At 31.8% G+C, this 136,535-nt stretch overlaps 1 protein-coding gene and 1 long non-coding RNA gene across 3 annotated transcripts; both read left to right on the top strand.

Annotated features, from left to right (window-relative positions):
• Nucleotides 1-14,874: 14,874 nt before the first annotated feature.
• LOC139907225 (uncharacterized) lies at nt 14,875-15,624 on the top strand. The gene is made up of 3 exons (XR_011783679.1): nt 14,875-14,966; nt 15,030-15,205; nt 15,500-15,624. It is a non-coding gene; the product is annotated as an uncharacterized lncRNA (long non-coding RNA).
• Nucleotides 15,625-35,522: 19,898 nt separating this feature from the next.
• LOC121129232 (gonadotropin-releasing hormone receptor) lies at nt 35,523-127,634 on the top strand. 2 transcript variants are annotated; one of them, XM_071893441.1, is made up of 9 exons: nt 35,523-35,644; nt 39,102-39,245; nt 80,048-80,203; nt 80,264-80,358; nt 84,194-84,338; nt 86,410-86,571; nt 104,329-104,512; nt 121,363-121,559; nt 126,933-127,634. In XM_071893441.1, exons 3-9 carry the CDS (start codon nt 80,072-80,074, stop codon nt 127,290-127,292), a joined length of 1,275 nt encoding a protein of 424 aa, XP_071749542.1. In that variant the 5' UTR covers nt 35,523-35,644; nt 39,102-39,245; nt 80,048-80,071; the 3' UTR covers nt 127,293-127,634. The 2 variants fall into 2 exon arrangements, with proteins under 2 accessions (XP_071749542.1, XP_040580876.1); XM_040724942.2 differs by lacking the exon at nt 39,102-39,245.
• The last annotated feature ends 8,901 nt before the right edge of the window (nt 127,635-136,535 follow it).

The raw sequence follows: 136,535 nt of genomic DNA, 5'->3' as shown, positions 1-136,535 counted from the left end.
ATTAGCAACAATTGTCATCCTGGTCTTATTTTTATGATTATTTCCGAGCGTTACGGACGTTACTTGTCGACACAGCTATAATTATATAAAATCAAGAATGCTAAAATTACTGTATTTATAAATAAATATACTATTTTGCTATAGTCAATGCAAAGAGATTCCCCAACATCACCATCGAAAAGGTGACTCCTGATGAGATTAAGAGCTTCATTGACAAACAGGAGGTGGAGGGTAAGTGGGAAGATGTGCACACAGGAAGTGCATTATGTCGATTGGGACAGATCAAATACAGGATGTACTCTACTGATCAGGCATCATACCTGCACAGTCTTCTCTCTTCCACCACAAAAACCACAAAACACGACACAGGAACCGAAATTGAGTTTCAACGACAAAATGAGGTGTTTTTGGTTCCATTAATTTTGATTTTCACATTTTAAATATGATAAAATATTTTCAATATATCTATAATATGCTTTAAGGCCTAGCTTTTTAACTTGTAAAAAAAGAAATAAAAATTAACAAATAACCCCAAATAATAAATCCCTGGGTGAGAGTGTGATAATGTGTATTTTTTAAATGAGAAGCAAATGTTTTCGAATAAAAAAACAACTTATTTTAAGTAAGTGCTTTGACCCGTGGGTTCAACAAAGATTTCCTTTAACATTGTTCTTCGAGAACATGTCAAGAAATAGAGCTAAATTTACGGTTGTATAGAAAATTTTATACCCTGATGTCCTTAATGATGATGTTTGATTAATTTATTGTAGGGTTTCCCAAACTTTTTCTGGCAGGTGCCTTCTTGGCTATAATATAAACTTCTAGCCCCCCTTAAATACATATAAGCTTTTCTTCCAAAATGAACATAATGGGATAAGTGAATTTGATGTAGCCTATCATAATAAAAAAGTGGATATGACCTGTATCGAGTGTTATTTGCTTTTAAAACATCATATTTTGTAGAACGGGTCTTCAATGTAATTGCCTTGTTGTTGTTTTTTTCAATCTAACAAACAAACTTAGAATTACTGAACGTGGTGATCTACTTCTTCTTTTCAGTAAGTTTAAACCTGATATGGAGAAACTAATATTACTGTCCCTACTCCAAATACAACCATCCCATTCTGTACAATTTGGGAAACACCCAACTTATATGTGTTCATGGGGGAGGGGGGAGGCAAGGCGTCTAGAAGTTTATATTGAGGGAAGGGGCACCAGTTTGAAATTTTTTGGGAACCCTATAATAAAGCTAGGGGTTGTAATATTGTTGAAAATTGCTGATGTTCAAACTTTGCAGTTTATGAAAGCTAGAACAAATGTATATCTGAATTATTTTTATAATTTTGTCATACAATATTTTAGACGCAAATCAATCATGAAGCAGAGGGAAAAAGACCCAGAACCTATCTATTTTTGAGAGGAAAAGCTAGAGAAAAGTTGACAAAAACAACAATGGTCTCCTCTTTTTTAGCTCTATTTTTTAGCTAAAACGTTACAAATTTCCAATGTGTAAGGAAAATACAAAATTTAAGTGTCCCAGATGCAATACATCTACATTTGTTCTATAATTGTCTTAAATGACTTTATAACTATTGTTGTATCTAAATAGATATTAGCAATGGATTTATTAATTAACCAGCCACTATTGGGGCCCCATGAGTCTTTTTAGATTTAAAATTTTTTTACTATCAAATTTAAATAATAAATAGATAAAATTGACCACCGAGTTCTTTCCAGCCCTAAAAAAGTATCACCTTTAATGGGTTAATAACAAAAGTCAATTAAAACTATTACAGGTTTTAATCAATTATGTGAGTAGAAATGGAAAGGAGCTCATGGATAGGGATGTAAAATTGTTGAGCATATTTGTATTAATTGGTATCCTGCAGGATATAAGTGCTCTTATAGATTTTTTCTCTCTATGTTAAGTTTAAAATGAAAATGATTGACACAATCATATTGTTATTTTATAAAATATATAAATTTTCAATTATATTATTCTTAAATAAGAATCCTATTTTATTTTATTAATCAACAGAATATATGAATATTATATATAATGCGAGTTTAAATATAGAACAATAATACCAATATGCTATAAAATAATGCTTTTGTTGGAAGTGATCCCATTAAGATCCCTCTCTGAATTTTAAATATGTTTGAAAACATATACTGATACATGTTCTACGAAAATTAAAACAAAATCGGGTTTCCTGCTTGACAGGGGCGCTATTTTGAAGGCTGCGCCAGAGCCCCAAACTTTTATTTTTGATTAAAATAAGAATATGATTGAATATAAGTTAAAGTTTGTGTTCTTGTGCATCTTTTGACGTAATTTGTGTTAAATCCACTATCAGCGGAATTATGGACTTCTCAATATTTAGGTCCAATGCATCAAGTCCAACTTTGAGCGGTCCTAGAACGGCCCAGGCGAGTCACAGAACCCAAATATTTCAAAGGATTCTCTTATTTCATATAAAAAAGCCAGATAACAATAAATCACCAAAATGGGGGATGGTCATGCCGTGAGGGTGTGTACACTTGACGTGGAATGACCGACCCCGATACAAGGCATTGAAGTCTAAAAAAATCTGAACAGTGCTTACTTTTCTAAGTGACTACATTTTGGTATTTAATATTTTCATAAATTATAAAAATTATATCTTCAGCAAAAAAATCCAAAAGAATATATTAACAAATTTTAATATTTTACAACTAATAGTGGAAGACTTATATCTGCTATAAATTCTTGACGCTAACTGTGATGACGAGGATCAATTTGATCGTTTTATATTTCGGTAAAATCTTTAAAGCAACTGGTTTCTGAAGCGAATTATAATATTCAAAAAGATATGCAGATAACTTATATGAAAACTAAAGAGTAAAAAATAATTCAAAAATTGAATAGTCAGGAATTGTAAGGATGATTTATTTCATTAGTAACATTGATAATGTTCTTCAACCTTTTTTAAACATTTGCTTGTCTAATTGTATTGTACAATATTATTATTAATATTGAATACTACAAGCTACTCTTGTATACAATAGTGAACGGTAATATACATATAGATGAAGTAAAAACAAAAGAATGCCCCATACCGTATCTCCTATTGCACTCTTTTTCTTCATTTAAGTTAAGTATTCATTGATCTTTCATATGTTTTGAGCTAGAGTCAGGGTTAGAGTTGAACAAAAAAAAAAAATTTGCATGAAGTTTTCCTTGATATCCATGTTATTTCTGTGTGTGGTAATAAACGTTAAAGCTCTTCATCACTATCAAGGCAAAGCTGTCGAAACAGTCTTCAATTAAGAAAATATGTCTGGATCTTATTTACTGCTCTAATAACAATATTAATTGATTTTTAAAGTCCACCACTAAGATTTTTATGTTAGCCGACGTGGCCTGTAGATTACATAAAGTACACTAGGTACGGATTTTCCGTAAACTAAAAGCAACGATGCCTATCTATCATGGATGGTGTACTGAAAAGAATGTTAGCAAGTGGGTGCTTTTCTCTTGGAAAAAATTATCTATGACATCAAATACAGACTCTTCTTTTCTAACAAATATCATTTCTTGAACCAACTTTTCATCTTTGACAAATGCAAACATAAGCGATAAGGGCATATTCATTTCCTACTAAATGGACTCATCTAACTGCGAGCTAAATTATATTCCTATAAGAATGCTTCAAAATTTATCTTCTACAATGTTTTCAGGCATTTTTTCTATTCTTCCTTGAACTGAGTTATTACTGAGAGGTATAACTCTCTTATCAAGTCTGGTGACTTATATACAACTGTAAGCGTAATCTTTCTTACTGCCCAATCGTGAAAGCCTTACAAAATCCAGTATTCTGCAAATGTATGTTGTAAGAAGAACGCAAACCGTTATTAGACTATTGTTAAGGGATCAAAACCATATTTCCAATAGTTTTTTGGTGCCTTCAACTTTTCTAAAAACTGCAGACAAATAGGTTTCATGATTCTCAAGGGCTTTTGCTTTAAATATATAAAAAAATTATTGACACAAAAAATATATGAAAACAGTTTTATTATTACTGGACGTCCTTTAAGTACTTTTTTGAAGTTTTAGGTTGAAGAATTTGGACTTTTACCTTGTAATCATATTTTTAAAATTTTATAGATCAATTTGTTATTTTTTATATAATATTATGTAATCACCACTTTTTTGCACTACTGCTCTCTAAACACCCCTTTTTGCATTATCAGCCCTCAGAACAAAGAACCACAACTATGAAAAACGCTGATTTATAGTATATCTGATAATATTATTTTTGAAACAAGTCTGAATTAGGTTCAAAATAATACTTTATTTCATATTTAATAATTCTCAAAAGCAATATTTTTTCCCCGCTATTAGGTGGAAATTATTAGTTATAGGATGATAAAAATATCATAGATATATTAAAAGCAATACCAAATTGAAGTTTTGAAAACAGTATCTAATTATATTGTTTATTTTTCCACGAGAAGATATATAATTATAAGTTTTTCCTACTACTAATTTAAATATTGTTAATTCAGATTATTTAAAATCACAAACTAGACATGAAGATGATATAGAAATATCTAACCTCTACAGTATTTGTTCATTTAATCTTCTGATATAAATAAACTCCTTGGTGATTTGTGTTACATTTTGTCCTGATGTTGTTTGTCATCCTTTTCGTAAGATCAGAAAATGTTTCAACAAATACATCTACACGTATGTACTTTAATAATGTATGGCTGTTACAAATTTATATGTCAAAGGAGTCATATAAATTTTTCAACTCAGAAAGCTAACTTGGTATATTTTAAAAGTGCCAATGAAAAATCAAAATCAAATATGGGCACCTCAAAAAATGTGTAATTCTTGTAGACTAGTTTTAAGTCAATGGACAGTTTGGTGAGAAGCAAAAGATCATTCCTCTTATATAAAAGAAAAATATTTAAATATAGGTATGAAATTAATAAATAAAATTTTCTAATCAATCATACTTACTTGAAACATGAACAAACAAAAATAAATTAATGGAATAAATGAGATTTCCAATTGAGACGTCAAACGCATTTAATTTCAAATAATCGCTTTTAACTTTCTATCTGAGATGTTTTATGATTAATATATTTTATGTGATTTTTTTGTTTTTGTTCGTAATATTCTTGAATACTTTTTAATTATCAAAAGAATGTATCCTAATAAAAAATGTACTATAAATACTCATTATTTGTTTTTAAACAGTCAATCATATTTTTGCAATTCTAACTGAAAAGTTTTATTTGAAACCATTAAGATCTACAAATATGAAAGTTTGAAATATTTTAAATATGAAAGAATGAAAGAGGACTTCTTGACCCTAATGACATTTTTGAAAGTTATAGCCTTCGAATGAGAGCACACAAATTAATAGTTTTTCTTGTACAACGGGGGACGTATTGAGCTGTGAGCCTCAAACATAATGGCCTACCTTTTATAACTATGTTGCTATATAAAGTTGTCTCCCTCTCCAGATACAAATCTTCGAACGGAAGGGCCAAGGGGGAAAAAAAACCATCAGAAAATTAACTAAATGTACAAAAAATTAAATATGGAGCTCACTTCCTTTACTCGTAATGTGTAGATGGGGAAGGCCAGTAAATATTTTTTTTTTAAATTGATTTTGAGTCTATAAAGAGAGCAGACGATAGAAAAATTCTTCAGAAGAACACCCTCCACTCAGAGGTAAGTGATCCAAAGAGCTTGATTGCCTCTTAACTGACAATAGTTAAAAATGTAATGTTTATTTTTTTCATTACATTTTCTACAAATTATTGACAAAAAAATATATACAAGAAATAATTATATCAAAAGGAAAATATGTAAACTTTTTTGATATACTCTGCCTCACCTAGGTGGTAGAGCGTATCATAAAATTAGTTACAAAATCATCGGAGAGCGTATATGGAGAAAAAAATAAAAATTGTTTTGTAAAAATAACTTTACCATCAAGAAAAAAAATGCCTCTGTTTGAAAATAAGGCTCAATATAAATTTTGAAAATTATGTAATACTAACTTTATATGATTTTTTTTTATTGTTTCCGTTTAAAAGTTTATTAGAAGAATATAATTAGGAACAATAAATAAATCTTTTGTCATCCTTTATTCTAAATGATTTAATTTTGTAGGTTATTAAAGATATGATGATAAAAACTCATATTCATATGAATTTATTACATATTAGGTAACAGTCATTATATAGATATTTACCAAAATTATATATTTTGCAATCTTTCTATTCGAATTTCACGAGTACATATAAGGAAATTAACTTTTTAATGAATTACTATTTAAATTATTCATTGAAATGCATTAAAACAGGTGTACGTTGTACGCGCGTCATCAAAAAATTGGTATGAATTTTCCTTTTTGTGGAATAAACTATTATTTTAGGAATAAGTTTATTAAATATTATATGTAGACTGTACTAACATCTAACAATTGTTTATTAAAAAGTCTGATATATGTGTTAATCAAAAAATATAGCCAAAATAAGGGAAAATTATCATTTTTCAAAAACTTTGAACAAAATATGTCAAGTGAAGATGGAATGGTAGAGCAATTAAATTTTGTACACCTTATTTTCATATCCCAAGGGAACTTTTCCACCCTAACCGTAATCGAAATTAAAAAAAAAAATTGAAAATCAAAGTGGTATGTACTTTAATAATGCAAACTTGTTTTGCTCATTGTGTTGTTGTTACCCATTTATAAGTCAGAGGAGTGATATAAATTCTTCTACTCATAAAGATAACTTGTTATATTTTAAAAAGGCCAATGGGAAATCAAGAGCAATTGTAGGTACCTAAAAAGTCTGTAATTCTTTATACTAGTTTTAAGTCAATGGACCATGGCAAAAACGGAATAAGACGCAGTTTGGTGAGAAGCAAAAGATCATTCCTCTTATTGTATAAAAGAAAAATATTTAAATATAGATATGAAATTAATAAATAAATTTTTTTAAATCATATATCTATTTAATAAAGAAAGATCAATAAAATTCATGACCAAAATAAGTATCTTATTTACTAAAAAAATCAAAGGTTTGAAATTATAAACATATATTCCGAAATTGGTACAATATTAAACGGAATTGGTTTCAATTGAAACATTAACAAACAAACATAAAAAATAAATTAATGTTAAGAAATGAGATTTCCAAATGAGACGTGAAAGGCAATCTGCTTGGAAATGTACAGTTGAGATTGTGTTTTGTGTATAAATTATTGAGATCAAAATATTTTGACCTTTGTCTTTGGATCATCAAATGCAATGTTATTGACGAATAACTAACATACATTAGTTGAAATCTTCACAGATTTGTATTAGGAGTAATCTGTAAGAAAAACAATTATTAACATGTAAAATATACCCGAATTCAATAATAGTATAGGTATTTTACCTCCTTCTGAACTGTTATTCCACGAAAAATAATTATGGGACACCTTATTTTCAGGGTCTGGCAATCCGATTGCCTTTCCTTGCGCGGTTATTTTTTTCCGATTTAACACTTTTTTAATTATTTGACCGTATTTTGAATTAGATGCATATTTTCGAGTGACATGAACGCATGAAAAAGAAATTATTATCCAGCAATTCACTTTAATAATAAACATAATCAACTGAATAACATAATATTTGTTCTTAAACTGAAACCTGTATTGCTTAATATAAAACTGTATCAATTAATATAAAAAAATAAATAGGAAGTAGAACGTCCATCCTGAAATAACTTATATTTTTAGTGTAATAACAAAAGTGCAAACAGAACGTCTGTAGAAACATTTTAAAAATATAAAAAGCTGTATACATTAATATATAACAATAGATAGAAAGTAGAGCATCCATCTTGGTATGGTGCATCTATAAAATATCTGTAGAAAAATTGATGTGAGCTTATTGTTCCCGGATAAATCCATGGCCTGGAAACACGTGTACCGTAAAATTTCATATAAAGTGCTTTGTTATTCTTTTTCCAGTGAGATTTTCCTGACTATTTTCTTAAACTCACAGTTTTACTGGACAATAGAGTATTCCCTATTTTTTAAAGTTGACAAATTCCAAATTATCATAGATCATGAGATGTGTTTAGGTGTTGGTAATAATCTCCTAATTTTTTTTTCTGTGCCATCAGAAACCGTTACCCTCCATCCGGTCAAAGTTCCAGCGTTCCGAAAGTACTTCAAAATGAGGCCAAATTAAAAAAAGAAAAAAATCTTATTACTTTTAAGGCATAAGAAAAGAAAAACTTATTTAATATATTTTTTTTAATTTGTTAGTCATTTTTTTTACTTTATTATTTAGTCAGTTTTGTAAGATAAAACTCATGATGTACTTATTGACGGCATATAAATATAGATAAATAGTTATGGATTTTATATTTATTCAGCTATTTATATAATTAAATTTTTTTAAGGACAAGATACAAATGGGCATAAACATACATAGTCTTTAAATAATCAAAATTAATTCATGAAATCAGACTTCTGAAAGTTTTTATTCAATTTTGATCTTGAGTGATTTGAAACAATTAAATTTTTGTATCTTTTCTCTTGATCATATGTTTTATAGGATTCCTTTGATGTTGATGCTAAATATTTTGTAACGTTTTGACAATCACACAGAATATCGGTAGACCTAAATCTTCAACTTTTGTACATTTTAACAATTCATTTTTTGTTGTATCAAATATTAAAGGAGGTTTAGTTTATTGATTTTCAGGATTTGTATTGAAGTTAATTAAATCTAGGTAACTAGTTAGACGTAAATTTAGAAATTTTTTTGGAGGAAAAGATTGTCTGACTTGACCTTTTTGTTTTCTTTTTTCCGATCTTCAAAGATGATGGTTAACTGGTTTGAATCAAACAAGGCACAAATATAATGACATTTTCTGGATATGCAAAGTAGGAATTTGTCTTAAATAAGACCGATTTTTTAATGTCCTTCTTTAGAGTCGAGATGCTGGTTTGCTTGATTTATTGGAAATAAAAATTGTTTTGATCTGTGTTTGATGGGATGAAATCTTTTATATGAAGGAAAGTAGGGCCATAGACATTTAAAATCATTATAACAAGTTTATTAAGCTCAACTGATTGATTTTTTGAATGTATAAACTTAAAAGGGTAAAAGCAGTAATAACCCATCTACCCTCTTTCACTGTTCAAGGATGTTTGAAAAAAAAATCACGACATAATGTGGCCCCTTATGTACAATCTGAAAAATCTAGACAAAGTACTATTGATTTCTGCTCAAACATTTACATAAATATTCATCTATGTCTGGTACACTTCCTTTGATAGCCACAAATGTTATAGTGTACGTTTAACATGAAAAGTTTTAAATTTGAGAGCTGTATTTGATTTTGGACCTTTTGTTTTCGTTTCATAGTATTCAAATATTGTTTTAGGGGCAATTCATTCATGTGAAGTAAACAAATAAGCAACATAAAAAACAAACAAATCCAAGAAAACATATGATCAAGAGAACGGATACAAAAATTTAATCGTTACAAATCACTCAAGATCAATATTCAATAAAAGCTTTCAAAAGTCTGATTTCATGAATTAATTTATTGAGTATTCAAAGATTTAAAAACTAGGTATGTTTATGCCATTTGTATCTTGTACTTAACGAAATGATATTATATAAATAGCTGAATAATAAGGAAATCCATAATTATTTATCTATATTTGTATGCCCGTCAATAGTTGCACTTCTTGAGTTTTAACTTACAAAACCGATTACATAATAAACTCAAAAAAATAACTAACTAATTCAAAAAAATTATAAGATAGGTTTTTCTTTTCTTATGCCTTAAATGTAATAAGATTTTTTTTTTTTTAATTTGACCTCATATTGAAGTACTTCCGGAACGCTGGAACTTTGATCGAATGGAGGGTGACAGTTTTTGATGGCACAGGGAAAAAAATTAGGAGGGCATTACCAACAACTAAACACATCTCATGATCTATGATAACTTTGAATTTGGTCAACACTTTAAAAAATAGTACATACTATTGGACAAAGTACGTCCCGTTTCGGCTCAATACGGGATGGGCGCTTTTTTTTCTAAATGCGGGGCAGTTCCATTTTTCAAGGGAGAGTTGCCAAAACTACATTCAATGTGACCAATAATGACCAAGATATTCATATTTAAAAAATGAAAAAAAAGGCGGGAAATACGAAATTACTATTTCCCCAAACTAATATATCATGAATATATTTCACGATCAATTATCAGCTTTATATTCTGGGATAAACTGAAATACACAATAATGTTTAGTATATAGTTTAAACCATTCTTTTGATTTATGTTATTTTATTTGGTTCTGATATGGCTTGTCAAATAAGATCCATCATATATTTTTTTTTTTCATTAAGAGAGGAAATTTTTGCAAAATTTAATAATGTAAATGATTATTCAAAATATTTTAGTAACAGAAATAGAGGAGAATTAATTAGTTGAAGAATACAAGTGCAATAAAGACTCAATTCCGTGGAAAATAATTGTAGCTTGTTTTTCTGTTGACGGGCGACATGATACGTAATGTACTTTTTGAGATAATATTGTTCAAATCATTAGATCTACCAATACGACTGCATTTGGAACTATGCTAGCACAAATAATATCACAGTTTAAGCTTTTCAAAAAATAAGTCGGAATATTCAAAGCATTAAGTTATAGTCGATGTGCTCATTTGAAGATCGTAAAGTAAATTAAAGAACATTGTTCAAATGATTTGATCTACCGATATGAGTGCATATATTACTATGGGACCAAAAATGATGGTATTTTTAAGCTTCACAATGGATGAAATAGGAATATGCGCTTCGTTAACTTTGTTGTATCACGCAACCTTTTCCTCCACCAAGAAGCAAATGTAATTAGCCAAATAATTAGGTCATAATGTTTCAATTCAAAAATCAAAATCATCCAATTTAAGGCAAGTATGCCCCGTTCTGTTCGATAACTTATTGCAAACGAGAATCCAACTTTGTAATGGCCTTCAAGTAGAAGTCCTTGTCCCTACTCGCAAAACACTAGGACAACCAATTTTTCAGGCCTCTATTGAGGCTAAACTTGTACCCAAAAAGCGTGTTTGACCATAGGAAGGAGCAGGTGGTATTCCCCTGGTGCCAAGCCCGGACTGAAAGGTGGATGAATAAGCACTTCCTATCAGAGCTCTCGGAGCTTCTGGTGCATCATCAAAGTCTTGTTGTCTCCAATTGACTAATGCTGGTAGCTTCTGTTGGATCAACAGCTTCAAAAGGTCAAGTTCTTCATAGTGGAGGGCAAAATTAAGCAGTAGAAAGAAAAATCGCTCGAACCACTGTTGTGCAACACGAACAGAATGAGTATCGGTCCCGTATACATAGCAAATTTTCTTGATCTCTTTCGACACGTTTTTCCCTTTCTGATAGTAAAAATGTAAGATATTGTGACTTTCTTCATTTAAGATCTCTATACTCGACATACAATAATTAACTACTGAGCAGGCCAAGTGTTTGTAGTATACACTCCCACATTTGCAAGACATGTGACCAATAATGAACAACATACACTTAATTAACAAAAAAGTGGCATGAAATACGAAATTACTTTTGCCCAAGCAAAATATATATATAAATTTACAACGACTACGAGGGATCAATAAGAAATTATATTCCTCTTCTTTTGGAAACAAAGTATAGCTATAAGTAACTTAACTTATTACTTTATTTATTTATCAAAAAGAATAATTTATGAACTTGCCACAACGTATCAAGTGAGACGAGGGAATCGACAACTGACAACAAAATACCTAAGTATTTTTGTGTTAGCAAGGTAAAGCCAAGATACAAAGAATTGAAATGGTTGTACCCTCTTACGAGCAGAGGTTTAGTGATTGTATAGCAAATAACAATTTGTTCCGTTTTATTTCTTCCCCTTTCCTGTGAATTCTTGTTTGAAGCATATAAAGTACATGTGCTAAGCTGGATACAATTATTCAAATAATTATATGTATCATGGAATTCTAGAAACCCATACCTATAATTCCGATGCAATTGTATTTAGTACTATGTTACTAGTAATAATAACGCATTTTAAAGTCCCCTTCGGGGTTAATTGGAACATTCAAATCAATCAAAGATCCTTCATGTAATTAGTTTTTGTATGATTCCACACATGTTTTAGAAATTGTAATCAAGATCAACATAATAAACCGGTAATCTTGCATATGGTTCATTGTTTTTATCAGTTGATTGAATGATAAATGGTAATTACTAAACTTATTTGTGACTCTACTACTCTTTTGCTTCATAGTACTGAAATAAAACCGAAAATGAAGGAACTTACATGTTTGGATATTTGAAGAGTGTCAAATCTCTTTTTAAAAAAAAGTATTTTAAAAGAAATTAGATAATTGACGCCGTTAAAATATTCGAACATGTAACTTTCAGCATTTTCCGATTTTTAGGTCTTTTTTTCTATTTGAAGGAAAGCTTATAATACATTGCTATTTGTTTGTTAGATACATAGCTTGTTCAAACTTGCACTAGTTGGAAAAAATGGAATCAATTAACAAATTTGTTTTGCTAAATATTTGGAAGAGGCATGAATTCCTCCTTATAACCTGCGCCAGGAGCAATAACATAACATTTGCTTTAACTCTTGGGCTCAGTAGGACGTTTTTCTTAAGGTGAGGAAGGAATTTGAGGCATGAATCTAGATGCTGGAATTCATGGCCAGAATCCAGCATATCGTCAATGAGGACCCTGTAAAGTCTATCAGGGCAATTGCTCGAGAAGTTGGCCGGCCAGCGTTATTTATTAAATTCTGCATTAACAAAAACCTTCTTTACTACTCATACAAGATGATCAAGGGAGATATCTTGGCATAAAAGGCCAAAAACTAAGCGCTTAAAGTACTCCCAAAAGATCTTCAACCACCTCAAGCTCCCACTTCATTGAGACATGCTCTGGTTTTTCTCGGATGATAAAAACTTTTGCCAGGACTAGAATGTCAACAACCAGAACAACAGGTGGTTGGTTGTATCCCACAAGGATGTGTCCGTCGTCATGAAGACGAAGTTCCCAGCCCATTTCATGGTGTTTGGGGTGGTTTTGGAAGGCCACGTCATGGGTTCCCATGTGTTCCCACAAGGCCTCAGGGTCAACACTGATGCCTACTTGGACGTGCTTTAGACCAAGTTGAAGCTTTGGATCAACTTGTTTGTCAATTGGAGGCCTTACATGTAGCAGAAGGACTTAGCTCCCTGCCTAAAAAAAATAACAATTTTGACTACTTCATATCGCCAGACTTTTGGCTCCCAAACTCGCTGGATCTGAATCTGTCGGATTTTTTTTGTGTGGTGTCGGATTAAAACTGAATAATTAAATAACCATATCTGGGAGCCTTACAAGTTATTTGATTTAAAATGTATCCTAAAGGTTCTGTTTTTAAAAGCAACTCTATGTGGAAGCTTTGTTCACATAATTATATATTTTATTTTTAGTAAGTACATTGATTATTTAATTAATGGTGGCAAATGTTTAAATTTAAATTACTTTTAGCATGTAATCATCGTGAAATATATTGGTTGTTCATGAGGATTTTTATTAAACCACTTTCACGAGACTTAGAACCGGGGGGCGTAAGTATAATCCACCACCTTGTGAGAGAGCCAAAATTGAGTTTAAAATGACAAAAGAAGGCTGGAATAGTTGTCTGGTTAGATAGGATTGGTTTACAAGACTTATGAAAGTTGAAAGTCGGGAAAGAGTAGACCAATTCTTTCAATGCTGTGAGATTGCACTGGGAAATGATTTGCTTAAAACAAGTCCAAAACTTTTGGAAGAAAATGAAAATATTTTTCTGTCAGTCATTAATTCCCTGGCAGTTATACCAGAAATTCATTGTGTAAAACAAACAGATTTATTTACTATGAAGCAATTCCATGTAGAACCAATTAAAGTATGCATGTCAAGAGTTCGAAGCAAAGTGGCTATCTGTTACTTTTCAACAAAGAGGAAAAACGATAGGAACGTTGATTTTACAGATGAAATAGTTCGAATAATATTAATGATTGGAGTTAATGATCGAGAAATATTCAGAGAGATTGTCACTATACCAAAAATTGATAAGAAAAGTCTATCAGAGTTACCCCAAATTATTGAATCTAAAGAAAGTGCCAAAATTGCTACAAACAGCAGTTTGCCAGATTAGGAGCAGTTTCTACTTTCAAACAACAGTCCAGGATGAATCAAGAAATGGAGGAAGATACAAGTACGGGAAAATGCTAACATCACGGAAAGTTCTTTAAATTGTTTACTGATAGTCATAAAAGTTATAACAAGAAATCTTATAAAGAGTGCCTAGAATGTTGGTGCAAAATTAGAAACCAAAATAACCAAGAGGTGTTGGGAATTTCACAAAAACAGGATAATAAAGAAGAATTTGGGAGATTTCTACTTATCCGATTCATAAATGGAAAATCCATGGCGTAACCAAGAATACAAGTAAATGTAATTATCCATAAAATGGAGTACATAGGTATATCCCAAAATAGGTCCAGTGATGATCCATGCAATAGCTGATACGTAGGCTCAACTTTGCTCTCTGCGGATGAGAATAAGGGAATCAATTTTAATTCACAAAGTGATTGAACAATCGGTGTAAAAACGACAATACCATAGGAAATACATAAAAAAAGGTTTTATAAACCTCACACTAAGCCAGGGTGAAAACACGTTATATTTCTTTTTAAAAAAAAGGAGGGTTTTATTGTCTTAAAATATCAACGAGGGAGATGAAGAGCTTTATAACTATATCTGAGAGCCTTACGGATTATTTGATTTAGAATAAATCCTGAAGGGAGTTGAGTTCTGTTTTTGAAAGAGACTCCTTGTGAAGGCGTTGTTCACATAATTATATATTTTATTGTTAGTAATTGTATTCATTATTTAATTAATGGCGGGTAATGTTTAATTTTAAATCTTTTTTAGGATGTAATCAGCTAGAAATATATTGTTTGTTCAAGTGAATTTTTATTCAGGAAACGACAAACCAACCGAACCCCTGCAAAACCAAACTTTTCAATCGTATCAAGGAGGATCTCCAGGATTTGCCAAATGACCAAGTTACGAAGGCTGGCTGGCGCTTTCGTCCTCGTATAGAAACTGTAATTGAAGTTGTAGATGATTTTATTGAATAAAATATTGCTTGACATTGACCTGTAGTTGGACGTCTCTGTGTCGGAGACGGAGAATGAAAAAAATAGTGTAGAGGGGAAAAAAGTCATAAAAAGTTAACTTATGCCAATAATATACTTATATCCCAGAATTATATGGATTTTATAAAGCAAATTTCATTTTTGCAATTTAGATAGCTTTCCCACCCTGTAAATATAAATATCTGAATAATATTTATAACACTTCCTACTAAATCTTTTTATCGTTTTAATATTTTTTCGCAGGATGTCGCTTTTCATGTAACGTCTCTCAGCCTTACTGGCTAAAGTGGTCAATAGAAATAGCAATACCAATGGCATAAAATAGGAGTGCAACACTAGATGACTTGAGGTAAAACACGGTGAAGCTATAAAACAAAGTAACAAAACGACCCTATTAGCTTGAAGATATATAATGGTGGAGCGTTTTGATATTTTTCTCAATATAAAGGATAAAAATAGCTTATTGGTATAAGTGAGACAGATATTTTGAGGTTTCTTTAATTCCTATTACACATAAATATATTCGATTCATATATGACAAATTTAACAATATTTAAATAAACGAAATGAAATGTACATTATCCTTGACGTGACCCTCTGTAAAACGAGACCTATTCGCTACAGTCCTGAACAGTTTGAAAGGCAAACTTACAACAGGCGTCCCAGGATAATGTACAAGAACCCTAGATTGGTTGAATTAATGGAAGTGTATAACAACCTTTAAATTTGATGACAATAAGTAAATACCAGCGGTTTCATTAATTCAACCAATTTTTAAAGTAGTGATACTAGGTTAATTATAATAGAGTCACTAAATCATAAATAATTTTTGTAACTTGCATTTGACTGTTGAATATCTGAGTCCCCACTTGTTTAGCGTCATAACTCATAGTTAGAGATGAGATTTGTGTAAGAGCGTGAGGAGAAGGCCAGAATGAGACATATGGTACTCTTGAATTAAGAATTTTGATAATATCAGGTGTCTGTTATGTAATTTTTAGGATAAAACTGAATTACTGCTATAGAGAAGAGAATCTTTTACATTTAAAATGCTATTACTACAGGTAAAATATCATAATTACATTTAAATTTATTTATATTTATTTTGATATAAATTTTTATAAACAATGATAGGCGAGAATTCTTCTTACAGAGAGAGATGTTAACACACCCAAGACTGATTAAATAATGCACAAAAAGAAGAAAAACCACACACACCAACCATTTTTCCTTTTCTAGTAACTGAATTTAGTTTGTTCTTTACATGGATCCCTTCTTTAGTCATAGTTAAAGTTTAAGCTGAAGTTCTTATCCTTGTTTTAGAAATATTTATGTGTTTTTGTGATATGGCGATCAAATATATTTGTGGAACTATATAAATTTATCTGCATGTTGTTTGATTTGGAAGAAGAAGAAGGATATTGATTGGAGTTAAGTTTTGTTTTTAAAAGTGGCTCTTTGTCGGGACTTTGTTCTCATAATTATATATTCTATTACTAGTAATTAAATGTTTTAATACAAGTAATTAAATGTTTTATTAATTAATGGGTAATAATATTTAATTATAAATCTTTTAGTATGTTTTCATATTGAATTATATTTATTGTTCAAGATAAATTTTATTCAGTATCGATTTTAGCTTTTTGAAGAAATTTTTTAGAAAATAGGCCTTGATACACTCTAATGTACATGAAATTTTAATGAACTTTACAAATAAGGTGGGTACAACAAAAGGGGTTTAGATGAAACCACGAAACTCAATGGACAACGCGATTGGGAAATTTTTTCTAGTTAACTTTTAGGTTTGCGCCCCTGTTGTTCCTAGAGAATGAAGTAAACATTATACAAATATGGACTTCAATGACTATTCAGGTGAGATGGAGTAAATCTAATATTAGAATGCTTACTTATACTTAATGATTTGTGATGTAAATCGTGTAAATTTATTAGCTGACCCCTTTTTTTGGAATTGATAATCTGAAGAATGAACTTTCTATTCCTTAGCTGTTTTCATTATATTTTAATTCCTGAGTAGTGAACTTCCTTTCCTGCTACATTCAATTATATTCAAAACCTGAAAGAACAATCGTTTGTGCTCATTATAGACGGAGAGTCCCCTGGATGATTTGCTGCGGAGTTATAATTGTAAGTCCTTGTTGGACTCAGAGTAGAAATGGGGATCGACATCGTAGTAATTCTAGTTAATGTCCTTGTTTATTTCCTTTTCTCCGTCCCTTCCTTTGTCATAGCTGATCTAATTAAACGTCATGAACATTATTCTTTCTCTCCTCTACAAAAACATTCTTTAAATTGTCAGGGTTACCATGTTGGTTTTCGGTTGATTTTTTTTTTTATAATGCCAAAATATACACGATAACCATCACTACCTATACTTATAACTCCACAACATATCCTCAGAGTTACTCTTCGTCTTTTGTGCACAGGTGATTATTATATACTTATTGTTCTCTCTTCAATAATAAATACTTTGGTAAATATATTGGTATATCGATGTTTAGGTAGCAATGACATAAAAGTGCAATCTTCAAATTTTATATTTTTTAATATTCTGACTCAATCCCTCTCACCTTTGAACTTTATGATCTAAAAAACTATTACAAAAATTAATAATACAAGTACACTTATCTGAACAAAAGATACATTTTTAACGAAGATATTTCCTAACCATATTATTATATACAAGCAATACTTCGTGACTGGAGTGATACAATTAGATCTACAAAAGAAAATAATAACTGTTTTTTATAATTGTAGAACAAAAGCATGTGATACACTAACAAGGGATGGAACAACAAAAATAATCTAATATATTGGCCGTCATAACAAACATAGCTACTCGATAAATTCAATCATACAATTTTATTTCGAAATTTGGATATTTTGAATTTTTTCCCTTCAATTAGACCAATAAAAAAATCGATCTTGACTAGAATAGATAAAAAATGTAAGTGACTGAAGAAAACTGAGTGAAGAACATTAATAGAAAAGATCTTGACTCATTTTTTATAAACTAATAATATACTCGTATATTTACAATCAGGACTTCAGATTCGGTACATAAAATGTCCAACAACGACTCTAAATCCAGTATTTTGAACGTCACCGACTTCGACTCCACCACACAATTTTATATTAATACACTTCAAGCTTAAAGCCTATATAAGTACTATTCAGGGGCGTCCACAGGGAGCGCCCGAAAGGAATGTACTCTCCAAAATAATTAAGACTTATAAAATACTCGGGAATTGTGATTGTATAGACTGTATTTGAAATTTGTGAAGTATACCTATAAATGAGGCAACTTTTAAGCTTTTTAAGTTTAGAGTACTTTATACCTATGATTCATAATGATTTAGCAACAAACTTAACAAACCCTCAATGTAAGCCGTAGATTATAATTAAGTTTTATTTAAATAAATTATAATAATTTTTTTGTAAATTTTCTAACTCCACCAAAAAAGGTACTGACTCCGATTCCACAACTCCTATCGAGTGGTATATCCACGAGATATAATTTATTAAAAAACAATAGAATTTCAACAAAATGAATACTATAAATAGATGTGTGTCTGAGCTCTGTTAATGATTAACGGTACTGATGGCTTCCAGACGGGTGAAGCCTGGCACCCGCTGCAGATGTAGTCCTCTTTCATATTGGGCCATTGGTGGCTGAAAGTAGCTTTGAGGGTCTTGGCGTTTAGATGTCGGACACTACAGGTCTTCTCTTTGACATGCAGTCAAAAGGTGTGGTCGAGGGGTTTAAAGCACATTCAAAATAGTATTGTAACGGAGGAGATGGGTTTCTTTTATTGCTGGTGTAAAAAGTGACCTATCCACTATTAATCTGCTCTTTCCACCCACTTTTTTGATAGCTCTCTGAACAGTCTGATGTGAAATCCCGGTATCTCTTGTATGGACCCTCATGAAATTAAGGGGATTGAAGTGGGCTGGGTTTTTTTTTAATAACCAGTTTGGCCTTTTTGATAGAAACCTTCTTCCTCTTTAACGTTTTGGACTTGCCGACTGCGTAGAGGGTGGTCCTCGGGACTCCAAATTGTTGGGAGTGTGTGAATGGAAATTTGTAGATCACGTTCAATGTTCATACGTTCGCGACTTGAGAGCTCATGTATGTTTTATTTTGTAACGTATTGTTTATGCTTTAATATATCGAAATATGAATTAATTTCAATCACTCAACATTCATTAATGATTGAATAAGTAAGTGTTCAGATTTCAATGGTACTCTGCAGTCCTGTTTATCATGTATCACTTGTGTTTACTCAAAAAAAAAAAAAAAAAAAAAAGGATAGACACAAGATGAAATTTTTTTCTATAAGCAGTCGTCATAATATACCTTCCTCTTTTCTGTAAAATTTAAAAAAAACACCTTTATTCAGATAGCAAATCATATATATATATTTATAAGTCTATTATTGGTAGTATCACATGTCGGGACCCAATACTATTGGTCAGGTCAATAGTAGCAAGTAGACATATAAAACAATCAAGTATGTTCCTATGACATTCTTTTAGGTCTCCTAAGTAATTAAAAGCAGTGACGGCTACTCAATAGCACTGGAGAACGGCAGTATCCCCTATTAATTTCTTATTTACACATTTTTACACCTTAAAGTTAAAATGATTACACATCCTCTCATTTCTATAAACTATGAATATTAGCTACAAATAAAGCTAACAATATGTATAACTACCAGGCTTGGACCCGTTCACTCAATTACCCTTTTTCCGTTCAATTTCTGAAGAGTTTTCGTTCGTCGTTCAATTGCTTACTTTTTTCCGTTCATTTTTAACTAAAAAAAATAAAATAAAAAATTGTGGGGACGATAAAGATGAATGTTCCCACGACTACATATCAACAAATCCATTTACTAACTAAGCGTACATGAACTTTGTTTTAAAAACAAATGCTTGGTCCTGCAGTCCCATTATTTTTTATATTTATAATATTTGAGCCGTCAAATTTAATGCAAGATATTCTCAAAATTGATTGTAGGTTACATCTGTATTTTTTGGCAAATTATTGTCAATTTCTATCGAAAAATTATTATTACTAACCCTTTGGGTGTGTCGCAAATTTGACATAAAGTAGCAAAAATTTATCGTCATAATAAAAATTGACGGATTTTATTTGATATATACTCAAATCAAATAAAGTATAACCATAGTAAAAATTATGAGGTGTCTTAGTTCATCCCACAAATTGGAATACAAAGCCCATAATTGACTCGAATATGTATTAAAGTAGGGGGTTGTACGCATATTTGAGGCAAATAAATAAATTGGGATTTTTCCTTTTTCTTTATTATTGTTCAAGATTGTTTTTATGTTGAGTCACAATACAGGTACTTATTATTATTTTTTTAAATATGAAGCTCTGAGCCTTAGCTACACATGTTCGTCAAAAATGAGTCCATCAAAGGCAAGGAGACTGACACACTTTGCTTGATTTTAATATAGATAGAATTAAAATTAAAGATAGAACACTTGTAATAGGGATTCCCTACAAATATATATAGTTGCACTCTGGTCCTCTGTTTGTTGAGGGCCATGTTCATAATGAGTAATACTTAATAGTCTCAACTTATATGGTATGTTTGTTGAAATGGTATCAATCTTCCTGATATGAGGGCACATCTGTAATAAAAATTACTCAAAAACCTCACTATTTCACTGATTTGGGCTCCGTAGTTGTTTTTATAAAAAAAAATTGCCCGTTATAAGCTACTAATGATGTCAAATCATTATTCATTTAACAAAAAAAAGTTAATAAAATTCATTATATAAATTATCTTTTTGATCTATTTTTAATATCAGTAAAAACTTGAATTAAATCAGCCAACCAACGATTAAGGGTTCTCTTAAAATTAAGGTATTTTCGAAATGGGGACCTTTCTTAATTTGCCTCATGCTTATGATTCTCTAAAGAAACTACTTAGTATAACTTTTTTAAATCATTAGTAATATAAATTGAAGACTGTAGTAAATAATTATTTTTAGTGGAATTCTGGAACTGATTGTTACGTCTAGAACTGATATCTCATAACGCTGAATAGAATAATCTTTAGTTCAGACTTCAGAGGCAGATCGGAAGTAGAGGAACAAAAAATATTTTATTACATTATAAAAAATTTCGCAACGTTATTCATTACGCTCTCCATGGTCCTAACAGCATCCTAAGTACATAATCTAAGATAAATAACTTCAGGGCACCAATAAATGCTACATTACATGTTATTTGTAAGCCTCCCCATCAATGTGTTTGCTTTAAACTACATTGACCACCCTGTCTTAAATTATATTCAAATTTTAATAAAATATTTAGGAATAAGAACAAGAAATGAATAGGCATGTAGAAAATTACTGGTAACTGCATAATCAATAGATTTTACTTGTATGCTGCTAAATCATATGGGATAGCCAAGCAGCGAGGATAGGAGGCTCGCACAGTGTAAGTGCTGTAAATGCCGATTTACGGAGAGAAAAAAAACTTGCAGAAGGCGTACGCGAAAGTCTAGAAGTGTTTTGAGGATTTCCATAGAAATGCTGGATTTTCATTACTTAAATAGGGAGATTCAATTTGACGTTATTTATATATAATTTAGAAAAGTTTTTAATCTTTCCCCAGTTCAACTGTTTTTTTTAAATCCGTTGATTCTTTTAATCGCACCCTTTATTAGAAAATAAGTTATCTCAAGATAGCTCTTAAAATCACAGATAAAGTATAATGGATCAAATAGAAGATATAATTGACGTTAAAACATTTATTAATACAGTGTCTGATTAAGTTTCCGACTAATCTGTTTTTATAAAGTTCACCAATTTTAATCCGACATTATCACCACAAAGCATAAACACATAGAGGTCTAGCCACAAGCAAACACTTTTTCAAATACGCGACAGTAGCACCCCCAAACTTTCAGTGTGTGTTAACAAGACAGATAAGTGATAACTAAGTAAATATAAAAATATTAAATAATTAATAAATCTTCAAAAAAATTAAATATTTCAACGAACATTAATTAGGTAAGTTGGTGACAATAAACTTTAAGCCCTCAAAAAGACACTTTAAAATTATATCAGTTCGACATTTTAATGCCTTGATAAAGCATTTCTCTACTTCAACAAAGAAGACTTACCTCATTTACTTTTCAGTGTCCCTAATCCAAAATGAAAAAGGCTGGGGTAATTTATTGTGCTGCGATTAATTGTTCCAACAATTGAAAAGCCAACCATTTGCATTTCTTTAGATTTCCTCTTAACGATGGTATCTGCAAAAGATGGATTCAGAATTCTTGTCAAGCCGATTTAAGATGAAGGTCGAGTGAGTCATGAAACTTTAGTCTAAGACTTTGTGAAAAACATTTTGAGGACTGCATGTTCATGAATGCTGCTTCAAAAAAAAAAAAAAAGGAAAGAAATAAAGAAGACTTATACCTAATCCAATTCCCCCTATATTCGATGTACCAAATCCTCCCCCAAAAGTAATTCCTCAAAGTTGTCTTTTTCAATGACGTATTCAAGATAAGGCTTGATTCGTTTGACTTTACTTGAAAGACATTCAGCAGGTATGATTATGATATATACTTATAAGAAGATATAGGCCTTTAAGAAGCATTTTTTTGCAGATAACATTTGCATGGATGTCTCTACAGTCACTACACCCGGTAAATCCGAAGAACTTTCTCGAATGCTACAACTCAGACAATATATATATCTAAAAAATTGGGTGATAAAAAGATTGCAGCAAGAAAACAAGGCAAAACTCACACCCCTGACAAATGTGAAACACATAATCTCTTCAATGCAGCCATAACTTTCTAAACTGCAACATTATCTTATATCTATTCAGCTTTGTGATGCAGTTGGAAAATCAAATGATTCTATACTAATTAAATAAAGACTTTAGTTGGCAATGCCTACAACAAAAGTCCATTGTGCTATATATTTCTCTCGACAAAGTTCAAATTACCTGCCGTTTCATCAATACAAGCCTATATGTAAAGGTTCCGTGTGAATTTGCTAAGGCTATTGAGATTGAGATGTAAGACTTTTTGAAGAAAAGGATAGAGTGTGCAACTCAATTTTCCATGGGATATCATTGCACAAATCTGTAGATTTTGTCCCCATCCTGGATCAACTTGTTGGACTATGGAAAAACAATCAAGCAAACTGTGGCTAATTTGATATTAGCAAGTGGGAACTGTTCGAACAATGCCAGAGATGACAATGTGAATCTTTTACAGGTAGGAGAAGAAGGCCACTTTAAAGTTTGTGCATCTTAAAATACGGATATCATTCCTCAAGGAACTCCAGAAGACATTCTTTTTGCCATTACTGGGATTTAAGTGCTGCAGAGAATCAAGCATTAGAATATTTTGCTGGATATTGTTTAAGAACTCTCAATAAGTTGCATGTTGCTTCTTGTGAGACATGCAGTTACCTAGGCACAAAGCTAACTGTGTCTACAACTGAGATTGAAACCAGTGTAATGTTCTTGTAGCTGAAAAGTACGATACCGACTCATCAACCCTTTTCTGCGCAGGACCTGAGATGACAAAATATGTTAAGAACATTTTACTTGTGAGCATTCTCCCGTCACTTATCATGCAATGGGATACTTAATTACTTGTTATCACCTTCAATCTTTATTACTGCGCAATACGAAAGTACTTTGTCTTAATTTTGAACCTATCTTTTTTCTTTTTCAATAATTATCATTTATTGTCTGGGGAGTGTGGGAAGATATTCATATATTCGAATTTCATATTATACAATTCAATTGCATGTATTTAAAACAATAATCTTTTGAACAATACTGTACTCTGTAATTCCAGAAAAATTCATTCAATTCTCTTAATGTTTAAGAAAGTTGTGTTGTTTTATTGGAAGATGATATTTTATTAGATCATCAATTTATATCATTTGTGTTTATATTTAAATATTAAAAACTTTAAAATGAAAAAAGACCCTAAAAGTACTCAATTATCCAAAAAATTATAAAAGAAGCTTACAGCCCCCCCTAACCCCCCCAGTTGTTAGGCTCACTTTGTTCCCCCACCACCCACTCATTTTTTATATAACAGCCCCCCCATGAATGATAGTCACCAGCTGCCACTGATTAATGGGCTGTTTTGGACCGAAATAAAAACCTCATTTTTCTTTCCTCTGTCTCTCGCCCCTTCTCTTCCCCTCTGTCTCGTTCTACATCTTTCACTCCATATCTTTTCTTTTACCTTCATTCTTTTTTTCTATTATCCTCTATTGGACCCTGCATCACGGACATCCTCTGATAGTAATATATAAGAATTACCTAAAATTTTCTGTCGGAGTTGCATTTGAAGAAACATTACATTTTAAAATTCCTTCACCCGATTAAAACTTACAAAGTCTTAATTATTTCCATAAATCTGATCTAAAAACATCTCATTAACAAAATATGCATAAAATATTAACTGAACAAAAAACAATAAAATAAAAATAAAAGGCGCACGTCAATCTCATACCAATTCTAGTCAACACAGAAAAAATAAAAAAAACTAACTACAAAAATCTCCTGAATATCAATATGTATTTGTACGAGCAAAATCGTATCTAGCACGTTTCTTCAAGCTTTTTCTAGAAGGTTTTAGTATTTTCTGCAATGTAAAAAAATGTCAACTTGAGTTTGATATATGATATGTAATAGTATCAGTGGCTGAGTCTCAAGCACGATTAATTGCCTTAGGAATATTCATTTTGAACACTCTGTATCTTGCAACGGCCGAAATTAAAATTGGTCGAATAACCTTATATCTATATATCCTTATAGCTATACTGTTTGTTAGGTAACCCTTAAAATTTAATAAAGTATTATCTATCAATTTAGTTTTAGTTGTATGATACTTTTTTCACTCGATGAAACGCCAAAAAGAATTATCGCCATAATTATATTTAAATTTTTTCGTATAGACCCCTCAATTTTAAACTAATAAATGATATCATGGGGACGTGGGACGCCTCCCCACGAAGATTTCTGTGCGTGTCACTCCTTAAAATTGGATATCAGTGGAAATATTTGATGAAATTCAAACTAGAGGTTCAAAATAAGAAAATCGCCATATTTTACATTTTTACTACCTGATAGGAAAAAAATGCGTTGATAGAGACCAAGAAAGTTTGCAATGTGTACGGGGCGATACACTTTGAGTTCGTGTTGTACAATAGTGGTTCTAGGGATTTTTTTCTTTTTCCCCGCTCAATTCTGCCCTCTACTGTCAACAAGTCGACTGTTTTATCCTGGCGTTCCAACAGAAGTGGCCAGCATTGGTAAATAGGAAACAGCAAGACAACACCAGGCTCACACATCTTCGATGACGTGCCAGAAGCTCGGATGGGAAGTTCTTAGCATCCATCCTACAGTCCATACCTGGCACCAAGTGACTACCACCTGTTCCTATCTATGGCCAATCGGCGTTGGAATATAAATTTGGCCTCAATAGAAGCCTGTGAAAATTGGTTGGATTCTTTATATTGATTCAAGATTGTTTTTTTTGTATTGCTGCACTACAATTAGCCAGGCTCCGCCAGCTAGGCCTTACCCTTTTACTTGGCTTCACCAAATTCTATAAGAACGATTTTTCCTTTAGACGGGGTCAGACCGTTTTTTTCCTTCTGGAACCATCTACATTATTAAAGGACCAAATTACTTTTTCATATTATCAATTTGTACTTTGTAACACATGATTTAAGATCAAGTGATCCCTAACGATAATTTAGATTTAATCCTTGTAAAATATATATAAATATGTCTACACAGAAAAGGATTTATTGATGTGTTTTTTTCAAGCCAAAAATATATATATCATCCTGCGGACGCCCCTGGCACATTACATATATAGTGGAAAGGAAGAAAGCTGAATTAAGGATTCGGCATTTGATGCGAAAGTATTTCTCATTTGTTGTAAGATTCATTAGGGATTATCCAACAGTCAAGTTTGCACCACATTTATCCTTCATCTATTTGACTGTTTTTTTCGGATTCTGGCTCTTCACATATCCGATCATGTAATCATATTCCTGATTTCATTATATACATATTTTACCTCCAAAAAGATAGACTAATGAAGGAGGGTTTTAGTAGGTAGATTTTCCTTATACTTATTTCATACCAGTTTAGAAAAATGAGCCCTTTTCATACAAAAAGTGCAGAATGAACAATTTTTGCACAAAAAGGGTAAAATAAGCAGTTTTTCCAAAATAGGTCAATGTGAGCAATTTTTAAGCTAATTCTATTAATAACCCTTTGCAGACTTCACAAATTGCAATTATAGTGGGCAAAAACGATTGTTAAAATAAAAGAAACACAAATTGAGGGATTTTATTGGAAATACCAATATATGTAAGTCTCTTAAATAAAATAAATATTCTATACAATAGATAAACTTCTTGAGTATCTTATCTTTACCCACAAATTTCAGTACATAGCCAATAATATGTCTATAAAAAATTGGGCTGTATGTATAATAAGATATTGGGATTTTCTCATTTTATTGATTTGTGTAGATGATTGTATATATGTTGACCCATTAATTATAGGCAAGGCAATAAAAAATAAAAATAGATAATTCTGTGTATGTATGCATAATCAATTTATGTTTATGTCTTAGCCCTGGATGACTGAGAAAACTGATAAATATATTAAAAAGGTAGAACGTCTATGTGTTTCATGTGGAAAAGTAAAAGCTAATAAATAAACGTAGATACTTTTTTTTTGAAACCTCTATATCCTAGCAACTACATTGATATATTATTTATTAATTTATACTTGCCTGTTATTTGTTCTTTGAATTGATTAATGTTTTTGGGTACGTAATAACAATATTTCAATATAATAACACCTCGATATTCTTCTTTTTCCGCAAATCTTTTTACAAATATTATAGTCAAAAATGGACCTTACAGTCATTTGCCAAAGTTTAAGAACACTTCTGTTAATAGGTGAAGTAATAAGTTCGAAGCGTTTTTCACTAGATGTCTTTAGTGAGCTAAATTAAAAAAGTAAATAAGGCTCATGGCCCATTTGCCAAGAAAGAAAAAAAGTATAACAAAGTAAAGTAAGAATGTGTGCCATGAAGATGATGATCCAAAATTTCATTTCTTGCTTCTGATATATTTTTCAAAAGGAAGGAAAAACCTATTAGAAGCACAAGTAAAAAAAAAATGAAAGCATACATCATTTTTTGCAAGCATGAAAGGAAATACAAATTGAAAAAAAAAAAAAAAAAAAAAAATTAAATGAAAAAATTGATTCTCATACATATCTTTAGAAATAAAACATTTTTCAAGCCCATTGAAAATAATAAACTAAAAATGGTTTTATACTTTATATTTTAAATAAATAATATTTAATGTTTCATTCTTTTTAAAAAAAAATTAAATATTTTTACTTTCTAAAAAGTAAAAAACTGCGTTGTAGAGTTTGAAATATTGAAAACTCATTACTTATTAGAACTATCAATATTATTGTGTTTGCAAAAAGTTGTTTTTTTTGCTCATTAAAGACCTTGTTTGCTTCTTTCATTTTAATGACAATGACGCCATAAATAATGGGCAATTAATATATAATTAATCTATAAATTAAGCCCAGTGATTTTTTTTTTAAATCCACGCAATATCAAGTACATTTTTGTTATAAAAGAAAATATTCATTGGATAGATACAAAATCCTTAGTTTTTGGGTTTAAAAATAAATTTTTTTGAAAAAAATTCAAAAATCTAAAGCTGTTCACAAAAAATTTCAAAAATTCACAGCTATTGTCAAAAAATTAATTTTTTTAGAAAACAATTTCAGAAATTAAATTTCATAAAAAAAAAAATTATTTATTTAAGTTTTGGAATTTTTTTTCCCAAAATCCATAATTATATACCAAAACTTAATGAAAAAAAAAATTCAAAAATGGATGGCTATTCACAGAATATTATATATTTTGGGAAAAAAATTTGATAAATTAATTTATTTAGAAAAAAATTTCAAATATTAATTTTTTAGAAAAAAAAATGATAAGTTATATTTTTTTCAATATCCATAGCTAATTTCGCGTAAAATTCTTTCATCCAGACAAAAAAAATGGTAGTTATAAGCTAAAAGTCTTTTTTTTTGGGGGAAGCTGCAGCCCCTCCAGCACATACCTCGCGGATTTCCTGTAATTACATGTTGTTTATTTGCTGGTTTCGAAACTAATATGGCCTATCAATTATACTTTTTTAATTTATAACTATTTGATTGTTACGATAAATTCTTCCTAATTTATATCCAATTTGTGACGCTTCTAAAGGATTAATCCGAATAACTTGTTAGTTGAAATTGACAGTAATTACTTCAATAAAAATATAAATGTAATTCAGCCTCTATTTTGAGAAACGTAATTTGTGTTGATGGTTCACATATATTGATTATATTTCAACGAAGGTTTTACAAGTGTGTTTGATAATATTAGCAATTAGAGGTTACATTTCCCGGAGTTGATAGGCGTAGATAAACAGACAATCTTTCTTAAATATTAGTTTAAAAGATAATTTCTCAAGAAATCCTCGGTGTTACTCTCTGTTTTTCATGAGCAGACTCACACTTATTTACTCAACACTTAGATGTTCTCTCCTCAAGAATGAAAAAATAATCATACCACTTTGAAACATTTTTTTTTAATATGATGTTATGAGTCAGGTAGTATGTACTTCTAGAGTGCTTCCTGGCTAAGCCTGTTGCTAAGCCTAAGCCTAATGACATCCTTTATAAATATATATATATATAATGCATTTATTTTCTTTTTTAATATGAACCGTACGCAAAACGCCTGCTTTTGTGTTTAGCACACGGGGATCACAGGTTTGTTTTGTTTTTGTTAGTGAGCACTATAGAGACTAAAGTATTGACCAGTCATACAATTGTTTTCTTCTCTTACTATTGTTCTTCCATTTTTGAGAAGATGACACATTATATGAATTGATATAAGTATTGAGTAGCTACGTGTGAGTCTGCTCATGAAAAACGGTGAGTAACAGTGAGAATTCTTAAGAAATTATCTTCTACCTATATTATTTAAGCAAAATTTGTCCTTTAGCCGACGCCTAATTACTCAGGCCAATGTAGGGTGCAAATATTAATTAAATCTATAAGTCATATGATGTTACTACACTGTCATTTGTTAGATAAAAATAAATGTACTCATGAAATATATACATCTTATTTTTTTCTAGCTATACGACTGTTATGTTGAATCAATGTTAGTTTTTCAAGACTTTTTTCACAGCAAATTGCTAGTTTTTTTTTCTTCAAAAGAACAAATGATTCACTCACTTAAGTCAAATTCTATCAATTCACCCAATACTCAAATTGTATTTCAGTAGTCACATAATTAAACACTCTCATTCCTCTAATGAAACATCCTTTTTAGATTGTAGGAGCAAGAGTGGATGTTATTATAAATATACAGGAGTGAACCAATGTGGTTTTTTATAGAAGATTATGGGAAGATCCAAATGAAAAAAAAAATCAAATCTGAGTCATAATATGTGCCATGAATTTATTACCAAAACTGTCTCCACTCCATTAATTGTGCTTCTGGAAATATACGCCTTGACGATAAAAGGGTTTCAATTGTATTCAGACTATCCCTTAATACTCTAAAAAAGGCAAAAGCAACGTTATACGACTTTTAAGTGAAAGAGAGTAAGTCCATTGTTAAAACTGCAAATCTACTGAAGGGAGGGACAGTTGTTATGTTTTCACTAATTACCATATTACTCAGGTTGTAGAATTGATATTGAGGCGAAAGTTTTCTTTTTGCAAACTTCAAAGCAATATGTAACCTTTACCATCTATTTCACAGCATGCATAGTTATGATAATTTAGCTGCAAAATATATAACATATTTAAAGTAATTAATGACTCGTATAAGGGATTCCAAGAGAAGGACTTTTAACAGCGTCTTGGGAGTAGAACCTCACGAAATAAAATCCTAGCGGCCAGGGGCAGTTCACAAGGAATTCCATACCACACATACACACCTCTTCATCGATGAACTTTAGGGTGCCAATTAAATCACTCTTTGTGAAAAAGTAAAAAAATGAGGGTTTAAATGCGTTCTTTTGATAAAAAATATGATTCACAAAGTTTGAACAATTTTTGTAAATTTATTTATTTAAGGCCCTAAAGTTTTGAAATTTTACATATTTTTGAGAAAAAATGTGATTTTGTTTTAATATCATCCGTACACTACACATTACAGCTTGTTAGTAAATTTTACCAATTTAGTTAAGTTGAACTTCTATCAAAAATTTTTATAAATGTTTATGATAAATCATTTATACGTGTCTAAAAGATCAATAAAATTATTTAAATAAAATGTAGCCTTTTTGCCTATCTGTTTGTTTCTCTGCGTATCGCAGTCAATCAGCGGCTACTTATATCTACAAAAATTTGCAAATACGTTTTTTTTACTTAGATTAACAAAAAAAAAACAAGTTTTTTTATGGCCTTAACCTTGATGACTTTTTTGATAACCTTTTTTGAGGAAAAATACCTATATAGTCAAGATTGATAAAATAAATCAAAAAATTGTGTGAATTAGAAAAATAATATAATGAAAATTTTGTAGAAGATAATTTTACGAAAAAATGACGTCTGAAGTCATTTGAGTCGGAGAACAAGGACGGGGTTAACAATAGAAATTTATATTTTTAAGTTAATAATTAATATTACAATGTAGCACATTGCCTTATATTTAATGATTTAATAACAAATCAAAAGTATTCATATGTAATTCTTAAAGTGTGGTTTTTTTGAGTAATAGAATATTAATATTTACATAATGATTTCATATTAGAAAATTTTTTATTACATAATATTTAAAAAAAGTTAATGTATATTTTTTAAAGTTTTCTTATTTGAGTCAGGATACAATCATCTATGGTCTTCAACTACTTGTAGAAGAAATTGCAGCTGTGATTCGAAACACTCATTAACAAACCACTAAATTCTTGTATGAGCGCACCTCACCTTTCGGCAAGATCGTTAATAACATTGAAAGACCCAATTATTTCTGATACCTGCTTGAAATCATCCCTATTATTCCATGATGCAGGATCAATTTATAAAAATCCATGAGGAAGCTCCATAATTTTCATAAAATTCATTGTTTTATCTGTGACAAAGTCTTCCAAATTTTTGTGTGCATCTGTTTCACAGAACTGTTGTTGGTCTCTAATATTTACTTTTAAAGAGCTCTGCATCCGCCTTTTGGATGACAAATTTACTCGACTAGCAAAAAATGCGAATCCTATCAGTTCCTCCCGACAAGTACCGTAAATTTCTGAAAAGTTTGTATGATGTTGATTTGTAAATTTGACTGTTAATAGTTGAGTATTTTATTAATTACTTCATTATGTTCAGGTCGTTGTAAGGAGCGCCTGAAGCTTTAGATCCATTGATCCAAACTTTTATATATATTCTTACTATGAAAACACATATATCTCGCAATCCTCTTTCTTCTCTGAGAGTTAATTTAAATTGAGATTTAAACATCCAGATTTTAAGACTATATAAGACTTTTGATAGCCAAAGGCCATGGTGCATTGCACCAGGTATAATAAATTTAACTCCTCGCTTAGTTCATTGAACACCGATCCTGAATTATTGATCCTACTCTCAAGAGTGATTTAATTTGACACTTTAAATCTTCCTCTCCTTATTTCTCTATCTTTCTTTAAGGTATGGCTTATAAATATATGGACTTTTCTTATGAGATCCATTCAAAAATGAGTTGTATACTTGAAATATTGTCATGTTCTTATCTCAAATATAGAGCCAATATAGAGCGTTTTTGGGGAGATTATATTTTTTTAAACTAAAGGTCGTTTTTCAGAGCTATTCAATAGTATACTTTTAATCTTTTGAAGAAAAAAAACGTCCTGAAGCTATGAGCCTCTGCATAAAAATAATTTATTTTCAACTTTAAACAATCATAACTTGAGGTAAAGCGTGATACATACATTTTAAAAATAGTTTTAGAATTGCTTAAGATTGAGCTTTAAAATATATTCACATAATATTCTCTATCTTCAAGACCAAACGCTTAAAAAAGCTTTGAACATTAAAAAAAAGGTCAAAAATAGAAAAAAAATGTATAGCCTTGCTTTTTCATAGAAAATTTATAAACATAAAAAAATTACTCCAAGGCTGTAAAATCAGAAAAGAAGTCGAAGCTCAGCATTGGATATACCGGATGCTCCATTTAAATCTAAAAACTTACTAATTCAATAATTAATGAAGGTTGAATTATTGAAATTAATTCATATTTCGATATATTAAAGCATACACAATTGGTTAAAAACAAAGCAAAACTGAGCTATCCAGCTAACATATAAGTCGAGAAAATGACCCTTGAACAGGATCGACAAATTTCTTTTCATACACTCCAAGTAGTTGGGAGTCTCCAGAACCACCGTCTTCACCTTCAACAAGTTGGAAACGTTGAAGAGGAAGAAGGGCTCTGTTAAGAAGACCAAACTGTACCCGGAGGAGTTTAAGAAAACAGCCCAGGCTAATAGCTCAAGCACACGTAAGATATTGTGGGATTTCACACCAGACTATCCAGAGAGCTATTAAAAAAATGGCTTTGTGAGGGTGGAGAGGCCACTTTTTATACCACCAATGAAAGAAACCCATCTGCTCCGTTGGAAGAATCTTTTGAATTCTGTTTTGTCACGCTTGGCTCCCTATAGCCCTGATGCCTACCCCCTCGACCCACCTTTTGTCTGCATGTAAAGGGGAATTCCTTCAGTGTCGCCTCGTATACCAACTACAAGAAATAATGTCAAAAAATCGTGTTCTTTAAAGATGTTACCAAAATTTCCAAAATTATGAAAAATATCCCATTATGTAAAAAGAGGAGGATATTAAATCCAGATTGAATAAATATGATATATTTAAAACCTAGATATAGACGAAATTTAAGTTTTATTAAATAAATCGATCGACTTTCTCTTTTCAGAAATGAAAACAAATACTTGTAAATTTAAATCCATTGTAAGAATGGTTCAAAGTCTTTTAGGCCCTATTTAATTACCATTTTAAAAGAATTTAAAGGTTTTCTATGACCCTGAACGTTGCTTGAATAAAAAATAGAAACAGAATATTTATCTTCAAAACAAGGCCTTAAGCATATTTGTATCTCACTTTTGAAAAATGGAGATAAAAAAATTACATATTGCTAGTTTGATCCATTCCAGCAAGAGTACTCCCGACATTACGGTTTACAATGCTCGAAAATACTTAAAACAGGGAGAAAACCTTGAGGATCATCTTTATCAGAACTGCTTGTCAAACTTAATTCTGAGACCACAAAAAGACATGTAAAGAAACTTGAACTCGCCCGTAAGAAGTCCGTGTGCTCCACTATCATGAAAAATTCTATCAAAGCTGCCTAGGTTAAGTTCTTGACAAATGTAGAGAAGGCTTTTCCCGTTCTCAAAGGCACAGGATACTCCGTTTCGATTGCTGTCGATGTATAATGAATTTTATTAATCATTATATAAATTTTGTTTACCCTTTCTTTGATGAGAAGACATTTGATATTGATCCGATCATAAATCAGTAAAATAATAGATTTGCAAAATCACTAAGCAGTCTTGAAAGTCTAGTTGAGTATTATCATATGCTAATATTGTTCAATGAACATTTCATAGGCCCTACCTCAACCCATTGATTGACAAATATGCCATAGTAAATTGCAGACTTGAAGTCATTTGTCAACAAAATAGGGATGAAATTTATAAGTATTATATTTTTTATAGTTTTTTTAATACAAGTATTTTGTATAGTGGAGTATTATTACAACTCTTTCTATAATGAAACTTCTAATACATACCATGTCGTGTAGGTAAATACAGACCATGGTAACTACATCCTGAACAATAAGAAATGTAGTTAACTCGATTATTTCAATTTTAAAGCAAGAGATTAAACGTTAGCTTTATGTTAGTTCCGCAACTTTTAATTCAAAACAAGTATGAACAATGGAGGAGACCCGAAGGAACACCATCCTTGAATTACCTAGCACGGAACACAGTACAGCGTACATCAAGAAGGTGCTCGGGCATCTAAAGAGCACAGTCTACGACGTCTACAGCCGCTGAAAGGAGGATGGGGTATATCAGAGAAAATCCTACAAGTTCCGAAGTGATAAAAAAACGCACTCCCAGATTTATCGTAGGCCTGAATCTGTCTGTTCTTCTCAAAAAACCCTAAGTAAGTCGTGCAACAGTTTCCAGAGGATTAATTTATACGTCCTCTACAATAGGCATACCTTTACAAATAAAATGAAGGCCCCCCTGCCTGCCCACGTAAGAAAATTGCTGAACAATTTTACGTCCCATGGTAATGGATTGTCGATAGATCCCACAAAATCCAGAACGACAGATAGTTGGCCACAGAGAGAGCTAATGATCCCCACATCTTTAAAACCAATTTTCTGGCCAGCATCATGAACCTTGGGGTCATTAGGAGCTATGGCAGTGTCATGTCCCTTTCTTCTTTTAGCAGCTAAAAGAGAGGGTGGGTGCCGATAGGTTTTATCAACTCCTGTCTGAGCAAGTGATACCTTGGATGAAAGATGAGGCCAATTGTGTTAGGTTCCTGTTGCAGCAAGACTTGATCCCCTCTAACATGGCCCGTAAGACTCCAAACTTCTTGAACAAAGAGAAGGTGCTATTTCGGGATCCCCAGACCTGACCCTCTTTCATTGATTACTTATTTTAGGAGGAGCTAGATAAGAAGATCTCTCCTAATTCATACAACAGAATCGACTCCTTGAAGGCCCATATAATCACATACTGGGACAAAGTTTCCCCAGCAGACGTGGTCAAGGCCTGCAATTCCTTTTTAGGGCTCGTATCGAGCGAATGATTGGCGAAAATGGCGGACACATTCAATCATTTTTATTAGAACTTGTAAATAAAATTCTCTTCTTGATCAGGATTCAGTTTAAGGTGGTCTGGACCCTGTATGCATATATTATGTAGCATTGGACTTTTTTTCTTTCCTCTACGATATCAGTTATATACATACATATATTACGCTTCACTATGAAAAAAAGAGAGCTCTTACACAGATAAATATATATGAGTATAAAACAATATAATGCTAAAATGGTTCCTCTGAAAGAAAAATAAAAATCTTTTTAACCTCAGTTAAGACTGAATCTTCCGAGTGAGCATATGTGAATAACTTACTGAAATTTTAAATCTTAATTTTTTAAAGAAATCATTATAACATACATATAATATATCAGATTGAGTCCTCATTAAAAGGTAAGAATTGAAGGATATTCCTTAATCCCTATACATAGACACTTTGATTATACATGTTTGAAAAATGTTTTGAAGACATCAAATTAAGACATGCTTTTCAGGAATAATTCAAATATACTCTATAATACATAGTATAGGTATGTTAGCAAAAATTTCAAATTCAATTTTTTCATTTTTAACCTGTTTTATCTAATAGATAATGGTAAAAAAAAAAATTTAATACCAAAATCATGTTTTTTGTTAAGGATGTTATGAAAAATTTATTATCGAGATTGCACACTTATTTTTGTACTGCTTATATTATAACCTACATCAAAATCTTTGATCTAATAAAATAGGATATTTCAATAAAACAAGACAAATTTCTGAAACATCAATAGAATTTTTAGCTATTATTGTGCAAAAGTTGATACTTTTAAATACCTGCAATTAAATTGTATAATATGGAATTCGAGTACATGAATATCTTCCCATGCTCTCCAGACAATAAAGAATGATTATTGAAAAAAGAAAGCGAAAAAAGAGAGGTTAAGAATTAAGACAATGTACTTTCATATTGCGAAATAATCTAGCTTGAGGGTTCTAATGTTTTGCTAAAAATTTATGTGCTTCGAATAAAGAGATTAGTTTGAAACTTTAAATACTAGATAAATAAATGTATTAACCTCCATTATACCTTTACTTTTGATCCATTACATATTATTGTGATTTTGAAGGCTACCTTTAGATGCCTTATTTTCCAGAGAATAGTGTCCCATTCAACTAAGCAACAAATTGAAAAAAAAACCCCAAAAAACTGGGTGAACCATTAAGAGTATATCTACATTATATATTTATTGACGTCAAATTGATTTCCTCCATTTAAGTAATGAAAATCCAGAATTTCCATGGGGATTCTCAAAACACTTCTAGAATTCTGAGTACGTATCCAGCAAGTTTTTCTCCCTCCGTAAATCAGCATGTTGTAACATACCTACATAGTACAATGAAAATCGTTTAATATTGATTGAATGATGCTCATTTCTTCATGTAAAATAATCTAATGTAGTGTCGGAGTTTCCATTAGTGGTGTGTCTGTCCTCATTTATTCCGTCCAGTTCAGTCTTCGTACCGGTCCTTATGACTGTCAGTACTAAAACTGGTTAAACAACAAATAAATAATGTTGAGTGCGTGATCAAGTACTTAACTTTTTAAGTTTTTAAGACTGATATGCAGAACTGAACTGAACTGTACTGAGACTGAACTAGAAGGGACTGCAGAATTTAGTCCTAAATAAGGACGAACACGAAATTAGCGGCCATAGTTAAGTGTGTGATCGGTAATTTCATTCCCAGTAAATTCATTCTCTTTTTTTTTATTCCTAGTAATTTCATCCCTTGTAAAATTCATTCCCAGATAATTCATTCCCACTGTGAAAAAGGATATTTAGAGATGTCTGACGGTTTATGTTTCTAAACTACCTTAGTAGTTTTTGTGTGTATGGCTATAGAGGGAGGTCTGGACAGTAGGCAGTCGGTACTGGAGATGACTATAGAATAATTTATAATGTTTATGTATTAGAAATGACGTAATAGTCCATCTTAATAAAATGGAATCCCGATTCATGGATAATATTTATACCTTTAAAAATAGAAGTAAATCCCATCTTTAGTCTTCCTCTTCTTCTATTTACCAAGATGTAACCATCATAAATCATTCATATCCGTCTCCTTCCGTCACATGTCATCGATGACTCATAACTCATATCCAGTGCCGACTGCCCAGTCCTCCCTCTACTACTAAGTAATTTAGAAATATAACCCGTATGACGTCACTAAATATCCCTCTTCAAAGTGGAAATGAAATGTCCTGGGATGAATTTTTCAGGGAATGAATTTACTAGGAATGAAATCACCTAGCCCCTAGTGACATTTTTAAGATAATTCAAGAGTTCAAATGAACTACAACTAGTGTTTTGTTGGTCCATATTTAGGACTGCGGATCGTGGTCCAGTCCAGTTCCACTTGTCGGTCCTTAAAGAAGGTAAAAATGATCCCTTGGACGTCAATGAGAGTGTTTTTTCTTTTTTAATTATTCCGTTCTATAATGGAATAAATTATATAACTAAGTAGCAATATAATATATCTCTTATTATATTGTATTTTAATAAGAAATATAATATTTTTTCCCAGATATGTGCAATAACCTTAATACATATTTCATATATTTTATTTGGCTCAATAAACTATCGATATTTTTAGTAAAAATTCCCTGTTTTTTCCTGTATTGTAATAGTTAGTGATGGAACGATTCTAAAAAAAAAACCGATGCAGGCTTTTATAAAGTATTGGAATTGGCCCCATACTACCGATTCCACCGATACTATGCAAAATTATTTATAAGGATAATACAACTCATTTGAGCTCATTTTTGGAGACCAAATTACGGTTTCAAATCAATAAATTGCCTAGGCTAGACGACGTCGTTAAGAAATATTAAAAAAACAACAAAGGGAAAGTACACAGAGAGACGATACTAATTAGTAGGTTCGTAACGGTAGGGGTTGAGTTTAAGTGGTTTACTCTGAAACCATTAAGTAACTTTTCATAAAAGATTTCTTAATTGTATTTTTGTTTATAATAGAACTGAAGTAGAGTCCATATTTTCTGAGCCAAGTTCGAGTCATCAGTATCCGTCCTGGGTCCATTAAAAAAGACACGAGTCCGGACTCGAGCACTGGTTAATACATATTTCAATTTCTCGGGCAAGCATATAAAACTTAGTTGGGATCTCGAGTCAACCGATCACAATTGATCGAATAAGTTTCCACGAATCATTAGAATTTGTTCGGTATATTTTTGTTTATGTTAAGTTATTTCCTTGTTATTATTAAAGGTTCCAATAATTACTTTTCAACTTTACGCTGTCGTTGTCTCCAATTTTGAGATAGAAAGATAAAGTATGGTGTGAGGGCAAATTAATACAATAATATTATTTAATATCGAGTCTTATCATACAAAAAAGAGTGGATTTTTGAAAAATTAAAAAAAGAATTAATCATTTTACATAATGCACAATTATCAAATCCTATTTTGAAATCAATACTGAAAAGATATGTAGAAAAATAAAAATTGTAGGCAGTACAAGTGAAATTATTTTTGACTGGATTTATTTCAACTATGCTGAACATAAATTTAATTTGTAATATCAACCAAAATACTCAATACTATATTTATTAATGACAATGAAGAAGTAATAATATGTGAGCTCCTAATGTAACCAATCAAATCAATATTTATTTTTCATCATAATTATATCACTACAATTTTTTTATATCATATAATCTTATACTTTTTATTTGACATAAGTAAATAGGAACAAGGATTGATTAGTTTATTTGATTACTTAAGTCGATTAAGCAACTTGATTTGGTGCATATTTGATGAAGGAACATTAATTTTAAATTTTCATCAATAGTGACGTCATAGACTATGAGTGGTTGCGTGTTTTGCCAAAATCAGATTATCTTTCCCAGCAGTCGGTACGATACATCAAATTGAAAATTCTAGAAGCCCAATAACATGATGGTCTAACCTTGTATATACATAAAAATTTGTTACAGTAGGTAAAAGTTTACATATTTTTTTTTAAATAGTAGTTAACGAAAAATTATATAATTGTGGACATAAATTTAATTATTTTTTTACGGTACAAACGGAAAAATAAGCATTATCTAAAAATAAGTTATATATAACTCTTATTAACTTTTTAATGAATATAAAATAAATTCCTTTGTGTTGCTATTTTTTTAGGTAGACATAGTGTTTCTCATAAAACATTCTCAAATGCCTTGTCTAAATTTTTTATAATACATAATATAACATATTACCATATGTTAGGTCCATGTGACTAGGTTTATGTCTGTGTATATAATATGGAAATATTCATCATACATATATTGCTGCATTTATATAACTCTACCTTTGTTATGAGGATTACAATTATTTATTAATATTCAAGAAATATTAATCAGTTATTAAAGATAACTTACTGTATAAAACAACTTTTTTATTGGCTTTAATACATATTGTACATAGCAACTTCATCGACTTAAGTTTTATGTCAATATATTTAAAACCAATATAAATCCTAATACAAATTTTTATATTTTATCTTTATAATCTGAATAATAAAGTTAGTATTTTCCAAATGAACAAAAACGAAAACTCCTCATTTCCAGAAATGTTCGTGTTAGTTTAGGTTGGGTAAACAGATAAAAGTTTAATGGAGCCAAGTTTAGAGAATAAAGAGCATGATGGAAAGTTTTGATGCTTTCCTGAGTCATAATACTGTGTCTTGAAGGTCCTTTCCATCGTTAGACCTTTTAGTTTGTGGAATGTTGTAGCGTACTGCGAACACTACCCAACAGACGGAAGTAACGGACCGGACCAAAGCCAATAGGAATACCTTTTAATTGGGGGTACCATCATAAACTAATATATTTTCTGTAAGGAATTAACAATAAAAAAGGACGTACGTAGCCAAAACTACTAAAATGTATAAACATGTAAAATCTACTTTATAAAAGGTACATTACTATCTATTTAAAACAAATCTCTACGTCATGAAATAAAAGTAAATAAAAGACAATACATAACAACACCCCTCATTCAACTTGTACACGAGGACAAAGTTGATTAATATGTCTTTTTAACTATTCCTTGTGGGTTTGAACCGACCACAGCACAATCTTCCTTTGTATAACTCCAGCTATCCACTTGGACTGGCGAAGGCTGTACCAACGGCACCACACGGCCATTTTGATTTTAAATTTTTCCTTTCGTAGTGAAGAAACAGAAGGAGAATGAAAAGGACAAGAAGACGGAAGGTATCCATCCAATTGTGTACGAATACGGCGTGCTCCCAACAGCTCATCCGGCGTGCTCCCAACAGCTCACCCGACGTGCTCCCACACTCTAACGGGGTTACCTTTTAGACAAATAAGATTTCCTCTAATGATACTCCTAGATTATTCTTTATGACATTTTTAATAATTCGTACGCCTCTCTCAACTTGACCATTGGACTACGGATGATATGGGAGAGAGAAGGAATGGACTACCCCCCATTCGGACATATTTGCTTTGAACAAATCGCTTTTGAATTGTGCACCATTGTCCGAATACCCTTTCTTCGGGAATCCAAAACGCCAAAACCACGCAAAAAGTTGCTTAAGCGTAGCCTCTGACGATGTATTCGTCATGTACGCCGCTTCTATCTACTTGGATCTAGCATCCATTAGCAGTAAAAAATATTTGCCCTATATCTTCCCATAATCCACGTGGACTTATTGCTATACATTCGCAGATGAGAAGGGAGTGAATCGTGACGCCGGGGCCGGAGTATTATCATATCACGAGTTCCATTTTCTTCTTACCCCTCAACTCGTCCTCACTTCCAAGTTCCAACCTGGAACATTCGTATCTCAGCTCTGCAAGTGTGAGCCTCGGTAGTAGTTTTACCATTTCTGTCGCCCCTTGTAGTGTACTGCGAACACTACCCAACAGACGGAAGTAACAAACCGGATCAAAGCCAATAAGAAGAGCTTTTGATTGGGGGTACAATCATACACTAATATATTTTTTGTAAGGGATTAATACTAAAAAAAGGACGCACATAGCCAAAACTACTAAAATGTATAAACATGTAAAATCTACTTAACAAAAGTTACATTACTATCTATTTAAAACAAATCCATACATATGCCTGTTGTTTGTGTATGCCTTTTATCATTATTGTTGATTGTGGCACACACTTTGATTAGAAATGTTGAAGTTAGCACTCCATGTCTCAAAGGTTGTCTACCCTTGCTCTATACCAAGGTAGAATTTTTTTCTTTTTATTGAGTAGGCTTATACCATTTTGTACTCTTTGATCACACATTGGAAAGTAGTAGAATGCCTCAACTTTAAAGAAAGTTTATTCAAAATTTAACCTTTTTTCATTCACTTTTGTAAGTACCTATTATTATTAATAGTGTGTGAAGTTAATTAAATTAAACACTTCTTAACAAAAATAAATAAATGTTCAAACATTAATCATATACAAGAGTATGAGTTTTCATCACGTTCTGAAATTAAGCCAACATATGTCAAAAACAACCAATTGGTATCCAAACTAATTGAAACATTCAATTTTTCTATAATATATTATATATATTTTTTATTAAAGACGCTCATGATGAACTAAATAATATTCTTTTTTATTTTTCTTAAGAAATAAAAGTACTTTAAAAATTTATATTTGTATCTTTATTCATTGGATTTAATTATAAAATATGGTGCGCCTCAACGCGTATTAACACTTGTTTTTCTTTTTGTATTTTTTTTCATATATGATTTTATTTTATTTTATTAAATTTTATATTTGGGTAGTTTGGGAATATGTAAACAAAATTTGAGACTTTTGTTTCAAATTTTTTATTTGAAAAATTTCAATTTTAATACTGTGGTGTTCTTTACTAAACTCGTCGCCAGGCCAGGGGCTAGGAAGATAAGAACGTCGGGAAGAAAGCATGAGGCTGGATTGAGATTTAACAAAAGGGGTAATATATTCTATATCAAGATACAATAGACACGAGGACAGGCAACATCCTCGTGGAGATTCACACACTGGCGTTGCATATGTAAAAAAAAGATAAAAGTAAGACAAGGTACATATAATCGAGTAAATCAAAGATTAGATTTATATTAAGGGGTTTAGCGGGTTGAGTGCGTAGACACTACAAATAGTTCTTATAAAATTTTATCGAACTTGGACAACAATGATTTTTATATTTTTAAAGACAAACTAAATTTTGATCTTCTCTACTACTATAAGAATAGTAGCGGAAAATGTTGAACAATTTTGAACCATATACACAGTTGATCTTATCTGGTGGTACACATTATATTATTTTCAATTTTTTTAAAAGAGTAACATTATAACAAGAGGTTTTGTGATTAAAACTTTGGATTAAAAAATGTGGTGTCATACTCTTGAATATGATTAACGTTCGAACATTTATTTAACGAAATCATCTGAAAACAGTGCTTGGTCCACTCCTTCTTGATGGAAGCCTCGAGAGACTGGACACTCCTGTGAGGAGTAGCACACAGCCTCTCCTCCAAATGGGTCTAGGTAGGCAGATCCAAGGGGTTTGCGTCTGGAGAGGAAGGAAGCCAGATGTGTAGGTCCCAAAAGTACGGAAAGTTGTCTCTGAGGAAGGTTAGGATCTTAGCGGGGCGATAACACGGATCTCCGTCTTGAGTGAAAGCAAAGTAGTCCCTGAACTTTTCTTTAGCCCAAAGTAGCACTTTCTTATCCAGAAGTTCGATGTAAGCATCTGCATTGAGCCGTTCCTTCCTCTCCACAAAAATGGGAGGACATACTTCACCTAGCTGTCCACTAGAGGTTTTTGTTCTGAAGACATGTCTCACTGAAGCTGACACAGTGTTTGGATGTTCGGTTATGATGTAGCGGCTGTTTTGCTTATTCACAGTGGCATCAACGGTGCAAATTTTTTCATCATCAAAGAGCAAAACTTTATCCAAATTTTTGTTGACCTTGACAAAATTTAGAAACTTCTTTGCTCTGTTCAGAGATAATATGTCTCGTCCTCCTCCATGATTTTGCCCCAATGGCATTCTGGATTGAATAATAAAATGTGTACCACTAGATAAGATCTATCCCATGGATCATTTTTTAATCAAAAAATATATATGTTATCATGGATGAGGTGTTAAAAAGTATAAATGATTTTTCAGTATCGCCCATAATGAGTTAGTTTAGTATTTAGAATTATGGATATTTGGAATAAAGACTTCCTTTTTCCTTTACCAATATGAGTAAATTTTTCTTTCATGTTGTACTGTAATAAATAAAGCCAGATTATTTTATTTTTAACATAACTTCTAAAATGTCAATACATAAATTTCAGCAAATATTGGTCTTTCTTGAATCTTAAATATTCACAATTATTTTTTACGAAATACTTTAAACAAAGAACTCATTACTTACCATAAATAAGTTGAAGGAGTACTTATTTCTAAGGAATTACCAACAAAAAATGTATCTAAAACCTAATTTACCTCACACACACACACTTCCATGGAGTTGAGGTCCGGTGAGCTTGAATGCCAGTCACTGGTCCAACAAATTAAAAAATATAAATATATCTCACCTCATCGTGTGATCATAACAATTCATAATCACCTTTAGTCTCATCCAGTTCATTCATGACTCTCCAGAAAAAAAAGATCTTGTCATGTTTAAGAAGTTTGCAATCTGAACATTGCTCGTCCGTGCAATCTGTGCTATTTGATGAATATGAGATTTATAGACCTTCTGAAAATTTTCATTTGGCACAGAAGTGTTATTATTTCTTTTTTATGAGTTTTACATATACTATATATCTTACACTAAAACAAAAGGATCATTCAATTCAAAGTTTTCAGATTTTAATGGACCACTCGGTAAAATGATAATTTATTAAAATTTATTCAAAAACAAAAGCTGAGCAGCAGTGGCAATGAATGGGAAATAACTCATACTCAATGTAGGCTCCATTGGCTACAATAAAGGTCTCAATTCGGATCATAAACAACGTGCTGGCCCGATCTAAATTCTTGCATTCCAGGACAATTTAGGGATCAGGGACATATTCATCTTCAACAAGATATAATTTATTAATTAACCATAGAATTTCAAGTAAATTTTTATTCTAAATAGATGTGGGTCTGAGCTCTCTTAAATCTTAGTAGCAACGATGGCTTCCAGGCGGGAGTTGAAGATCGGGAATCTACTGCTGGGGTAGCCCTCTGTCATGGTGTCCTAGTGCCAATTGACAATAGCTTTGATAGCCTCAGTGTTTGCATGAACAACACTACAGGCCTTCCCTTTGACATACACCCAAAAGGTTACAATACAGGGTGGTTCAGGTAAATATGGACCACTTTTAAATGAATCTCGATCAATAATGGAATTAAGTTGAGGTTTGAAATTTTATTTACAAGTTCTCCTAATACAAAAAAAAATCAAAAAAAATCATTCAATCTGTCTGCCATTTTTGCCAATCATTTGCTCGATACGGGGCCTAAATTTTTTGCATATCGAGGGCGTTAAAGGGGCAGGTCTGCGGGTCCCAAAATTGCACATTCTCTTTTTTTCAGGAATTTTTGGGTCTTGCGTACCTTATGGAAGGGGCTCGTAGTCTTGGTGGAACAGGAACTTGACATAATTTGCCTCAACTTTCATCAAAGGTATCATTAGGTCACTCAGGAGTTCACAATACCTGTTGGTATCCCCCCTCTCTTTCGGTTAAAAGAAGACGAGAAAAATGACATTGCTGTGCTCCCAATGAACGCAAGGGTCATGATGCTGACCGGAAACTTGGATTTAAAGACATGGTGGACATTAACTTTCTCTTTCGGCCAATCATATGTCGTTCTGGGGGTTGTGAGATATGTCAATAGTCCAATATTTTTTATATGAATAAAAGATGATTTCGTTACCATGGGACAATGGCAAAATATTGCATGAATTTTCTTCCATGCTCTGCTTTCATTTTGTGTGTAAGGATATGTCCTTTCTCGAGGTGATAAGACTTCATCGTCAGATCAGTATATATGGGCTTTTTGGCAGGAACGTTAATCAGAGTCGAAAGAAATCCCTTAATGGAGTGCTTCAGGCCTATGCGAAATCTGAGAATGTGTTTTTTTGTCTCTCCGAGACTTTTGAGCTTTTCTCTTATATTCTTGCTCTATATCAAGTTGTAGTTGATGTAGAAGTCTGTGCTCTTTGGATACCCTAGCATCTTCTTATATAAGCTGTGCTGTGTTCTGCAAATGCTCATTCGAGGATGGTGTTCCTATGAGTCTCCTCCATCGTAAATGCTTATTTTGAATTAAAAGTTCCACAACTAACTTAAAGCTAATGCTCATCCTCTAACTTTAAAATAGAAATAACCGAGTTGAGTGCTATCTTTAGAGTTCAGATCGTAGTCTAAGATTCTCCAGATTTACCTGAACGACCCTGCATAGCTATATATCCTTTCAAAAGAGGCTATACAAATTTATAAAAATGCGCAAACAAATTTGCATAAAATGCAGCATAGGATTTGCATATATAGAGCAGTGTTCTATTGATTTAATACTTAATATATTTTATTAATATGTGTATGTACAGATCTGAAATATTAAAATAATTTAATTATTCATAAAATATTAGTGCGTTACATATATAGGGTGCGCCTGCTATCTATGCTACACTTTCGTGTGCTCTCTTGGAAAGCTTAGGCAGCTGATTTTTTTGTTTGATAGCTTATTCAAACCTTCACAACTTTGAAAAAATGGAATCCATTGACGAATTTGTTGTGGTAAATATTTGGAAAAGACACAACCCCTCCTTGAAATCCGTGCCCGAAGTGGCAACAAAACAATTGGTCGATCTCTGGAACTAAGTGAAACGTTCGTTCGTAAAGTTAGGAGGGAATTTTTAGCCCTCAAAAGGGCATATAGGCGAAGTTCTCATCTCATGTCATGGTGTTTGGGATGGTTAGCTCCGAATGCCTTCTCATGTGTTCCAGCAAGGCCTCAAGATCAAAACTGATGCCTGTCTGGGTATTCTAGAGGCCCATGTGAAGCCCTGGATTGACATGGTTACCAATAGGAGACCCTAAATGTAGCAGTAGGACTTGGCTCCCTGTCACAACTCAAATGGCCCTAAGACAATTATAACGACTTCATCTTGTCAAACTTTTGACCTCCAAACTAACGGGACTTTTGACCTTGATACTCGCCAGAATTGAATCTCATAGATTTTTTGGGTGTGGGATGCGATTGAACAACAAACAAACCAAACCCTTTGTAACAAAAAAGACGAACTTACCAGTGGGATCAAGCAAAAAATTCCAGGATTTGACAAGAGACCATGTGGTGAAGGCCTGCTCACACTTTTGCCCTCGTATAGAGACTGCAATTGAAGATGAAGGTGATTTTATTGAATAAATAAATCAGAATCCATCGAGTTTTAGAATGTAGTTTTATTTTTTATTTGATATCCGGTTAGAGAGAAAATTGTGTTTAAAAAGTATCATTCAAATAGAAATAAAACGACTTTTTTCTTCTTCAAGTTAATTAAAAATAAATTTGAAAAAAGATTATGGAACATGGAAAAGTATTTCATAAAAAATATTTTTGTCAAACAAAAAAACTTTATTTGTAAGATAAAATAAAATAAAAGTTTTTAAGACTCAATAACTTAGATTTATTTTTCATGTGAGTATTTTTACAGAAAATAGAACATATAAAGTAAGAAATTCTATATAATTTATTTTCTTAAATAAATTATTGAATACTTTTTTTTTTCATTTCCCTTCACTCTTAGATTTTATATAAATATAATTGGAACTTATTTTGATTTTGAATGGCACTTTCATAATAATTAACATTTTAATGACAACACTAGTGAAAGTATTTCCAGCTTTTGTAAAACATCATGGGCAATCGTAAAGTGAAGTTGCAAGAGATAACTGACACTCTGAAGTTATCAAAAAGTAGTATTTACACCATCATACACGAACATCTGGGTATGAAAAAAATGTTTTCCAAATGGGTGCCGCGTTTGCTCACACCAAAGCAATAGCAACAATGAGAAGATGATTCAAAGAGCTGTTTGGAGATGTTCAAGCGAAATAAGAAGGAGTTTTTGCGTTGTTACATCACAATGGAGGAAACATGGATTCACCACTTCACTCCGCAATCAAAACGACAGTCTGCTTAGTGGTGTGCAGACGGAGAAAACCCTCCAAAGACTCAAACATCGGCTGGGAAGGTCACAGCCTCTGTATTTTAGGATTCGGATGGGATTTTATTCATTGACTACTTGGAACATGGAAAAACAAGCAACATTAACTATTATATTGGTTTGTTGGATCGTTTCAAGGCCAAAATTTCACAGAAAAGAGCTCATTTGAAGAAGAAAAAGGCACTTTTTCACCAAGACAATGCACCGTGTCACAAGCCAATACAAACAGACACAAAATTCGTCGAATTGGGTCTGTATTCTCCAGATCTGGGCCACAGCGACTACTGGCTCTTCGCAGAACTCCAAAAGATGCTCCGTGGAAAAGAGATTTGGCTCAGACGAGGAAGTGATTGTCTAGACTGAAGTATATTTTGAAGGTCTCGATAAATCGTTCTAACCCCGTGGTATCGAAAAGCTAGATAAACGTTGGAATGATTGTATCGTTCTAAAAGGAGATTATATTGATGAATAAAAATGAATTTTGTTAAAAAAAATTTGTTTTCCTATCTAAGGCCGGGACGTATTGACCGATGTGTTAAACCCCAAAAATATACTATATTTAATTAAACAGTTAACATTTGAGCAAATAAAATAACACCGTCATTTAAATTTTGAATCATTTTTTTTTAGTTTTACTCTTCATTTTGCACACCTAGATATCAATTAAAATGCATTTAAAACACTTGTATTAATAGAAAACATCTAGAAAAAATATGTTCTTATTCTAACATAATTTGAACGACATGAGTCTGGTGTTTTCAACAAAATATAATTTGTTATTCTAATATAAATTTTTTTTTTTTGTTGATATTTTTTGATTTATGATTGATTCATTGTTTTATGCAAATTTTGGAATAACGTAAATTATATAAAATATTAGCTACAATATAATAATTTGGCTGTTAGAGAAATAAGTGAATTATACCAATCGCTATTTTTAATATGAATTACAATATTTTTTGTAACATTAAAATCCTACATAGTATTTTATTCGATACTGTATTTAAAAAAATTATTTAAAGCGTATTTGTGTATGATAGCCAAAATTTCATCTTAGAAAATAATAAAATGGCCAATATATATATGGGTGTACGGAAAACTGTCCTACGGAAAATTGCCCTTGATAAAATTACCATGTAGAAAAATAGACATTTATGAAAATTGCCAGCACTTTTTTTTAGCCGTATTTTCTTCAATCTTAATTATGAATAATAACTCATCATAAATTCGCTTCATATTATTATTGACAAATATCTAAGCATATTTGTTTGTCCCATCCCCTAAGGGAGTACCTTCAAGTGTGGGTAATATTTTTGCAATATAGGATTAGGGGGGATAAATAGCTTAGGGGCTATTAAAATATGTTTGAATACTCTCCGCCGAAAGATTGGGCAGTGTCCCGGGGGACATAGTTTTGACCTAAACTATTTTTTTGGTATTAGAGGGGTTCCTTGGATGAATTGGGGATGGTTTTTAGTAATCCCACACTACTCTCAGACCAATCCAAGGGCAGAGGGTATTCAATCATATTTTATTTCATTTGTTTGGTTTCGATTAGGAGCTAAAAAAAATACCAATATTGTCGACCGATGATAAAATATAGTAAAACAAAATGATAAATTCTTATGCAATAATATTGTAAAATGATATTATTATGTGGTAGAATTAAATAAAATATTAAAAATAAAATTAGATTAAATAATAAAGAGGAATTGTTATTTAAAATGTACTAATAAGTTATTTGATAGAATTTAATGATAAATTCAAAAATGAAAAACAAAACAAAATTAAACGTGAGATGACTAGTGTGGAATTAAAGTAGGTATGGAATATTTTTTTAATGCTACTTAAAACCGTAAAGTGAAGATGTTCTTCTCACCTCTTTGGGGATCCAGTTCCATATCCATATAGTTTGATGCAAATTATTAGAGGGAGTTACTATTTTCGATATCTGAACTAAGTAAATATTAGAAGACGACCTAGTGTTGTACAACTTACTACATACTTTGGGCATGATGTTGCAATCCCATTAATATCTTTCAACACCATGACCAAACCTGAAGTTTCCTCCTCTTTTCAAGCGACAACAGCCCGACTAGATGTAAACCATCCTCATAGGATACATCACCGCATACCATCTTAATAAAGCGTTCCTGTACATTTTCAAGAGCTTTGATTTCCTTTCTATACATTGGATTCCACAACTGAGAAGCGTAGTTTAAAATTGATATGCTTCATAAAGCTTCTTCATCAGCTTCCCATTTCTCGCTTTAAAACTTCTTCTAATAAACTCAAGCGCTATGTTTGCTTTTCCAACAATATTGTAAATGTGAGTGCTAAATTTCATATTATAAGATAGTAGCACTCCAAGATCCTTAAAGACACACCCATTCGTCATCCCTCCAGGGTCAACCTCACTGCCTCGAAAAATCATGAAGGAGCTCTTCTCAAGATTTACGGGAATTCTGCAACGGTCTCCATCTAAGAAATTCTATGAAGTCATGCTTCGCCTCCTCTTCTGAGTGGCAAACAAGCTTTGTGTCGTCAGAATACATATATGGTAATTTTGGAAGGAGAGTAAATAAGCTTTCTTGACGTTTTATAAGATTAACTACAAGCAGCAGTGAGATAAAATAAGTAAATTAATATCAATCCAGCTCTGTATCTGGCAAGCATACAGGGTTGATCTTATTTTGTGATAAACATTTTATTTTTTTCAATTTTTTAAAAGTAAAATTTAAGCAAGAGGTTTTGTGAGAAGATTTATTTAACAAATCCTCTGAAAATAGTGCTCTACACAACTTCTATCCAATATGTGAGCCCTCTAATAATTCCCTCAATACGAGGCCTAAACCCCTTGCATACCTTGACGATGTCATCAGACTCGAGGTTGGTCCACTCATTCTTGATGAAATCATCTAGAGACTGGACACTCCTGTGAGGAGTAGAACCCACCTCCTCCAGACGCGTATAGATAGAGTATTGCAAGGGGTTCATGTCTGGAGAGGAGGGCACTGCATGTGTAGGTGCCAAAAGTCAGGAGAGTTGTCACTCCGAAAGGGACTTTCTTATCCAGAAGGTCGATGTAATCATCTACATTGAACCTCTTCCCCCTCGCAAAAATCTGGCTGGATTTTTTGTTCTGAAGACATGTCATGCTAAAGATGAAACATTGTTTGGATGTCTGGTTTTGATTTAGTGGAGAATCTGTTTATTCACATTATCATAAACGGTAAACATTTTTCATCAGAAAAGAGCAAAACTTTGGCCGAATTTTTGTTAGCCTTGAGAAAATTTGGAATCTTTTTTGCTCTTTCCTACAGTCTCAGCTTTTTCTGTTCACATATAGGAAGTCGTGTTGTTCTCTTCAGTGATTTTGCATCCATGTTTGTTTGTGTCAGTGTATTGCTGAGATTTCTAGTATTTCCATAACTTTCCTTGAAACTATTTTCTATAGAAAGTATTCAATGCAAATCTGGACAATGAGATTTAAACATAGTTCCTACGTATCAACCTTTACTTCGAAACTTGCACCTTAATTGTAATTACGTTGCAATTTATTTCCACGTAATTTCAGTAATCAATGTTGTAATAATTCCTATCTTTTACTAAATAATATTATTGTTAATGTTTATTAATTAATACCACTATGCTTAACTTAGTACTATTTGATCTCCTGATTGCAAATATGGTCTGCAGAAAAAGACCACACATTTTTTTTATTTTTAAGGTTCAAAGCTGTTGTAAGCCCTCAGTGTTGAAGATAGGGATACGTTATGTTAATTTATTTTAAAGCCCAATGTTAAAAAGTTTTAAAACCATTTTTTAAATGTATGCCTCATACTTTTAACTCGAATTATCTTTGCTTAAAGTGGAGTATAGGCTCATCTTATTCAGAGGCACATAGCTTCAAGAAGAAATGGATTCAAAAAGTTTAAAAGTATGAACTTTGATTAAAAAAATATATCTCCAAACACGCTCTATATTGTTGTCAATTTGAGATAAGGGCACGACAGTATTTCTAGGAAAAATTCATTTTTGAATTGATCTCATTATAAAAGTCCATAAGTATTCATATGCCCCAACTACAAGATATAGAAACAAAGAGAGAGAAAAATAAATGATATAGAAGCAAAGATAGAGAAAAAGGGAAATGATAAAAGGAAGAGATATATTATACAATTTGTTATAACATTAAGCCTCATGTCTCAAACTGTATAAATAAATTATTTCAAGCTCCATGGACACAAGATGACTCGTTGCATAACTGTAGTGAGTAAGGGTCTCCAAAAAATGGACATTCAAGGGAGTCCTCGGAGCAAATCCTTTTTCTTTTTCTCTCTTTCTATCTCTTTTCTTCTTCTCTGTCTTTGTTTCTAACTCTTCGAGCGGGGGCATACGAATACTTATGGACTTTTATTATGAGATCAATTCAAAAATGAGTTTTTCCTTGAAATATTGTCGCCAAAAATAACAAAAAATGTATGGCCTTTTTCTGAAGGCCACGAGGCTATGAGAGAAAAAATAGGACCATATTTGGAATTAGGGTCAAATTCTATTAAATAGAACATAAACTGTTTTTGTACCATTTTTGCTGTTGGACAGTGTAAGTGAAAAGAGTGGTTTAATATTCGAAAAGGGAAGTTTTTACCTTCTAAAAGTATCCATATTAGGAGACAAGACAAAGGGTGATGGAAACACATAAATTTTATCAAATCATTAACAAGGTAGAATAATTTAATTAACACCAAAAATGTCTAATAGGAATTCTCAATCTTGTGAATTATATACAAAATAGATTTCTACTTTTTTATAAAAAGATTAATCAAATAGAAACTATATTTTTGAAGGATAAAACTACAATTTCTGATATTTTTTATTAATATCATTATGTAATTATAATTTCGAGTCATCTTTGTTAATCAATATGTATTTTTAACCAATTGTTTATACAACTTTATCCGTTTACGGAGATTTAAATCTCACTAAAGGATTTTCTTTGAGTAAAAAAAAAAATCTACTTATGAGAACGGTTAAAAAAATCATGGCTCTTAGAATTGGATCATCAACCTAACATTTGATCAAGTATAGAGATCCTGCCGTTGTGAATATTCTAACGGAAAAATATAAAGAAAGGAATAGCAAGAATAAACTTCCAAAACAGTTTTATGCTTTTCGAAAAACATAAACTGCTTGTAGTTACCAAGAAATGGTTTGAAAGCTCAATTTAATCAAAGGATATGCAATAGGGTGTCCCATAAATGTATTTTTCTGAGCTCTGCAAACACAAGAGGCATCAAAATTTGCATAATTTTAAACATTTTATGAAAATAGTAAAGAAAAAAAAAATGCGGATCATTTGGAGGGCTTTACCACTCTGCAAAGTTTTGTAAAAATTTACGTCTTCACAGATTTAAAATGAATGTCTATAATAATACAAAAAATAATTTTGATAGTTATTTTATGATTAAAACAAGAATGGGCACTTTGTAGAGCGCAAAACCTACGGCTATGGTCATTTTTTGGTGTGACCTTGACCTTTGACCTTGACATCTTAAAATGTAATGGCCTCTTACTGTGACAATTAGTACCCAGTTTGATCAAAATCAATACGTAACTTATTGTATTATATTTTTGGACGTGTAAGAGAGGGCACCGTAGTTACCCCTCTAGATAGTTGGTCTCCTGTCCGATTTTCTGTTCATCCTTGAAAAAGAAAAGAGACATCTTCTTTCCATCAGATGCTGCAATGCTGCTAAGGAACATTTGTTGTGTGAACCACCTTGGACATCTTCTTTTGTTTCTTCAAGCCAATGGTCGTTCCGGTGGTTGTGGAATTGATCAACTTTGAAAATCTTCTTGTCTAAGAAAATTTTCACAATTGCCCCATTTGCCTTGATCCATGTGATGATTTTCTTGCACCTCTTAAGTCTCCTGGCTTTTATGCCCCCTGTCAGAAGGTGGTGTGATGTCCTTGTGAAAGAAACTGATACCAAGTTGTGCTTTATAGCCCTACTGATGGTCCTAGGAGCCGCAGAGAAGTCATTGGCGAAGCGACTCATCGAATTAGTGGGGTCTTGCTTTATATTCTTCTCTAAACTTGACAAGAATTTCATATCCCTCTTTATATGATGCCCTTCACTTCTTGACATCCTGGAGAGGTAGGTCTTCTCCATTTTATAGAACCAACTTAAGAACCAGGCCAATTAGTATAGTTTGTTTATGTAATAAGGACGGTAGAAACAGAATATCAAAAAAATATTCAATCAGAACTTTTTTCTGACATTAGAATTTCTACATTCATATTGGTGTTGCTCATACTATCAATATAAACTTTGTCGACGTACTCGGTTGAACAAATTAGAAAACTTTATATTTAATGAATATACAAATATATACACTCATTTAACAAAAAAAAATCCCTTTCTTTGAAACATTTCACATCTTCAGTATTTCTGTGAAGGTTGATTTTGTTTCACTTTGGGACATAGTCTGTCAACTGCAGGAATAATCAAGTTAACTTTAGTTTTTCAACTTGAGAAATTTCATTAATTATTATTATTAATGAAAAATTGCTTTAGTGTAGACAAAAAACTATATATAACAAAACATTCAATAGACTGTCATATTGCGAGGAAGTTTGAGAAAAGTTTTAAGCATTGGCCTAGAAAAATAAAATATATTGGATAAATACGGAGTGTGCAGATCCAATACATTTTTTGCCAATTGTTTGAGAATAATGCAAAGAAAACAGTCAAAGACTACTGATTGGATTCACCAATCATAAGGCCATGAACTCCTACTACTTAAAGTAATGTTGTATAAAAATAGGAATCCAAACTGTATGGAATTTAATAAGCACATCTATTGTGTCACTAAAAAGGCAAATGGGTTGTTATATTATATGGAAATATATTTTTTATCATGATTTTGCTCCATAAAAACAAATGAATAAGCTAAAATGTGTCCGAAATCGTTTTATTAAAATAACAATTTTGAAAGAAGGATCCTATGAAGAAAATATATTAAAATATTTTAACATTAAAAAAGAGGCCAAGTTTGAATGACATCGTCAACTTCACAAATTATATCAACATAACTTCATGGAGTTCAAATACCTCTACGATTATAAGTAAAATCCATTTTTCGGATGCATGAGCATCTTTTAAACACTCTAGAAAAAATAATTTTTAATTTCCGTCCTACCTTCCGTTCCTTACCCCGAAAATTACTTTTTCACCCATGTCTGCGTATTTTTTTAATCTATTTTCAAAGTAAAAAAACAAACTTGTGAATGTCGTTATTATTAAAGCCGTTTTATACTTAAAGCAATATTTGTATAACATTTTAAGTTTTTAAAGTATTTTTTATTGTCAGATACAAGGTAAAAGATCACAAAAAAGGTCAACTTCTTACAAATTATGAAATGACAAGGTAATTAGATCTTTGTTATATTTTTATGAAAAAGTTATTAATGTAAATTTTCCTTCTCAAAGATCATTGTTTGACCTTTATACCATTTGAAAATTCCTTTTTTTTTACGACATTCTCTATTTGTTAAGGGATTCAAAAGGTTCAGTTTTAAACTTTTGTTGCTGAATTTTAGAAATTTTATCAAAGTTTATTTTTCTCAATTGATAGATAAGAATATAATCCTTATTTTTTATTCTGAAGAGAAAAAAGTTGTAGCCCATCGAAATACTTCGGATACTCAAATGATCAAAACCACTTCACTGACCTCCAAATCGCATCAAATAAGTATCAGAGTTGACTCCTAAATTTTATTCTAAGTGGCTAAAGTAATGGAAATTACTGTAATGTGCAGTGCCTACGACCCCCCTCTTGTATAACAAATTATTAGACAAGACAGCAAAATATGGGACTTATAGACCAATATGTTGAGAGGCATAAAAACGAACAAAATCCCTTTGAATGGGAGAAACATCCAACTATGAAAATATTTATATTTTGCAATGCCCAATATTTATCTTATCTTTCTGTAAGTATACACACTGGTAAGAAAATTTGGAAATAATAAATGGAATTTCACTTATTTTTCTAACTACCTATGACTTGAATCATCAGGTAAAACAGTAATTTATTTGTAAAAAATCAAAGTATTTTTGTTTAAATTTTAGCTTCATCAAAAAATCCTCCCTCTGCCGCTATAACTGCTTTACAGCCTTTTGGCATTCTTGCAGTTAGTTTTTCAAGAGAGGCAGGTGTGATATCATTCCAAGCATTCTTCAAAATGTTCAACTTACTTTTGAAGAACTTTCTCCGACTTTTTTTGTCTAGGTTGTCACACAATAGCTCTATTGGGTTCAAATTAGGGGATTGAACTGGGCATTCAAATAAAGATAAGATTGGAAAACTTCTTTCTTTTCCAAGAAGTTTTTCAGAGCTTGGATATATGTTTTGGGTCGTTGTCTTGTTGAAAAACAAACATCCTTCCTATTAATCTCAGTCCAGAAGGAATGGCTTGCGTCTTCAGGATAGAATGATAACCATACTGAATGAATTAATTACAAATCTCTCATACATGCCTGAATGAAAGATTACATATGAAATTAAGCCTGGCAAAAACAACTAGATTTTTACAGAGAAAATAATTTAAAAAAATATTTTATGGAGTTATTTTGTTCAAAATGATTTTCATCGGGTTAAAGTAAAAAAATATTAATAAAGTCATAAACATTGATAAAAGTGACGAAAAACATTTTTTCTAAATTTTTTTGCCAGTGCACATATGTAAAATAGAATATTAGTTCGTCCAGGTCATGACCTTTTTTCATTCAAATCAAATTCCAAGTTACTTCTAGAGATTTTAAATTTTTCACGGAGGACTATGATTGTCCAATAATGGATATATAGGCGTATTTTTTCAGTTGCATTTATAAAATCTAAAAAATATTAACCTATATCTTTTTTCATGATTTAAATAAGTTTTACTAATAACTTTATCAAACAGATATTCTCCGAGTAATATTTATTTATTTTAAAATTTTATGGCTAAATCTTTAAATATATTTTCAAAGTATTATTTTCAGATTATTTAATCATAAAATTATCATTCTATTTTACCATTTTTGTTCTTATTCGGTCAAATAAATACATACAGGTTGATTTTTACAATCACAACAATATAAACTCCTATATAACCAGGTTGTGCAAAAGTTTTGAGACTAAAATGAACGAATTAATTAATTATGCATTCTTTTGTATACATTTAGTAACTAAAACTATAATTAATCTTGAATATCAACACCGCATGTAGCCAAACCGGTTTCTAGTCAGCAGCAAAATCCGTTGGAGGTGTTTTTGATGAAGGTCTCTGACATGACAACACACTACCCATTGGCAGAGTCTCAACATTTGAATGTCAGATTTCGTAGGCCTGGGACTCTACTTGCTACCAGATAATATCCTTCAAAAGGGTACAGATCTGGTGATTGGGGAGGGCAAGAGTTCTTGTTCCGGATTTCGACTACAGTTTTCAGTACTTCATTTTCTTGAGCTCCTACTCCTGGGGACTTCTCCAGGCCCTCCTAGATATGTTAAAGATTTGCATTTGAGCCATATTTGCCCGCATCAACTGCTTTAAGATACATTCTGGCGGACAAAAAGGTTTCAATCTTTTTCTTTTCTTTAATTCACTTAAACATTTAGAATTGAACCTAAACAAAAAGATGAGACTCAAGGGTCTCTGTAGAAGGGGGAATAATTAAATTGTTGAACAGGGTTCAATACTTTCAAATTAATAATGGCATATAACTTATTTATCTCTGCAATGAGTAACATAAAATATTACATGGATACTACTAAATATCATATTAATAATTGAGAAAAAAATATTTAAAAGGGTTGCCTTTTGCGGAAACTACAGCCTTGAGTCTGTTAGGCAGGACATCATACTAGACACGGCCATCTCCATAGGAATGTTGCCCCATTCCTTAATTAGGGAGGCTTTCAGTCCATCCAAATAATGGTCTGAGCTTCTTGTAAACCCTATTCTTCAACATGAACCAGATTCTAAAATCCATCCCATTCAAATTTGGACTGGATGGAGGCTAAAAGAGGCTGCTCCAAAAGCTAGAGAAATGAGTCTCATACCACTTTTGCATCATATTAGACGTCTGAGAGTGAGTGTCATTTTATTCAGAGGTATAAATCTTTTACCAGTAGTGGGAATTGGCACATGGCTAGATACTTTTCTCCAAGATGGTACCCAGGTACTCAATGCTTTTAATTTTGTTGCCCTAGTGTACAAAGAAAAGGTGCACCTTGCTGGAACGGTTGATGGCCACCTTTATCATCACTGACTCTGGTCTGTGCATCAAATGGATCCTATAGGGTGAATCAGACCTTTTAATGGCCAAAATACGATCATTTTGCTAGGTTGTAAACTGCTATGGATTTTCAAATTTTTGTTGTGAATGGTTGTGTGTTTTGAAATTTTTTTTCACTCCCCCCTCCCCACAAAAATAAAAATATATACATATATAATCCTGCACATACTTAATTATTCTTTTAATGTATGGACGGTCAGACACACACATATACTAATCTGCCTCTTATAATGATGCTCCATTAATAGGTTGTATTTTCGATAAATACAAAAGAGTGCATGGTCCAACGAACCAGCTATATAATAAATATACATGATGTGTATATTCTATAAATGTTATATGTATATTAATCATAAATTACATTTAACAAAAATGAATAATGATGAACATGCTGTCTATAATGGGAATGCTAAAAGAAAATAATCCGAAAATCAACATGGTTATCCAGATTATTTAAGAGGAGTTAAATTATAATGACAACTGCTGAAGAAAAGAAAATTCATTCTTTCGATTACCAATTCCAAAAAAGGGGCCAGCTAAAAAATTCACACGATTTACATTACTAGCAATGATTCTATACAATGGATCCTTACACACGATGAATCGAAAGAAGCCACGAAAACATTTAATGAGGAAATTTTTTTTTTTTATCTTTTTTGGGTTAGCATCCTTACGAAGCCGGCCATCCGTCTACCCCAAAGGTGGGTTATCACATCTACAAATTGCGTGTACAAACAATTCATTTCTAATAACTTTGCATATTATAATCTTTCAACCTCAATAATTTTACCTGTCAAAGTGAAGAGTTTCGGTGATTGTAAATGTTTCTTGTTCGGAAGAGAGAAAATGCAACGTTAGTCATTTGTGGATTGCCAAAATTTAATTTATGATTGCATTTTCACTCCAAGTACCATTTATATCACAAAGCTTCTTCATTTTGATTAAGCGAACTGTTAAGGTTTGAAGATTATAGCATAAAAAGTTTTTGGGAGTATATTGTAAAAACACCTAAGGACTAGGGTTAAAAAATATGAAATTTGAAGATTACACTATTTTTGTGTTTGCTAACTCAAAATACTTTTGTATTTACCAAAGCTGTCATCATTATTCTTCAAGAGAGAACAATAAGAATAAAATAATCACGAGTATGTGAAAGACGAAGAGTAATTCAGAGGATTTGTTGTAAAGTTATAAGTGTAAGTCCTTGTTGGACTCAGAGGATCGACATTTCAGTAATTCCTCGTGAACGGTAATTTTTCCGCATTAATTTTCGGGTTTTTTTAATATTCCGGCGTTTCAGAGTATTTGAATCACTGAGTATACGTGTACACAAGGTCGCTTTGTTTTCAACTTTTTTCTAATTTCGATATCGGGTAGTTTGAAAAAGTTATGATATGGTAAGAAAATCCCCATTGCAAAATTTCATTGTCCTACAATGTTACCTTTATATAGTAAATCTAGTTCAAAAGTTGAAAAGTGACAAAAGTTATTCACTTCGTCAAATAAGATTGGAATAAAAATTAATCCTTATTTTACTTAAATGATTAATGATAAGCATTTTTCTAACCTATACGAAAACTTAATTAAGTTTTTTTTCTAAAGCTAAACAATGGAGGAAAAAGAGAGATTAACATAATCAAATGTTGATCTTTCCTTTCAAAAAATGAAAAAAACAACAAAAAAAAAACTGAAAGCTATACGCGGAATCCTCAAATTTTCCTAATTTTTTCTCTTAAGTGCTGCATAAGACATTTCTAGAAAAAAACTTTGTAAATACTTTTTATGGGTTAAAAAACACGTTATAACTTTTACAAATTAATTGGTGGAATCAAGGGATATAGACTAGAAGTTATGTTCTTCAGAACAATTTTTAATTTGTTGTTGAGAGGAGCAGCTGACGTGTGACGTAGTTGGATCATAGAAGTATATTGCTTACAAAATTACATTCATAAATTTAAAAGGAATTGGATATCCACACGTTTTCCTCTTCAAAAAATTTTCCAAATCAATCCAGAGTTTCTTACCCGTAAAATGGATACTCGTGACTTGTGTAATGACTCCCTGCTTTTTATCACACATTGATTCCGATCAGGAGTATTCTTACTATCGATTTCCTAAAAATAACGATATCCGTTGCAAATGTATTTAATTCTGCTATAGGCAGGGTTCATTTATTGCTACAACCGCCAAAATTTGTTCTCAACATTTTGAGAATGAGTGGTTTGAAAGAAGTTTTAAGGCTGACTAATGCCGAACCATGGAAGGAGTTCGAGCAACAAGGCTCGGAAAAGTATAAACCCCAAATGTTTCCCATCTTTTTTCTTTGTTACCGAGAGTCCTGTAAGAATAATCGAGGCTGCTACATCCAAAATTAGAAGAAAAGAAAGTTGTATTTTCAAATTCGAATCGAGTAAATACAACTTGTTTATTGTGTTCCAATTTAATTTTTCTAGGCTCTTATCCAGAAATACAAATGAGATGCATGATAAATTAATCAATAACATCAGCAAAGAAAACTTGGATTCAAGTCTTGATAATTATCATTCTGAAGAATACCCTATACCTGAGGCTATGGAAGTTTAAAATTCATCAGAATAAATATACAAAAATATGCTAGTTCAGGTTAATATTCAGGCGGGAAAATATCTTAATTGGAGGAAAGAAAAGAAAAAATTACTTTTGAAAATAAGCAGGCTTAAAAAAAGAGTTATTTCTCCTCACAAGAAAAATCTGTACCAGAAGGGAACAAAGAGACAAGAATTACAAACCTTAAAATATAAGTTCAGGAGTGATTTTCATCAAGCCAATTCAATGTGTTTATGAACAAAAAGGCCAAAAAACTGTTCTGAAGAAGACATTCAAAGTTTTCTGATTTTGAGGTCGATGGCTGGAGGAAATGCATATAATTATTTTTAGCTATATCAACTTTGAAAAGATTGATTTCGAAGTTTAAATGTGCCCTAGGATTCAGGAGAAACTTTTAAATATTTTGAGGGAAAAAATGATGGATAGGTGTATGTATAATTACAATGCAATTGCAGTATTGACATAAATATTTATTTGTAAATATCTTAAATTGTTTTCTATTCCAGAATTTTCTCTAAAGAATTATCAGTTTAAGCATCTAGAAGTGTTGTCTTTTGATGAAATGGATTTAAAAAGTAGTTACGATTACTCTCCTTCCTATGATCAATTCTTTGGCTCAAACCGGAAGATTCAGGTTGCAATGATACGTGAGCTTTGCGAATCCTGGAAAATACAAGTTTACTTTAATTTCGACACTGCCATGTATATTGATAATCTATTCAATATCATTAAAGAAATAGAAAAGAGAGGAAATGGTGTAGTGGCTATGGTCTCTGATATGGGGCCATCAAATGTAGGACTGCGTAGCATATTAGGAATCACTGAGGATTCTCCATATTTTGGGAATTCATTGGACACGTCAAAGAAGATTTACGTTTTTCATGATGTACCTCACCTAATCAAACTCCTGAGAAACTATCTTTTGGATATGGGGTAGTAGTTACCAGGTGGATCCCAAATCACAAAGAATGATTTTATAGAATTGACAGCAAGAGATTATCAAGAGCTAAAAATCGCACACAAGATCAAGGATATCCATCTGGAATGTCATAGTAGTCAAAGACAGCGTGTTTTTCTGGCCACCCAATTGTTAAGTCATACAACAGCTTATGCATTTGAATATCTTTTTCTAGCAAGAAGTCAAGCTGAGTTTATAAAAACTGTAGATTCCTGGCTTGATGTCTTCAATAGTAGGAAGCTCATTGATGTTAAAACAAATTCTTGTGAATTTGGCATCCATTTGGATGAACAAAAAGATGTCACCGATAGGATGAAGGAAACAATAAAGAATATCCAGGGAATTGGTAAAGAAAAATCTTTTTTTCCTTTCCAGCATGGTATTTTGATTTCCGTATTCTCTTTCGAAAAATTATTCTGAAGATTTGAGGGAATCATCTGGAATAAAATGCATCCTTACTTCGCAGTTGAATTAGGATTGCTTGGAAAACTTTTTCTCACGATCTTAAAGAAGCGCCACCATTGGTGAATAAGAGGCAACAAGACATCATCAAGACAACGCCAGGCCGCACACATCTTTGATGTTGTACCAGAAGCTCCGGGAGCTCAGATGGGAAGTTCTTATGCATTCACCCTATAGTCCGCAACCTGGCACAAAGTGACTACTACCTGCTCCTCTCTATGGGCAACACACTTGGTGGTACAAATTTGGCCTCAATCTGGACCTATGAAAGTTGTTTGTCCAAGTTTTTTCCCATAGGGATAAGGGTTTCTGCGAAAAGGGTATTATGAAGTTGGATTCTCATTGCTAACAAGTTATCGAACAGAAGAAGGATACTTGGATTAAATTGGATAATTATAACACTTCTTATAAGGCATTGAAATAAAAAGTAAAATACGAAATTACTTTTTTCTCAACCTATTGCTCATAAATATAATACTGAGTTAATCATATATAAAAACTATTCCAAATCAAAGAGACAATTGAAAGCCCTAATTTAACGACATACAATTAAAATTCTTTTTTTTAAACCTTTTATCTCAATTTATTGAATGAATAAGAATATATAAAAGTAATCATTCTACAAAATCAATCATGACATATGAAAAGACAATTACTGCGTTTTGTAAATTGTTAAAATAAACACAAAACTAGATTATAAATAAGTATTGTTTGTTTTCTATAAAGTTACCATAAATATCGAGCTCCCTCTTGTCGATTTTTGACAAATTAATTGGAATCGGAACCTTGTGGCATCCAGGAGAGTAAATTATTTCTTCCACTTAACTAAAAATCGCTTCTACTTTGAAGTCATTTAGAGAATCGGACTGGTTCCTTTGAACCCATTCAACTTCTGTTATCTTGGGTAAAGCAGGGGCGTTTGCAGATTATATTTGGGCAGTGGCTGGGTTTTTGAAATTTTTGGAAAAAAAAAAAAAAATCGGAAAATATATAGCTAATAAATAAAAATTAATTTTTTAGGGGAAAAAATTCAATTTTTTTGCTCTTCTGCATAATTTTCCCGAATGAAGAAAAATTTTCGTAGTAAAAAAGTAAAGTTCCTTAATTTTGGGGGACTGCAGCTCAGCCCCTGCGGACGCCCCTGTAAAGCTTTTTTCTATTTTTAGAATATAAAGTTTCATAACTGGCGTTACATTAGGACAACAAAGTCCGCCGAAGTTTCAGTGCTATTTTTGAAGAAGTTTTCCTTCTTTTTTCAATTATTTTGTACTTGCTGTTTTTTGGAGAGACCTAGTCTATTGAACTAATAATTTACAATCCTTTTTCCCTTTTACTTAGATACTTTGCCGAATTTGTTCGTTCTTGATGCATTCCAATGCTATATAAGAAACTGTTGGTGGTCCTGTAGTTGCTCGTTTTCTTGATTTTTATAAAATATCCAATTTAAAATTAATTAAATTTTTTGGTAGCGTCTTGTCTCCACTTTCTGTATTTTTTCCCAGTATTTATTTGGTGACCTTTATAGAGATCGTACAAAGGTAAAATAGCCTGTGATTGCAACTCAAATGTTCGTATTCACCAGTAGCGTCGCTAGAATCCTTTTTTTTTTGGGGGGGGAACTTCAGCCCCCTTTAAAAGTTACTGAAGCCCTGCATTTTTTTTTCATATCTTATATAATATATATTTATAAGTTTGTATTTGGTGTTATCACATATGTAATCAAAAATGGTCGAATAGATCAGTCTTAAATTTAGCAAGTAGACGCATAAAATAAAAAAGCTTGTTAATATGATATTTTTTGGGGCCTCCGAGGTCATTCAATGCCTGTTTTTGACCGAAATAGAATATATCTCTCCTTTACTGTCCCTTCTCTCTCCCTTTGTATCTTTCTATATCCCTCTCTATGTCGCCTGTCTTCTACCTTCATTCTAAGTTTCTATTCCCCTCTATTCAGCCCTGCTACACGGGCACCCTCTGCTAGTACATATACAAAATAAACCTATTTCAGTTTTGGAATGGTTTGGAGGTTTATCAGCATTTGTAATTCTTGATTTGAAATATAAACTAGTCAAACCAAACAGAAAATTAAATGTCCTAATTTAATGATAAACAATTAGTAATCATTTTATTCTGAAGACTCGTCCAAATTCAATTATTTTCAAGTCTCACATTTTTATTTTCCTTTATAAAAGGTATTACATTGCAAATAATTTTAAAATATCTATTATAAGAATAATGTTTTCTTATTATAACTAAAAAAGTGCAAAAATATATCAAATTCTAATTGTAAGAAAATAAAATGGTGTACAAGAGGCTTAAATGTCATTGTGAAAAAACTGGATATTATAGAAGTGATCAAAAAGTAATTATTAGGTATATCAAAATAGTTTTAGAAAAATTACAATTTATAAAATTGCTTTCGGGAAAAGTTGTTGTCATGAAACAAAAAAAATTAAGATTGGATAATAGTTAAATAAATTAACTGGAGATATTTGAAATAACGAAGTAAATCACTTTCCATTTTTGACTTTAGAAATTGAACCCAATATTTTCTTCTTCCAAGATATGGGCAGATCCAATTTTTTTAAGAACTAGTTGCAGATTTTGTCAGTTTCCTCCTTATAATTTAATGCAAAAGACATTATCAAATTATATGGATTGGGCATCATGTCTGCGGCTCTCTTAAGTGGATAAAAAAAATTCCCAATGTTGAACATGGAGTCGTTGCTCAAATCGTAAAAGGGGATACCACCCCGGAGAAGGCACACCATTCTAAGTTTTTACTTCCACGAGGCTTTTAAAATAAAACTTATTTTTACAGTTCTGTCGCACTACATCAATGATGGAGGTGGATGAAAATAACAATGTTCCTTTCCAAATATTATTATGGGTTCCTTCTAAAAATGGAGATAATTCCCCAAAGTGATCATTTTTTTTAAATCTGTTCCTAGCATAACCTTAGTGTAGTCTGGTTATGATAAAATAATAGCTCGACTCTCAGTCTTTGGATGTCTTTGAAAGTCAATTATAATATTTTTGATTAATTTTGGACAGTATTCTCGAGAGCATTGATAATCCTTCTCCTACAAGAGATTTAAATGGTATCCTTGTCGTAGTCTTAAACTGGGAGCTCATATTGAAGTATTTGAAGGGTGCTTAAATGCTTTGTTAAGTGGCGGCAGTAGTTTTTAACCTGCTCGCTGGCCTTTCCATTCACAAAACAAGTTTTGGGCAGAGGTATTCTGATTTTATTATTAAATGACGGGAAATTTTCCACACTGACAAAATTATCCAGGGCAATTTTACTAGAACTCTTCAGGGTAGAAATAGGTGTGATGCCAAGAATTTTCAATCTAACAGCTAAATAGGAAAGTGGAAGAAATGGAAGAAGAAATAAAGAAATACTTAGATATTGAAAATAATTCAATTTTGTGTGCTATATATTAAGGTATTATGTTTGAGAATCAGATGTAACAATTAAACTATGATACATAGCAACAAATTAGATCAGTCACAATAACTTAAAATTTATTGTCAGCCTACGTCATACAAAAGAGTACACAGGGAAATATTTAATACCAATCTAATGCTAGGAAAATCATATGGTACATCCTTGAGGAGCATGACTTCGTTATATCGACCGCTTCAATATGCAAAATTTTCAATTTTTTAAATCATAAACACGCCAATTAATGCCCCTTTATTTCCAATATCTAATATAAAATATGGATTAGAAATTAAATTTTGATCAAAAATTTCTCTGAATTATTATACCTCATAGACTACTTTTATTTTGTTGATACTAAAAGAGTGTTTTTGTTTCTCATGATTTGACCTTAAAGTCAAGTATTTTTTTGTATTGAATATTAGTTGCCTACAATGCAATTTTAAATTTACCAATTCAAAGTTTACCTATTGCAAATTTTCAACTACAGGGTCGTTCAGGTAAATCCGTATACTTTTAAATGCATTCTGATCAATACGCAAAGCAATTAGAGATTTGAAATTTTATTTACAAGTTCTAATAACAAAAAAAATCATTAAATGTGTTTGCGATTTTCGAAAATCATTCGCTCTATACGATGTCTAAAGAATTTGTAGTCATTGAACACGACTGCAGGGGAGCCTTTGTTCCGGTACTTGATGATGAAAGCCTTCAAGGAGTCGAAACTTTTGCGCGAATAGATAGATACCTTCCTTTCTAAATCCCCCTAAAAGAAGTAATCCATGACACTTTCTCTTCTTTCAACAAGTTTTGGGTCTTGTAGGCCTTGTGAGAGGGGGATGAGTCTTGTTGAAATAGGAACTCGACACCATTGGCCTCAGCTTTCATCCAAGGTATCACTTGGTCAGACAGGAGTTCACAGTACCTGTCAGAACCTACTCTCTCCTTTGGTTAAAAGAAGATGGGGTCATGGGAAGGGCGTTGCTCCTAAAGACCCCAATGTTCATGATTCTGTTCAGAAACTTGGTTTTTATACTTTTTTACTTAATTATCTAATTTACTGCTTACAATTCATATATATAGTATAAATTAAGGCTATTAATTATTTTTAACTGTACTAAATAACAATTGCCTCGTATGAATTAATTGTTTGAGAAGTAAAAAAAATATAATTGGTTGTTTTTTTTAAATTCACTCCTTTTTTTGTGTAAAATTTTTTACATTGTAATGACCATTTCTATCACTTAATTTTATATTTCGTCAAAAAATAATTTAATTATTATTTTTTTGAAAAAATTTATTTAAGTATCAAATTAGTCAATTAGTAATTTATCATTAGTAACTTATCAACTAATTAATTGTCGTTGTGTTTTTTTGTATGACAATTGGATACAATATGCAAATGAATAAAGAGTACATGTAAGCTTATTTATGTAAATGTAATATGATTCTTCCTAGCAATTGATATTATATTATTTTATGATATCTATATATCCATATAACATACTGGGTTGAAACTTGAAACTTACAGACTTGTATTATATTGATTTGAGAGGCTCTGTGTGAAGAATGGTATAGGTAGCTATGTATCTCAAGCACCCGCTGTTTTTGAAATTTATAAAACAAACAAGAAATGTTATCAAAGTGAGTTTCAAGGCTTAGGCATCAACCCTTCTTTGTGCAGGTCACACTCCAACAGAGGTGGCCAGTCTGACGGGAATGGATCGTAAGACCATCTACAATGTAAAAATAGACTAGACGATAGCGTCACCATAGAGAATAAAGAGGACTCTGGAAAAAGCCCATTATTAATGTGATGCCCTCAAGGACACAACCAAGTTACAGGCTCACAACAGCTTTGTAAAACAACGATTTGAAGGCCAAACTACTTCCCTGGGTCCAAGTAAATTTCCCTGTCGGTAAAGTTGTCTTTCAGGAACATAGGGGACACGCTCACATTGAAAAAATTTATTAGACCTTTTTAGCTGACAATATCGCTTTCTTGGTCAAGAGAATGTGGCCACCATACAGTCCGGATGTCAATCCCCTCGACTTTTCTTTCGGGCCCACATTGAGAGGAAGGACTGTAGCATCCGTCATCCGAAAGTTGAAGTCATGAAGTCCTCTGTCGACGAGGAGTGGGTTGTAATAAATCCGAACTTTATTGGCAATACTTTTAACTCTTTTTACAAGAGGATTTTCGCCATCGGTGAGGCCTATGGTGGCCCATTAAAAATATCAATTTGACATTGGCTATATATCAGAAAACATAAGTAGAGATTTTTGTTCAATCTTTAAGTAGGGTATTTTCTTTTTTATTTCCAAGTAAGTAAGTTTCAAATTTTCATCCGATATACATGTGTATATATACACATGTATGAAATGTAACAATGATAAGAAAATATAATTTATCTTAAAGATATTTGCAAGAAAGGTTATAAAAGCGGTATATGAGGTATGCATTTATAAAAGTAAAATATATTTTCTTTATTTGTTAATATATACTAAAACAAGGTAATATAATTTTTGCCCTTTTTTTAAAGTTTCATATTTAATGGGGAGCATGAGCCTTGTTTAGTTATATGTATTTATTTACAAAGTAATCGAGAGTGGCACTATGTTATGGTAAAATAATATACCTCCCTGAATGAAAAAATATATTTTTATTATTTGTAAACTCGAGTATAAAATTGTATTTGGGGCGATTTGAAAAATAATTTAAAAGGAATATCATTTTTATCATATTTATGTTGCACTTCCAAACAACATACTATTACACCATCTAGCGGAATATATATATATATTTCTAATTTGCTCATTGTACCATTATGATATAATTTAAAGATTAATTACGAAACTGCAATTAGTTTTGTGTATCTAATATGGCATAATCGACATTTTCGAAAATAATTTTTTTGTAGTATTTTAACTTCATTTTGAATCGACTCTGGGAGGAGGAGAAATAATATATTATCTCTAAAATATAATAAATGCTTCAGGTTTTATAAAAAAATCAACATATAACCTCTTGATTAACTTGTCAAATACTACTATCATTGCAACATGCAGGCATTGTTTAACAACGAACTTTGAACATCTGCAACAGCTGCACAAAAGTAGGTAGGACGTTGTTCGTTGTTTTGGAGGCTAGCTAGAAGTATATGTCGTCATTTATATAGGTCTATATATCACAGTCAAATTTGAAATATTAAGATCATGCTTTAAAACTGTTTTAATGGAGACGTTAAAAAGATTAACAAAATTCTACCTTCATGTTTGGACATTTCAAAAATATTATTTAAATTTAGTAAGGACCTTACTTCAAATGATACATATATTGGAATTTTGATAAAGACCCCTAGTTATTACAAGTTAGTCCAAAAATAAACGACAACAATTATATAATGGAAAAAAACAAAAAAACTTCAAGATCTAAAGATTATTAAAGCAAAAATCTTCACAAATTTAATTTAATATCTTATTCTTCGTTTCGTAAATTTAACCATAAAAAAGTTTCATTTTGTTTTAATAATGATAGACACATTTAAAGTTTTGTTTAACATAGTTTTGAAAAATACATTGTCCAAACAATGAATAAATTGAACTTTTGTATTTTAATACTCATTGATTTTTTTCATATGTTTTATTTCTTTTTAAAATATATTTTTCTCGAGGAATTATAGAAGGATAAATATTTTCTACATATTGAAATGCTAAATGTGATATAAAACTTGTCTAATTTTATAGTAGTGGATGATTAGTTGACTAAATTATAATTAGTTAGTTGTTTTTTCCACAATAAATCCGGGTTCAATTACCCGATTTAACAAACTGCACTCGTTTTGAATTCTTGCATGACACCTGATGGCACCAATTTTAGCTCTCTAGCAGAATTATTAGTTGAGTTTTTTCTCTCCATATTTACTTTTTTAAACTTGAAATTACAAAAAATGAATTAAAAAATCGTTTTGGTGTATATTACAAATTGAAGCAATTCACCCATTTTCCTAATTCGCACCAGTTAAAACTCAGGAGCTAAATTCCTGTTCGTTTAATTTGATAAAATATTCTGTCAAACTATTATTTGGCAATTTTATTTTCGAAAGCCAACGCACGTTCTTCACTACTCAAGGGATGTTAGCAACTGACTGTTTTTTTCAAGAAAACTTTAGAATCTTACTTATGGAATGAAACCAGACCATCCCACTTCCTCTTATCGAGTGGACCATTAAAATCTGAATACTTTGAATTTTAAACTTCAACCAGATAGAATTTATTAATCACTAATTTAATTTCAACAAAATGATTACTGTAAATAGATGTGTGCCTGAGCTCTCTTAATCATTAGTGTAGCCTCCCTTAGCGGCAATGATGGTTTCCAGGTGGTGTTGGAAGGCATAATACCCGCTGCAGGTGTATTCCTCTGTCATGGCGTCGCAGTGCTGGCTCAAAGTGGCCTTAAGGACCTTAGTGTTTGGATGACGAATAATGCAGGAGTTCGCCTCGACATGCATCAAAAGGTGTAGTCGAGGGGGAGGGGGATCATCGAGGTTGTAGGCGGCCAAAAGTGTTAAAGAGTTCAAAAGATCTCGAAATACTCCTTCTAAACAGCCATGCAACGGAGGAGATTGATTTCTTTCATTGCTGGTATCAAAAGTGGCCTCTCCATCCACATTTTTGATAGCTGACTGGACAGTCTTGTGTGAAATCCCGAGTTCTCTTGGATGGAGCCTCATTCATGGACTTGAGGGGATTACCCTGGGCTGTTTTCTTTAACTCCTCCGGATCCAGTTTGCCTTTTTGATAGAAACCTTCTTCCTCCCCAAAGATTGGGACGTGCTGACAACATAGACGGTAGTCTTTGAGATGCACTGCTTGGAGTGCACGAATCGAAATTAGTGGATCACGTTCAAGTATCATTTTCTCGATTTGTACGTCAGATAGAGAGCTCAGGTTTGTTAGGTTTTTATAACTATTTTTTTATACTTTAATGTATCGAAATATGAATTTATTTCAATCACTCAACCTTAATTAATTATTAAATTCGTAGGTGTTCAGATTTCAATGAACCATCCGGTACAGATTGATTGCCCACACATTTATTGTTACACCCTGTACCTTCCCTCTAAGTATCTTGGGTTGAGTAGGTATTAAATCTTATTTACATAAACATGTATCTTTTTTTAGTTACATTTCTTCACTATTTTCCGTTGATAAATAAACCTTAAATAACCATATAATGTTTTTTAAGATTTTGTAATTTATCAAATATTTTTGAACATAGGATACTTGAACTCTGAAATGATGAAAGTATTTCGCTTCAACCTAAATTAGCACAAAAAGTATTGATTACTGTTACTGATATTTTATTGAACGCTTTTTTGGGCCAAAATGAAAAAAATTAACACCAAAAATATGACAATTGAACTATTTGTAAAAAAAAGAAAGCTAAGGTTTTATAAGGATTGTTTCAAATAATTTATGTTGTTTATATTTATTGGTAAAATTTTTTATATCGACAAATCAAGATAATTTTGTAAAATATATTGCCATTTAGAAAAGGAGTTATGTTACCCTATAAATCAGTTATCCGTTTTTTTACCACGCTAGTCAGACTTGAATGAAGGAAAATACATATTATCCATCTTTATTCCTGCCTTGTCTATCTGAAAGTGATAATATATGTAGTACGAGGGTGGTCTGAAAAGTTAGTTTCCGATCTCAACATGAAGACGGCAACTCTTGTAAATAAAAGCTAGTCACATCTATCTTGCATCTGTTGACAGTTACTCACTCAAGTTTCCGCCATTTTGGATGCCCAGTTGTTATGTAACAGTCATTTGAATGAATGGATGTGAGTGTTTTTAAAAAAGGACAAAATCGAGTATCAAGCGTCAAAATGTATTTGTTTTCCAAAATTGTTAAAACTTCGTTGAGTAACCGGCAACAGATGCTAGAGATATTTGACTAACTGTTCAGCCATTTTGAATAACAAATATTCAATGACAAGTCGATACTCATTTTTTTCTTTTTTCACAATAACACAATGGGAGTCCTTAGGCCTAAGATGTGGTATGAAGACTCGACTCTATGCCACACCTAAAAAAAAAAAAAGTATCAAATGCCTCCAAGACAATTTGAACAACTTCAGCTCACCGGACTTTTGGCCTCCAAACTTGCCAACTCTAAATCTGATGGATATTTTTGTGTGGGGGTGGGATCGAAAGACTAACCAATTGAGCCCCAGCCAACGCCAAGGACGAACTGATCTGTCGGATTAAGAAGGAGTTTCAGATTTTGGCGAACTCCTGCTTGCGCTTTAGGGCTCGTATATTAGCTGTAATTGAGGCCGGAGTTTATTTTATTGAATAAAATCAATCAGAATCTGGTATCATTTTTTTAATTTGGTAACTGGTTGGTAGGAGAATTGCGTTAGAAAAAAACTGCCACAGATAGCTTGCACACCCTGTAGTACATAACTATTGGAATTCGTATATGAACTATTGGGTTGTGCCTATGTATTAATGATGTAAATGAATCAATTGATTATTTTATTTTCAAAATATAATTTATTGTTAACTCAGCACAATTGTATTGGACATTTTATAGATCATGAATTGAAATATGTTGAGTCAAGCATCTGTAAAACTATATTCTTGAATATATTACCATATGATACAATATACATTTTTAAATTTATTCTTTATGTTTACCATTATAAAAAATGTCTATATGAAATCATAGTTTTTTAAAATTACCTAACTGATAAACTTATAAAAAATTATATAAGTTTATTTAATATTTGATGAACCGAGACAAAAATTATTCATGGTCCATTCCACTATATTTGAAATAGCTTCTGTTACGTGAATTAATTAGGCTAGGGTTGGGAGACAGTTTTAAAAAATTATATTTCATTTTTACTAAGCAAATATAAACTATTTGAACAAGACACAAGACACAAATTATGTTGATTGAACAATTTTGTTAATTTTAAGTTTCATATTAAATTAATTTCGTTTCAAATAAGTTCTTTTGGAGTAAAAACAATTGAACCCCGTTTCTGAGGTCCTCCCCAACCTTCAACCGCATGGAGACATTAAAATCGTATTCCTCGGGGCCCCAGTCTGCTCCCAGATGGCCTTCTTGGACAATCCCGCGCGGAGGAGCGCTACGATCTCAATCCTCTTATGGTACTGTTTGCTCATGGTGGCAATAATGTTTTTCATAGTAGTCGACAGCTAATTATGTGTTCTACAACACAACTCATCGGAATATTATAAAAAAATGACTCTTAATCTCTCAAAATTAGGATAATAGAGAGGAGTAAATAATTAAGGTTGGTCTGGTAAGTAATAAATATTTTAGAGGCAGGATAAGTTCAGAAATTAAATATTCCTAATTCAATTAGATTACTTACATCTACTCAATAAATACTAATAAAATACATGGATATGAAACATAAATTATCTTCCTGTCTCTAAAATATTAGTTACTTATTATAATTAGTCATATTATTAACTTATTTATAATTAATTTCTAAATATTTTCATACAATAAATATATAAATTAGAAAGGTAAAAAATGAATCAATAATTAATTTATGAAGACTTACATAATGGTTAGAATCCCTAATAATTTATTTTATAAAATGTGAGTATAATTGGTAATTGGAATCATAATCCATTTAGAAAAAAAAAGAAATGAACATATTTTTTTAGTAAAATCAAATAAGTTGACAGTTCTTGATTAACTCTTGTGCTTCAAACATGACTAATGCAGCCATTGCTTGAAAGTATTTTGATCATTGATTAATATTTTTGGTCCAATATTCAATATAATTTAATGTATGTCACATCACATAACAACAACTGTCATGATTTATTTGCAATTTTATGATCATTTATTGTTAATAAATTAAACACTTCTGTGTACCATGCAGATAATTTTTTGGTACGAGGATGAAGAAAATTAAACTGTTACAGAATTGACCATTAGTCTTGTGTGTTTTTAAAATACTCGTTCGAAAAGTGGGAACTTTGTAAGGAAATAGCCTATGCCAAATTTCATTTTCCTATGATGTCATCTTTAGGTAAGACGTTTAAAGTTTGAAAGGAGACAAAAGTTATTTACTTCCTCAAATAAATACGATTAAAATACAGCATTAATCCTTATTTTACATTTATTAATGATGATGGACATTATTCTAAACTATAAATAAGATTTGTAAATTTTCTTTCTATAACTACACCATTGAGCGAAAAGGGAGAAGAACAATGCAAAAATTTGAAAGGGTACGCGGTATACGTGGACCATCAAATTTTCCTGACTTTTCTCTCTTTTTTTGCTCAATAAGACAATTTCATGACGTACCAGAAGCTCCGGAAGATCGGATAGGGTGTTCTTGTGCATCCCTCCAATAGTCCAGACCTGATATCAACTGACTAACACTGGTTCTTGTCTATGGGGAACGCGCTTGGAGGTACAAATTTGACCTCATTAGAGGCTTGTGGACAAGGCGTTCTTCGAAACTGGCATTATGAAGTTGGGTACTTGGATTAAATCGGAGGATTTTAACACTTCTTATAAAGCATTAAAATAAAGTGAAAAATACAAATGACTTTATCCTTAACCTATTGTTCATATTCTTTATACATATTTAAATTAATTTTCATCAAAGATGGGCGATAATTCGTTATTTTTTTCACACCCAACTTATTAAATGATGAACAAAAAAGAAGAAAAAACACATTCATCAACCGTTTTTACTTTTCTAAGCGATAAACTTAGTTTTTTCTTTACACATATACCTTCTCTATAGATCGTATAGAGTTGTAAGAATTGACCTAACGCCTGCAAGAATTCATTCATTTTTTCATACCGTTTTTATAACTTATTACATGTATACTATACACCTATATTTTATTTGTAATATGACGCGTACGTTCGATTGTATTGGGCGTAAATAATATGTCAATCAAAAATGACTAATGTGAATAATTATTCCTCAATCAGAAGCGGTCAAAAAAATGAATAATTAATTGACAATTCTTATGTTTTACGAGTGCTTTATATACTTTGAGTCGTCGGAAACGTAGATCATACTTTTAATAATTAATCAATGTACCTTTTAGCAATAATTAATGTATACTTATAACATATGTATTTTAGTTTTTTAATAGTACCTGCATCCTTTATATATATTAATTCCGTATGAATATATCATGTACTTAAAAGAATAACATCATTTTTCCAATAGAGGGTTTTATTAATGAGTATCTCGTGTTGTATAAGTGCAATCGGTCTACTTTAAATGGCGTTAGAAATATAAGATTTTATACTAAAAAAACCATTGAGAGAGTTTTGTGATTGTTTGAGGGTCAAAGATGTACCACGTTCTGGAAGGTCAATTGTCGGAAATGTGTATAAAATAATGGAAGTCGTCCAGTCCTACCGTCATGTATGCTAAACATGGTTCTGATTGCTAAGGAGATACACATTGATGGAAAGGTTTCTTCTTAATACAATCTGTAAAAAATAATTTTTACTACACCTCATATTAATCCGTCTAAGATTGTAGCCCCAATGAGGTAGTTGTTATTTGTAAGCTTATTCTCAAGCCTATTGATCTCTGTATTTGGTAGTCTTCTACCAATAAAAACACAGCAATGATATTAAAAAGTTCTCTCTTACTTAATAAGAAAAAGGCTTAAAGAAAGGTATACCAATAACCCCAAAATTTTTCAAAAAAGAGCCAGGAAAAAACTTAGATATATAATATGAAAGACAACTTAAGAATATCTGTTGAAGGAGAAGCAAAGTGAAAAAATACTAACGTTTTTGCTTTTTTAAACCAATGACCTCCTAATAGCGACAACAGATTAAATAATTACCTAGTCTAATTCCCAAACTTGGGAAAAAAAAAACACTGATTCAAATAATATAAGACCAATCCCAGTTTTGGAGGTACTCTTCAATGCACAGCCACATAGATAATGATGCCAAGATAGTTTTATGGCCAAACAACAAGTCAGTGACACAATCTTAGCAACGGGGGAATTATTTGGAAAACAAGAAACGTACAGTTCAATTCTAGACTTCCAGAAAGTATTTGACACAGTTTGTCACAAATTAATATTAAAACAAATATTAAATTATTTGTTAAACGACATCTTTAACTACTGAATAATCATTTTATATGTGAACTGAGGATATTCTAAGTCAATTTATTGTGGAAGAGGAAGTCGGTTAGGTGGTTCAATAGGATACAGGGTGTCCACGATAAATTGGAACTACTTTAAACTTCATCCAGATCCATAATGTGGATATTCGGGGTTAAATCATACTAATATAAAAGGTTGCGTGAACAATACAACTTCCACCACAATTGTTTTAACAAGAAACAATAGTCATCATGGAACAAGCAAGGAGAGACGCCATCCTCGAATTGGCTGGCGCTAGACACAAGCCCTCTGCTATCTACAAGCTTCTTAACTACCCCAAGACCACGGTGTACCGGATCTTCCATGCCTGGAAGGTTGAGGGGAAGGCCTGCCGCAAGACCCACAACATGAGAAGTGACCGAATCCGCACACCCCGCTTCCTGGAAGGCCTCCGGAAGTCCATCAAGGCTTCGCCGGGGACTTCCTTGTCCAGGTTGACCAAGAACCGTGGAGTGAGCAAGCAGCTGGTCTCCGAGGCTGTCAATGAGGACCTCGGGTACAGGTCATACCGAATGGCCCAACAACACATCCTCACGGCATCCATTGAAGGCCACCAGGCTCACCAACGGTAAGCGTCTCCTCAATGACCTGAAGAGCCATGGAGGAAGAATCATCTTCTTCTCCGTCGAGAATAACTGGACTGTCGACAGAAGCTACAACGTCCAGAATGACAGGTGGCTTGCCAAGGAGAGAGAAGAGGTCCCTGCGGTCTTCGCCACAAAGTTCCCGGCCTCTGTGATGCCCCTGGGTGTCATCTGCAGTACCGGTGTGGTGATGCCTCCTTTCTTCTTCAATCCCAAGGTAAGGGTTAACGCGATAAGGTACTGCGAAGTCATGGAGGAGTTCGTCATCCCCTGTATGAAAGATACGGCCGCTGGGAGGAGTTCATATTCCAACAAGACTCCGCGCCCGCACACATCGCCATGAGGACCACTAACCTCTTCAACTCCCACGACATCACTTTCTGGGATCGCAACACCTGGCCCTCCAACTCACCCGACCTCAATCCGCGTGATTACTACTGGTAGGGAAGTTGTAGAGGGAGGTGTGCAAGGTCAGCCCCAAGAGCATCGCGGCCCTGAAGGGCTCCATTACGAGGGAGTGGAATGCTGTCGATTCCACGGAAGTCATCAGGGCATGCAAATCCTTTAGGGGCAGGATGGAGAAGATGGTGGCTGCTGAGGGAGGACATGTTGAATAAATTTATTTTTAATATCATGTCTAACTTTTTCATATTAACAAATACACTCCAAATTCCATTTTTATCAAGCAGGTTGAATTTTAAGATAGTTCCAATTTATCGTGGACACCCTGTATTGGATACATTGGAATTAGAGGAAAAAGAAATGGACGTTCCTGTTAGGTGTACTCGGGATGGGAAGTAAATCGACGATCGGAAGAAACATAGAAGCGGAGCAATACCAATTAAATCGTGAGCGGACTTATGGCCGAAAACATTTTGTCCAATTACAATTGGCAGAATGTACATTTTGCCAAACAGATATTTGGCAGAGGGACTATTTTGGACATTTCGCCAAAAGTTATATTTAATTTGAATTCAATTAATAAATTTAGCATACTAAATAGTTATTGTTCAGATACTGTATATGTCATATAGGTAAATTTATTATTGTTCTTTTGCATAAAAATATTTTTTTATTAATTATATTCATTCAACACAAAACAATAGTATGAGGTTCGAATCTTTACCATTCTATAACTTTAATTAAATTAACTTGCGTCAATTTGTGAGTATTTTCCAATATTAATAATCCATCATGTCGTATAATAATTAATGTATAAAGGAGAAGTGATTGGCACTTCTTCCAATAGAATGGCTGTCGGATTTGTTTATTTTTTTAGTACTACAGTAGTAATATGAAAACTAATTAAGTTACCTAAATGTCATATATAGTATATAAACAATGGTGCCAGGTAATTCTGCCTCAGGACATTTTGCCTTAAGACATTGGTCTTAAAGTCATTTTGCCTCAAGGGTATTTAGACTTAATATATAATTAAATGATATGTATATTACTATAAAACCCATTCACTGGTATTTTCTGTTGTAAAAATGATGGAATCATGCCCCAAAATTTCAATGCATGTACATCAACAAAATCTTACTTGTAATGAATACGAACCAGAGACAAAATAGGTAATAGAATTAAATATATAAACACGGCAACAATTCGAATAGACGAATTGCTAATCACTAGTCCGTTTGTAATTATCATTAGATATGATGGATTATTCATACGAGAAAAGACTCATGGATTGACAAACAGGCATAATATGAGGCAAGAGTATGATTCCATCATTATTCCAAAAAGGAACATTAATTCAGGGCAAGGGGTGATCTGAAATGGCTTTAGCCCCCCCTGCATAAGGATTTTTTGTTTTTTAGAAGAATTTTTTTCGTCATTCGCAAAAATTATGCAGCAGAGGAAAAAATGTAATATTTAAAAAAAAAAAAATTTAATTTGATTTCTTGTAAATAGCATTGGATTTCTGATTTTTTTTTCAAAGAATGTTTTTGGCCAATTGTCCTAAAACCCATTTAAATATATACTTCAATGCCAATAAATTGAGGAATAGAAAATCATGGAGCTTACCAGGTATTTCTTTTCTGAAAGAGTCCTTGACAGGTAAATAAGAAAAGGGCATTTTTAATTATAGATGAAAGAACATAAGACTTTGAGACAGTGGAATGCCTTGAATATTTCAAATTGATTTGTTTTATTTTACTTGTTTGTATTTATTTCAATTAATATGAGAATATGGGATAAAAGGATACAAAAATAATGTATCCTTTCATTATGATTGAATTAAACTTAAATTATAAAAATATGTGGGTAGTTAAGTAAATTTAACAAATTATATTAATAAATATTATTTACATCTACTTACATGCATATTTTTTTTCTAAAGGATTTGCATTGAAAGAGAAAAAATATGTAAATATAATAATAACTAAGCCAAACTAACAATTTTGTGATGGATATAAATAATTTAAAACAAACTGTTTTTGGCGTAATGTTACTGAACCATTTTGAAAGGCGTATGTGAACTTTTTTGGTGGTAAAATATAATTTAAATTATTACTCCTGGGAGGCATACCCCTGATATTGAAGTTTTTTGTACTATATAATTTATTTCAAGCCGATTAGAATTTTAAAAAAACCAACACACACAATCACATATAATACTTTATACTTTAATATAAATTTGAAAACTTTTTATTGTATGTTTTTTTTTAATCCTATACATATCCTCGAATCGTATATATATGCAATACGTGCAATGAACTCACAACTCCTTTTGGCTTAATAAAAGTGGGTATAAGGGGTCACATTCTATATAAGAATATGTAGATAAATTGTGGACATTAACTAAGTCTACTGCAATAATGTAATATTTTATCAAAAGCGTAGCTTTTCATTTGTAATTCTGTTATATGCTAGCTATTTTAGAAATAGACACCAAAACTTTACAATAAGAATCTGGTCTCCCTGAATCTCCCAAACTCTACCACATGTGTTATTTCCCTTTCATCCTCCTCATTCATGGCGTTACCTCGTTAACACAAAAATACACCATGTATTTTGCATTCAGTTGTCAATATAATCATCTCACTTGATTCACAATGGCTATTTCATAATTTATTATTTTTGAAAAAAAACAACAACAAAGTAATGAACTTTTTTATAATTATATTCTGTTTCCAAAAGGACAGGAATATAATACTGGTTAATTTCTCGTCGTATATTTATTGACTGTAAAAAAACTTATATTAATTTTTTTTAATCTGCTATATTCAAATATAAATGTTTATTTGATTTCTTTTTAATATATATATATCCATATGTATGTGGGAGTGCAAAACAAATTGGCTTCCTTTTTTGCTTGCTACAATTCCAGCTCGCTTTAATCTTCAATTGAAGAGTTTGCAACTCCTTGTGGCAAGTCACTCGAAGATGTCAGCTGAAATAGCTCCAGCGAGGAGACCTCCGGCACCTTCGTTGGTTGAAGAGGCTTAAGAGTATAAGCCCTTGCTAGGAAAGGGAACATCAGAGATGAGAAAGGAGAATTCCTTTGTCGTCCACCCTTTTATAAAGAAGTTTTCTTCAATTAGAGTCTTCCAAGACTCTTCTATATTTCTTGGATTTTTTTTTTGTGAGACAAAGAAACTGACTTACAATAAATTTAAGTCCGTTTATGGACGATTTTTATACACTGACAGATTCAATTGAATCGCAAATATCTATCCCAATGGTGCATCCAGAGATCAAACGTCGGATGACCCATGAGTAGACAAGCGAAAGGGAAGTAACTCATGTCTTAGAGGTAGGAGAATCAGGGTAACCAGATTCTTATGGTAAGGTTTTGCTGTCTGTTTCTAAAATAGTTAAAGTAGAACGGAATTACAGATTTATAACTACGCTATGATATAAAATCCATATTTTTCAAATATAAAATATATCTAAATATTTTTACTTTTATTTTGAAATGCACACACAAAATATCAATAATCTCCGGAAATTAATTATCTTTCAGCTCTGTAGTACTCAAAAACGAATCATGGATCCTCCAAATAGTACATCAAATCTAATTATGAATGCAGAAAATTGTAGTCTTCATTTTGGTAATATATCATTGGCCAAAGATCATGGTATTACGTGTTTGGGACATGCTCCAACCCTCACAACTCAAGTACGTCTTATTGAATAATCTTGTCATTTGCAACTTATGATTACTATATATATTTTCTAGGCTTTCATTCGAACTATTGTATTGGGAATTATGTCAATCCTTTCATTTATTGGGAATGTGATGGCCATTGTATCTGTCACAAGGAACAAAAACAGGTGATAATTTTTCTTCTTTTTTAATTTGATCTAACATCAGGGTATTTTTAAATTTTTTTTTTAAATTCTGCTACAAAGTGTATTCAAATTTAATATCCTATCCTTTATTGCATTTTTATTTTACAAAGTGGTCCATTAAAATCTTTGTTTATTCAATATATAGATGTGTGTCTGAGCTCTCTTGATAATTAATTTAGCTACCCTTAGAGTCAATGTCAGCTTCCATGTGACGGCAGACGCTTGGCACCTGCTGATGATGTAGTACTGTCATGGCGTGTCAGGTTTGGCCTGACAGTGGCCTTGAAGACATGGGTATTTGGATGTCGAACACGGCAGGACTTTCCCTCTATATGCACCAAAATGTTGTAGTCGAAGGGTTAACATCAGGGTATAGGAGGGTTAAAAGTGCCAAAAAAAGAGTTCGAAAGAACTCAAAAGACTCATTTAAAAGAGTCTCGCAACGGAGGAAATGAGTTTTTTTTAATTGCTAGTATCAAAAAGTGCCTCTCCAACCACTTTTTTTAGAGCTCTCTGGAGATTCTGGTGTGAAATCCTGAGATCTCATGCATGTAACCTCATGGACTTTAGGGGATTGGCTTGGTTTTTTTAAAAACTCATACGGCTATAGTTTAGCTTTCTTCCTCTCCAACGTTTCGCACTTGCTGACGGCTTAAACAGTGGTCTTGGAGACGCCAACTGCTTGGAGTGTTCAAATGGAAATTCGTTAGTCAAGTTAAAATGTCATTTTCTCAGCTTGTAATATGCTAGAGAGCTCAGTTTTTTTTTTTGTAACTAATTGTTTATGCTTTAATATATCAAAATATGAATTAATTTCAACGACTCAACCTTTATTGATTGAAGACTAAATCTGAATTAGTAAGTGGTCAGATTTCAATGGACTACCCGGTATAAGGAATGTTTTTGAAATATAAAATAATATTCTGATTTTGGAATAAAATGAATATTTGGTAAATATACGTTCGCACGACACAAAAAAGTGATTGAAGAGGGTTTGGAAAGCATTTTTTTAAACACCTATTTATCATAGGAAGATAAAAACAAACGATGATCAATAAAGGCCTCATATCCACATTTAAACCCTTATACACTGGAGGAAATAAATATTTGATCCCTTCCCGGTTTTGTAAGTTTGCCAACTAATAAATATTTTCTATGGGATTGAGGTCCAAAGAGTGGAAATAATGGTGTTTCTTAATTTTTATTTTGTTGAAATGTACGGATCGCCGGGTCAAATTAGAATACAAAAAAAAAAAAAAATACAACAGGCAAAATTTGAGCAAAATTGAATAGTTTTTAGATGTAGCTCAACCCCCTCAAAGTTTTGAAAATTGCCAATTTTTCCGAAAAAAGTGACTTAATTTGTATTTATTTTTTCCTTGTCCGGAGTAGAATACCCAAATAAAGTTTTTACATATCGTAAAATAATTTATCATTTAAAATTGACTATACATAATCAATAAAACCTCCATCCAGAGCTTTTTTTTTTTTTTTCCAATATAATATTCTATAAATTGTAGACACAAATTTCAATGTAATAAGAAGATATCCCCTCATTAACAAGTCCTAAATATTGTTTAATTCTTATTCTTCCATTTTGTGAATAAAGACACTCCAAGAATAAATGAACATCATCCTCCTCTTTTTCCTCACTCAGTCTACAAATACGTGTACCGTTCTTGTTCACCCATTTATTTGTAGGCAGCAAATTTGTAATGAGCCTATAATTTACCCACCATGTGTAATGGGAAATCAGAGGGCTTTGAATGTGGTTTTTTTAAATCACCTAGTTACATTTATTGATACCCCATCTCTTCCTGAAGTTTTTGATAACAAATAAAAACAGATGAGGTAGGTGGAGTTATGTGGTTTTTGATTCTCTTCTTCGAAATACTTTTTAGTGAATGGAATAATGCATTTAAAGGTCTGTCAGTGTTTAAAGGTAACTCAACAACTCTTTTTTTTTAAGTTCACTGTATACCTTTTTTTGTACTATAATTTTTTTTAAATGACTTAATTTACACTAATAATTTCAGAGAAAAAAATATTGTCAAAGTGTGTTGGTCGCATGTTTTTGCATTTTTCCCATTTTCTTTTGTGCAATACAAGACTCTTTGTTTTTGGCTCCGTTGACCCTTAATTTGGGATGTAAAATCAGTTCCATTTATCGATCACAAAATAAAACATTAAATTATTGATGAGAATTCTTTTTTTATTTATTATCTATTTTTAAAGTTTTTGAGCTACCTATTAACATAACTTAATTAGACATACAATTTACCAATTGTATTTTTTTTTTTTTTTTAGGATTAATAATAACACATTCTCAGTCTTAGATTTTCATAGTTCAACAAAATGAAAATATGATATGGAAAATTTTGTTGTATTGAAGTGAAAAAAGGGAAAAATTGAAAAAAATATTCGGCTAACGAATTATATATTTATTAATTTCCTCTTCAAATATTTTGAATTGTAATTCCCTTTATAAATAGTTTTTATCAGAACAATAATAAAATTTTCTTTGAGTAATTTAAGTTATTTTGAAAAAATTATAAAGCAACAACAAAAAAAAAAGAAGCTATATCGTGAACTGTTTTGACCATTATCGAGAAAGGATTCACTTTTCTTGAAAAAATTGGCAAATGTTAAAATTTTGAGGACACTGAGGTAGCTCTAAACATTGTTCAATTTTTATCAAACTTTGCCATTTCAACAAATTAAAAATACTGGGTATGCTACTCTATGACCTAAACGAGCTTCTTATTGAGCCTCTCCAAATTTCTAAAATTCACAGCTGCTCAATAAAAAATAATTTTTTTCAAAAAAGAAATTAAAATATTAAATTTTTTGGAGAAAAATTTCAAAAATCCTAAGCTATTCACAGAAATTAAAATGTTTTTGGAATAAATATTAAAAGTTGATATTAAATTTCAAATTTCCAAAATTAAACCTTCTAGTAAAAAAAAAAAAAAAAAAAAAATATATATATATATTTTTTTGGCAGGAGGGGTAGTTTGTTTTCAAATTGTTTTAGAAAAAAATTCAAAAAATTCACAGCTGATCAATAAAAATCAAACTTTTTGTGGAAAAGAAAAAATTAAATATCAAATTTTTTGGAGAAAAATTTCAAAAATCAATAGCTTTTTACATAAATTAAAATGTTTTTGAAAAAAAATTAAAAATCTAAACTCAATTTCTTGAAAATTTCAAATTTCCAAAATTAAACCTTCTAGTAAAAAGCAAAAATTAATTAATTGGAGGGCCCCTCAGCCCTCCTCCTTCGGATGCCCCTGAGTACCCCAAAGCAAAATGTTTCCACGCTCATGCTTGAAGGTGAAATTGGTTTTTTTGGGGTTATTATGAGCAATCTTTTTCCTCCAAACATTTTTTTTGTTCAAATAATGTACCTCAATGTCAAAATAAACCCATCATTAAAATTACAGACCGTTCTATTCTTTATCAGTGTGCAAACTTACCAAATCGGCTTAAATTCTCCAATATAATTTTTTGAAGTCTCTCAAGATTGATAACATTTGTAAAATGGTACCACAAGACTTTTTTAGCTCATTTCCTTTTCAAATTGTTCATGGGTGTTTGTAATTATAATCTCTCTAGAAATTATGAAATAACATATTTACCATTAATATAATTACATTGTCTTTTCTAAATATATCAATTTTATTACTATAAAAAAAATATATAATACAAAACGAAGGGAATTTCTATTTTTAACCAAATTATATTTATTTTAAAGTTATTTTGAAGTATATAAAAAGTCATGTCACTATAACAAATGTTGACTTATTTTATGTTACAGGACGCCTCTATGTAGTCTCATATTAAATCTAAGCATTGCTGATCTCTTCGTCTCCGTTTTTTGTCTTTGTGTTCAAGCTATTTGGACTTACACTGTTTCATGGAATGCCGGAAATTTGATGTGCAAATTTGTTAAATATTGGCAGGTATTTAAAAATGATTTATCCCAGTCTTAAAATATATATTTTTTTAAATAAAGTGGTTTCTTTTCTTTATAACTTATTAAGTGTAACTTCCTTAAAACGGTGCTTGGTCATTTACCTTCAACAATTTTGCAGCAGAACATTTTCCCTTAAGGATATTTCGCCTTAATATATATATAAAAGAGGTTTATACTTGGTTATTGTATATTTAACGTTGGAATTGATTTTCCTATTGAATGATTAAAATCAAAATATCTAATATTTATTACAACAAAATGCATTAAATATTTGTTTTCTGTTGGAATAATAATTGAATTATAATTTTGCGTCATAATATACTTGTTCGTGAATCCATGAGTCTCTTTAATTATGAACAATCCATCATGTCTAATGATAATTGCTAACGGAAAAGTCACAAATGTTTTCAATTCTATTTTTTATTACTCGTTTTTTATATATATTAAGGAGAAATATTCATGAGGCAAATTGTCCTAAGGGCGAAATGGTTTAAGGTAAAATGTACTGAGGCAAAATAGTTTAAGGGAAAATTACTTATCGCCCATTAAAACACAGCCAGCCATAATATTACTTCTTTACATTAGGAATTATTAAATATTCTCACTTAATCGCCTACGTCTACATACAAAACTCTTTCAGGCAGAAGGGGAAAACCTTGGCTGGTCGTGGTAAAATTCAAGCTGTTAATTTGTTCTCATAATCTTTATATTTATTATTTCAAATTATTAAAAAATATGAAATTTGATGATTGCCCTTGTTTTGTAAAAGCTACATATAAAGATTTCTAATTTACCAAAAGTTCACATCATTATTCTTTAAGAGAGGACACTAAGTATAAAATAATCACTAGTGTGTAAAAGACAAATAGTAACTCGATGGATTTGTTTCAGATCTATAAGTAGAGCTGTGTCATCCCTTATATATGAAGAAAGACAGCGGTCCAGCCCATTCAGTCCCATCCCGTCCAGTCTTGCTTATCGGTCGGTGTGGGGCTTGTGTTTATTTCCTTCATCTCATAGCTGCGAGCTTGGAGGACGTACAAATTGAGATGGCAGATTCAATTACGAGTGATGACTTCACAGAGTTTAAAAATAAGGAAACCCTAATGTGGCAATTTGATTGTGTCTCCCTGTGTTTAATTTTAAATAAACAATTTCCTTATTAATACTTTAATTAGTATTGTATAAAATGAAATTAACATGATAGTCCTGAAAATTATAAAAATGTTTAGGAGGAGAACAGCTTAGCTGTCATGGAGTTTTATTAGATTAACAGAGTTGGGCAACAAAAACCTGTACTCTTAATTAAAGTAAATTTCTCATTGATATAGAAAGGTTTTGTTGTTATTATTCGGCCATCTTTTGTGCATATACTAAGTATAATAAACATTTCGTCATCTCCTCATCATGAGTGAGCAAAAAGCCAAAAGGCAGCGCATCTCAGATCTCCTAGATCCTGAAGTTGAGGTAGCAAGGATTATATACATTACTTCAGGAGACTGGTTCTGAAGGTGGCAAATATGAGAGGAATAATGGAGAAGACATCTCCAGGAGAGTAAGAAGTGAAGGACACAGTTTAAAGAGGGATCCTGAGTTCTTCTCCTAGCTTGGAGAAGAAGATCAAGAAGGACCCCCAACAAATCTATAAGTCGCCGAGCCAACAACTTCTCTGTGGCTGGTAGGACCATCAAGGGCGACTTGGGATTGTCCTTATATACAAAGGATCCCACACGACCTCTAGACAGAGGTTGTGAACGCCAGAAGGCTCGAGAGCCCGCATTTTAAGGTCAAACCCTGTGTAGGCTGCATTTACTCGATGTCAATCCTCATTTATTTTCCAAGGTCAACAAGGACTCTTTCTTATAATTTCCGATCAAAACCTCATTGTTACTCTCTGTCTTTCATGAGCACACACACTATTTATTTCATTATACTTAGATATTCTGTCTTCATGAATTAAATAATTATGACAAGAGCTTTAGAACTGAAAAAATGCTGCTGAGTTTGCAACTACAAATAGTTTCTCCCGAATAAATACATAATTTATTGTTTTTTAGATGTTTGCACTCTACTTATCAACTTTTATGGTGGTCGTAATTGGACTTGATCGATGGCAAGCAATAGCTCATCCCCTTAAAAGAAGTCGAAGTGGTCGACTTTTTAATAAAATTAGTTGCGCTATTGCATATATTCTGAGTGCCATTTTAAGTCTTCCTCAGGTAAGGATTATTTTAATTCTACTACATATGATTTAATTTAGATAATAACGTACATTTAACAATTCTAGTATGCTACTAAATTATTTTTTCTACTATTTTTAAGTTTTTCCGAAAATAAATTGAACTATAGCACATTGGATAATAAGTCTCATACTTATAGATGACCTTTTAATTCACCTCATTTTCATAAAACACCACAAAAAAAAAAAAACATAGTACATAATAAAAATAACTATTAAATGATAGTTAAAAAGCCTCAAAGTGAGACAAAATACAAAAAAAAATCACCATTTCTCAGCCTGCAATGTTCTTACTGTGTCTTTTGTACGTATAGATGATGGTTCCTAAAGTCTCGTCATGTCTTATCGAAGAACATGGGTAATATTTTATAAGATCCGAAGCGTAATTCTAGTAAATACCTCGCTGCTAAGGAACATTAAAAGTAAAAGCTACGTATCTAGCAGCAGCATATATTAAAATAACCCTCAGATCCATCTCACCAATCACTTCATCCTCCGTAATAGGCTAGGCTATGAAAGCTTATTAGTTTCCAAAAGCAGTGTTGATGGTTTTTTTCTTCTTCCGAAAGAGTAAAATACCAATAAGGACCTATGCAAAATTTGGTTCAAAATCTCTTACGAAGCTATGATTAAGGATTACATAATCCCGGACAACAGACAATGCAGGGGAGTCCAAAAGGCTTGAATAAAGTATTTAAATGTTCCACCACAGTCTTTGTACGGTAGTATGAATTTTATAACCCGAACAGATATCTGTAACTGAGTTGTAAGCTTTTTTTAAATTTTACTCATTTTCAGTGTGTACCTCCTCCAAAAGATAGCTGTTAAAATTTTATGACAATCTGTTGTTTAGTTTATGAGTTATTGTGCTAACTGTGACGTTAATAATTGTTCCTATACATAAATTTCTTCAGATCTTCGTATACTTCTACATATAAGAACCAAGGAGTTCCTTAAAACGACAGAATAGCCGACTGAGATCCCCTGTGAGGGGCAGAGATAGTTCTTATCCTCCACTCACAGCTCCTTCTTTGAAATGATTGAAAGTCAACTCTGCTTCGTCTCCTACTCTAAGAAAACTATTCCATTAATAAGAGTCCTTCAGTTTCATGGATGTATATAAGGCAGAAATAACTCCTCTCTATCACATTTATATCAATTCCATTTATAAGTTGGACTTTGTGATATACGGTCTATACGGATAATTATATAAGCTGGACACTTCTAGATCACACCTGATTGATTTATTACTACTGAGTCACTTGTCATGGGAAAACAAATGGAAAATGATTTTAGAGTGGTAAAGATAAGATGCTTCTCATTCCTCGATATTTTGGTGTGCAAGGCATATTCTATTATCTTACTACATATAAATAGATATTCGGAACTGTTAAGTGATTATGTGTTTAACAAAATATATAAAAAAACCTCTTAACTTCTCTAGACTATTGAAATATATGAATTCCATTGAAATTCCCAAACTGATTGAGTCGGGAATTCTTCTACAATCACCATATTTGAATATTACTCTCGCAAGGACGTAGGATCTCAACACAAATAAATAAATTATTAAATGTTTTACATACTAGATAATTATAATTTTTTTACTGAAAGCAATAGTTAGAATGTAATAATATACTAATAAGATTATTTTGGTATTTATTGAAAAAATAATAGACTGTCAATTATATTCTTCAAAATTTACATTTCCTATTTTATTTTATTAATTAATTCGGTTTTATTTTGGGCATGTAAATGCTATTTTGCTGTTGTGATTGTTGTCAGGCATGTAGACATTTCAAAATCCTTCCCATTAATTATCAGTTATAGAACTATTAATTGGACTCTATTACAAACTATTTTTTTTTAAATTGAACGCTTTATTAATTCAGAGAAGTTACATATAATAAATATATATAAATAAACATTCTAGTTTAAAATTAATTCCCTAAACCAAAGTAAAACATTTTGAAAAATTGCTATGTATGACATTAGTAATCAATCTATTTCCAGTAAAACGTTCATACTATAAAATTGGAGAATAACTAAATAAACAAAACAAAGCCACAAAATAGTTAATATTTAAATAAAAGGATAAAACAATAGTGTATCTGAAGATTAGAAATATCTTTTAAACTTCTTATAATTGTCCATAAAACGGCGCAATAATTTTAAGTTTTTATCTGACAATATGTTTAATATGTCCCCAGCATAGTTCCATGAAGACTGATTTGCCTTTGGAATCCTAATGGAGAAGACAGAATATCGGGCTGCGGCTGCAATCAGAATAGCTCTGATTTTTTCGATTCTGGAAGGCTCCACTACAGCCAACTTCTCTTCAATCATGCTTTTACAGCTTGATAAGGCAAACTCCATGGCTTTTGTTTTTATAGGATCACTTTGGATTTTTGAGGAGAGGCCAAATAAAATTTAAGACGTTATAATTTTTTTTTTAATTCCTGCAATGTTCAGTGCAATAAATATCGACAAGTCATCAGCACTATTTTTTCAAAGAGAATATGATAAAGTCTCTCAAATCTGGAGATCCGGGCAGATCAAAATCATATCTATAACAGTGTTGAGCATTTTGCCACAGTCCTTACAGGGAGTATTAAAAGTAAACAACCCGGGATATCTGAAATTGAGGAGTAAATCGCTTTCCATACGTGATTTCAGATATGGAACTCTTGATCTTTTTTTTCCATGTTTTAGGTAGATTCAAACAATTTAAATATCAATCGCAGATTTTATCCGCCTGTTCTTCAGAGTTGGAGGGAAAGTTCATTTTTAAGTGCCACATAATGTGAGTGAGATGGATGATTGCAGCTCTTTTCAGTGGGAAGAAAAACTTTCCAATAATGAAGAAAGAATTACGGTCAAGATCAATAACCGTGATTATATTCTAAGATAACGCTGTCCATTCCAACTTTTTGGGGTCTAAGAGATTTTTAAATAAAACCTTTGTATTACTATTCTGACGCACTATGTCAATAGTAGAAGAGGATAAAAAGGCAGGTTTACTTTACCAAATGATTCTCTGGACAGCTGCTCAAGAATGAGAGAATTCATAAATTTTTTCAGTAATAAAATCAGTTCCTAGCATTAACCAATTATAGGGAGGATGGAACGAAATAGATTAACGCCACTCAGACTCCGAATTTCTTGAAAGGTCAATTAGAACCTTTCGATAAATTTTCTGAATAGTTCTAGAGAGCAAAGACAATCCTCCTCCTAACTGACTTTTCGTTTTTTAAGGAATACACGTAGCTTTGATGAAAAAGTCAATGCCCTTCTCGGCTACCTATGGAATAGACGTTGCCTTATAAAGAGTGGCAGGAACAATTTGGTAATTATATGTAGAGGTCAATTCTTCTTTGGAGATTAACATTTGTGAATTGAAGAATTAATAAAAAAGTTTAGATTCGTCCAGTTTGTATAGGAGGCTCCTTTACTTTCCCACTTAATTCCTAAAATATCAACATTCTTTTTGATAGAGTAATCAGCTATTTTCAGTCCTTCAAAGGGATCCCATTTAGCCAGAGGGAGAATAACTGTCTTTGATTTGTTAATCTTCAATCTGTACCTTTTTTCATATTTCTTGAAGTAGTTGATTAAAGCTTCAATCCTCTTTGTTAATTAGATTTCTTACATTGCCTCTAATATCAAAGGGATATCGTCAGCATACATATCAATAATATGTTTTGACGTTCCAAAATCCACTCCAAAACTCCCAAACTTCTTTTTTATGGTATCTCCAGGATTTTTAATCACTACAGCGAAAAGTAGCAGAGCTGAAGGACAACCCTGGCGACAACTTTTTTAAAAACTATTGGATCACTTTCCAAATCACCTAATGACGTACCATTGTATAGAAAAGCTCTAATTAGATTGAATAATCTTCTAAGAAGAAGTTTATTTATTGCTCTCAAAATATGTCCATGTAAAATGTTATCAAAGGCCTTATAGAAGTCGTTTGCAATTATTGCACCAAATCTCCCCTTATTTTATATACCCTCAATTCCATTTACAATACTTCTTGATATGTCGGAAATCCTACTCCCCTTCAGGAATCATTTCTGTTCCAGACCGAGCGTATAATTTAAAATTGGCTCCATTCTGGTATAGGAATACCAGAAAGGACTCTATAGCTTTCATTAAGAACAGTAATTGGTCTCCAGTTATTTAGAACCGTAGGTGAAGCTTTCTTGGGAATCAAGGCTATCCTGCCCTTCGTCACCGACTTTGGAAGATACCCATATATTTCCATTGACTTTCCTATCTCAACAAGGTAAGGAGCAACACCATCATTGGACAGAGTAAAAATTTTGCCATTAACACCATCAGGCCCCGAAGCTTTCCCATCTTTTAAGTTATTTTTGATAAAATAAGTTATAACTTCTTGAGTAAAAATCGAGTGTTTACCTAATTTTGGGCGAGGAAAATTAACTCTCTCACGACCAACAGTCTTTTAGAAGCGCAACTTAAAAAAATTCAATATCTCTCGAGAGTCTGTAATAATATTACCTTCGTTGATAACTTTTCTTGATGATAGAAGTCGAAAAACGATATATTGGAAGAAGTTTTTTGAATCTTTTACATGCAAAATTTTCAGTGTCGATATTTGCTTTAAATTCCAATTGAGCAATTTCTGAGAATCGAAATAAGTTTATAATATCAGAAGTAATAGTATGTAGAAATAAGGACCCTTTCCCCAGTATTTCCTCAATATCTTTTTGGAAAGACATTTCTCTCTTTCTTTCTTTACGAACAAACTCTAAAGTAGGAGATTTAACTGTATGATTCAGAAGATGAACAAGTTTTTTTAAATTATTAAATGAAGGATTTAATTACCTAATAATAAAACGTGTTTCATGTTTGCTGATAAAGTCCAAGTGTTTGTAGCTTTGGATAAGATCGATGAAGAGGCAAGGGCCAGATCGATTTGGTAAGTCTTCTAGCCAATTCTCCAGGACATAATGCCTTCTGGGTCAAAAGTTCTAATTATTTCATTCAAACTCAGTTCTATTATGAGTTTCGATAAAGTTTTTTTGATTGGGGTACCGACGATTCGTATTATATAATTCAACATTTAAATCTCTTATGACCAATAGAGGATAAAAGTCATTCTTACAAACATTTATAATAGATTGAAAGTAGGTGGAACATTTCACATTAGGTGTATATGCGTTTATTACATACAAACCGCTACTTTTTTGGGAAATAAAAATGTTATGCCAATTACCAAAACTTGATAATTCTTTAACTCATGAATTTTTTGATTCATTTTGAATTTAGAGAAAGTATTCCCCTCTCCATACCAGCCCCTGTGAAAAATTAATGATAATTATGAGGAATAAAAATAGGGTATTTCAATGAGCAAGATGCTGAGGTAAGAGCCTTAACATCTTGAAGGCATATAACTTCAGGTTTATCACGAAATAAACTTTCCATTAAGGCAGGACAGGAAATACGGCTTTTCCTCCCCTTGTGTTTAATGAAATAATTTTATGAATTCCCAAACTGATTTCCTGACACCTAGAGATCGGTTAAAAAAAAAATCTCCAATTTTGGTCTGCTTTTAAATCTACATCAACATTATAAACGATTAAAATTGGTAAAATTAATTCCTCTAAATTTTAGTAGGCACTTGATCTCTTTGCAGAGATAACCCTGAACTTGGAGAAGCTCTTTGGAGACAAACCCTGAGTTTGTCTATGCTAACATAATAAGATCTGGGTTTACAGGAGGTTTTTAAGGTTTACGTAGTTGTATTGCAACTCCTGTGTCACCTTTCCTCTAACTGATAGAATTAAAAGTAATGTTACTACATACTGAAGTCTCCACAGTAATATCTTCACCTGATCTTTTTCCAGTGGAGTTTAGATTACCCCCATCCCTCCAATCATGGGTCGAACTTGGGCTAATCTGAACCCCTTCAACGTCGAGCGTTTTTCTGTGCGTATATCTATCAATTCGGAATAGACGTCCTATTGAGTATCCGTTTTCTCAGTATTGTATTCACAATTTACCATTTCAGAGGTACTTAAATCATTTTCACAATTTATTTCACTAGGATGAACACCTACCAGGCAACTTCTTCGACCATAGTTGCACTTTTAATTTTATCTTCTTCCTTCCTTTCATCTTTCACTTCTGAGCTCCTCTGAACTTCCACACCTCGATGCACAGTCTTCGTTACCTTTTCACCTGACATATCCCCGGCAATAGATACATCTTCGACACCTTCTCCTTTACCGATAGCATTAAAAGGAATGTTGCTACATACTGAAGTCTCCACAGTAATATCTTAACCTGGTCTTTTTCCAAAGGAGTTTAGATTACCCTCATTCCCCAATTTAATATTTGTACTTGGGCTAATCTGAATCCCTTCAACCTCGAGCGTTTCTTCTGTACTTCAAATTATAAATTCCAGATAGATGTCATATTTATTATTAGTTTTCGCAGTATTTTCTTCACAAGTGACCATTTCAGAGGTACACATTTCATTAGGATTGCCCCTGGCCGGATCCACTTCTTTTTACAGATAGGGTATTTCAATGAGCAAGATGCTGAGGTAAGAGCCTTAACAACTTGAAGGCATATAATTTCAGGTTTATCACGAAATAAACTTTCCATTAAGGCATGACGGGAAATACAGTTTTTTCCTCCCCTTGCTTATTAATAAATCCATCGTTGCACTTTTAATTTTATCTTCTTCCTTCCTCAGCTCCTCTGAACTTTCACTCCTCCGTTCGTAATCTCCGTTACCTTTTCCTGCCATATCCCAACCAATAGATACACCTTCAACACCCTGTGTACCTCCAAGGGTCTTAGTAGACCTATTTCTTTCCATTGTTTGTTTCAAAACATGGGTGTACCTTTTTGAGAAATCTAATCTTCCTCTTATATCAATTGGAAATTTGGTCTAAAAACTCTGCTTGGTTGATACCAAAGAATGGATTTGGTCCTACTAATTCATGCTCTTCAAAACCATATAATAATTCAATATCATAAACGGTAATAGGTAACTTCGTATACAACATATTCGTATAAGGACAATTCGTAAGAACAATGATCGTGTAAGGACATTTCCTTTAAAAACAATTTCGTATAATTTTATAAGAAAACAGGGACTTTTTACATAGACTTTATACGAATATGTTTTATACAAAGTTACCGTACACCATCATAAACGTCGATATGCCTCAGACCTTCGATACGAAAGGGTTACCGTTACTGTTTTCAAATAAAATAACAAATGTTTCCCATTTAAATCTCTTATCCCAGTCAATAAACTTCCCTTCACTGACACTTCTACACTTTGCTTGTTTCACCGCCATCGAATATAGTATACGAGGATATGAGTTAGAAGAATCCTTTGTTGCTTCATCGTCTGGTGGTCTAACGGGCGGGAACCCGACCATCTTTAAAATATACACTCTCTGAATAAACAATGATATTCACTTTACTTTTTATGAAGAAATTTTTAAATAGATTGTTAGAGAACCAATTTCAATGAAAAAAAAAAACACTTTCGTGAAGTCCACCGAAGTTTAGAATTGTTCAGAAAAATTCCTCAATGATAACGAACATACAGATATAAAAAACCCTCGTAGTAAGAGCACTTAATTCACTGAGAAACAATTTTTTTTTTCTCACAGCGAAGAAAAAAATGACCACTCTTCAAAAGAAATACATAAGATCGTATGACAAACTATTGCAAGCAATATGAAAGTGGGAAATATTTAGAAAATTTGATTTCCCGAGTATTATTCAATTTTTCACTATAATATATATATCTTTCTTGAGATGTAAGTAAAAATCAGAAGGCAACAGAGAGTTCTTCAATGCATCATCTTCAGTTCAATTAGTAAGATAAACTCACAATCATTAACAACAAATTAAGATCTAGTTGTAGTTTATTTTTCTTTCACATGAGAATTTCATCTTCAGAAAAATTAATATCCACTTATTTTTTATATATATAATTGATTTCATCGATATAATGATTGTCTTTTTTATTATAAAACTATACCTAATATAAAGATAATGGTATACAGGGGTCGGAAACAAAAAAGTGGATTGAATGACTAATTTTAGAAAAATTGTCAATAATTTTATTTTTCGGTCAATAATTTTGAAATTTTTTTAACCAAAACTTTAAGAGACGACCTATGTGAATGTGTTCACTCAATATGGTCGCCCTTAGCAGCAATAACATCCTAAACACAGCGGCGGAAATCCTGCAGGAGTTGCTGATGAACTTCTCGGACATGTTGTTCCGCTCCTTAATAATGGCGGCCTTCAGGGAGGCCACGTTCAGGTGAGATGTCCAGTTGGTCTCCCTCTCCAAAGTGCCCCACACAGCAAAGTCCAACGTGTTCCGGCGAAGATAATGGCCACATGTCCTTGGACCAAAAATCAGCCATGTTGTTGGCGCAGAACTTCTGGCATTTTTGCGATGTGTGTGAGGGTGCACCATCTTGGGTCCACATATAACTGTCCTCTTGTCAGGTGGTCTGGAGCCATGGCAGTATGGTGAACATCAGCACCTTGTAGTAAGCCTCCTGACCGATTTTCTCCCCAGTCTAAAAAAAGAAGGGAGACATCTTCTTGCCGTCGGACACCATGACCCACAGGACCATTGTTTGGCCGGATGTTTTGTACAAAACACCCCCATGCCCTCCTCTGGTGATCTAACAAGCCAACAGTTGTTCCAACGATTGTAGACCTGGTCCACGGTGAAAATCTTGTCATCAGAGAAAATTTCCACTGTGGATCGATTTGCCTTGATCCATGCAAGAACTTTCTTGTACTTCTGCAGTCTCCTTTCCTTCAGAGAGTCCATCAACAGGGGGCGTGGGATCTTTGTGTGAGAGGAAACCCCCAAATCCTCGTCCACGTCAAACTCGTTAAAGAGGCGATTCATGTTTTTTGTGGGGTTCTCCTTGATCTTCTTCTTCAGGTCCCGTAGAAACTCAGAATTCCTTTTCAAGTTGTCTCCCCCACTTCCTTGAGAGGTATTTTCCATCCTTTTTCATCTATGCCACCTTGAAAATGAGGCTCTTGGAGCACTTCACAATATCCATAATCCCTTCCACCTCAATTTTGGCATCCAGAAGATCTGAGATCCTCTGCCTCTTTGCTTCTTGCTCACTTATGATGAAAGATTTGAGAAATGTTTATTATTGTTTACTTATGCAAAAAGGACAGGAGATTCGAAATATGCTGGAAAAATTTCGAAACCTCTCTATTTTAATTACATATTTAGCATTTATGAACAGTCCACGTTTTACTTCCGAACCCTGTATATACCCTATCTAAAGAAAATTAAAAAAATTTCACAAATGATTAGATGCAGTTATTCAAACTAACAACTACAAGGCAACTAATAGTAATAGTTTTCTACCGTATTACATTCAGAAACGTAGATAGATGTTCACCTATTTTTTTATTTTCCATACTTACAAGTATGAAAATAAAGTTGTATTCCCCCAGGCCCAGTTTGCAAGTGGAAAATCTTACATTTTGAGTTAGATTCCTTGTAATCTTAGAGGAAAATACAACAACGGGCTAGTGTTTTCCACACATATGTGACGACATTCAAATGGAATGCTTATTTCTATCAAATTATAAAAGTAGTGAGGGGCACACCTTTATTATCAGAACATTGGTCATTTCCAAAACAATGGATCAAAATCATTTCGTGTTGTAATTTTACGCTGCTTCTTGATGAAAAAAATACCGTTCAAGCTAAGTAATGGCTTAAAAAAGTTTTACAGCAAATAATAAATAATTAGAATTAAAAAAAAGGTGTTTTTTCTTAATAAGTCTTGGACTTTTCTGCCCATATGTTACATACCTGTAATGGCGTAAATTCATTTGAGCAACATTAATTTCAACGAGTGGCATCTTAAAAACATTCATTTGAGCAAGTATGTACTTGGGCGAGTTTCTCTTGAGCGTCGTTCATTTCAGTGAGATTTTCATAAAGTAAACCAAGAGTAGGCATATACTACTACCTATAAAAGAGTTCAAATAACTTTTTTAAGTGTTACCCCAAAAGAACTTGAACTAATTAATTTACCCCAAACTAGTGACATGATGTTTATTTGTTTATTTCACTTAACACTAGGAAGAAAAAGTACGTCTTTATGGCATGGAAACTCCTATTATCCGAAAATTGTCTAAATTACCCCACTTTAGGTAATTTACCCCTGTTCCCGACCAATGGCTTATAGGAATTATCACAAAGATTATTTTGTCCTGTAAGAATGCTGAATATTTTTTCAGTCAATGAAGCTAACAGATTGATAAAAGAGTAATCAAAACAATCCGTCCCAACACCCTTGAAAATATTTCCTAAAAAGTACAAAATACATATAGTTTTGATCAAAGTCAAAAAGGCTCATGAATCAATGCTTTACTATCATAAAATTTTACAATGAAAATGATCGGAGAATACGTTTTTTTTTTTTAAATATCCTACTCTAAAGGTTCCTATCGATCAAAGAGTTTGAATGCCTTCCCACTCAATAAGTTTTGTAAATTCATCACTATAAAGAAGCTAGTGGAGTTTAAACGAAGTCCGATAAGAACCTCAGTTGTTCTTGTTAGATTTCTTCATTTTTGTTGAAACGCCGATCTGGTGCGTCATGACTAGACTTCAGATTTTAGAGCGATTTTTTTTCGACAAAATGAGCACCCAAAATATCAAAAATGAACAATTTGTATTTAAAGAAAAATACAGTTTTATAAAAATAATTTGTGTTTTTTTAAAATTTATCAGAATTTATTTATACATTTTGCTATATTATATTGACAAATTTCTTCAGTTAATTTTTGTCTTCGATCAGTATTGGTAGTTTTAAACATACTAAAAGACGTCTACATTCGTAGTTGAAGGAAATTTGAAGTTGGCAAGAATTTCAAGAGTTTCGATAGAAGTAGACGTCTCATCATTGCCACCACTGATATAAAGTCCAACCTTTTGCATAAATACAAAAGATAGTAGAGATCAATTTGCTGCAAAAGTATTTCTCATTTGTTTTTAGATTCAACGGGGAAAATTCAACTGTCAATTTTGCACCAAATCTCTCCTTTCTCGAATTGGCTGTTGTCGGAATCTGGCTCCCATACATATCCGATCATGTAATCATACGCTTGGTTTCATCATATACAAATTTTACCTCCAAAGAGAGTGGTAATGAAGGAGGATTTTGGCAGGTAGATTTTCGTTTGATGAATATTATCAAAAGCTGTTGTGTAATCCAACTAGAACCCAAAGCTTTCTATATTTATATCATACCAGTTTAAAAAAATGAGCCATTTTCACACAAAAAATGGGAAAATGAACAGTTTTTCGCCAACAAAATATCAAAGTGATCAATTTTTAAGCAATTGAGCGATCGCTGGCACCTCTTAAGGGTAGTGTGGACATTTGATAATAACGTCTTTCATCTCATTTTGTTTATTATATGAGAATGTTTCTGAAATGACGCTGAATAAAAGATCGCTTAAATAAATAATTACTTAAATGAATCTTGCTAAGATGACACTCGCTGAAATTAATTTTGCTCAAATGAACGGACATGTCCTGTAACATTTACTACTTTAAACAATCACTCATTTTTTTTAAAATACAAAATATTGTTTTTCCACTTTATTGATATAAATTTTTTAGAAGTACACTTAACTTTTTAGTAGTGGTTTTGTTTCTTATCTTGGAGAACGCTACTTATATTGTATAAATTTGTATTTAATAGAAATAAAAATGAAATATAACAGATATATAAAGTTTTATCAATCCACTTATAAAAAGGGTGAAACTCAAATAAACGAGATCTAGGGAATAAAGTAAAGAACTTGTTAAACTGAGTTTATAATAGTTTTTAAAGGGCCTTTGAACAATCTTCAAAATAAAGGCTTGTTTCGGAAATTTATTTTGAATAATGGTATTTAATAGTAGGGGCACTAGAGGTCCCCGTTTTTGGAGGTGTCTCCCCGGCTGTACATGTCCGTGAAATGTCCCCGCTTTAAGTTAATAATGACGTCATACATTTATACTGTTTATAGTGTGTATTGATCATAGTTGGGCAGTGTACCAATTTTTTTTTTTTTAATTCTGTATCCGTAGCTCCGTACCAAGAGTTCGTGAGGTTTTGTATCCGTACCTCCGTATCAACAAATTAGCAGACATCAGGCGGCTTGCCTGTTGTTGCAATTCTTCTGTTAGAGCTTTGCAATACGCATGCTACAAACTATTGTTCTTTAGTGACGTCATTTATATTGACCGTCCTTTTTAATTAGTGTTGTGTCATGAGTTAACTCGACTCATGAAGCTACTCCGTGAGTAGCCCCTCGACATACACCCAAATAGAGTAGTTCAAGGCTTTAGGGAGGGGGAAGGGAAGTGTCAAAAATGAATTCAAAAGTATTTCAATGGAGTAGATGGTGTTCTTTCATTGCTGGTGTTAAAAGGGGATCTTCATCTTCACAAGGCTCTTTCCACCCTCTTTTTTGATAGCTCTATGGACAATCTGGTGTGAAACCCCGAACAAATGAACAAAAGGAAGGGGAATAGTAGTAACTTAGAGTTTCAAATAAGAATTGCCATAAAAAGGAAGATCATCATTTGTGCCTCATAAAAATCATCGTCTTTAATTCTTCATATTCATCATTTTTAGATGAATTAATAAGTAAGTTCTGGAAGCATTAGTGTGGGGATGTCCAACCAACCTTTTAATATAATAGGCCACAATACTACTTGAAATATTTAAATAAACCGCATAAACTATTAAATTAAATTTCAAAAAAATGGCTTTATAAAACCAAACCAGTTAATTACATATTTATTTCTAATTTAGGTCAAATATTAAAAAAAAACAATTATAATTTTCAAGGCTAAACTAAAAGGCCAATTTGGTAACCCTGTTAAGGGGCGTAGCAGTAATATATTTTTTTGAAGGGTTGGGGGCTTTGTTTTTTGAAAAAATTAAAAATTTTTGTAAAAGAAATCCTCAAAAAAGTTCTTTCTGTTTTCTTGTTAAGCATTTTTTCCAAGATAGATAATTATTCAAAAAATCGTGTAGTAATATAATGTATTATGCCTGTATACGTGTTTAGATGATATTGTGACAATTATTTAAAAAAATACTACTTGAAGTGTGACAATGTGTAGTTGGCTTCACTTAAACATTAAGCGGGCCTCGGGTAGGACATCCCTCCATTAGTGAATTCGAACGTGTAATCTTTTACATTATTTTTGAGTATGAACGATTCCTCTTTCTGTATTCAAATAATAACGATTATGTATTATTATTGTTTTTCGTCTTTCAAGCTTGGGATTGAACATACCTACTACATTATTATAAAATTTCATTCATTTATTACCTAAATATCCGAATTTTTCATAATTATTTGCGATTGATAGAAAATTCAGATGTATTGTCCTGTGATAATATTTAGTTAATCGGCATATACATAATTTAAAAAAAACCGTTTTGTTACAAATTCTTAACAAAAGCGTCGTTTGAAAAGTCCTTGCAAAGTCCGTGAAATGACATTACTGGCGTGTATCGAGGTTCTGTTTAGTTAGTACCATCTCTTGGAAGAAAACAAACCAACTTTCCGCCAGATCGGTCCATTTCTTTCTGTTTGGCATTCATTTGAATCGAGGAATTTGGCAGAAAGTTTATGGCGACTGTCTTTTTGGATTTGCAAGGAATAATCCTCATCCACTTTCTGAAAAAAGGGTAAAACTATTACAAATGCATATTATTCATCGTTATTGGTCTGTTTGAAACCCGAGATGCAAGGAAAACGCCCATAATTGGCCCACAAAAAGACATTTTCTGCCTCGACAATACACTGTTCACACTTCTGCAGTTTTGGTCCTACAATTCATGGAAATAGAGTTCCATCTCGAGATCCACACAGCATTAGCAACCTCACACTCCTTCACTTTTCTGTCATCCCTCATCATAACATGGACTTTCTCAATGATTTCTGGAGTAGTAACTTCAACAGGGCGTCCAGAACGTTCAGGGTCACTTATGCCTATATGGCCACTCCGAAAATTTTGAAACAACTTATAAACTGTTATAAAATCAAAGGTATAGAGTCACTATGATGTTTATCAAGCTTCTTTTGTGTTTTGCCTTTCATAAAATAATGTTTAATCAAAACACGAAATTATTTTTCTTCAAGTTTTTGAAACTCACTCCAGTTCCTCATTTCAAAGGAATGCCAAACAAAAAAAAACCAAAACAAATAGAACGATCTGGCTGAAAGTATGTGTGTGTTCTTACAAGAGATGCTACTAACCAAAGATAACTTCAATACGCTCCAGCTCTCGGACTCTGCACGGACTTTTCAAAGATCCTCGTATTTTGCAAATTTAAGATTCAATAGAGAGATGAAGGACATTGTTGTTCTTTCATTCATTAAATAGAACTAGTGTTTCCCCCATATAACGTTAAGCTATTTCAAAGTATGAAATAGTAATATTTTTATAAACTATCATAGCGTTTCTTTTGATACTTCAATATATTTCAGGTTGAAAGAAATCATTTATTCTGAGTGATTCCTAATCACAACGGCTCCAACTTATTTAAATACAGGGGGTACCCGCTTATCGTTGTTTTTGGGTTCAAGAAAAATCCGTGTTCTGTAGGACTTTTTTTAGTGCTAAAACCCGTCAAATGTTTGAAATTATTTTTAAAATCCACTTATTACTTTTTTTATTATGGTTAGGAGTATAAAAACATTTTATTAATCCTAAGCTTTTCAAAATAAAGTATGCCGGACAAGATACCTGTTAAATAATTGAAAAAAATAATTTTCATTGGGTATTTACTTGATTTTGATATAATAAATTTCAATATCATAAAAGTTAAATAAAAGAACCTAACCAATATTTATCCAGCAACCTTTTTAATTTGCAAGTTTGGATAGTAGTCAAAAGTTTTAATTCTAGGTATCAAATCAAATACCACAGGAAACTGCTCCCTCCCACCTAGGAAAAATTAAACAACTTTTACAGGATCGTTCATGTAAATCCGGACAATCTATAAACAATATCTTGAACAATAACAAAAGTATTTAACTCGATTATTTCAATTTTAAAGTTAGAGGTTGAGCGTTAGCTTTAACTTAGTTGTGCAACTTTTAATTCAAAACAAGTATTTATGATGAAGGAGACCCGGAGGAACACTATCATCAAATTATCTTATGCGGTACAAAACCCAATGTACATCAAGACGATGCTCAGATATCCAAAGAGCAAAGTCTACGACTTTTACAACCCCTCGAAGGAGGAGGGGGTATATAAGAGAAAAGTCCACAAGTCCTGGTGTGATAAAAAATACACTCCCATATTCCTCGTAGGCCTGAAACGTTCCTTAAAGTTATCTCCGGGGCTCCAATTAAAGCTCTTGCCAAAATGCACCAAGTAAGCTGTGCAACAGTCTCCAGGGCCCTTAATACTGACTTGAGGATGAAGTCATACCCCCCTCCCTATAAAATATATATCCTTACAGACAAAATTAAGGCCACCCGGGCTACCAACTGAAAAAAGTTGCTCAACGATTTATTTTACATTTTCACTTCAAATTCAATTTTTGTTAAAATCTGATGATTGGTTTACGGTATTTATGTAAAACACTGCTTCATTTGCAATGTTTGTAACATCTGGAGAGCACCCTTAAATTATTGTAGACTTGGCTCATCATATAGTTTTTATTCAATTAATTTATAGCAAACATTTATTATTTATTTTCGAAATGAATTATAAATATAATCATTTGATTGCTTACTAATGCGCTTAACATAGGATATTTTATTTTTCTCCGAGTGTCAAAACCTCTTTTAAGTATCTAAAGTTACTTTAAAGTTAGTTTAACATGTGCTATACTCTAGACTGGCCAAGTTTATTTTATGATGGAACATTTTATTTTGCCTTGAACTCTAAAAAATACCTACAAAATTACTTATTCAGGCCCAGTGATTTAATTTTCACTTTGGGGTTAAAATAAGTTTTAAGGAATTGATAAAGTTGAAAAATAAATTAAATTTAGGTGCAACCCAATGACAACTTGGTTTTTGTGGATCGCAGTGCCTCAGAGAATTCATACTCTAAAAACAAATCAGTTTGGATTATCGAGTAGAAAAGTTAATACTCCAGAAAATACCAAAGCAATATAATATGCCATTTTAAATTGCAAAGCTCTTATTGCAGAGAATTGACTCAATTGAAACCTATAAAATTTGGGGGATTAAGAGAGATTCTCATTGCTGCATTTGTTATCCATACTGTTTTTATGATTAAAGTTCCAGATAATGTGATATCAACTTTTGTAGGAGATCTGATAAAATTTTACCCTTCATTCTCAGCATCATACTTGATGGGTTTGAATAAGATTATTTGTAATTTTTAAGGCTCAAAATTTTTCATATCGAAATAGTACTTTTTTTTTCTCGTTATTCTAGCTATTTTTTCTTAATTTTATGGTTCCTTTTTCTATTTTATAAATTTATTGCTTATTTTTTTGTCATCGTTTTAAACACGTTTATTTGAGTACATTTTTTTGTGTTCCTTTTTTCAAGGAAAGTAACTTTATACTAAAAATGTTTATATATATCTGTATGATGCAACTTTTCTTGGATAAATGAAGAGGAAAAAAAATCATTTTAATCCATTTAGCATATTGGGAGACTTATACTCTCTAGAAGCGAATCCATCCGACTACTTTATTTAAGCGTATCTGTACGAGAGGGTGTGTGCCACAGTTCACATGAGTGTCCAGTCTCTAGAAGCTTTAATCAAGAAGGAGTGCTCGAGTCCGACACCATAGTCAAACTCTGCAAGAGATTTAAGTCTCGTATCTCGAAGCTCTCAAGGCTTCAGTTGATGAGGTTTTGAAATCAATGAGACACAATTACATTATTGCCACCTGTCAGAGAGCTTATAGCGGCTTATCTAGGGCATCAACAAAAATTATTCTCTTGAACTCACTGTGTAGGTTTGAGCCCCACTCGTTCCTAAAGAAGGACATATAATTAATGTAGATGAACACGTACTACTATAATATTTACTTATATTCAATCAGTGCAACTCCATATGACCAATAACAGGAACATTAAAAAAACACATTATTTAAGTTGATGGAGGCTACATTGAAGGTTAGACATGGCAAGACATGTACCAACATTTTTACAAAGTTAAGCTAGTATTAATGCCCTAGTTTCCAAAATTATACTTTTTAAAATTTCAGAATCAAAATGTCTAGTTTTCAATAATGCACTCCATATAAATTGTTTATGATCGTTGATAATATACGTCATGTTTCTCGTTGTTTATTAAGAAAATGATAATTTTAACATTCACTAGTTATTGAATTAGTAAGTGTTCACTCGGTAAATATTATATTAAAAAGAAGACAAATGTATATATAAACTAATCAATTATTATGTTGCATCAACTTAGAGTTATTTTTGCCTTCTTAAAATAAATTTTGAATGCCAAAACAAAAAAATCTATTGAACATTATGTATTTTTTTGTTCAAGACTGACTCTTACAGCAACTTTTACATGAAAGGATCAAGTTGATTATTAAATAATTTGAACATTGGTCTATGTAGTATTTTAATTAGGAAAAAAAAAAAATTAACTATCATAAAATCAAAAGCCTAAATGTACATGATAGATAAACGACATTAATGGTTATTTTATTTTCAGATTGCAATATTTCGTGTCTCCAAGGGTCCATTTATTGAAGAATTTTATCAGTGTGTGACATATGGATTCTACACAGCAAAATGGCAAGAGCAAATGTATTCGATTCTGAGCCTTCTTTTTATATTTATCGTACCCCTCATCATACTTTTCATTACATACTTTGTTGCATTCATTAAGTTAAAAGGTAATTTTGCTCTATTTCATTAATTTAAAAAAATTATAACTAGCTGTATAAATAAACATTAGATCTGAAGGTTTTATATGTATTTAATCTTATTTTCTTCAATAATAAAATATTTTCAATAATCAAAATCATCATCTCCTGATTAAGTACTACTAGATGCTCATCGAAAATGATTTTAGAATCTGTTTTGAAAGTTTGATGAATTCTGATTGTTTCTATAAAATAAAATCCCTTCCAGCCTCAATTACAATCTCTAGACTGAAAGCATTTACCATTTAGTCCTTTTGGTAAATCCCGAAATTCCTTCTTGATCCGACTGATAAGCTCGTCTGTGGTGCTACAGAGGTACGATCCTGCAATCGCACACCACCCACAAAAAAAATCAATTAGATTCATATCTGGCGAGTTGGAGGCAAAAATTCTGGCTAGATAAAGTCGTCAAAATTGTCTTAAAGCCATTTGACACTGTTTTTCGAATTGTTGTAAGGAGCCAAATCCTCTAGAGGCCTCAAATTCCCTAATAACCTTGTGAACGAATGTATCACTGAGTTCCAGAGTTTGAGCAATTGTTATGTTGTTGCTCTCGGCACGGATTCTAAGAAGATCTCTGTGTCTTTTCCTAAAATTTGGATTAACAAATTTTTCAGTGGATTTAATTTTTTTCTAATTAGGGCAAGTTTAAATAAGCTCTTCCAGCGTTTGTCAAAGTGTCAGCATAGATAGCTTATGCGTCCTGTATATTAAGAAATTAAGTGTTACCTAAATTCAATAAATTTCACTTACCCTACCGTATTAAGGATATAAGTCGATTGGCTTTGACTAAAAATAGCGCGACTTCTGAAACATATAATTTTAAATGACTAGTGATGTGCTGCGAGCTGAATTTTGCTGTTTCAGTATTTTCAAGTTTCTGAAAAAAAAACGCTCGAAGAATTACGATGTGTATTCGTTACTTGCCCAATAATTTTTTGATCCTGAACAAACATTTCAGTTACAATAATCATTTTTTCAAAAGATTTAGAGTAGGGTTTCCTAAATCATTATTAATATATTAAAATATTAATTCTGAACATTTTGCTTTCATATAAAACAAAAATAAAGATCGTAAATTTTTAAGAACTCTTCGTGTTGGTATTTGTAGATCGACACTACAACAAAGAATAAGTCAAAGAGGATAAAGTAATTTCTGGAGAAACGCCTACATGTCTGTAGAACCAGTTCCTTACAATTCAGAAGAGACATCAGCGAGACATGTGACTGATACTCATCATCATGAATTGAGGAAGAAAATAAGTTATAAAATAATATATTATTATATGATATATTTATTATAGATAAATTCTTAATTTCTTCTTTTTTAATCCAGCCTGCTTTAATGTTGAAATGGCATGTGTAGAGAACAGTAGTTCCCGAAGGAAATATATGTGAAGGACCTCTTAGAGCTCTTCTTGTTTGTACCACTAATATGTCTTATAGAAGGGATCTGATAAAGTTAGTTGAAGTAAGATAGCCAACCTGTGTAGACTTCTTCATTGGTGACCCCAACATTTGAACACAATGGCAATCACTAGGCCAAAGGAACTTCCTTCAGAGCTCTTTACTGTGGAGGAGGCAAATATTTCAAATCCTCCTATGCAGCCCGACTAAGATGTACCGCCGTCAGTACGATCTCAAATCACAGAGGTACGTCTTTCTCAGTTCGATGAAGATGACGTTGAAATCTGGTTTGCAATAGTGGATTCAATCTTCAGGACATACGGGATTGTATAGAGGACGATGAGAAGGCAAATATAATGATAGCGACGCTACCCTGCCATATTCTCAGAAGCTTTTCACTAGAAGATTTGGGGGGTTCTTACGAGAAGATCAAGGATTACTTTCTTAAGAAGTACGGCACTTCTCCCCAAGAACGGATTAGGAGTGTCCTGGATCTTCTAAAGCACGAATCTCTTTCCCCAAGTAAGGTATTGGTGAAGGTTCGCCGACTCCTCGACCCGGCATTCGTACCTGACTTGAGGGATTCATTATGCAGGGAGTTGACGATACGATCTGTCCCAGACTCACACAGACCCATGGCACGGGCCCAGAAAAACATGAAGTCCAAAGAATTTGTGAAGGTTTGTGATTGTTTATAGGAATTTGCTGCGGCTGGGACAACATCTTTTAACTCTCCTCACTCGAGCCTGGATGAAATATTTGAAGCGTCTATGGTGAGTATGAAAAAGGAGATGTGAATTGGAAAGAAAAGAAGAAGCAAACTTCCATTTGCTATAAACACAGGACTTATAGTCCTGAGGCAAAGACGTGCTCCTATCCCCCATGTCCCTTCTTTTTTCTCATCTCAAAAAACTAAGTATTAAACCCAGACTAGGATCTAATTTACGAGACCGACACTAAAAACAAAATTAAGTTCCTTATCGATTCAGGAGCTCCGGTCTCTGTTTTACCCAAAAAAATCGGCACTTAAAGGTTTTAGAAAGACTAAGCTACCGTCCTTGGTCGCCTTCGGAGGCCAAAGAGTTGTTTCTTTGAGGATATCATCCCTGGATATTGTCCTTGACGGGAAAAACTACTCTTGGATTTTTTATGTACTAGACAAGGCTTCTCCAATTTTGGGAGTTGATTTTTTACGACGTCACGATTTTAGCATTGAAGTCACGAGTGGCTCCCTCTTCAAAAGACCTCAACAAAATCACACTTGAGGATGAGTTCAAGGAACAATTCCCTTTGCTTTTCACTTCCTGGGATTCTCACACACCTCTCCGGCACTCGGTGAAACACTCGATAGTTACTTCAGGAACAACCTGTTTTGCTAGAGCTCGGAGACCCTGTGGACCTAAATTACTTTTTCTGAAGAAAGAAGTGGGCGAGCTCCTGGAGATTGGAGTTCTGTGAATGTCCTCATCCTCCTTCTCATCGGCAGTTCATATCGTACAGAAGCCAAGTGGAGGATTCCACCTCTGTGAGGACTTGTGTCGCCTGAATCGTACGTCTGAGCTGGATCGCTATCCATTTCCCATTATGAGGGACTTTTTTCCAGGCCTTGGAGAATACAGAGTGTTCAGTAAGCTGGATTTATGCAAGGCATACCATCAGATCCCTAAAAGGGATCAAGACAGTAACAAGACAGCAATCATTGCTCAAGTTGGCCTATTTGAGTATAGTTGCATGCCCTTTGGGCTCAAAAATGCAGCAAAAAGGTTCATGGATTTCTTATTCAGAAATGTGCCGGGAGTTTTTGTTTATTTAGACGATATCCTTATCGCGTCCAAGTCCAGAGAGGAACATTGACGTTTGAAAAATGTAATTATTAATGTATAATTTAACACATCAAATGCAAAAAATTAATAGGATTTAACTTAGGTAAAAAATATATTATTAATTCGTATAAAGGATAATACTAAGTGAAGTTTCAAATTAATAATAAAGTAACCATATGATTCACAGGGGAACACAATGTATACATTAAACGTGGGATAATATATTGGAATGTAATCGGAAAACCGATATATTGGATAACATTTCCAATAGCTGTATCATATCGATGTCGATGAAAATTCTTAGAATTTCGATATTTCCTCCTATAATTTATATGACGCATTCAGAAAAAAATAATTGTTCAATTTTGTAGTCAAGAGCGACACAAAATATTTTTTTATATCTTGATGGGGCTCTCCTAACTTCCACCTTGATTTGGAGCTTGGGTAAGAATAAACTTCTATGTTACTTCAAAGTTAGACACAACTTTGACTATTTAAAAAAATATTTAAATGACACTCAACATAACATTTCAAATACCCTTTCAACACTTAAATCTTTTTCGTGCAACCAGGAAGTATGGTATACTTAAATATGTGACTACTTCTAAATGCCCTTTTAGCCATATCTGCGAGCAAAAATATGCTCATTTTCTGAGAGATACTTTTATTTCATTTAGGATAGACTAATATGGGACATTTGTAATTGACCGTGGTTCAACTCTGATAAGAGGAGAGATGACTCATGATTATTTGTATCAGGAAGAAGCCAATCTTCTGCATTTAGTTATCCAACACAAAGTGCATTAGAGCGTACATATTTAAAGAGCCAATGAGTAAATATATGCTTTAGAGTTAACATGACGAATTACCAATTCATATTAGATACAGTTGAAAATAACAAGTTTATCCCTTGCCGATTTCGTAAGTTTGCCAGTGGTTAAGAAAAGAATGGTCCATAATTTGAAGCGTATCTTTAATTTAACTGTGAGATATACTAAATGAACAACCTCGAAAATAGATTTGGAGGAAGAAAAATTATGAGTTTATGTTTTTTGGGTGTTTCTAGCCGAATGGGGAAAAGAAGACTTCACTACATCAAAGGGAGGATGGACGACACAGAGTAGGTAACTGAAAATAGGGATGTGGTATGGGTCTTCCAGGAAACAACGACCCAGCCATGCATGGCTTTACGTTAACACTTGTCCAACCGCCAGGAAAAATATATGTATATATTTTCAGGATGAGGACTCAAAAAGTAGAACATTTTAAAAGCCGTTTTCACTGCTACATATTTTTATTTTGTGCCGTTATTATGGCAAACTTTTGAAGCAAAGACGGTAATTCTATAATTTTCTACACTTTTTATTAAATATCTGGATCAGAAGCACATCTGGCTTTGATGAAGTCTGAAGACAAGTTGTTCCACTCCTCCGTAATCACGGCCTTCAGGGCATCGTCATTCGGGTGATAATTCTTGATCGTCTTCCCCTCCAAGACGTACTAAACTGTGAAGTTCAGGTAATTCACGTCGGGTAAGGACAAAGGCTATAAGTCTGCTGAGAGGAAGGGAATTTTTGAGAAAAATTACTATTGAATAATACCCCTTGCAAAAAAGGAGAAACAATTTTGCATCATATTTTTCCTAACTCTGATTGAATATTGTGTAATTTAACTAGAATCCCAAGGATACTATGTACCACACAACCTATTTTGAAGAGTTACAAAAATTGTATGTGAATTGAATCAAAATATGCACTTGCAATTGAAAATTGCCAGCTAGTTATTGAAGATCCAGCCATTGGAAGCCTTAAGCTGATTTGTCATTTTTATAAGAAACTATTACAAATCTTGAAACAGAGGATCGAAAACTCAAGCATGGTTCTCTGAATATTCTTTCTGAAGCTGAAAAAAGGATTTGGCAGTTTCTGAAAAAAAGGGTTACTACTTCAGAAAAAAACAAAAATTATTTCATCCATAGAAATCCTGATTTTCCATTTATACTAGAAGGTAATGATGATAGGATGCTTCCGCCTAACAAGACTCTTGAAGATCTCGACAACTTCAAATTTCCTCCAACTACTAATATGGATGTTGAACGGTCTTTAGCTTTGTTTGAAACTACCAATACTGATCGAATATAAAAAGGAACAAAGGAAAATCTAGTGTTCTATGTTGAAAAATATTATTATATTTTAAATATTATAGCAGGAAAAAAAACCTCAAAATTTTAGTAATATTCAGATATTCAAAATATTTTGTTTTATTAAACTTGATCAAATTTCAAAAATCAAATTTTGATTTAATCCATATAAATAAATTTTAATTAACTTCATATAAAAATATTCAAGGAACAGCATATTTTTTCTTTGAAAACAAATTTTAATTTTAAATATTACAGAAAAAAAATTAAACATAATCAACATTTCATAATATGGATATAATTCAAAATATTTTGGTTTATTCAACGTAATTAAATTTCTTAAAACGACGTAGCTCAAAGGACAACTTGAGCAGGAGAATTTATTACACTATGCAACAAAATGAAGGTCTTGGAGTACTGTCAGATTAAAATCCACATTTATTATTATGATTAAAATCGTAGAACACAAATATGACCAACGGATAAAGCTTTGGTCTTTAAAGCATTTTTTTAAAACCAAGTTTTTCGTTGATATTCGTTGTTTCGACATGAAACATGACAGTTTATCATATTTAAATTTAATTGAGGGGAATAGAAACAAAGAATGAATGTAGAAGAGAAAAGACAGAGTGATGGATGTATGAAGAGAAAATATAGAGGGAAGGAGAGAGAGATGTAAAAAGAGAAGGGAAAGGAGGTTTTATTTCGGTAAAAAAAAAAGTGACTTTAAGGCCCAAAGAAATACGAAAAGAACATACTTTGATATTTAATACCTCTACTTGATAAATTTCAGACTGATTTGTGCGACTATTTTGGATTCCATAAAAATACCAAAAACACAATATAAATATATATTTGATGATATCGGTGTTGTTTTTTGGATGGGCTTCAGAAACTTTAAGGAAGGTCGAACCTCAAAGGCCTAGCAGGGCCACTGATCTAGAGCTTAAAGTAATTCCAAACGATTGCAAGATTTGATTAATTTTTTTATTTCTATTAATTTAAATATGTCTGTTTGCTAGTCACCAGGATTACGGCAAAAGTTACTTATCGATTTTGATCAAACTTGAGGTGAAGATTATATAAGGTCACACTTAGAGTTCCCATTCTAGTTACAGGCTATTTTTATACAACACAATCCTCCTTTTATTTAAAATATGACACGCAAGTTCGAATATATTGTTGTTTTTTAGTTCAAATATCTACTCTCAAAACATACTCTAAGTAGACACATACATACAGATAGACTTTGTTTGATTTATATTGATATTTACCCGATGTGAACCCATTAGATTTATCTATATACAGGGTAGGCATAAGTATTGGGACATATTTCTAAATGTCTTTTATTTATAAACATTGTGCGTTTATCTGTCTAAGTTCTAACTTCACCTGAAAGTACTGTCCATAAATATCAACTTTGATTTTTATACATAATCTGTTCAGTTTCAACATGAAGCAGTAAGAGGGCAAACGTAAAATCATTGCAGAATTGTTTAAAGTCGGCAACGATACTAAGAAAGTAATAAAATTCACAAAATATGCCAAGAACACCGTATATGACCGTCTGCATGAGACTCAAGGCAAGTAAGATGCCTTCCCATTCCTCATGTGGCTCACACAAAGCCAAAAAGCGGACTGGCCTCAAGAGGTCCATCAAAGCAAATCCCTGCATCTCAATGACTGCTCATCTTCGGAGGTCTATCAGTAGGAGGACATTGGCCAGGAACATCCAGGACGACCTTGGCTTGAAGTCCTACATCAGAGTAAGCCGTCAACTTCATACCACTAAGATGAAGGTCCCTAGGTTGTAAACAGTCAAGAAACTCTGCTAAATTTGTAAATCAAATGCAACAAGACATTTTATCTCTGAACAGATCACACTGAGACGGTTAGAAAAAGCAAAGAAGATTCTAAATTTTCTCAAGGCCAACAAAAAAAAATTCACCCTTGATGACACTTTGAATAAGCAGAACAGCCGCTATATCACAGCCGAACATCAGTTTCAGTGAGAAATGTCTTCAGAACAAAAAATTCAGTCACCAGCACAGACTAAGTCTGCCCTTCCCTTTTTGTGGAACTCCAGCTCAATGCAGATGCTTTCATCAAACTTCTAGATAAGAAATTGCTACCTTGGGCCAGAGAATACTTTTGGTACCAAAAAATGTGGCCACCCTCCTTTCTAAACAGAACGCAAACCCCTTGGACTACTTAATCAAGGTGCGTCTGGAGGAGAGAGTGGGTGTACTCCTCATAGGTGTGCCCAGTCTCTAGATGCTTCCATCAAAAAGGAGTGTATCAAGCTCGAGTTTGACGACATAGTCAAGCTCTGCAAGGGATTTAAGCCTCATATTGAGGGCTCCCATTTTGAATAAAAGTTGTGCCAAGCACTATTTTCAGATGACTTTGTAAAAAAATCAATTTTTTTTGTAAGTCAATGAATATATAAATGTTCCTTTTTATAAAGTAAAATTATTATAAGATTCTAAATCTATATATCAAATGCAAATGTCTATGTGTGTGTGTGTGTGATCGCAAATCACAGTCAAACGAATTAATGGATTTTGTTGGTTGAACTTTTTCATGTAGGTTTTTAAGACTCAAGAGATAGTGCAGGTAAAAAAAAAAAAAAACTAACCAACGACTATTTCATATAAGACAAAAAATAAAAAACGTAAAATCTTAAGAATTATTCTCGCTGCATGTTGGTAAATATATTTGTACACTTTTTTTTAAGGAGATTTTAATGTTTAGAGAAGAATAAATAGAAAAAAACCTTAGCCTTAACTCAAGTAGGTTTATTAGACCTCAACTTGATAGTTTACACATAACTTCAACTACGCCTTCTCCGATCCCATTAGAACCTAAACCCCACTACTACGACGTTAACTGAACTTTGGTTATTTATTTAAACTTACTTACTTGCCGGTATTCGGGATTTTTTTTTTAGATTGAGGTTCGATACCTAAAATGCAATATTACTATTGTTAAAATTAGCCTTTATTTGGAAATTAAATGTAAAAAGAGTATAAATAATACTTAAAGCAGCCTCTCTTTTCATTAATTTCAATAGCTCTCAAACAACCTTAAATGCAACAAAGCAAATGATTTTTGACAATTATATGAAAGATGATCGAAAGATAGCTCAAATTGAATGTTATTTTCTTTTCTAAGCCTCCTTTAAAAAAAAACAGAAGAGTTCATAGTTAATTTAACCTACTATACCTCATATATAAAGAAAGGGTGTAATGATTCATACCAACAATTAAAATAGAGCGATAATAATTCAAGTTTTAGCGGTTTTTTATTAATATTATGCAGAAGAATTTTTGATTAATTTTAATTTCTTAATGTCCCGAGCAACGCTGGGAAAACATTCTTAGATTGTATTAATTTCTAAAATTTTAATAATGTTCATTCATTGATCCATATTTTCAATTTCTACTCGTTTTGAATAGTACAAAAATGTGAGTCTACTGTAGAAATAAATATAGAAAGCATATTTATACTTTTTACTAGTGATGGAAAGATTTTAAAAAAATATTTAAGCCGATCCCAAGGTGATTCTACTAAAAATTCCCAATGCCGATTTCGATTCATTAATATTTTAATTAATAGTTAAAAATACCCTTTTCCCATAAAATACAACTGATAAAATAAATCGCCTTCCTTTATTTAATGTAAATATTATTTTATACATGTATACGGAAATACATGTGCACTCAAATGTGCAAGTAACAAAATTGAACTGGCCGTTTTATATATCTTGAAGAATATATTTAATATATATATTTTTTGATGACTTGAAAAAATAATAAATAGTTAAATACCTGTAATAAATGATAATACATAAGAAGCAGAATCGCAAATTAAACATTACTTTCCCGATTACAATTAAAGAAAAAAAAAACACACAATTCTGATTAATCGTTCAATCACTACTTTTTACATAACAGATTTTACTACCAAATTATATTCCTATAAAATTTAACTCTTTCAACCTAAATCATAACTTACAAGACTATGAATATTTTTTATTTCATTCTCTGTTATATTCGTTGGGTCTTTGAAAACCCAAGCTCTTAAAAAAAAGTGTGTATTTTCATGCTTAGACGGGTTTTTTTCTCATCCTAGATTGTAAATTCCTCACTTGTATCCTTTTTTTTTTTCTAGTTTTTTTTACTCAATCTAAAATATTTTTAGAATTATTAATTTTTTTTGCATTTTTCTAACCTAGTTTTTGAAAAAAAAAAATAAAAAAAATATTAAGGATTGTAATACTATTACTTTTGACCATGGACCAATGGATAAAACAGCCAAATAAACAAATACATTAGAAGTCCAAATAAACAAAGCTACAAATACAAAATAAAACAGATTTTTCCCCCACATTTGGATATTTTGAAAACTTATCTCAAAATACAAAAATCAATAATAAGGTGAATACTAATATTAAATGACTGAAAAAGCTGGGAAAACAACATATATAAATATAATTTTGTTAAAATAGATTGGACTTATCTTTCATATATGTAAGTACTAACAAATAATTACAATCCACTAGTCGCTAGCACCTTTTTTTTCTTGATGGGGGAGGGGGGAGTATAGCTCCTTTAAAAGTTCCTGAACTACCACACCATCTTTTTATCATGTTATATACATACTTATCCGTAGGACAATATATAAATAATTTTTGTTTTCTTCGAAAAAATTTTATATTTGAAATTTTTTTTCAAAAAAATTTAATTTTATATGAATTGATATGGATTTTGAAATTTTTTCCTAAATAATTTAATTTATGAAATGTATATTGAAAAAAAAAATTAATATTTGAAATGTAAGTTTTTAATTTTTTGGAAATAGCTTTGTACTTTTGAAATTTGTTTCGAAAAACTTACTTTTTGCCAATAGCTATGGATTTATGAAATTTTTTCCAAAAAAATTTAATTTCTGTATTTCTTTTCAAAAAAATTCCAAAAATATAATCTTGCAGATGCCCCTGTTATGAGTTTTTGCTATATATTTATCGAAAAGCGTTTGTTAGAAGTGGCCTGGAGGGGCTGTACACCCCTATACTAAGATATTTCTTTGCTTTTTTCCAAAAAAAAATTACCTTTTTTGTGAATAACTGTACATTTTTGATTTTTTTCCTGAAAATTAAATTTTCGGTCAATAGATTTTTGAAATTGAAAAAAAAAAAAAAATTCTAGATTTTTTTCTTTAAAAAATTTCCAAAAACCAAGCTTCCCATCTCCCCCTGCCTCTTTTGTTTTTCTTTTATTCTTTGCTTGTATTCCCCTTTATTCAGGTCTGCAACAGGGGTATCCTATGTTAGTATTTTTATATAAGAAATTTATTTATATAAGTAATTATGTAACGGTGATTATACATTTATGGATCCTGCAATGCACCATCAATTTTGATGTTTCTTTGATAAATAGTACAAACTTTCTTATTGAAGTTTTTCGTATATTGCGATTCAGATCATCATCCTCCCACTTTTTTGTTAGCAAATTTCCCATGAATACAAAAAAAAAATCCCGTTTTGCTACGTACAGAGAATATAACCAAATAATCATTTTTATTATATAAATATATATCTTTTTTATATAATATTTATTAAGTCTTCCACCTTCATTTGCTGAGTAGTGGGAAATAAAGATTGATTGTTGTCCAAATTAATAATATGTATTTTCCGAGATTATCGTTTTTCTTATCTAAATTATGATTCCCAAAAAATAACTTTTTCTAACGTAGGGTCAAACTTTAGGGACTCTGTAAGCAGAAATGACTTTTTCACAATAGCCTCTTATGACTAAATATATCACCTTGCAGTGATTGTGATAATTCAATTCTGCATCTACGCCATGAAGGCTTTTTAAATACAATTCAGCTTATGTCTTGAATATTTGACAAATATTTGTGTTATTTTTATTTGTTTTTATTATCCTATTGTAAGATTCTGTAATATGTTTCGAGTATTTCAAAATATTTGAAATAAATTCTGGTTATGAAAAAAAAAAAAAAAAAAAAAACACACACAATTTAATATTTATAAATGTTTCCAATTTCCTTTATCCTCTTCAATAGTGATCCTTGATTTATTTGTGTCCTGGGATTAATTCATTATTTTTTACGGAAATAAAATAAAAACTTCATATTATTAAGTTGAGATTGTTTTCTTTTTGAAATGGACTTCTAGACAAAGTTGTAAGCTTAAAAATAATTTACTTTAGTTTCAAAATGTAGCTGAGAGTCTCTATATGAAGTTAAGTTTTAAAAAAAATCTAAAGGTATCATCTATTTTTGTAATGCACGAAAATGTATGGTACACACACTTGACCCACATATGAAGTTCAAAAGTGTACTTGGCTTTTTTTCCTTAATTGAAATTTTCAAGATTATTTTAGAACCAAATAATAACGCTTATAACGTGAAATTGATAAATAAGATATGTAATAATAACATGGACACATTTGAAGAGTTCACCCTTTTTTTTGGGACAAGCCTCCATACGCAAAAATACACACATTATACCGAAACCTACCTAGTATAATTCAACAAGTGATGTGCTGCGAGCTGATTTTTGCTGCTCGAGTATATTCGAGTTTCTAAAAATAACACACGAGGAATGAAGAGCTAAATTCATTTCTTGCATAAAACTTTTTCTGGCTAACAAACTTGTCAGACAAAAAATCATATTATTTAAACAATTTCTTCCTCGTTTTGAGACAAAGCATTTAAAACCTGAACAAATGAAATACAGCATCATATTGAAAACGTTGGTGTGTGGACAAGGCCCTAAGACTGCACATTGCATAACAATCAATATAAAACTCTTGTAACAGTTGACAAGCTTTGCGCGTAGCATATCACTAAATATAACCAATCAACATTTATAGCCAATATTGACAATCTTGAGAATTTGTTATCATGTTGATTTTCGATTTCTTTTTTAAAATGCCCATTGTACACGGGATTTTCATCACTATTTATAACACTGATAACGAAAATAAAAGCATAATTATCGACAGCTGACAAAAAAACACAAATTAATATGTTCAAATTAAAAAATGAAGGAAAGATGAAGAGTAAGCACAAATTACGTAATGAACTATTTTTAATTCTGCATAGAGTATTTAAATTTGGCTGTTTTCATACAAACATTAAAATAATAGGTCCTAACTTTAATACATATTTATTATATCCGAAGGATGCTATAAAACAAAACAAAAAACAAGGTATTTTTCAATTATGCTCAATGTACTATCCTAAAAAAATATTTTCATCAAAAAGTAGATAAAATATAATGTCATGATATGTTTTTTATACTGGGGTTAATGAAAAGTCACATTGAATTTTTTACATTTATTTTAAATAGAAAAATAATGGAAAGTAAATTAAAAAAAGGGAAAAAACACATAATTTATTCATTATTGAAATCTATTAATAGACAAGACCTTCTAAATTTAAATAAATAGGTGTAGTAACGAGACATATTTTTTTTAATTATTTAAACAGCTCTATTAATCTGCACCTCGCTTTGTATAAGTGTGTTTACTTTACGCTAGATTGTGTAAGAAAGATAAGATTTGTAACACAAGCCATGTGGCTAAAAATATGAATAGTTTTTATGGCCCTGATACTGTAACAACCAATCACTGTTTTGTCGAGTTGGTAATGTTGATGTCAAAGGTCAATTATTCAAAATGTGGATGAAATAATGGAAATCTTCAAGAGTGTTTATCAAGGAAATAAACATTCATGGAGAAAAAAAAAAATCAATTGAAAATAATGGATTATTTTTTAGTAACCTTTCATTTATACTTGTACACTGACTAAACAGTGATAATACCTAAAGTTTAAGTGATTGAAAGTTCATATAACTTTCAAAAATCCTATAACTTTTATAGATTTTTAAATGTAGTGTTTAATGATGTCAATTTGTATCAAATTAGAGGTACCTTAAGGTAATTTGTTTCTCATCATAACATTTGACAGTAAAAAGTCTTAGGTTTCAAGTACTATGAGATAACTTAATGGGAAAAAAAAATATTGCATAATTATGTCAAAATGTATTTTGATTTTCTTTGATATTTAGTATTTAAATTAATTTGTTTATAAAACAAAGTCAAGCAATGCTTTAGTGTAATTATTTTATATATTCTGCCAAACCAGTTTATGTTAAAGAAAAAGCTTCTATAAAATTTCCTTTATCCTTAATATTATTTTCGCAAATAAAACAGGACGAATTTGTCAGCTAATATTGTATTATATAGGGACTACGTCAAAAATAGAGATATGAGCGTGGTCTAAATGTTTTTGACCTCAACGTAGAGATGACAGAACTCGTAAAAAAACATCTATCTATCATCTGTTGAGATTCACTCACCAAAATTTCAACCATTTTGGAGGTGCAGTTGTTATGTAACAGTTGTTTGAGTTAGTTGATGTTTTTGTGAAAAAGGCCAAAGTCGAGTAATGAGCTGTCATTCAATATTTATTTTTGAAAGTGTAACCTTTAACCTCAAGCAATAACAAACATATAAAGGTTCTTGTGTTAAAATTTGAGGCGTCTAAATTAATCCAACTCTGTGTAACTGAGCCAAAAACCAAAAGTGTTTCTTGAATTTTTCAATTTTACAGAGAAAAACGCAGAGTACTATTTCGACAGTTTACAGAAATGGGGGCATCGTTGGGAAAAGTGAGTAGAGTTACAAGGAGATTATGTTGAAAATGAAATTTAAAAAATGTCTTATATTTTTATTTGGTCGGAAACTTTTCAGACCACCCTCGTAGATATGATCTTTTTTACCAGTTAATAAAAGTGTTCAACTTCAGTCTGTGCATATTTTAATGCTAAAATCTTTCTTCTCACCAGGACGTACGTAATATTTTGTACCATTACATGTTATACCCTTAAAATAAAGCCCTTGCTCAAAATCTAAATTTATCACTTTAAAAATGAGGCATTTTAGTCTTCATTGTAATTCTCAAAACAGGGTTTTATGCCAAAAGTGCCTTAGAATGAAAAAACATAAGTTGGACTTACTAATACGAAATTTTGAAAATAAGAAATATCTAAAATCATATAAAAGCTTTAAACTATTCCTAAGAGTCTTAAATATCTTAGCTTATCACACAAATCAGAATACAAAGCTTATAATTGACTCAAATATGTCTATGAAATATTTGGCTGTATATACATTACAGTTTGCATAAATTTTCAATAAAATTGAATAAAAATTTCCCATAATGTAATTAATTAATTAATACAAAATAAAGAACATTTTGTAAATATGTATTTTATATATATAGAAAAATAATTAATAATTACATTTTTGGCTTTCTGTTGTTACACATTTTTCCAAACGAGACTAGAAGCTATGACAGGCACATATTACTTCTTCCAAATCAATGAAGGTCCGATTCCGGGAAATGGAGGCCATTAGGGGTTCAATATTTTGATGACATGTCGCACAAGCCATCCTCTCAACAACACTTCAATTATAATCATCCAGAGGATTTAATTCTGTTGATGATGGAGGCCATTTCTCCTTATCCCAGAATATTTATCGTCAAAAATGGTTTGATTGTTTTTCAAGGTATTTTCCAGCATGATTTATACACTTTTGCATGCGCTCAAACCAATTGCAGAAGCTCTTTTTCCACTCCGATTGAAACACCTCCAAAAAATGGTATTTAAACGCTTCAACAGCATCTTCTGACGACGAAAATCGTTGATTACACATTTTTTGTTGATTTGTGAGAATAAAAAGAAGTCATTGGGTTCCAAGTCAGGGCTGTACGGCAGATGACTCATCAATTCGACGTTTTGGCCGGTCAAAAAGGCGCTGGTTTGAGCCGATGTGTGAGAGCTCGGATTGTCATGGTGAACAATGATTCGTTTTCTCTTGTTCATTTTTCGAATTTCTTCAAACAAATTGTGTTGTACCGCTCAAAATTGACCGTCCTACGATCTTCAAGTGGAATAGTCCCCACGTGACCAGGCAAGTATTTGCTTCGAAGTGCTTCTTCCACAAACAACTTTTATTGGATTTGCCTCGTCTTCGAAGACCCACACGGCTGATTGTTGTTTTGTTTTGCGTATAGATTCATGATTCGTCATCTTTTGCGTATTTTTTCAACATTTATGTGCACCAATCGACATGAGCCTTCTTTTGAGTGATTGTCAAATTGTGCGGGATCCAACGAGAACAAATCTTTTTTAGGGCCAGGTGTACATGCAATATCGAATGTATGCTGGTAGAAGAAATGCCCAAGGATGCCTCTATCTCACGGTATGTCACATGACGATTTTGTATTATCACTTCATATACGGCATCAATGTTCTCTGGTTGGACGACCTTCACAGAATTCGTCTTTAAGGGAGCGTCGGCCAGGATTGAAATTATTAAACCAGTTTTTTACAGTGCTATAAAATGGTGCTTCATCGCCATACGAAGATTTAAGTTCATCAATTCACTCTGGTCGTGATAATCCACCTCGAAAGTTGTGAAAAGTGATTGTACGAAAATGTTTACACCTTAATTCCATTTTTTTGCCAAATTAATTTTTTGTAAGTCACTGTAAATAACACAAAGGATGGTACTACGTCAAAAAATTTTGATAACGATTATGCTACAAAAATGTCAAACTTACCAAAGGAAATGTCAAATTGAACCTGGCAACACTTAGTCTGGGCCAGAAATATATATATAGCAGCCTACGTATGGGCACGATTTCTTCAGGTGTACGTTTAATAATCCAGTTTCCAGCCCCAAATCCCATCGGATCCGAAAATCTCACATTCCGAGACGCCGACAATCTCTTTCATCGTGTTTAAATCGATATGCACGCGGAGTAAATCAAGGATTCTTTGTCTTTGATGTTTTTACTTCGACATCTTTAGAGCTACTCAAGTGTATCACATCTCTATGGAAAATTCTAGAAAAGATGCTTCAATTGGTGCTAATTATTTTATTTGTGTTCAAAAAAATTCCAAAAACCAAGCAGACCCACCCCAAAAAAATTATATATAATCTGCCCACGCCCATTCTAATAGATAGTCTTTAATGAAGGACATAAATTTAGGGTTACTTTATGTGCTGCACCCAGTATCCCTTTCTTCCTTTTTGTTGAAGATTATTTATATGAGTTGCATAGTTAGAGCAATGCACCCAATAAATGTTTTTGAAAAACTAAATAGTTGACGACATAGGCTCTTGTATTTGCACGATAAATTTAATTAGAAGACTACTTTAACTTTTGAAATTATATTATTTATGTGTTACTTGTCAAGAAAGGAAAATCCTTAGAGAGCTTTATGCATATTAATAGATATTTATAATCTTTTTGTAGAAAAAAAACCCACCATATAATTGAACATAACTTTTCACCGTACAAATAAAAACATATTGTAGAATAACAACTCATTTTATTATTTATAGAGAGTGAAAAAACGATCATGCAATCAAGTTTAATCCAACAAGTCTCAAGAACAGAAACACTACGTCAGCAGAAAATGAAGAAAGCATCTAAAAAGTCCTTCAAAATGTCATTATATATCATTGGTGGATTTTTAATATGCTGGATTCCATATCACACAGTTATGATTGTTTTATTATTTAAGCTCACATCTAACAAGGTATGTTTTGAATACGTTTTAAGGTATATGAAGAGCAATTTCTTCGAAAGTATGTATTTTGGAAGTTCAGTTCTTTATATATACATATATGTTAGGTATTAAATAAATTAGAGAAATTTAAAAAAAAATATAGGTGGAAAAATTATCTACCTATAAATGCCATAAACACAATTTTGGATTTTTTAAAAGATTCTCCTTGTAAATTATGATTTTTCTAGATCAGCCAAAATCGAAGATTTTTGATTTGAATTGTTCGTTAGTAATTGAGAATTTGAAGAAAATCTAAAGTAATTGACTGACTGTTTTTATCTTTATTATATAATACCTGTGAAATTACATTTTATTTTTCGAAAAACACGCAGTTTTAGTACTTTTAAGATAATCCAATATGATTTAACATTGAAATGTTATACAGGCTCGTCTGTCTAACATGCGACACTTTTTTGAAAATTAAATAAATTATTATGTGATCAAAAATATCCTAAAATTTGGAAATTTTAATTTTTAAATACAATCAAACGACACTTTATTTACATCCTCAATCAATGTAGCCACCTTTTGCCTGGATGACCAATTCTAGCCTGGTGCAGAACTTTGCAAAGCAGTTCTTTACAAGGTTCAGCTCAGGGTTGGCTCAAGCAGTGACGATGGCGGCCTTTGTTGTGTTTGGGACTTCCGAAAACTTCCCCTTGAGGTAACCAAATATACAAAAATCCAGCGGGAAACATTTGGGAATGTGTGGAGGCCAAGAGTCTTTGCAACGGTTCGCACGCTTTTTTCAATCCAAAGGCTTCAAATCCTGACAAGGAGTTCTATTGTAAGGCATTAAAGTTTAAGTCTTGCTTCAACAAGGGGCACATGGTAGTCTGGCTGCATTCAAATTCACAAACAAGCCCATTGACAGTTAATTTGCCTCTTCATCCTTCACTGTTGCCTTTAACTGCCTCAACCAATTCTTTTGGCCTTGATCTGGGCATTGCAGCTTTTGGTGTACCTCTCGTGATCACCTGGTACACAGTAGAGCGGTTACAGCCATTACTTTAAAGATTTCTAATTATGATTTTCTACGTGTGGATAGCTCCAGAATTGTAACTCTCTTCTTTCTTGGTTGACTTAGCTAAAAAAAATTATACAGTTTCTTTCGACAATCATTTACAATAAGTTATTAGAGTTAAACATCCAACATAACAAATAGGACAAAGGTGGGCCATTTAAAAATGTGTTGCATTTTAGGTGCTTGTGACTTATATGTTAGTAAAAAAAAAAACATGTTTCTGTTTAATGATCCATTGTTTATACATATATTAGCAATTGTATCCTGTCAAATTGCTTAAATCGAAAAAGTAAAAGAACAAAACATAAAAGTTCAAAACACAGAATGAAAAAGACAAAGTACGTACAAAACGTTGATCAGATCATTTTTATAAAGATATTTTAATACAATGTAAATTTATCGAACCAAAAAAATTAAAAGACAAAAAGATCTGAGGCATGATGAAATTACAACTAAACATTGTATATTTACGCTTACATTTAGAGTAGAAGTACTCTTAAATTCAGATTCAATATTAATGGTTCTGTAAAGTATTCTCTACTTACATTTAATATATTTACAAAGTTTGCCATATCAAGGATATCTTCTAAATATTACCTATTTTCTAATGTGACAAAATTAGTATTTAGTCTTTTATTTAAATTTTGATAAACTTTTTTGTTTTTTTATAAAATATATTCAATTTTCAAGTTTTGTAGAAACATTTATATTTTTTTAGGAAATCCATTTTTTTACAATTGTTCCTATTTTTAATAGAAAAACGCAATGATTATTATTTTTAAAATTGATTATTGGAAATTTTTAATACCATATCCCAGACCAAAAATAATTAATTTAAAAAGGCCACGTTCCGATCTCTTGTTTTTTACTTTTTTCTTTGCCCAATAATTGACTTTTGTTTCAAAATATAAGCTCAAAATTTGTTTTCTCATATTTTTGTACTTGAAAGGTTTTACATGACTTAATCATCTCACGTGTGCTTGGGTAGCTTGATCCAGAGCTGACATATCTAGAAATATCAAACAACAAATATTTTCTATCAAATAATTATCAGCTAAAACTTCTGTTATAAACATTCATTGATTTAGTTGCAAACCTCACCACCAAAAGATATGATATATATAATAGACAGTTGGGTTTAGTCCTTAACTTCACATGGGACCATTATTAAAGTGCTCGATCAAGATTTTAATCTCTCAAGGAGTTGTACTCGTTGCACAATATAGACATAAAACCCCCTAAGAGAGGCGTGCGAAGTTGTTTTTGGTATTGTTGAGAAAATGAGTCCTACGCATAATGGGGCAAAAGGTTTCCAGTGCAGATATACATAAAGGCTCTACGCATAAGATTAGATTATGATGATCTCCTTCCTCAACTCTGCGGGCCTGATCAAATTGAACTACGTTCCCAATGTCACAACTGTTAATGACAATAATTACATTGGAGTATTGGCCAATTTCTAAAAGCCCTTAAGTTTTACAGATCTCCCAAATTAAGCAATAAGTTAGTCTTGCATATAGAATATGCCCATACATTGTAAATTTGAGCAGCAACTTCATCAAAGTCATTAAGATCCCCCTGGGTCCTCAGACTACTCTAACAAGCTATTGTGGATGATATCCAAAAGCCTTGACTTAGTTTCAGAACATTTTTTTTTTCAAAAAATAAGCTTTTCCACAAATTTTTCAAAAAAAAAAAAAAAAAAAAATGATATCTATTACCGTTTTGTAAGTATAACGTTATATTTAGCACCATTATATACATACGAGGGTCGTCTGGAAAGTTTCTGACCTCAATGTAAAGATGGCAGCAATCCTAAATATAAACAAGTCACATCTTGTATATAAAGCATTTGTTGACTGCTACTCATAAATGTTTTATCCATTTTGGACGTGCAGTTGTTATAAAACAATCGTTTGAGTGACTTGATGTGAGTCTTTTTGAATTTTTATTTATTTTTTAAGATAGTCTCTGTGTAATTCTATAGACTTGTTCCAGCGATGCTCCCATCTCTGAGCCCCTTTCCGTCTGTAACTTTGCTGGGAAAAGTGTGTAGAGTTACCAGGAGACTATGTTGAAAAATAAATTAAAAAATCAGTATTTTTTTTCATAAAACACTCACATCCACTCACAGAAACGACTGTTACCTAACATCTGCACGTCACAAATTGCTTAAACTTTGGTGAGTAACAGTCATCCAATGCTTCGTAAAATTGACTAGCATTCATTTACGACTGCTACCATCTTAACATTAAGTTTGGAAATTTATCTGACCCCCCCTTTTATACTACTCTTATGTAAAGGAAACCGTAATTTTGTAATTTATCAAATACAATTCTCATTGGACTCTAAAAACATTTTTTTTCATTTTTCGGTACACATGCCCACAATGCATGTTGACAATATTATTCTTTTTCAACTTTAGTTTGTCATTGGCAGATCAAAGTGTTTGAAAATATGTATATGCTCTGAAAATCGGACAATACATTTTGCTCTTTTGAGCGTGAAAGCTCTTATTGCCAATAAATGGGAATGCAGATAACCAATTCTTGGATCAAACTTAAAAGCAATTGTTTTATCCTTTCTAGCTAGATATGGTGTTTTTTCTTTGAAAATAACAAGGATAGATGGTGATTCCGGGGATCATGCTATTGACATTATCCAATATAAATGGTTAGATTCAATTAGATATTTGACTAGTTCAAAAAAAATGGTGTGGAGGTATGAACACTTTCATCAAGGGAAACCACTGGATTAACTATTATTATGTTTTGAGTTATTCAGTTTGTAGTTGTTTTTATTTGATCGCTGGAATGATTAATTGACCTAGGTCTTGGTTAGGAGATCTAATTTAAAAGCTAAAATGTTTTTTTATGCTAATTTAGAACGATCACTCCTAGCAATTTCATATTATATTATTTTATGTTTTGTATTTATTTCCATATATCTTTTGGTGTACGTTTTTTGGTGTGTATTATGAATTTTTCTCAATGAAAAAATAAATGAAAAAAAAAAATTCAATCAATTTAGAGGGAAATTCTTTTGAACTTTTCATTGTCTGTTTATTTATCTAAATAGTGATTTTTTACAATATGTTAAATTTAAAGAATAAACTATATTTTAATAGTTTCAATCGAATTTTCTCCTCAATTCTAACACAAACTAACATTAATGCAAACGCCATACGTGTACCTACATAAAAAAGATAATTGAATAAGAATTAATTTTGGAATGACAAAATACCTTTTTTTGATCAAATCTCGTATACATAGTAGAGGTAGATGGAGATAGAAAAAAGGGCTTTGGGCTAAGTTGGGCAAGAAGATAGAGGGTCATCTTGCGGGCCAAAATATGAGAATCTATAGTATAATGGTAATCCAAAATATACTCATGAGACATAAATATATTTAAAACATCAGCATGTAAGAACGAATTCATGAAGTACAAAATCTCAGTCAATTTGATAAAAAGGTATTAATTTTGAAGCTTTACATATTAACAAACTTATATCAATGTGTTCCTGACTTTTCAATCTTACAAACACGCCTATTTTTTCCATTTCTAATATTGGAGTTTAGTTGATTCACATTTTAAGTCTACATATAACGTATTTCGGTACACAATCAATCATACAAATACGCAGTAGAGAAGATATTTGTAAGTGTAACACCAACAAATAATGAATAACGTTATCCTCAGCTTATGGTGGGAAATAAAAGATGATCCCATCGAAATTATTTTAAATTGGAAAAAAATGTCGGGAGGGAAAGTTCAGGCCACGGGCATTTTGGGCTTGGAAAAATTAGGTTCAAAGGCGGTTTTTCGGGCTTGGACTTAGAAGGAATCCACCTCCAATATGTAGTCGTTCATAGAAATAAATACATAACTTTTTAGAGAAGTTAAGGGTTTTAGACTTAGAGAGTAAATTTATTTATGCAAATTTATTACCTGAAAACATAATATTTGAATTTTTTGTCTTATAAATTTAATTTCTTGTGACTCAATTTGGATTTTTGGATTTTTTTCCCAAAAATTAAACACGTGAAATTTTATTTTTGGAATTTTTTCTTAAAAAATTAATTTGTGAATAGCTATAGATTTATGAAATTTTTTACCAAAAAACTTAATAAATGAAATTAATTTTCGAGTTTTTTTTCTAAAAATTTAATTATAAAAATCAAGCCCCCTTCCTAAAAAATATATATTTATATTATCCTGTTGACGTTATTTTATACCTTCAAGATGGTTGACTTTCATCTCACGAAAACGCTCTCTTTATTTTTGACTGAATCTCTAACTATAATTAATTTCTTTTACAGATTGGGCAAGCCCTTTTGGATGCTATATTCTGTTTTGGAATGTCAAATAGCCTTGTGAATCCAATTGTTTACGGGGTGTTCCATCGAACTCGAACTTCATCCTCACTTAGTCACGAAATGACTCAAATCAAATACACAAAGCCCTTTTATAACAATCGTCGCAAGAGGGATACATGTAGAGAGGGGTACCAAAGAACTGGATCTTCATATGGAAAGAGCCAAACAATACAACATGAGTTTTTCGAATTTGAAGATGAAGATGTTCACTTGGATTATCTTTCTCCTAAAATTCCCTATAGGGGAGTAAATGCATCAAGGACAGGTGCAAAAAATTTAACTTATGTGGACTCTCATTTCTGATTGGCTAATATCAGCCTATATTTGTGTTCCTACAATTTTTCAAATTATCAAGATAATCAATTATTTATTTAAATACTAATTATACATATATGTCTACTTATCTTTAAATTTATATCTATATTTGATGGATAACATTAATTTAAAAAATCTTTTTTATGTTTTGAATCATATAATGTTCATTACTATAATTATTATTCATAAATAAATGTTTTCATTCTATTCAACGAATCCTTTATTATACAATGTACAAAAAAGGTTTGTGTTTTTCCAAATGTAATTTTCTTTCTAACCTGTTATCAAATTTAAAAATAAAACCGTTTCGAATAGCTTGATGAATTCTTATATCTTTTTTTTTTCTTTGTACTGAGGTACAATTTTATTATATTCAGGTCTGGCTTAATATAGAAAACGTCAATATTGATATCTCCATTCGAATACATTATACGTATATAACCGTAAGTAAAAAAAAAAAAAATACTCACATTTATTCAATGTAATTTTCAAAATAACATTTGAGGGATTTTAATATACATTTATAATACAAAGGGTACTTTGTGTTACAAGGATGCTTTGAGTGTCATGCGTAGATAAGACTAATAAAATATGATATGTGCGTAATAAACAAAGAATAATTAAAAAAAAAAAACTACATCATGCCTCAATACCTTTCATTATGTTTATTAAAATATCGTCTTTGTTTTCTGGTAGGTGGTCTTTGTGGATTTATATAACATTAATAAAAATTCGGTAAAATATAGCTGATGATGTCATGTTCTCGTCATATATATATATATCCCGAAGCATAAATATACCCTAAAAGAAAGGAATCAAAAAATTAAAATAAGCAAATATTAAATTGAGCAACACAGTTCTGAAAATGAAACTTTAAAAATAAACAAATATGTCAATAAATCAAACCCATTGTCACTTATTAATGATTTTCTATTGAATATTTTTTTAAACCTCAGTGTCTTGCATTCTTACTAGTTTTACTTGACTCTCTTCTCGGCGATAGTCCGGAATCAGGTTCAAATTTTTTTTTGATCCTGATCTGGTTCGAATTATCAATATGTTATCAGTTGTTTAACAAAGTTTTTTAGGTTTCGAAGGTTCTTTTGCACCAATATTTTCTAAAAATAAAATAAACATTATAACTGAAAGCCAGCAACAACAATAATAAGTAGATAATTAAACAAGAATTAACACTTCCACAAATAAAAATGTTTATAGGATCACTGCTTAAAAATTATAACACTTTGGTATACATTATTATCTACTGCTCCTTCCTTTCATTCGACAGACGCATTGCCCTTTTATATCCTTATATATGTTTAACAAGTATCCCATACTCATCAAAATTCTCCATAGTTGATATTGCAAGTTACTATCCTAGCGAACATGACTGACTGTATTTTTGCCACCAAGGCTTCATTTTAACATTTTTGACTGACTTGACTCTGTGACAGTAACTAATCACCATTCGTCATTCTGAAGTTCCATTTTTTCTATACAATCTTCTCCTGCCAAATAATTAATTGCTCCACGGGTGGACTTAGGAAGAAGAGGTGCTCTGAATTTTCAATCACCAAGGCACAGACAGTGCAGTATTTATTTCCCACTTCTGTTTGGAGTGATGATGTAGGCATTCGATATCGGAAAGACTTGTTCATGAGGAATAAAAGGGTTCCCCAATACTGTTGCTGGATCTCCGTTAAAGTCTAAGTTCCCTAGTCTACTGTATCTCCTTTTAACAATTGATGTATCTCTGTCCAACCTCTGATCTTTTGTCATTATCAATGCGTTCCTTATTATTTTTGCGGTGATTGTCCCAAGTAAAAAAATAATAGAGTCTGTGGTAGATGAATGTCTTGCTCTCCTTCCATTTCTTCCTTCTCACCTTGAAATCGAGAATAAAGATGTCCTCCATTGTAGGCGTATGCACTCGAACTATATATCATAATGACACGGCAATTTTGGGATATGCAAGACATTATAAAATAGTCCATAGGTTCAGGTCGGAAGAAGCTGTCTGACTTAATCTCCCTTTCATAGTAAAGATATTCTGTGACAAAAAATATGTGCTGCTTGTAGGAGTCAAACTGCCATGGGAAATTAAGTTTTAGACGGATGAAAATTAATGACGTGCCATTTTCTCTCCCCCAAAGAAGAAAACCAGGGAAACTATTTATTTTAAAATGGAAAAATGTTGAGTTTGAAGATTATTTTATGTATAGTCATTAGACCAAGCTTGTCTGTACACGCATGAAATATGTGTTAACTAGTGTTGGTTTCCGTCTGAAAGAGGTAGACCAAACTGATATAATTTTTAGTGGACCAAACTAGTTTGGTCCTCTAAAGAAGTTTGGTATTAAAATTCGGTCTACGTCGGTCCCAAATAAAACTTTACTCTTGATCTATCTCATTTAAAATTATGTCTAGAGCTATTTTATAAATTAATTATTGATGACGTCATGTGTGTTCCAAAATTGTGAACATCAGCACAATAATGTGATATGAAGTTTAACGTATTGCATAAATTATATATGAACATCTCATAAATCAGGAATAGGAAAAAATTGGCCTATAGATCCACCTTATGTACAATTCGAGAAAATGAAACTGGAACTTGATCGACGAATTTTCATTCGTGCACTCGAAGCACTTGGGCGTCTCCAGAACCACTGTCTACGCCTTCAGCAAGTCTAAAACGTTGTAGAGGAAGAATGGTTCTGTCAAAAAGGCCAAACAGGACCCAGAAGAGTTAAAGAAAACAGCCCAGGTCCATCCCCTCAAGTTCTTGAAGGCCCAATCAAGAGATCTCGGGGTTAATATATACATAAAGTCCGGAGAGCTATCACAAAAGTGACTGGAATGAGCCTTGTGAGGGTGGGGAGGCCACTTTTGACACTAATAATGAAAAAAAACTAATTTTCCTCTGTTGCCAGGCTCTTTTGAGCTCCTCTCAACTATTTTTTGACACTTTTGACACCTACAGCCCCTCGACTATACCTTTTGGCTAATATTTAATGGGCAATACCTACATTGTCGTCATCCAAACACCAAGGCCCTGAAATCCACTGTCAGCCATGATAGAGAACTATATGTGTAGCGGTGTCAGGCCTTCCGCCACCGAATGGAAGCCATCATTAATTAATGATTAACAGAGATCAGACTGACATCTATTTGCAGTAGTATTTTTTGTTGAAATGTGATTGTTAATTAATAAATTACATCTTGTTGAAGTTTAAAATTCAAAGTGTTTAAATTTAATGGACCACTCGTTATTGCATAAATCATATTTGGTCAACTCATGAATCAGGACTGGGCAGAAAATCGGGCCATAGATCAAAACCAAAAAGAATTATTGTATATATTGAAACCGAAAAAATTGGTACACAATTTGAAAAAAGATTACATTTGCATTTATTCTTGGCGTGTTCTTTAGGATTTCTGAAGTGGAGTATCTAAATGAACCTTCCTCAGATCATAAGCTTATGGTGATAGATTTGCAACACCAGAAAAGCAAGAAAGAAATTCCAAAGTCCCTTTATGGGTTTCAAACGATGATATATTTCAAAAATTACTTTTAGGAAACCATTTGTGATAATACATACAAATATTCTTATTCAATATTGGCTGAATTTGATCGCCAATTAGTTCAAATATAATTCGATATGCCTCATTTAGTACTGCTATCGGCCTCTAATGACGAATGTCAGTCCCATTTCCCTTTTTTGAAAATTAATATAATTCTTCCATCTATGATTGATCTAGTAAGGTTTCTGTATCTTTCAATAGATTTACCAACACATAGTTAATATGGAACAGTCTCATCTTTAAACAGAGAATGCACTTTTCCTCCTATTCCATCAAGACCAGGAGCTGTGTTGTCCTTAAAGCTATTTTTAATGCTGTTCAATATTATTCCAAAAGAAAAAACAAGATCTGTAGACTTCTTACAATATTTAGGAAAGCGAATTCTCTTCCCACCCATCGTGGCCTTAAAATCTTTTCGTAAATTTTTTAATATATCTTCGGTTATAGAAGATAACTTTACCATTAAAAATTATCTTTTTAACTTTAGAGTGTTTTTGTGTTTCGTTAAATTGTATTTTCCTAATCCTTCGACTGGAGTCATTTTCTGTTGCAATTTTCCTGTGACCTTCTTCTTCTTCTTCTTCTTCCACTATATCAGAAACTCTGAACAATTAACACGTCGGACGAGAAATTTTTACCAAAATAGAGCTCAATTTTTCAAAATTCCCTGTATCTTCTCTTTTAAACCATCAGCTATTTTATTTTATTTCTAACAAAGATTCTTGGAAGAATCAAGGATCTAATGCGTTAGAGTGTTAGCTTCCCTCAGTGCAGTAAAGGATGCATCGAATTTCTCTTTCAATCTATCCTGCAGTTATTGTTTATATTTAACTGCCATAAAAATCCACTTTGGGATCATGAATACACGTGATGAAGAAACACTCCTAAACTCCAATTCCAATATTTTATCCTTTGAGGATTGTTCAGGGCGAAATTATGTTTTGGTTTACCTTAGAAAATAAAACGGGAGACAGAAGATCCAAAACAATCCTAGAAAATTGTTTTCCTTCTCTCCATGAGATACAATCCCTTTGATTGAAAATACCAACCGGTTCTAGTAAGTCGAATTTCAAAATTAATTTCCCAAGAATATACTTATTTGCATATTTTCCTCATGATTCAAGATCCACATTCATATTCCCAATCAATAAAAGTGGAGTAGGCAGTTTTCTTTGAAAATTTATTATTGACTAAAAGAGCAGTAATGATTTTTCGTTGGGACCATACGTATTTATAAAGGAGAAGTTTATGCTACAAGTCGAAATTAAAATCCTATGCCATTGATTGGATCCGTTATAATATTTTGTACATATGGAATCATCTTCAACTTTATTCGACACAAGTGTCAGTTCAACCAAGGGGCTGTTGAGCTCTTCCTCGTAAAAAAATCGTCGATTGATTTAGGCAGACAAAAGGAACATTCTATGTCCCAAGACGAGGAAACTTTGGGTTTAACATCTTAAACAAAGATTACATCAAGTCTTCAAGATACTAAATGCTTCATCACGGTGACCTCCGATTTTTTCTTCCACTTAAATTAAGGACATCACTTTATTGATCCCAAGACTCTTTGGTCTAACGTTCGTTATGTTTATTACTCTATAATGACCAAATCATTTGCACATTTCCTTGCGTGTTTATTTTGGTTTTTCTCATGACAAAAGAATTTTTAATCGACAAATACAATCAATAAAAAGACCCCCTCCCCCCCGTTATTTTTTGCGGAGATCTTCTATTGCTTAAGGATGTTCTTCCTCATATTTGGTGATGTAATTTTTAGCCAAATTGAATTTGCTCATTTTTATATATATTTCATATTTATACATATATATATAATAAAACATTTTTTTTTCTTTATTATAACCATGCATGAAATTTTTTTATTTTCTATTGCATTATATAATTACGATTATTTCTTTTTATATACTTAAAGTTTTTCAAACTTATTAATAATATATCTATATACTGCACTATTGTATTATTGAACTATAAAAGAGTTGAATTAAATAAAACATGATTTTACATCTAAATTTAATTTATAAAACAAAATATATTTATTATCTCTTCTTCAAATCAAAAATTTGGCAAGTATTGCCGCCAGAACTCGACTATATGGAGGATCATGTCGACGATAATCATTCCTCGCGTCGCAATATTCTTTGACAAATTTAGTAAACGCATTGTAATTCGACATAAAACTTTTTGATTAATCTCCTCTATTGATAAATGAGGAAGGAGTTTAAAAAAATGATTTAGCTAACTCACAATACATCATTTTACTGTTTTGACACACATTTACTTTACTCTTAAAACAATTTTAATGGGAATGGGGACTAAAGCAGTTAGCTTAAATGAATCACTCTTCTGACAGAGCAAGGATGTAAAAATGAGCAATGTTAAAGGACCTATTTTCGTTTGGTTGTCTGGATTGGAGTATCGTACAGTAACATAATCCAATGACTTCTAAACAAATGGAAGAAATGAACCGAGGAACATATCATATCACACTCCAGCGTCAACCAAAGAATGACAATGAGAAAAATAGAGCACCTAATTATCAATTAAATATCACGAATCCGATATTATTTCTGTGTACTTTGTCTTCGACATGTGTGCCTCATTCGATTAAAATTATTTAAATTAAGAGAGAGAAATATTTTTAAATAATATCCCAACTGCTATATCACTTGTGTTTGTTTTTCATAAAAAATAATTTTAATCGTTTTTTTCTTTTATCTTTTCTATCAAAAGTTTCGCGGTTCAATGGTTTCATAGGCGCTTTGACTTAATATTGTGTTTTCAAACAATATCCTATAAAAACTCTTAAAGAGGGGAAGGGGGATCGATATCTTGTATAAAATACCATCTATATATATATATATAAAGAATATTTAATTTCTTTTTGACTTCTATTTAAAAATATATGGTTTTATTGAGATTCTGAAATTTGATTATGGAAGATAATAGGTTAAGAATCACTGCTATAGATATTTTTACATGACGTCATCTTAGCACTATAAGCTACTAAATGAAAATAAAAACTCAGGATGTATTGATAAGCTTTTTTGATGTTTCTCCATTAATCTGCCACTTATTGATTGATTTTCTCGTAAATGCAAAAGACGGATAAATCACAATCAGTAATTAAATATAATACTTATGATCAGTAATGCTTATAATTATATCTAAATATGAATGGATGTGAATTTTTTCTGCTTCAAATGTTAGACTTTGAAGGAGCTAATTAACTTGATTAGATGTAGCTTAACAATATTTTTAGCGATACCAATATCTCTAATATTTATTCAATGGAACCAGAGTAATTTGATTATTTCGATGGAGATTTTGTAACTACACACTTCAGTATAATACCAGGGTCGTTTGAAAAGTCCTTGCAAAGTCCAAAGATGGCACTATAGCCAGATCTGTCTATTGATTTCTGTTTGGCTTCGTTTGAATCAAGGAAGTGGAGGGATTTTCTAAAAATTGAGTAAAAAGAATTCCGTTCTTTGATTAAACATTACTTCATGAAAAGCAAAACGCCTCAGGAGACTAAAAAGAAGCTTAATAAACATTACGTGGACTCTGCACCTTAGGTTAGAACAGTTTATGAGCGGTTTCAAAACTTTCGGAGTGACCATGTGGGTACAAGTGACTTTGAACGTTCTAAACGCATTTTCGAGAGGTAACTACTCCAGAAATCATTGATAAAATCCATGATATGATGTTGGATGACAGAAGAGTGAAGGTGCATGAGATTGAGAGTGACTTGAGTGTCACAAAACAACCATGCGAATCAGAACGTTTTCTCGGAATCAAAAAAGTTATGGGCAGAAAAAGGAATCGATGAAAATTTAACTTTCGTTTTTTTTTCACTGCGAAAAAAAGTTATGTATATTTTTTCTTGACATTTCCCCCCCCCCTCCCCAAATGTGGGTGTCATGTCTTTTTGTGGTTCTAGGATACTTTGCTGAAAGCCTTATTTGTAAATGTCATTTTTCCCAACTTACGCTTTGCCGAATGACCACATTGGCGAAGGGTCACTTCGCAGAAAAAATAATAAATATATTTGATGATGATTCACGTGCAAATACTTATTAATTAGGATTCACATTCATGTTACTCCAATTTTTAAAGATAAAATGCTAATGATTTGCCGAGTATTGCAATGATTAATCAATAATTGATTCATATAATTAAGAGAATGCTTACAAGTTGGCTTGAACTGTTCTTAGAGCTGTTGTAACAAAAATAATGACAACCACCCAATAAATGAATTAGAAGGATAATAAATATTGAAAGAAGAGAGCCCAAGGAGTCGATCAATCAATGATTGTAGATGGAAACTCAGTGAAAATGATTTAATCTTTTGGTTCGATTGTATATTATCCCTTATATTATATTCCTGGTCAAATCAGTTCTGATCAACACACCTCTATTCTAAAATCATTTCTGACTCTATACTACTCGAGCAGAAGTCCTTTCAATAAGCAAAACAAAACAATAGTCACCCAAGAAATCGTTCGAAATCATCCAAATTGCTCTAAGTTTTTTTTGCAATTGTAAATATCATTTAAAATGCTTCAAAAACACTACTTTTTAAAATATATAAGAACAAATAGATATAAGTTATAATTTTTTTTATTAATAAGTTCTTTATTTATATTGCTCATAATGTACATCCAGAATTAAATCAATATAGGAAGAATTGTATTAACAAAATAAAAAAATGTGATTATTATATTGTAAACATTATAACTTTATTTTTGATAAAAACTTCTATAAATTAGTTTTTTTTTTAAATGTGAAGTATCATAAGTTACCCATTAATTTTGACAAGTTAGAAAATTACATGAGTAGCAATGCATAAATTCAAAAAAAAAAAGGAAATATAAATACTAAAGAACGACTTAAAAGCAAACAAATTAATCCAATTAACCGAAATATTCATAAAAATTACAAAATTTAGGAGCAATTCAAACGAAATAAATTTTTATAACGACAATGAGTTCCATTTATTCTTAAAACTATTTCAGGAACATTCTAAAATTTCCGGCGATAATATCTAATATAAAAAGATAAAAAGCAATTTGATTAAATTTGGGGTACATATAAAATGCTTTCTCTAGGCGTCATGTCAAGTGATGTCTGTTAAATAATGAGATTAAACTCTAGCTTGGGATTGCATTTAAAATAAGTGATTGATTAAATTCGTATACTCTTGTTTTTTGCCTTATTATTTCATGTTTTTTTTACTTAATCTACAGGGTAGGGCAGCAAAACGTGGACTCGAGAGATAGATTTAGAAATACACCAATAATTGTATATTTTCAATATAGGCAAAAAAATAATGTTAACAAAACATATAGACTAGGTTTATTCAAAACTTATTTCACTGAATATGGCCACTTTCATTGTCATCACAGACTTTGCACTTTGCGTGAAGGCCATGCTGGAGTTGATGACAAAGTGCTCTGGCAAGTTGTCTCATGCAGCCACTATGGAGAACTTTAATGAGTCTACATTTGTGTGTAAGGTCCTGTTGGTTTCCTTCTCCAAATTGTTCCATATAGAAAAGTCTCGTGGATTCAAATCTGGTGAGGAAGGGACAATATCTCTTTGGGCCAGAATTGATTCATGTTATCC

The sequence above is a fragment of the Lepeophtheirus salmonis genome, chromosome 14 (genome assembly GCF_016086655.4).
Source record: "Lepeophtheirus salmonis chromosome 14, UVic_Lsal_1.4, whole genome shotgun sequence".
In the NCBI taxonomy this organism is placed as follows: domain Eukaryota; kingdom Metazoa; phylum Arthropoda; class Copepoda; order Siphonostomatoida; family Caligidae; genus Lepeophtheirus; species Lepeophtheirus salmonis.
This window is presented reverse-complemented; position numbering and strand designations above follow the sequence as displayed.

Excerpts from the sequence above, each read along its gene's own strand:
- LOC121129232 (XM_040724942.2), top strand. The coding sequence starts at position 80,072 with ATGGATCCTCCAAATAGTACATCAAATCTAATTATGAATGCAGAAAAT. Across the intron at positions 80,359-84,193 it reads GTCACAAGGAACAAAAACAG|GACGCCTCTATGTAGTCTCA; the intron begins GTGATAATTTTT and ends TTTATGTTACAG. Across the intron at positions 86,572-104,328 it reads CCATTTTAAGTCTTCCTCAG|ATTGCAATATTTCGTGTCTC; the intron begins GTAAGGATTATT and ends TTTTATTTTCAG.